Source organism: Natator depressus, chromosome 6, assembly GCF_965152275.1.
Source record: "Natator depressus isolate rNatDep1 chromosome 6, rNatDep2.hap1, whole genome shotgun sequence".
NCBI lineage: Eukaryota > Metazoa > Chordata > Testudines > Cheloniidae > Natator > Natator depressus.
This window is the reverse complement of record NC_134239.1, coordinates 71,983,867-72,128,045: the sequence shown is the minus strand read 5'-3', so window position 1 is coordinate 72,128,045 and position 144,179 is coordinate 71,983,867. Positions and strand designations below refer to the sequence as shown.

Genomic DNA, 144,179 nt, shown 5'->3' with positions numbered 1-144,179 from the left:
GGTCACCCTACACAGTACAGACATTTACTAAATAAACCTCAGAGCACCGATGTGATACACAGTGATGTTGTAGCCCTGTCAGTCCCAGGATATTAGCAAGACAAGGTGGATGAGATCATATCTTTTATTGGGCCAACTTCTGTTGGTGAGAGAGACAAGCTTTCGAGCTTACACAGAACTCTTCTTCAGGTCTGGGAAAGGTACTCAGAGTGTCACAGCTAAATACAAGGTGGAACAGATTGTTTAGCATAAGTAAACACATATTTCAAGGGACCATTCAAGTTGAAGTGGCCCGTTAACACCCCTCTAGTCATAGGGAAGAAAGGAAGAGGGGGGAGAAGCTGGAGGGGATTGTTCGTGGGTTATAGATTGTTGTAATAAGCCATAAATCCAGTGTGTCTGTTCAGTCCATGATTTTTAGTGTCTAGAAAAGTTATGAATTTAAGCTCCCAGGCCTGTCTTTTGAAAGTGCTGTGCAAATTTCCTGTGAAGATGAAGACTGAGAGGTCAGATATGGAGTGGTCACTTTGTGAAAGGTGATCGGGTCTTTTATCATTTTCTTATGTGAGTTCTTTGGAGAGCACAGTGATTGTCTGGTTTCACCCACATCGTTGTTGCTGGTTAGCACCTATGTGTGGCATTCACCTGTGACAGATGGGGAAATAGAAATGGAAACACAGGGGCCTTGTCTACAATAGTCTATTTTTTTCTGAAAAATGTCCTGCCATTGCTAATACCTGCACAGCTCCCCCAGTGGCAGCTCTAGTGTAGACAAGGTGCTAGTAGCTACCAACCATTGGGTCGACCTGCTCCGAGCAGGATGAGATGACATGGTGATTATAACACGATGGCAGTGTCTATCCTAATGCTCTTACCATTGCGAGAGCTGCACTTGGTTCAGCACTGTTGAGGAGTCTTTCAGAAAAGAGGCTGGTAGAGACTCAGCCAGAGACGTTAAGTATATGCTCAAGGCCACAGAATGAGTCAGTGGCGGAGGTGGGATTAGTTCTCCACAGGAGGAAGGACTTGGCTCTTATTCATGGGCTGATTTAGCCACAATACCTCTTGTGTGAGTGAGGAGCAGATGTCTCACAGAGGAAGAGGAGCATGAATGGGATGTCTCTTGGGGGGGTGATCATGTGGCTGTCTTGGGCAGAAGCACACCCAAGGGGACAGGTGTGTCCCAAACATGTTGGGAGCAACACAAAGAAAAAGGAAAGTGGCTCTCCAGCCACCTCCACCAAAACCCAGCTGTCTCCAGAGTGGCAGAGGGAATCAAACCTACAAATCTAAGGTGCCACAAGTACTCCTGTTCTTTTTGTGGATACAGACTCACACGGCTGCTACTCTGAAACCTACAGCAGAGGCTCGTAGCACAATTCCCGCAGGTGTAGTTTGTTCCTCTCTGTGTACTCCACCCATAACAAGTAGGGCTAACCGTGTGTCTCCCCAACGGGCTGAGCCGGAGCCCATCTGCACAAGCAAACTGACCATAGCAGGAGCTCATGTTATGGTCAGTTTGCCTTGTTAACAGGCCCTAAGGGCTTAGCTGAGAGATGGGTCTGAGCCCTCAATTTCTAATCCAGACCTCCCCCAGATTCAGGGGGGTTTGGTTCAGGCCTATCTCTAGATCAGACTGAGGAGACATTTGGTCTGATTCTCAGTTCTGCCCAAATTCTTCTTGACTTGGGAAATGGGTGGGGAGGGAAAAAGCATATTCTGGGGCCAGTGACTGGGCTGTTCTGTCTCGAACTCAGCTCCTCCTAACCTCATGGGGCGCAGCTGCACTCTGGCCATGCCCTCTGGCTTTTGATCATACTCTCTATACCACAATTACACTATACAGGATATAAACCCTCTTGCTTCAGTGCGTAAATACTTGGGGTTTTCAAGAACCTTCCCCCGAGGGCAGGTTATTCCATAATTATCCATTACAAGGCTTCTTGCACCTTCTTGAAGCATCTTGAAGCCGCTGTTGAAGAAAGGATGTTGGACTAACTGAGCCACCGGTCTGATGGGCTATGGGAACTTTCTTTGATCCAATGTTGAGGCTTCCTCTGGGCTTCCAACTTCATCCCATAGTCTCTATTTGTTTACTAGAAAGTAAAGTCTTTAGGGGAGGGGTTGTCTTCAATTAGTGCTTTGTACAGCAACAACCTCATTTAGTGACTAACAAATGAATTACAGTTTACCTGGTCATGGGGCACTTGAAAGTTATATGCAGCTTTGTACTGTGAATTCTCAGTCCAGCATAGATCTGCTGGCTGGCTGGTGAGACTCCTGCAGCCTGGAATTGTTGCACTGCAAAATGTAAATGACTGACTTTGAAAGTCCTTGCCGAGCTGATGAGGAAAAGGCCTGACACAATGCATGGATAATTATTTTCTTTTAAAATAACAGAGAAGCACAGCTCCTGCTGCTCCTTTTGACACCCACCAGCTCTCACTTTCCCTGTAGAGTAACAATCACATTTAGAATGTGTCTATTACAAGCAAAGTTTCCATGTGTTTAAAACTAATGAATAGTACATTGAAAGGAAAATATTTAGTTTAGAAATTCCTCTTTAATCTCCTATAACCACTTTATTCCATACTAAGCACGTCCCGTGCCAGTGAAGTCCAGTGTATTGCGGTCTTCAAGTTGCTGCATGCAGTGAGGGAGAGAGGAGAGGGTTGCCTGGACACGTGCAACCAGATCACTTGAAAGTTTCTTCTAGCTACTGCTCCTCTCTATGTCCCTCCCTGCTCTTGCTTCACAGCTGAGGAACTAACTTAGGTTTTGATGTTATCAAATGAGAGTGAGGAACTGAGGCCTGGTCTACACTACAGCATTAGAGTGACATATGCTGCGTTAGGTCGAATTTATAATATGCGTGTCTACACTACTGAGCCCTTTCCGATGACCTGAAGGGCTTGTAAAATCGACGCCTGTACTCCACCTCTGCGAGAGGCGTAGCACTAGAGTCGACCTTCCCAGGTCGAATTAGGCGTAGTGTAGACACAACGCTGTGTAATTTGATGGGATTGGCCTCCAGGAGGTGTCCCAGAGTGCTCCGATGTGACTGCTATGGACAGCACTTTCAACTCCACTGCACTTCAGTTCAGGCATCCAGTCACTCTGGTTCTGAGCCCACAGACATGCCGCTTCTATGAGCAGCTGCATGAGATTCTAGGCGGGGGCCCCACCAATACCCCTACACTCTCCATGGATACCTCCCAGGGGCCCCAGGCAGCCTTGGGGAACAACGAGGAGGACATTGTTGATGAGGAAGAGGAGGAGGAGGAGAATGTGCAGCAGGCAAACGGAGGATCCATTCTCCCCGACAGCCAGGACCTTTTCCTAATGCTGGAGCCAGTCCCCTCCCAGAACCTATAGTTGCGGGACTGTGATGGTGGGGAACGCACCTCTGGTGAGTGCACACTTGTAATCACACTATAGGGGTTAAATGCAATTGTGGCTAATGTTTAAACAATTGGGATACAGTGGCAGCCAGTCCAGCTACGCAAAGGGTGCTCCCTGGAAAAGCCTGTTTATGTGCCAAGAGTTCCCTACCAAAAAATGTCCCTAGGTGTGCCCTGACACCTCCTTCCCTTTCTTGTGTGCTTACCATGACTGCCTGCAAACCGAAATCTGCTGCTCAGTGCTCTGCCATGTGTTGTACCTTACTGGTAGGCTCTTCTTTTAAAAGACAAAATATGGCCGTGTACCTCAGGGAATGTATTTACCGCTGTGAAGTGTTTCATTCATTGCAAGAGTTAACCTTCTGTTTTCAACAATGTATGTTCTGTAAGGCTACCCTTGTGGGGTTTTTTCCCTTGCAGCTGCAACCTTGTCTGTGGGTGCTTCCTCCACACCACCACAAAGGCTGTCCCAGATTAGAAGGCGAAAAAAGTGGACAAGGGAAGACATGTTCTGTGATTTGATGCGTTCCTCCGAGACTGACAGGGCCCAACTGAATGCATGGAGGCGCACACTGTTGGAGAGCATACGCACAAGAGCATACGCGGGGAACAGGAAGAGGGCAGGAAAGCATGAGGGGAACAAGAGCATAACACACAAGAGGAGATATTGAGGCTTATGGGGGAACAAACAGATATGTATGTTGAGATGAAGGAAAGGCAGCTAAACCTTAGAGTCCCACTGCACCCAGTGATGAACCAGCTGCCCTCCTCACCAAGTTCCATATCCTCCTCTCCCAGGCATCTTAGAATCCAGGGTGTGGGGGGCAGGGGGGAAGCTCCGTTATCCCTTGAACTCAACTCCAGGGGATGGTTCATGTAGCAGAAGGCTCTCATTCCCACAGCTTTGATTGCTAGACAGTGCAGTTGTAATAAGCTACATGTCCTTGCCCCTCCTTCCCTGTGTTATCAGGACCTTAGACCTGGGTTATCTTTGCTATTCATTGCTGTCTTTGTTCAGTGTTTGTTAGCATAATAAAAATGCGTGGATTGAGGACAAGAGGCTCTTTATTCATTGTGCACACTGTGATTGGTGGGGATTTAGTTTACAGGGAAGTACATGCAAAAAGGGGGCAGCTTGGTAAGGAATAACACACAGAACTGTCACATCAGTGTTGGGTCATTCATGAAACTGGTTTTCAAAGCCTCTCAGAGATGCAGTGCGCCTTGATGTGCTCTTCTTATTGCCCTGGTATCTGGCTGCTCATAATTGGCAGCTAGGCAATCTGCCTCAACCCCCAACCCCACCAGAAACTTTCTCCCCTTACTTTCACAGATATTACGGAGCACACAGCAAGCAGCAACAATGGGAATATTGCTTTTGCTGAGGTCTAACCTAGTGAGTAAACTGCACCAACGCCCCTTCAAATGTCCAAAGGCACATTTTACCACCATTCTGCACTTGCTCAGCCTATCGTTGAAATGCTCCTTACTGCTGTCCAGGCTGCTTTTATACAGCTACCTGAACCATGGGAGCAAGGGGTAGGCTGGGTCTCCAAGGATAACTATTGCCATTTCAACGTCACCAATTGTAATTTTCCGGTCTGGGAAGAAAGTTCCTTCTTGCAACTTTCTAAAGAGACCGGAGTTCCTAAGGATGCACACGTCATGTATCTTTCCCGACTATCCTATGTGGATGTCAGTGAAACAGCCCTTGTGATCCACCAGTGCTTGCAACACCATTGAGAAGTAGCCATTGTGGTTTATATACTGGTTGGCAAGGTGGTCTGGTGCGAAGATAGGGATGTGCATTCCATCTATTGCCCCATCGCAGTTAGGGAACCCCATTGCAGCAAAGCCATCCACTATGTCCTGCACATTTCCCAGAGTCACTACCCTTCTTAGCAGAAGTGAATTGATTGCCCTGGCTACTTGGGTCACAGCAGCCCCCACGGTAGATTTACACACTCCAAACTGATTCCCGACTGACCGGTAGCAGTCTGGCGTTGCAAGCTTCCATGGGGCTATCCTAACTCGCTTCTCAACTGTCAGAGCAGGTCTCATTTGGGTATTTCTGTGCTTCAGGGCTGGGGAAAGCAATTTGCAAAGTTCCATGAAAGTGGCCGTATGCATTTGAAAGTTCTGCAGCCACTGCTCCTCATCCCAGACCTGCATCACGACATGGTCCCACCAGTCTGTGCTTGTTTCTTGGGCCCAGAAGTGGCATTCCACCTTGTCAACAAACCCAGCTGCCACTGCCAGCATGTGTGAATTGCTCCATTCCATGGCTTCCAGCATGGCTATTTGCGTGGCATCACATTCTTCCAATGCGCAGTGTTTGCAACGCTCACAACAACAGTGCACAGCTGAGCAGGGTCCATGCTTGCTGTGCTATTGCATCTGCACAAGTAACCCAGGCTTAGGTGCAAAAATGATTGTTTGCCATTGCTTTTAGGGAGGGAGGGAAGGAGGAGGCAAGTGCATCCTGGGAGGCGGACGACGTGTACCCAAAACAACCCGTGAAAATGTTTTTGTCCCATCAGGCATTGGGAGCCTAAACCAGAATTCCAATCAGCAGCAGGAACTGTGGGATAGCTGCCCATAGTGCATCGCTCCGTGAGTCGATGCTAGTCATGGTAGTGAGGAAGTGCTCCACCAACGGAATGTGCACACTGGGGATATGCAGCATCAACTTTGTAAAATCAGAGACTAAATGTCAAATTAATTAAATTCAACCTAATTTCATAGTGTAGACATACCCTGAGACTCTGCTTTGGTTTCTGCCACATAAAAGATCACAGTGAGAGAGTAAATTCCTTCCCCTTTAATGAAAAGGCAATCTGTTTTTATCCTCTCAGTCTCAGGGTATGTCTACACTACGAAATTAGGTTGAATTTAATTAATTTGACATTTAGTCTCTGATTTTACAAAGTCACTGACCACCCCTATAATGGTAGCCAGTGGGAGGGGTGGGGGTCAATGGAGTCTGATGCCTGCTGTGTGACAGGGGTATAGGCCAAGATTTTCAAAGGCGTCTAAGTGAGTTAGGCACCCAAATCCTGTTGGAATTCAATGGGAATTGGGCATCCTGTGAAAATCACAGCCAGTAACCTTGCATTACCCTGACTGATGTTAAGTTACAGGGGCCCAGAGAATAAAGACCAGTCGCTTAGCTGAGTGTCACATCTTTATTACACCCTCACCCTCTTCTGTGTGTGTGCAGAGCCCTGATACAGCAGGATTATTCTTGTTCTAGAGTTCAAGGGTGGGACAACATGCCAGGAGTCCACACGGCGAGGCCTTGAAGATTAGTTCAACGTGGCTTCCAGGCATATCGTGCATGCTGGCATGAGGCACCGTGACTGACATCCTGTGCAGTTGGGCCAAGGATATTTTTAAGCAGGTGCAAAGCTCTGTTATAAGGGCTTTGTTACATTTCCCAGGACTTGACCCTTAATTTCCTTCTTTAAAAACAAAACAGAAGACAAGGAAAGGGAGGAAAAGAGATTTAGACGTGAATGGTTAATCTCTGTTAATTTTCAGCATACTTCCACAGATGGCTGCAGATCTAAAACTCTGCAATGAAACAGCAGCACAAACACGCATTCATATAAATATCAAACAATGCTGGTATGCACTTAAAAACCAGCTTTGTTCTGCTGCTATTCACTAGGTGGTATTTGTTGTTCACAACTCCCAAAATTTTAAAAATGTTTAGCACAAATAATTTTGTCTGAATATTTGTACTGGTAGCACATCATGTGCATTATTTGAAGGTCATTATTCTCCTGTTTTAAAAAGTTTCACTCCTCCAATCAGGAAGCAGAAACAAAATCATGTGCCCCCTCCCCCCGCCCCGAGACCAATCACACATCAAACATAGTGTGTATTCAAAGTGAACAGTTGATAACCACCACTTTGGCTGAAAATTGTTTGTCTAAACTATTCTCGAAATATTTACAAATGAAAAAAACATTTGGAGAAATTGGGATTGATTTATTTTTACTGTGCTCCACAGTCAGATAAACTACACCATAATAATTCTACACTGAGGAGGAATTTCATAGTGCAAAACTAGTTCTTCTTTGAGTGCTTGTTCATGTCCATTCCAATCAGATGTGTGCCCGCGCATGTGCACAGCAGCTGGAAGATTTTTCCCATAACAGCCTCTGTCGGGTTGGTCTGCGCGCCCCCTGGAGTCGTGCCTTCATGGCACTCAATATAGAGCCCCGCCGACCCACCACCCCCTCAGTTCCTTCTTACCGTCAGTGACAGTTAGCTGAAACGTCCCATAGCCCTTGTTTAGCAAGTGCCTTTATCTCCGTTTTCTGTATATAGTTCTCTCTAGTTAGTGTATAGTAGTTAGTTAGTTAGTTGGGGGTTCTCCCCCCCTTCCAACTCCCCGGAACTGGGGTATGCTGCGGTCCCTGGGTTTCAAAACCTGTGAGGTCTGCGCTAAGCACATGCCAAAGACTGACTTGTCTAAGGTGCCTAGGTGAAGGTCACCAAAAGGACCAGTGTAGGATCTGCTGCGAGTTCCGTCCCAGAACTATTAAAGAAAGAGAACAGCGGCTTAAGGTTCTCCTAATGGAGGCAGCTCTTTGCCCCCACTCAGACCCTGGGTCGGGGGACCCCACACCCAGCACGTCCTTGTCGGTGTGGAGTGCCCCGGCACCGTCATCCTGGGAATCGGTGCTGAAAAAGGACTCCTCCCGAGATGGTTGGCACCTGCATGGCTCCTCCACTGTGGATGTGTTCCTCCTCCCATGGGGAGGCCATCTCCAATATGCATTTCCGCCCATCCCTCTAATTCACAAGCTGCTTCTCAAGGTATGGAGGGAACAAGCTTCGGTGATAGTGATAGCTCCATTCTGGCCCCACCAGCACTGGTTCACATCACTCCAGGAAATATCAGTGGAAGCTCCAGTCACCTTGCCACTCTTCCCCGGATTTACTAACTCAGGATCATGGCCATCTCCGACACCCGAACCTTGAGTTGCTACACCTCAAGGCATGGAAGCTCCATGGCTGAACCCGATGGAGCTTTCTTGCTCAGATCAGGTTAGACAAGTTCTCCTTGGCAGTAGGAAACCCTCCACAAGAGCCACCTACCTTGCCAAGTGGAAGAGATTTTCAATCTGGTTGGCGCAGCACTGTTTGTCCCCAATGCTCACCTCAGTCTAATATAAATGGCACAATCTTCTCCATCTGAAGCAGCAGGGGCCATTCACGTCATCAATAAGCATTCACTTGGCCACTATTTCTGCCTTCCACCTAGGCGCAGAGGGCTGCTCAGTCTTTTCTAACCCTATGGTCAGCCGCTTCCATAAAGGTCTCAACAGGCTATACCCACATGTCCAACAGTCTGTCCCAGCTTCAGACCTCAATCTGGTCCTTGCCAGACTTTGGACCTTTGACAATGTGCTCCCTGCTCTCTCTCTCATACAAGTTGGAGTTTCTGGTAGCAATAACCTCAGCCAGGAGAGTGTCTGAGCTCAAGGCCCTGACATCAGAGGCCCCTTACACAGTGTTCTATGAGGACAAGGTTCAGCTCACACCCCACCTGGCTTTCCTCCCAAAGGTTGTCTCCCAGTTTCACATCAACCAGGATATCTTCCTCCCAGTGTTTTTTCCTAAGCCACACTCCAGCGGCAGGGAGCAGAGGCTTCACTCATTGGATGTCCGCAGAGCGCTAGCCTTCGACATCGAGAGAACAAAGCCGTTCTGAAAGTCTGTCCAGTTATTTGTGGCAGTGGTGGACAGAATGAAAGGTCTTCCTGTCTCCTCTCAACGTATCTTGTCATGGATCACGTCCTACATTCGTGAGTACTACAACCTGGCGAAGGTGCCTGCACCTCCGATCACTGCGCACTCTACCAGGGCCCAGGCCTCTTCAACAGCATTCCTGGCGCAGGTTCCCACCCAGGAAATCTGCAGAGCAGCGACGTGGTTCTCCATACACCCTTTCACCACCCACTATGCGATTACCCAGCAGGTCAGAGACGATGAGGCCTTTGGAAAGGCAGTGCTCCAATCAGTGGACGATTCCAATCCCACCTCCTGAACTTGGGCTTGTGAATCACCTGATTGGAATGGACATGAACAAGCATTCGAAGAAGAAAAATCGGTTACTCACCTTCTTGTAACTGTTGTTCTTCGAGACGTGTTGCTCATATCCATTCCAATACCCACCCTCCTACCCCTCTGTTGCAGTAGCCGGCAAGAAGGAACTAAGGTGGCGGCTGGTTGGCGGGGCTCTATATTAAGTGCCACGAAAGCGCGACTCCCCGGGGCACCCAGGCCGACCCGATGGAGGCTGCTTGGGGAAAAAACTTCCAGCTACCGTGCACGTGTACGCACGCACACCTGATTGGAATGGACATGAACAACACATCTCGAAGAACAACAGTTTCGAGAAGGTGAGTAACCGTTTTTTTTCTGTGTCTCTCATAACTTCACTTATTGCCATCAGTTTTATTCCCCAAATTTAAACTTATTCCTGGGCTTATTCCAGGGTGAGGATTAGCTACATAATAAATTTCAGCTTTTAAAATTCAGCCTGCTATGAATTCTCATGTGCAAAAATGTGTCTTAAGTTGTTAATTTTTTTAAGTATTTCCACAAATTCAAAAAGATCAAGGTTGCTCTGCCTACAAAATCTGGGTTAGCAGAACATAACTGCCAGAATCTGGAGCAAGTGGTTGGTCAGTTTTGTTGGTTCCTTCATCTGATTGGCAGCTCCTCCGCTAGTAATCAAATCCCCTAGTTTTCTGGGATGTTGTAGCTCCGGACTCAGTCATTAATAATAATGTGTAATTACAGATTTGGAAACAAAAACTGGGTTTTTCAATGTTGCGATCATTAGCCAGTGTTTGCTGGTTTATAGCGTAAGAGATTCAACTCTGAAGCATGAGTGTTTAATCTCACTTGTCAGTCTGACCAAACTGCATCATCGTTTATTTTAAAAGGGTTTCTACACGGACGACAATTATCCAATAGATCCGAATTAAACATAAATTCCATCCTGTTGCCTGTGTGATTTGTAACTTCCCTGGCTAATTGTCAAAGAGCATTGTGATCAAACAAGGGCTCTCTCCCCACTCTAAGCCATCTTCTCCTACCTGCTCTTACAGTGGAACGGTAATGCTTAATCTGTGATATTACAGTCATTCCCATAGCAACAGACTGTGATGTTGCAAAATGACAATTATGACTTCACTACAGGTTCTGGCACAAGCAGAACCTGGGTTATATAGGATTATATAGATCCCAGCTCAAACAGCTAGGGTAACACTGAAGGGAATAATGAATAGTACTAGTAACGGTGGCAGGAATAGTGAATAGTACTAGTAATGGTGATGGGAATAATGAATAGTACTAGCAGAATAAATGGCTTTGGATAAATGTCTCTGGCCAAACAGCGCTAATAACCCACCTTGTTTAGACCTGGCAGATACTAACATGGTTTCTAGGACATGTGTGAACAAAGTGTTGTTGTTTTAAAGCACTGTGCTAGCCAAACTGTGCTCCCTCTGAGGTTAGTCTATGACATGATTTAGCTAGCACTGTTTTTAGAAAACAATCCCTTGCCATAGTGGTCAAGAAAACTGTGCCAACAGCAATTGTATTTAGACCATGGTGTGAGGCCAGGGCCAAAATTTTTGCATGCATGTTTCCATCAGTGTAGGAAACGCTTTTTCGATACTGTATAACTAATGTTATTAGGTAACAAGTGAGGGCCCCATCAAAGAGGTAACCCCACTTCTGGAGGACAGGACATCCTAGCGGACACATGCAGAATAATATGGGGGTGAGGGACTGGGAATAGAAAAGAGAGCCTTTCATCTCTAGGTTGTCCATTCAAATCTCCTCCAAATTGGTAGAGACTGAAAGCTACGGTATGATGACCATGTGAAATAAGTCGGTGGTTCAGTCTAGTTTTTGCTGGACAGATAACAAAACCCAGAATTGCATCTGGAACTAACTGGCACCTTTGTTGGCACTCAGAAGAGATCCAAAGAGCTGAACCAGCACAGAGAAACTGAACGATTCTTTCATCAAGAGCGATGGTTCCTCCTGTTCAGGCCCACAGATGGGGTGGGATCTAAGCCTGAGCTGTTCCTGCATGTGCTGTCCCACTTCCTACAGAGAGGACTAATTCATAGAGCTTAAGACCACATTTCCACGGCTTTCTACATTCGATTCTGAAAGACAGTATTCATATGGCATCAGAGTTAGGGTGCTTGTGTTATGATGAAATGTACATTCCTTTAAACTTGATAAGAATAATTTGTTTAGGTGGGCAGTGATGTCCTCAACTATTCATTTCCTGGCTTTTAAATGCTTGGGTTTTGCCAGTGATGTAATAGGTATGTATGTTATTGTTAGTCAGCAACTTTACGTGTCTTGTTAACTGCAGTTTTCTGTTTTTAAAATATCCATACTACAATCCCTTCACCCCTCCAGAGAATGCAGCCCCCCCTAGAGGGGAACAGTGTTGTTTTACTGCACACAGCACACCAAATAGAAATTTAGGAAGGATGAATAGATTCATACATTTTTTTTTTAAGGCCCAAAAGGACCACTATGATCTAGTCTGACCTGCTGCATCACACAGGCCATGTAATTCCTGCATCAAGCCCATAACTTGTGGCTGAATGAGAGCATATTTTTTTAGAAAGACATCCAATCTTGATATAAAGACTTCAAGTAATGAGAAATCCACTGCATAATTTGGTAAATTGTTCCAATTCTTAATTACCCTAACTGTTGAAAATGTGTACCTTTTCTCTACCCTACATTTAATCTAGCTTCAGCTTCCAGCCATTGGATCTCATTTTACCTTTGTCTGATAAGATTAAACAATTTTCTGCTCATATATGGAAAACAGGATCATTGTATCCAGCTGAAATTGCAGAAGTATTTTAGGCTGGCAGAATATATTTATCTGGGACACTAGGGTTAACGCCTCTACTTTTGCAAAAAGAACCATAGTCAAAACACTGATTTTAAGACTCTCCTGAAAGACAGTCACACTATCAACAGTGTCCTTTAACCCCACTCTGGGGAACTGGTTCAGAATACATTCCAAAGGAAGAGTGCCACGTACTGCATCACCACTTCCTGTAGTATCCTGCGTTTTCTTAGGGCTAGTCTACATTACGAGTGCTACAGCGGCACAGCTGCACTGATACAGCTGTGCCACTGTAGCACATCTGGCGAAAACATTCTATGCCGAATGGAGAGAGTTCTCTCGTCAGCATAATAAAACCACCTCCGTGAGCGGCAGTAGCTACGTTGGTGAGAGAAGCATGGGTCGGGGTGGTTCAGGGTCCTGAACTGGGTTGGTCAAGACATTCCAGATGCTGAAAGACTGATGTTAGTAATACTAATTGGGAAGAATTATGGCTCTTCCTTTGCCTGAAACAGCTTCTCTACAGCAGGAGTTCTCACACTGTTTTAGAGTATAGATCACAGGTGAGTAGAGGGATTATCTCATGGATCACCTGCCCTTGTCGCTGTGATTGCCCGGGTCTCTCCCCCTCCCATTGGTAGTCCTATACCACCTCTCTTGACATGTCTCTCTCACCAATAGAAGTTGGTCCAATAATAGATAATACCTTACCCACTTTGTATCTCTAGCAATTGCTTACTGAGAAAATTTAATGCATTTTTAATCCAATTTATTATGTGAAAACGAGAAGGATGGCTAGCACCATGCAGCCGTCATGCTCCCTGCAGATCCACCCATGGTCCACAGACCACAGCCTGAGAACTGCTGCTCTTTCCGAAGAACTTAAAGGAGCTGACAAACAAATCCATTATCTCCCTTGAAATTTCTTTTGCACATCTGTGCCATGTTAGGGTCTCACGAACCCCTCATGAGAGTTAATCTAACATTTATTCCACTCACTGTTATAGTTCCTCAGATTATTTTAAATCAGGAGCTGAGTGTCACCTGTGGTTATGTCCAAGCTTATCATATTTTTGATTAAAAGAAGGGCCTGCTGAACAAGCTGCTTCCCGGCATCTGCTGTTTACCAAGTTACCGAGTGACGTTTGTTGTGAAGTACTATTAGAGTACAAACTCACAAAAAGAAAAAGGGAACTGAGGAGCACAGTTGAATCATAATGAAGACAGGAAGCTGTTCATTCAGGTGTTGGTATGACTTACTGCAGTGCCAGGGTACTATCTGGGCATCGGAAGAGAGCATAGAGAGCTGAGGAACACAGATGACTTAAAGCAAAAATTCATGCACCAGGCAGGCCTCCATATCTAAGGACTGTGCTAACTTCACAGAAGCTAAAAGATTAGCTCTGCTTGTCGACATACGTTAGTTCCAAAACAGAAAAGATTGGTTTTTTATTTCTTTTCCCAAAGGTTTTGACTGATCAAAAATTATACTTACACTGACATAAATTTCAAACAATATTTGAATTGTGGCGTTTTGTTTTAACAAAAGTGTAATGTAGAAAGTAAAAGGAAAAGAAACTTTTTAAAAAGTTCCTATCTAAATGACAAGTGTTCAAACTGAAAGCTGAATTCCTGGTGAGATACAGAGGCAGATTAGTTGTGCACACATACCGAAACCTACACTGGCTCGTTTAAACTGGCAGAATCAAATGAAATGGAAATGTAAGGCTGAAATCTAGCCCCTTGTAACTCCTCTTATTCGGCTTTGGTCACTGATGATGAGTCTTTCTGGTCATGAGGGTCAAAAATGGAATGTTTATAGTGTCAGATACGAAATTTTGTGGCTTTCTGATGATATTTTCTTCCCTTCAATGTCCCCATATTCGGCCCCATTTTTTCCCCTTCTCTTCTGAATCCTTCTCTCTTTATTTCCTTTCTCTCTGTTCTGTCCCCTTCACTCTAGGGCCCCTTTCTCTCTTTTCACTCTCCTTCCCCATGTTCTGCTCCCCTTTCCCTCTCTTTGGCTGCCTCTTCTTTTCCTTTCAATCCCTTTTCTACTTTGTCTTTCTCTTTCAGCCATTTCTCTTTGCTGCATCAATTGCTGATTATACGTGTCAATGTCAATATTGGCGGGCCCCACCCTTCCCCATTTGACACCAACTGGTATGTATTGCATCATACACTTGGGCGTGTCAGTTGCCCTAGCTATTGCACTGCCTTCCTTGAGATCTGAGACACATACTAATGGAAGGTTTCAGAGTAGCAGCCGTGTTAGTCTGTATTCGCAAAAAGAAAAGGAGTACTTGTGGCACCTTAGAGACTAATCATACACATTGTAAGGAGCGTGATGACTTTAGATAAGCTATTACCAGCAGGAGAGTGGAGTGGGAGGAGGTATTTTTTCATGCTTTGTGTGTATATAATAAGATCTTCTACACTTTCCACAGTATGAATCCGATGAAGTGAGCTGTAGGTCACGAAAGCTTATGCTCAAATAAATTGGTTAGTCTCTAAGGTGCCACAAGTACTCCTGTTCTTTATACTAATGGAACTAGCATTGGCACCGACTTACCTAACGGAGCCCCATTATTGCCAAGTCTCCAAGCAATGGCTGGTTTACATTTCATATGAGTTACAGTACGTGGGCATGACCTTATTTACGGGTGGAGTTTCAATCTTAACTGATTTTCCTGGCATTTGATGCTTTAAGTCAGATCCTTAAAGGTTCATTGTCTGTACAAAATGCAAGGATTTAGTCACACAGTTGATGTTAATGCTAATAGGATTTTCACAGCAAACATTCAAACATCACAGTACAGCTTACTGCCCTATTATCTTAACTCTTTTGCTGATCTGCAGGTATTCAACATACAGCCATCAAAATGGCATGTGCACGACCCAATTGTTCATATCCTCTCAGAGATCATATGACCTTCAGAGTTGTTTACTGTGCTTCACACTAATTCACAGCCCATGAGTGACAATCAGCAGCATGCATGGGATTAAATATGTAATATTATGTATATTGTATGTATATATATATCTCCTTCAGTCTCTTAACACTGCAATCCTGAGCAGTCTCAGACCTTCTCACTCAAAACTCACATCACTTTTGTCTATCATCCCTTAATCCAGGGTAAGTGTAATTTCTGGCCTGATCTTGTACCAATGATATCAATGAGAGCAAGCTCAGGCCCTTAGACTGTCAGCATCTCAGGGCAAGGACCTGGATTGTCTGTAAAATGCCATGCAGATCTGGAGCACCGTTTGGATGATACACAAACATGATAGGTGTGCGTGAGTCTGTATTTCATGTTTTTATGTTAGTTACTAAGGAAAGAAAAATACAATGGTTAAAGATTGTAATGATTACATAACCTAGCCTTTTGGATTTGGAGATCTACATTCAAATTTATTTTAGATCACAGGCTAAATGAGTTTGATGGTCTCAGACTAGTCTCCAGTGGACATCTGTCTACATCACACAACCTAGCAGCCAGTCTGGCATAATTTGATATCACTAATGTTCTTTGCTGTGAGAGGACCTGGCTTGGAATAGCTGTAATGCAGTAGGCCACTATGGAGGTGCACTAGGAAAGCAGTGTGGGAATTAACAATTGGAACTGCATGGCATTTCAGGTATATTGTCATAGTTTTGTAATGGTCCAGAAGCTGCTTCAGGTCAGGACTGAGAAAAACTGGCAGAGCCATGTGGAAGAAATTTTCCCAATGTCTGCTTGCAAAATATCTGTTACAAAAGGTCTTTCTCCACACATGCAATCTAATGGAATTGGAAAGTGATGGCTCAGTAAAACACTTTGTAAAACTCTTATTATTTGTCCAATGGAGAGCAATTTCCTTTGGAACTTAGACGTCTCATAAGGGAAACATGAATTTATGAAATTTATGAATAAATAAATGTGAATTTTGATCTGATGGGGGTGAAAAGCACACTAGACCCTTTGACGCCATTGCACGGACTTTTGACAGGAACACCTTATGACTATTCCTAACAAATTGTTAGATTGGCATTATTACACATAAGCATATTACAATGCTATAAGTTACTGGAAACGGACAATGAAAATACCAATGACTTTGCTTGTTACTTTCAAAGACAAACAAACACGTCTCAGCTGCATAATGGAAAAGTTCACTTTAAAAGCACTGCCAGGTTTCAGATACACACAAACATGTTCCAAACCTACTACATTTCAATTCTTTAAAGCTGTATAAACTAAAAGCAGACAGATTTTTAGCAATTTGTTTTTTAAAAAATTAAAAAGCACTGTCAGTCTGTACTGCCACACAGTTTCACCAGTAGCATATTCTAATTAATTTACGGTCCAATTTATAAATGCTTAAAAACTGGGCCAACATTTTCAAACTCAGGTTCCAGATGTCAAAATGAGCTGCTGGTGCTCTGGACCTCTGAAAATCAAGTCAGTTCTATTTAAATGCCTAAATATGGATCAAGGTGCCCAAATTTGAAAATTTTGGCCAGGAGACAAATGGATGGTCAGATCTCCTGCTGTCAATGGATGATGGCCAGACTTCCATTCTCATCCTCCTTGACCTCTCTGCAACATTTGACACTGTCAACCATGGGCTACAGCTGTCCTGCCTAAAACAGGTGGCAGCGGTACAGGGGACTGCACTAAAATGTTTTAAGTCCTTCCTGGAGGGACACATCCAATGAATAGTGATGGGAAACCGCACCTCCACCACTCAAGTTGTGGAGTTCCACAAGGATCAATTCTCTCTCAACATGCAGGCACTAGGTGAACCAGTCAGCTGATATGGACTTATGTAGCAGCAATATGCAGATGACGCAATGCTCTACCTATCCTTCACCACTTTCCACCATACCATTACCACCAAGATGGGCCAGTGCCTGGGCAAGATCAGCTCGTGGATGAAGAATAGCTGGCTGACACTCAATCCAAGCAAGACAGAGGTGATGCTGGTGGGCAGAGACAAGTGCTTTGCAGAGTTTGCAGTCATGGTGCAGTCTCCTTTGGTTGAAGGCACATCTCTACAATTGGTCAATTCAGTCTGTAGTTTAGGATTGCTCCTGGATTCCTCACTGATGCTAAACTCTCACATAGCAGCACCCATTAGTATTGCTTTCCCCATTGCTGGTAGGCTAGGAGACTCCATTCCCCATCATGGTGGAGGATGACCTGGCCTCAGTTATTCACACCTTCATCGCCTCTCAGATGGACTACAGCCATACGATATACCCCTTCAGTACTTAGGAAGCTCCAACTAGTACAAAATGCCGTGTCTCCTCAGCCATACAGGCTACAGTGAGCACAATAAATCTGTCCTCCATTCTCTACACAGGCTTCCCATAGAAAGTCAAGTCAAGTTCAAGGTTTCAATCCTTAAGGTGTTTAACGGCCCAGGACCCAGCATATCTAAAAGGTCCCTAAAGCTCTAGAAAGAAGACCATGGTTAACAACACTGCTTCTCAGGCTCAATGGAACTTTCTGTCATAATGGAAAAGTTCATCAGTGCAGGGGACAAAGCTTTCTCAGGGGCTAGTCCGAGACGGGGAAACAAATGCTCACAGGAACTAAGGATCATTACAAATCTCGCCACTTTCTGCTGCAAGTGCAAACTACATTGCTTTGACCTGCCTTCTCTAACAAAAACAGAGCAGCATATACACTTAAAAAAAAAACCAGTCATACCCAAAATAAAACCCCAGTGAAACAAAAGACTGTTGTATGCACAATTCTCCCCCTGCAAAGAGGACAAGAGACAGAACCACATGCAAAAGATGTTAGTCTGGGAAATGCCTGATGGGAAGGTACTAAGATACTACTGAGATGAGGGCGGTATAAGATCCTATACAGAATAGAATGGGAATTTAAAATAAAATTCCTGACCAGACCTTTTAACTATTGCAGCAGAGCGAGCCTCAGCATCTAAAACCAAAAAATTCTCCTCGGACAACTGGAAACCTTGCAGGAACTTAATGGGTGTGGAGGACACTCAGCACCTTGCTAGGTCAGGTCTTTGACAGTACGGAGCTATTCCTGTTTTCTTCCCATGACCATTGTGCACTCTCTTGGGTCATAAGCTAAAGAGTGGCAGGCTCAAGGGGGAAACTTTTTGCGTTCAAGTGCCCAATTCATCAAAAATCTGATTGGGTCTGAATGGCTCCAAGTGCCAGTCTCACACACTATCTCCTTACCTCTGTCCCCCTCCCTACGGTGGTGCCAATTAAGTGGGTTGGAGGGTGTGTGTGAATGCTTCCCCCAAGGTTTTTGCACTTGCTCAAAGTTCCATAGGCTGCTGAGGCAGGGTGGGGAGCAGGGCCGGGCCCCCTTTAAGCTGTGCTCCTGTACTAAATCAGTATGGCGGCTGCTGGAGCGGGCCAGAGCATTGCCACCCGGCGCTTGGGCAATCTGTTCCTGCACCGCACAGCACTGGGCACTAGCCAACATTTTGACTCCTGGGGCACCAGCTCATACACTGTGTGGGGGTAAGAGAGAGGTGGCTGAGGGAGACCCAAGGTCCTTGCCAGGGGGAGGGGAAGAGACAAGTGGGGTGGGGGGGGTGGAACTGGGTCCTGCTAGGGGCAAAGAGCAGGGACTGGAATTTGCCCCCTACCCCGAACTCTCCACAATGATACATTTGCTCCGCAGGGCCTAGGACCAGGGCCAGCGCAATGACAAGTGGCGGTGCAGCCACACAGCCGGGCTAGGCAGGGCAGGGGCCCCCAGGCAGAGGAAGCCGAGCCAGGGTTAAAACCTGACCCTCTCCCAGCCCCGGCCCCTTGCAACCCCAAACCTCCCCGCCGCCTCCAGCCGCAGGGGGCGCCCTGGCTCTGACATTATACCCCGCCCCCACATCTGCCCTCTGCTCGTTCCCCCCCGTCTCCGCCGCTTCCCCTCTCCATCCCCTTCCCCTCTCTGGCGTGGCCAGCCAAGCCCCGCCCCGGGGCGCAGGGATCTGAGCTGCGCTCCGCGCCAGGGACTCCTCCCCCAGCCTCAGCGGGCCACGAGCCCGGAGCAGCTGGTTTGGGGGCGCGAGGCAGCGCCGCCCGCAGCGGGAGCTCCCGCGTGAGCGCGGAGGGGCCGCGCGGCTGGCCGCGCTCGCAGCAGGGAACGGGCTGTAAGGCTGCCTCGTTGTGCAGAGCGCTTCCCCTCTCCCGCGCTGCCAGCTGCAGCCCACGCGGTCCCGCGGCAGATGTGCGGGCCGGCCGCTGGTGCTAACAGGGCAGCCGCCGCAGCCCTCTCTCTGGGTGGCTAATGCACTGGCGGAGCAGAGCACTTTGGCTAATGAGCCTCCTGCTGCTTCCCGTGCTCAATTTCCGGCTTGTTAGTGAACTGGCAGCTCCCGCTCGCCTCCCCCAGCCCCTTAGGAGAGGATTGAGGTGGATTCAGAGAGAAATCCTCCTGGAGGAGGCACGAGATCAGAGATCGTTTACAAAAAAACCCAAAACAACTCCCCCCCCCCCCCCAAGCATTTGGCCTCGGGTTTTAGTTTGCCGGCAGAGCGACCTTTCGCTTATGCTCAAATAAATTTGTTAGTCTCTAAGGTGCCACAAGTCCTCCTTTTCTCTTTCCCACAAGGAAGCTCTCCCAGCTTTACATAGGCTATGTTCCATGTCCACCAGGAAAATCACTAGCAAGATGTGTATCCGCAGATGGGCTTTGCTTCTCAAAGCATAGTGCAGCTTTTTCCTTTCCTGGGTATGTGAGTGTAGCTCCCTCTCCTATACCTGTGTCAAGTGTGTGTGTGTGAGAGATGCAGTAGAAAAAAACGGTATCTGGACTTTGGAGCTTTACATTAGGCTACTGTAAGCTCCTCCTCATCCCCCCTCCCCTTTGTTTTGCAAATATGCCTCCGCTTTGATCTACATTTGCACTGCAGGCTCTCTCCCTGTTGATGGAACTGAAATGAACTGGAGTCAAGGAAGGTGTTAAAATGAGACAACTGATAGGAGAGTGCAGAAAAGGTGTCCATGAAAAACAGGACTAGGAACTTGATTTTAGAGAAATAGATGGTGTAGCGGGTGAGCAGTGAGCAAGGATGGGTATAAGTGTGTTTCCAAGAGCAAAAGGGGCAATATTTTCCATTACCATAGTCCTGGCTCCTATAGTTCATGAGACATAAAACAATAAAATCTGAAACCTATTAGGCCATTTGTTTGCTGCCACTGCTACCTTTACTTCCATGGCTAACCTCTAAAATGTCTTTTCTACAAATTGGAGCATCGCCCGTTGCTGACAAAAGTGATTAAAAAGAAACCATTTCTCCCTGATGATCACACATTAACATGTGCTTGAAATTGTTTGTTTGCTAGATCGAACAAAACCAATTTCATTACAGAAAGTTTGATTAAGACCTTGTGGAACATTGTTATTCCATCTAAACTAGCTAAGCCATTTCCAAAACTAAATGAGGGAGAGAAGGAATCGGGGGAGGACTCACTTCTGACAGCTACTATCATTTTCTTAAGTGTTCACTGTTCTGTACTCCCTTTTCTGCTCTGTTTGTGTGGGTCCACTCTGGTGAACATAGGACATAGCTGAGGCTGTATGTCAGGTTGGGTCCAGTGGCATCAATCAAGGTATAGGAATCTATATTTTATATAGATGTGTGTGTGCGAGCTCTGTGCATTAAAGCTGGACTCCAATTCTAATTTCCTTTTTCAGCTGCTCATAACTGTCCTCAATCAAATTATTTTGGGGTTGAAATGTTTCTACTTTGCTTTCAGCCAGCGGTGATTTAAAGATTGACCAAAGTCAATTCAAATTGTTTTGAGTAATTTAAGTATGAAAACTAATATTTTCCCCATATGTTCTGATCAGAAATGTTACAATGGAGAACTCCAGAAACATCTGCAATTAGATGCTCAAAACTAGGCCCCAGTTCTCTCTATAGTTATAAGGGTGAAGCTCCAGATTATATAAATGAAAACTGCACACACATACATAACTGACGGCAGAATTGGGCCTTTATGTTGTTTTTATAGCTTTTATTAAGTCTAAAAATGCCAGGTTAAAAAAAGTTTAAGGATGCTGTAAAGGTCTGTGGTTGTTTCCCCCACCCCATCTTTCTCAGTGGGGGGCCATGCCCCCTCCCTACAGATACCTTACTAAAGCCAACTACGCCTTGCCTGTAAACTCTGCAGGGCAAATAGTGACATATCAAGGAACTTACAAGAGCAGTTAATGATGCTTCGCGAGAGCTGCAGGGTTGTGGAGTTTGTAATGCCTTTAGAAGTTGACAGAAGTTATAAATTCTGTAAGCAAATAGTTCCTTATTTTTTCCCTTTAAAGAAACAGGGATGGTAAATTTTAATAACCTTGTTGTGTTACTGCAATGTTAAGAATGAAAAATAAAGAACATAGAAATCTAGATCCTTCAAAAGATAAGATATTGTTCTGCTCTGAAAAGTGACTTGGTTAGAATACAGTTGTATGGTTCCATCTTTATGGTCTCTCAGTGATTCCCAGATCAAACCTGCTCAGTTTACAAGTAAAAATCTGTTTTTTTTCTAAATGCCAGCCCTGCAAAGTCAACCCAGAATTTGAAAGTCAAACTGGGTTCACATACCATCAACTATAACGGTACTGCAACTAGAACTTAGCGAATATCGTGTTGATGGTGCACGAGCCAGAACAGAATCCAACTCTTTCTGCCATAAGTGTGTTGATTTTGTTGTGCTAACAGGAGTAAAAAATAGTAAAAATGTATTTTAGGCACTAAAGTCAGCAGATATGCCTCTGAATATATACAGAGAGCAGATCTATTGAGTAAGAAGGTGCAGTTCTTAAGGTCACTTTTCAGAGTAGAATATCACTTCAAAATTGTTCCCACAGTGCTAAACAATACATACATATTGTACAGCACTTGCCAGTATCGGGTCCTGGTCAACGATTGGCCTCCTAGGTGCTACGGTAATGCAAATAATAATAATATTACATCCATGTAGTATTTGTTATTCCTACCTTCCTTGTTAAATGTCAGCTTTAAAGGGGATCTGAAAAGGGGAAAAGAATGGGTTTGTGCCATTTTGCGGATCTCCTTTACTGTACTATTGCATGTTATTAACAACAAGGAGTCAGGTGGCACCTTAAAGACTAACAGATTTATTTGAGCATAAGCTTTCATGGGTAAAATCCCCACTTCTTCAGATGCATGGAGTGAAAATTACAGACGCAGGCATAAATATACTGGGACATGAAGAGAAGGGAGTTACCTCACAAGTGGAGAACCAGTGTTGACAGGGCCAATTCGATCAGGGTGGATGTAGTCCACTCCCAATAATAGATGAGGAGGTGTCAATTCCAGGAGAGGCAAAGCTGCTTTTAGAGTAACAGCCGTGTTAGTCTGTATTCGCAAAAAGAAAAAAGAAAAGGAGTACTTGTGGCACCTTAGAGACTAACCAGTTTATTTGAGCATGAGCTTTCGTGAGCTACAGCTCACTTCATCGGATGCATATTGTGGAAACTGCAGAAGACATTATATACACACAGAGACCATGAAACAAAACTTCCTCCCACCCCACTGTCCTGTGAGCCAGCCACTCCCAGTCCGTATTCAAACCCAAATTAATGGTGTTAAATTTGCAAATGAATTTTAGTTCTGCTGTTTCTCTTTGAAGTCTGTTTCTGAAGTTTTTTTGTTCAAGTATAGCTACTTTCAAATCTGTCATAGAATGTCCAGGATGATTGAAGTATTCTCCTACTGGCTTTTGTATGTTACCATTCCTGATGTGCGATGTTATTAATGTGTACTGTAAATGATATAAGGTGCGCAGTGTGGTAGAGTTAGCATCATGGGAGTTTCCCTAACTTAAGTGTGCAAGATGGCTCAGCCTTAATATTGCATTAACATTAGTTTTTAAAGAAAAAATAAAAGAAACAAATGGGGGATAAAAGAAGTGAAGGTGACCTGAAGCTCTCTTAAGGTCCATCTGCACCATAGAAGTGTTCCATTTCAGGGGGAAATGATGTGGCTAACCATTGCCAGACCCATCTGTCCCTGCAATGGTTCATTGTGCCTACACTAACGGCCTTTTTTTGTTTGTTTGTTTGTTTTGTTTTTTGTTTTTTTTCAAGTGGATGCAGTATGTCCACATACAGCACTTGGCCCGGTTGTTATTATTGTACCTTGTACTTTGTGGTGCCTGCCCCACAGCTCCCTGGAGCAGGTGTGTGGCATAGTGGCAACTGCATACTTGTAGTATATTACTTGCATCTGTTAATTTTAAGTAGAGTTTGATTTCTAAAGTGAAGAATCAGACCTGTGTTTCACTTTCTGTTTCTGTGAGGATATATGTACAGTTCTTTAAATGTGTAGCAGGAAGCCAGGCCTGGGAAAAGTTCTAAGCAGAAGTTTTGTCATGAAGCAGAAAGACATGGAAGGCCAGATTTGTACAGTTACTTAGATCCTAAAGGTGCAGCTATGTGCCTAATGGTATTTTCAAAAGCATCTAGCTGCATCTTTAGGAGGTACATGGGAATTAGGCACCTAGACACATTTTAAAACCCCCTGAGGCATGTCACTGTATCTTTAGGCACCTAAATACGTTTACAGCTCTGGCCTCGAGAAACAGAATATCTTTAGAGCTGATATTATTTTTCTTATTTTAATAAGACCCTTGTTCAGTGTTAGAAGAAAATGATGCTTTCTCTGACTCTTTACTCTTGGCACATTATAATTTCCACATACCCACACAAGTATATGGATGCCATGGTTAAATCTTGGCAGGGTGTTCCCTTGCCAATATTGCCTACCAACCACTGTGACAGGCAGCCGGCTTACAGAATATTATGATGAGCACCCCCAACTTCGGGTAACGATTCTCCATGGGTAGGGATTTGATTTGATTCTTTTAAAATTAATTAAAATATAAAGTTTCATACTTTGTATGAATTTCCTTGTGAGCCCAATCCTGCAGCCTGCTTTCTGTTCGGAGGCCCTGTTTGTTGCTGAACTGAGTTTTGTTTTCGAACATGAGAACAGCCATACTTGGTCAGACCATCCAGCCCAGTATCCTGTCTTCCGACAGTGGCCAATGCCAGGCGCTGCAGAGGGAATGAACAGAACAGGTAACTATCAAGTGATCCATCCCATCACCCATTCCCAGCTTTTGGCAAACAGAGCTAGGGGACACCATCCCTGCCCATCCTAGCTAACAGCCATTGATGGACCTATCTTCCAGCGGGGCCAGCAGCTCAGGGGTTGGGGGCAGCAGCTTGGCCCAACGTGGCTGGGACTGGACTGATGTTCGGGGGCTGGGGGAGGGGCCGGCTTGGCTGGGGTGGGCAGGTTGCAGGGCTCCTCCAGTTGGGGGGGCCCTCAGGCTCCTCCTGTTACGGGAGGGGTTTGGGGCTCTGGTGTGGGGGTGGGGCCCTCAGGCAGAAGGGGCACAGCCACCGGCTAGCCTCTCCAAAGCGGGGGTTCACCCGCCACCCATGGTCTTGGTTTTCACAACATCCTCTGGCAAAGAATTCCACAGACTGACTGTGCATTGTTGGAAAAAATACTTCTTTTTGTTTGTTTTAAACCTGCTGCCTATTAATTTCATTTGGTGACCCCTAGTTCTTTTGTTAGGAGAGGGAATAAATAACACTTCTTTATTTACTTTCTCCACACCAGTCATGATTTTATAGACCTCAATCATACCCCCCGTTAATCATCTCCTTTCCAAGCTGAAAAGTCCCAGTCTTATTAATCTCTCCTCATATGGAAGCTGTTCCATACCCCTAATCATTTTTGTTGCCCTTTTCTGAACCTTTTCCAATTCCAATATATCTTTTTTGAGATAGGGCAGTGACAGCTGCATGCAGTATTCAAGTGTGGGCGTACCATGGATCTATATAGAGGCAATATGATATTTTCTGTCTTATTTTCTATCCCTTTCTTAATGACTCCAACATTCTGTTTGCTTTTTTGACCGCCACTGCACATTGAGTGGATGTTTTCAGAGAACTATCCACAATGACTCTAAGATCTTTCTTGAGTGGTAACAGCTAATTTAGACCCCATCATTTTATATGTATAATTGGGATTATGTTTTCCAGTGTGCATTACTTTGCATTTATCAACATTGAATTTCATCTGCCATTTTGTTGCCCAGTCACCCAGTTTTGAGAGATCATTTTGTAGCACTGATACACTGTGGAAAGGTAAGTAGAGGGCTAGGATTTATTTGGAGGTTGGCAGTAGCCTTGCATAGTGACTGTGGATCTGTCATTTCAATGACTTTTCACTATGTCCCTTTTCTCCAGTTATTTTTTTCAAATACCTGGCCCCTGGATTGTAAAACTGATGCAGCTCCCAAATTATAACTCAAATGCTGGCCACCATTAAATTAAGTTCATTTTTTATTGATGCTGTTCAGTTCTATAGTATTATTTAATGGATGTGCAGTGTGTGTTTGTTGTCTGTGCTCACAAACCTCTCTCCCTTTCACGTTTTACAGGAGTAAATGAAGTGAGAACTGCTTTGATTATGATTTTTATTGTTCGTTGTGTGTAAATGTCACAGTTAAAACTTTATATAAATAAACAGTGATTATGTGTGCTATTTGATATCTCTGGAGAGAACAGAGAAGAGACCGGCATCACCTGGGCTGCTCTTGAATCTTCCTGGAACAGAGAGCAGGAGAACAATCATTGGTAGGGGTGGCAGAGCACTGTAGATCCAAGCCAAAAGGACAAGCAACCTTGGTGTGGCTGCAAAGCCTGTGGTTTACATTTGCATTGGTGTTATGCTGCTGTGCAATGAACGGTTCAGGAAGTGGTATTGTTAACACTTGCTTCGAGAAAGTACACTCACAGTGGTACTGGTGAGGTCAGAAGCGCTTATCTGTGTGGACAGAACCTATTTCCAAGATTTGTGGATGCCAGAAACAACGGCTTTTCTCTTTAGTTGTAGAGGCACCTTAAAGAGTCAGGTCCCTTTAAGCATGACTTTAACTTTAAAGCTTTAGAGCCAACAGCACCAGTAAGTGCTTAAGAGCATCATTAGAGGTAAAATGCTTAAGGCAGCTCAGCAGTGAAGGCACTGAAGAGTCTGCTCTGAAAAAGGACTTTAAAAATGGTATCATGGGGTTCCATGTTTAGTATGTCTCAGTGACTTCAGATCAGATTTGCTCAGTTTACCTATAAAAGACACTTTTTTCCTAATTACCAGACTGAAACTGGGTTATGAATGTCATGCTGCGTTCTTTCTTTCCTGCCTAACTGTCATCACCAGTAATATAGATTGCAGGCCAAATCTTACCTGCAGTTAAACTTGTGCTACTCCATTGTTTAGAGAAGGGTTGTGCTGATTTCACTCAGAGCAAATTTGGCCCTGCAAGTTCTGTTGACAATATATGAAAAGAAATAGAATTCAGTGGCCTCCCTCTTAGCACAGCAGAGCCAACACATCTAGCAGGAGTAACAAGTAGTACAAACTTATTTTACTCAGTGAAGTAAACAGATGTATTTCTGAATACACACAGCTGCTGATTCACTATTGTCCTTCACTTCATATAGTAACTTAGGGTGGGATCCGTGAAGCTACGTAGGTGCCTAAATCCCACATTTGGGTGCCTAAGTTCCAATTCTGGCTCCACTGTGATCCACAAAACTTCCACTGACTCCTGTAGATGCCTAACTCACACGACGCCTAAGTTATTCAGGGTAAAAGTTCCCTAGGCACCTATGTTTCTGCCTTTGGGCATGAGCGCTGCTACCTCCCTCTAGGTGTACAGATGCCTATCTCCCACCTAGGCCCCAGAATGATCCATGAGCTGGGGGAAGGCAGGTGTTTGGCCACCTAAATCATGTGCAGGGCCCAATCTGGTAGGCTGCCTCTGAGGATGCCTACTTGATCAAGTACCACTCAAAAATGAGGAGGAGAAGATGTCCTTACAACTTTTTGCCCAGTGGCCTGTGCATTTGTTTGGGATGTGGGAGAGCTATGTTCAATTCCCCGCTCTCTGCCAGAGTGGGAGAAAGATTGGAACAGGTGTCTCCCATCTCTCAGGAGAGTACCCTACCTACCTAACTATGGGGTATTCTGTGGTGGGGGTATCCTTCAGTCTCTCCTGTTGAAGCTGCTGCACTCTGGATAAATAATGAAAGAGTGACTGGAGCAAGAGGAGTGGTCCCAGGGTGTCCCACCTACTAGCAGGCTGCCCTAACCACTCGATTACAGTCATTCCCAGTCTCTTGCTCTCTGGTCCAGTGACTGTTCCACTGTGGATAGACACCTAAATAATCATTGGGTCAGAGAGAGAAAAGGAATGAGAATGACTCTGTAATCCAGTGGTTAGGGCACCCACCCTGAGGTGGGAGATCCGTGGTTCTATCCCGCTTCTCCAGCCCTGCTTTTTGTTAGTTATCCAGAGTGTGACAACTCCAACAGGAGAGAATGAGGGAACCCCAGTTCAGTATATTCCATAGCTCAGTGAGTGCAGCTCTCTCCTGATAGGTGGGAAACCCCTGTACAGATTCTTTCTCCCCTTCTGGCACAGAGGGGGGAACTCAACCTGGGTCTCCTACATCCCAGGCAAGAGCGCTAACCATTGGGCTAAAAATGATATGATGGGCCGCTCCATTTTGTGTAGAGTGAGACAGGCATCTAATCCATTCCAGCAACAAAATGCATCTAACCTTGATTCCAGGCAGCAGGTTCCCATTCAGGGATCTCTGAGCAGAGAAATGACTCCACAAGGTGAAAGGCCATGGCAAATCAGGCCTCCAGGATGAAGATCTGTTTAGTAAGAAAGTACAATTTTTACTGTCAGTTTTCAGAGTAGAATTACATTGTAAGGCCTGAGCCAGCTTTAATGCTGAGGTCTGAAGAATAAGTAGTGGCTAAGTGTGATCTGATGATAAATGGATTCCATGCATGCCTGATGTTCTAAAGTTCTTTAAAGTAAGGGATCTATGAAAAAAAAACCTCACAAAACTTTCAGAACAATTCACTTTTGGGCTGAGACTAAGCACAGAAAATTTCAACACAAAAGGAATCTGTCTGAGATAGTTATCAGCAACTATTGGGAATAGAATGACAGCTATAAATCAGTCTTAGTTACAGTAGAATCTCATAATCCATTCTCCACTAAACTGTACACTTTCTTATAATCTGCACAAATTAATGGCAGCCTCTCTCCATCTCTCTGCAAAGATTAAATGGAGTGAGGTCTTGTGTAAGATTTCATTATTTTCACAATATATACCACAGACACTACTATGAAGTGTTATCATAAATCAAACTAACTACAATTCATAGAATATCAGGGTTGGAAAGGACCTCAGGAGGTCATCTAGTCCAACCCCCTGCTCAAAGCAGGACCAATACCCAATTTTTGCCCCATATCCCTACATGGCCCCCTCAAGGATTGAACTTACAACCCTGGGTTTAGCAGGCCAAAGCTCAAACCACTGAGCTATTGTTCCCCTCCCCAATTGACCAAGTAAAAGAACAAAGTTCATTTTGAGACACCATAGCCTGCTTTTTTTTGTTCTGTTTTGTTCATTTAGTCACTAATTCAGAAAATTCAGTTGTTTGCAATGGGTCTCCCTGAAAATTAGTGAGGTTCTACACTATAGCATGTATTGGTGTACCTATAACAGTCTATCAGTGTACATCATAATAGCAAAAGGGTTTCCTTGGAAGAAGCTGTAGGAATCCTGGACAGTTTGTCAGATTGTGTGTTACTTTCATAGGAATAAATTTTGATCTCAGTAACACTGGTGTAAATTTGGAGAAACTTTAACAAAGTCAATGCAGTTAAGTCAGATTTACACTGGTGTAACTGAGAGCAGAATTAGGGACTGAGACTGTGTGATTTGCCACACTGGGTCAGGCTACTGATCTGTCAAATCAGGTGTCTTGCCTCAGCATTGGCCATCATCTGATGTTTCAATTGGGAAGGCAAAAATGTTTCCCAATGCACCTATATTCATGCAGTGGTGTACATGGAGTGCAAGGGAGCAATTTCTCGGAGCATACATTTCTGTGTCTTATCTATATCTTGAGAGAATCCTGGAATTCCTCCACACTCAGGATACCAAAGGGTAATGTAAACATAGGCTTCATCTATAGTAGGAACTTTATGTTGGTATAACTAACTATGTCAATTAGGGATGTGGAAAATCCACATCCCTGAGCAGTGAAGTTATACCATTCTAACCCCTGGTGTAGACAGCACAATGTCGACGGGACGGCTTCTCCTGCCAACATGGCTACTGCCTCTCAGGGCGGTAGAGTACCACATTGATGGGAGAAGCTTTCCCATTGGTGTAGGTAGAGTCTTCACTAAGCGCGACAGCAGCACAGCTGCACCGGTGCTACTGCAGCTCTGTAGTGTAGACAAGGCCACAGACATTACCAATAGAAGCTAAAGTATCTTTGGGGGGTCCTGACTGAGCCACTTTCTTCCTCACATCCATGGACAGTTGAGTGGTAGTTGCATTTGTGTCACTGGATATATCTAGTAACTGTGAATGGGGTGGGTCTGGTATTTCATTTCAGCTTATGGCATGATTCTCATTTATACTAAGGCTAGGGTGACTAGATAGCAACTGTGAAAAAACGGGACAGGGGGTGGGAGGTAATAGGCACCTATATAAGAAAAAGTCCCAAAAACCAGGACTGTCCCTATAAAAACGGGACATCTGGTCTCCCTAACTAAAGCCCCTTTACCTCCCTCTGTCTATCTATGGTAATATCATTACCATTGGCCTCACAGTCTTCAGTGTAGTTATCCTCACAACATCGCGGAGAGAGAAGGAAGTGCGATTATCCCCGTTTTACAGATGGGACACTGAGGCCCAAATCCTCAAAGGTAGTTAGGGCCCTAACTTCCATTGATTTCAGCGTTCCAATGATTTCAGTGGAAGCTGGAAGCCTAAATAGCTTTGTGGATATAGGCTAGAGGAACTAAGTGACTTACCCAAGGTCAAAAAGGAAGTCTCTGGTGGAGAATTGAATCCCAGGTCTTCTGAGTCTGAGGCTAGCACCTACCCACTGGACCATCCTTCCACACTGGCAGCATAAAGGGACCTGGAAGTGGCTGTAAATGTAACTAAAATGTGCACACTCCGGACTGACACCCTTTGTACTTGGCAAATGAAGACAGGAAAGAGATGTAGCTTTCTTGGTGTTGCATCTGCTTCCTCTCTGCATACATGTGTTGCACTGAGCCCTGGCACCCATGTACCTTTTACGTAATTTCAGAGGATACATGTACACTGCAGTGTAAGCCTAGGGTTAGTGGAAATTGAGTCAGCAGACCTGGGTTAGAGAACCTAGGGCTTGAGTATCTACACTGATTGTCAAACCTATGTTAAGAATTTTCTAACCTGTGCCTGAACCTGGGGCTCAGCACACTGACCTCAGTCCACCAACCATCTCAGACTTTCTAGAGCTCCGCTGAAATGTGGCCACTCTAGCCATTTATTCGTGGTGTAGTGTGGGAAAACCTGACTGTTCAGTAAACTTGACTGTCCAGAGAGGACAATGAAAGTCAGCCCAAAGGATTCTGGAATACTTTTGGTGGACTCCCAGAGCATGAGTCCAGTGGGGCTGTGTCTACACTGCAAAGCAATAGGGCTTGAACCCTGGGCCCCACTTGACTCAGGCTTGGACCCTACATCCCATGGGGGTCTGGGACCCTGAGTCAGACCCCTGGATTAACGCAATATGTGTGTAGATGGAAGGGGGGTTAGGTGTGGGCCTGAGTTCAAACTCTCGGCTTATATTGCAGTGTAGACATACCCTTTGTGTCTTTGAATCTACTAACTTATCTGAGCCAATTGTATCCAGTGTGTCACCGGCACTCATCAACAAGTGACAGGGGTCTGGCTTTTACTGAGTGTAACTTTATAATACAGAGCCCTCATCTATGCTCTGGGAACAACTGTATCAGCATTCCAAGCCCACTACAAATCTATCTTTTCAGATTCCATTTTGCAGATCATCTAACTGCTGTTTGTTTTATATACTATATTGTCTGCTTGGGACATGTGTTTCATGTTCATATTACTACAGCCTTACTACAGTTTTTTTGTGAATCACACTTCATAAAATAATTGTTATCTAGGGATGGTTAATCATCTGATAGTGCATATGAATTTTCACTAATGGTAGCAACATCCAGTTCAAAGTTTAAGTCCATCGCTATTCAGGATAGCACTTAGGTATGTGTTTAACTTTTAAGCATGTACTTAAGCGTGTTTTCTGAATCCATGTCCTTATTCCCAGCTGTTCTGTTTAGTCACTGTGAAATTTCACTTCTCTGTGCCTCAGTTTTCCCCCCTGTAAAACGTAACTAATGAAGCTTACATACACCTTTGTGAAGTGCTTTGAGACCTTTGGGTGAAAAGCACAATAACTGTACTAAAAATCTTCTTATTTTATATAAAGTCTGGAGTTCCAGTTATCTAGTAATCACACATAGTGCTATTTATTTGCCATTTTTCCAGGTAAATAAAATATCTCAGATTTATATGGCACCTTCATGCTGGCTGACAGATCTCCCACACTGATCCTGTTTCTAATATGTCCTCATCAGGGCAGAGACTACATTACGTTTCATGGGAAAGGGGAAAAAATCACTATGAAAAGAATATAGAAAAGTTGATGTTTAAGTAGAGGTCTCAAAGGAAACAGCATCTGTAACTAAAGGTGTTATATTGTGTAGCTAAACACTGATGTCCAAATTCACCTTCAGTGTAAAGTCATTCCAAGTAAGTGAATAGAGTTCCATCAGAAATTAGTTTGGCCTGCAGTATTTACTCGCTGTTCCTCCATGAAAAAGGAATGGAAACTGTCTCTTTAAGCAGTAGACTGTGCAGTGTGAGCACCTTTTATGCTGAGGCTGCTCTGCATCAGGTAGGGCAGGGCTGACTCAGCTGATTTGGATATGTGTATGCTCACTGGTTTAGAGTCTGGTCATTTAAAGATATCCCTGCAAGGGGTGGGGAGGGAGAACTTTACAAGGGAGGCGTCCTGGGTAAATTGAACCTGGTACAAAAGCCTGACTGAGCAACTGTGTCTCATTTTAATCCCAGGAAGCGCAGAGAAGCTTCTAATAGAAAATAAAGGTGCCTACAGCATGTGTATAACTGTGATGTTCCCTCACAGGATATGGAAAGCTCTAATTTAAAAGCACCTCGGTCCAGGCTGGGAAAGCTAGTAATCTCTTTGTATTTGGCTGGGATGAGAGAGTGGGGTTGGTTGTTATTTTCAGTAAATGAAACTGAAAGTCTTCTATCAAATTAATCTGTGTGCAGTATGTTTAAATACCTATCAGTGTATAAAATCGCTCTGCTAAGGGGCTGATAGTTACTTACATCTCAGTCTGTAAGGAATAGGACTCTATATCCCTCCATGCATGTGGGACTATGCTACTGTGTTTTTCTATAGGTTTCAAACAGAAGTTTCTTGGGAGTGTAGTTTTTATATTTTATTGTATGGGTCCTAATTCTACTGAATGCTGCCTCCTTTCAGTTCCACTCCCCCTGCCCTAACCTGTACATGGAGTTTCTAGTTTGGTTTTTTGATGTTTGCTGAAGGATCTGGTTCTCTCTCTGACATGCAGTGTTGTTTGAACCCCCAATCTTTTGGAGAGATGAGTGATGTGCTGCCAGATTCTTCTGGCTTAGAGCGAACAGGTCGATTTTTAAAACCTGCAAGTCTACGCAGAAATCCAGGCTAAATGAGGATGTTGGATTTTGCGAACATCTAACACAGCAGTAGATTGCAATGGAAATCTCTGTGACTTTTCTGAGGGGGATTACTGAAGCTGTAAAATAAGAAGAATCCCTTTAATACAGCAAATTGATGCACTGAAATGTAAGTCTGGCAACGATATAATTTCAGATATTGTTATCAGAAGGGATTGACTTAACTCAAGTTTTTTGTGATCCCAGCAACTGCTTGGTGTGTGGTGGTTTGAGGAAGAAATCTTGTCAGGATCCTACCTGCTCCCCAAAAGCACCATATTATGACTTCTAGCCAAGGAAGGCTGGATAAGGCTTTCCCTGAAACCCATTAAAGCTGATCTAGGAAAGGGTTAAAGTAGGGGTTCTCAAGAATACTGTATGCAGCTGCTTCTAGTATATTGCTATCAACAGTTTTAAGCTTGTTGTCCTACTTCATATAGATCCTTATTTATTGCAAGCAGCAAGTGTAATGGGAATTCTCCATTCGTGGTCCTGGTCAGGATTCAGGTGAGATCTCCTGCTCTTGGAGGAAGAGACACTTCTTCCTGCCTCTCTCACACCGTGTGGTCAGGGTGATGTTCCTGAGTGCTATACGTCTGTCCAAGAGGTCAGTTTGCAGTGGTTGGCTAGTTCTGAGGCTAATAGCATAAAGAGAGGGATGTTGTCATACACTGCTTAGGGCCACAGAAGCAACTGCTGCATATGGAAGCTCACAGTTTTGGCCAAGTGAAGCCAGTTGTCTGAAATATGGTAACTTTGTAATGCCTTATCTGATCAATTCCAAAATTTCAGGGAATGTTCTAGGCAGCAGAGGGCACAAGCCTAGTGGTTTTGGTGCAAATTTGAACACTGATTCACAGGAAACCCATCCCCCCAGATAGCCTGGTGTTGCAGGCAGAGGATTCTGATGCCTACACATCAGAGGTGGCAGCTTAATTTTCTGGGGAGCACATTGTTGTCTGCACTCTAACAGAAATAAGACAGTCCTTACAGGGAGAGTGTGAAGCAGGGACTGGGGGGTATGGGAGGAAGAGTGGTTATGGAGGGAATAGGGACCCAGAGGGAGAGGAAGAAATAACCATGGTAGGAGGAAGTAGCAGGGACCAGACAGATGCGCTGTTGGTGATTTTTCGGGGGGGAACCAGGAACCTGGAGAGGGTGTGGGCCAGTGGTGATGGAGAAGCAGAGACTAGGAGAGAACTGGGGGCTGGTGGGGGAGGGGAAGGAGGCGGGGTGGGTGTGAGGAGCAAAGCAGAGACCTACAAGGGAATGGCGGGGGGGGGGGGGTGGTGGTGATAAGGAAGCTGGGACTCAGGGGGTGTAAGACTGAATAGATGAGCATAGAAGCAGCGACCTGGAGTGAAGACAGGGAGGGAAAAGCAGGGCGGGGAAGAAACAGAGTTGTGGAGATGGGATAAGGAAATAGGGAGCTGGGGAGCACACGTGGGAGCCCCTGCCATGAGGGGAATGGAGAAAGGGGTAAAATGGTATGGGGGGAGAGGCCGTGGCAGATACACCAAGCCCCTGGCATGAGGGAGGGATATGGGATTGCAGGGACTGGGAGTCCCTGAAATAGAGGGGAATGAGAGGGTAGCACACAGGGAGCTTGTCTTCTTCTCTGCTGTACTGTTTGGAGCGTAGTGTTTGAAGGACTCTCTGGCCACACTTAGTTGATCCATTTGTTATATTCTCAATGTCTGTTTCTTTTTATCCAGTTAAAGTCATTAACTGAATGATTGTTTGGGTAATTAGGAATAAAGAAACATAACTCCCTTCTCTTTCTCCCTCTTTTTCCAAAGCCATTCTCTTCCTTTATGTCGTTCCGTTTTCTTTCCTTTTTTCAGTGTTGTCTTTTTCCCCACTGCATTTCTTTCCTTTTGCTGCCCCATCCCAGTCTCCATCCCTTCTCATTGATACCTGTCCCTTTTGTACAGGCATAAATGACTGCGTAAGCTGCACAGCTGTGGTGAATCAAGCCTTCAGTTTCTCTCACTTCCTGGGTCATGCTGTAACTTCCTTGGAGCCATCCTGCTACTGGGAGGCCACAGGAAACTACAACCAGGTCTTCACTGTCTATGGAGGTGAATGTGACATCAGGTTAGTAAACACTGCTACTGCCTATACCAGCACATTTCAAATGGTGAGTGAACAAACAAAGGGATATTTATTCTCCTCTGCTGCTATTCAGACAACAAGCAGAATGTTTTGGATGTTGTTCCCTTTACACGAATCGGAATGTTCTGTGACAGTTGGGCATTGGCACCTCATTCTTCATGGTTAATGAGAAAAACCACTCTCATGGGGTTCCTGTGATAGCCAGTTATCTTGTATTGTAACCAAAGATTACATTATTTCCTCTACTCCTGCCCCCCCCCCTTCTTTGGGAGTGTAATTGATGGCTGTGGACGGGACAAGAAAAGAAGTTTACATAGTTAATGTCCCAAAGGAAAAAGTGGCTATATAAAGAGTGTCAGAGAAAGAACTCTGGTGATGCAGGGGCTAAGTCTGCTTTCTATGTCAATTCCAGTTCTTGTACTTCTCCATCGGATACAGGTGTATGTGTGTTTTGGCCTGGTCTCCAGATGTTCTGATATCCTGCATCCTTGAAAGAGGTAAGTTACCTGTCCTGCACCTTGAATGAGGAGGTAGCATGGTCGTTGACAAGTTTCTCTTCGGCAACAATTAGACTGAAAAATTTGAACTCTAAATGCTGGAAAGTGCATGTATTGCTGTTTGAGCGAGAAACAAGTGTCTAACAATTGTGCTGATTTGTTATGGAGGTAGTTTGGTTTAATAGTGTAACTGGAAAAACTTCTGATTAACAATTACTGCTCAGTTATTAAGAGAGAGATAATTTAGCTAATTTAATTCCAGATTTGCCTAGATGTAGATTATAAAGCAACTGTTAGGAAATCTAACATTTTCATTTGTGTCCTTTGGCCTCCCTCATTCCAAAATGTACTATGTCACTGTGTGGGAGGTGAGATTAATTTACATATGCACCTCTAGCCCACAGGAACTATTGCCCAAGAGGGTGTCTTAAAATGATAGCAGCAGGACACTGTTAGTGAGAGAGGGATCCTACCATGCTTCATGTATTCTAAATCCAGATATCTCTCTCATCGTTGAAAGGCAGTCACACCTGGGATAGAATGCATGGCAGCTACTGGGTATGGGGGTGTGTGTGCGCGCGCGTGCGTGCACGCGCTACAATGTATCAAAAAGGGTGTGTGTGATATGTGTTGGTGGGGAGAAGGGTTATATGTGTTAGGAACAGAAGAATAACTTCTCCAGCTGAAACTGAAGGGGGAATTTAAGAAGTTGCAGTATAATTACCCGAGTAAGACTTTGATCAAGGTACCCTTGTTCACATCCATTCTTTGTGTCTTGATCTTCACTGACCAAAAGCAGTCAGGAACTCAGTTTTCTGTCTCATTTGAAAGATGGAATGTCCAGCAGCACAGTGACCCCTAACATCATGTTGGGGTATTGGTTCAGTACTGACTCAAAGGGAAGAGTGCCATCTACTGAATCATAAGCACCAATTCCTGCTAGCACCTGTTTCCTTGGAAGTTTCTGTCACGGTTACAGGGTTAGCTGCACCTCTGTCCCCTGTCTGGTCTCTCAGAGAGCACCCTCACAGTTGACATGCCTCATGTCTTTACCTCTCCTGGGGTGGCATTCTACAATCTGCACACTTTGACTGGGCCCTGGGCTACAGCACTCTGTATTAACCGTGCTTACCCAGCAGATTGGACTGAATTCTGGCACCTGTGGTTCTTCCCATCAGGAGCTCTGTGGCCAGTGGTGAATATAGTTGCTAAACAGCCTTCCTAAAACCAAAGCATTTGTTTGTTTTAACAGTAGGAACAAAGCTTTAGAGAAAAGGGATTTTAAAGCAGTCTTTGTGCATGTCTATTTTACCGAAAGGTTGTCCTCGCCTGGTGGTAAGCTAGACAGGCCTAATTTGTTCATACCCCCTACTGGGTGCCTGTGTCTCATCCTGATTCCTCCGAACATCTCCCCCATCTCTTAAGAGAGTCTCTCTAAACTGCTGTGGTCCTTTTGAGCTGGTGGAGTGTGCACACCTTTCCTTGTATGGCACTGTCTCTTAACCCTCGAGCATTTGTGGAGAAATGGCCTTTCTTGAGTCATTCTTTTTCCTTTCTGCTTTCTCCCCCCTTACAGCCCCCTATTAAACTAAACCAATATATTCATGCAGTATACATCCCAAAAATGAGGTCAACATACAGTATTCATAATCATAAATTATTTCAGAGCATCTCCAAATCCGTCAGTTTCCAATCCAATTATTGACCAGATGTGACCCTCCTTAGTTGATGAAATCACAGTCCATAGTGGTATGGCTGCAGAGTCATTAAAACACTTCTGGAGAGTAAAGTGAGAACTCTGTTAGATTCTATGCTCTGCAGTTGGCCAGTACCTTAGTTAACCTATTGCTGCTGCTCACTGGAGAGAGAGCCTGTTTTAAAAATGTATAGGACAGCTTGGTAGTCCAGTGGTAAAATATACTGCTGACTCTCAAAGGTTGACTTCATCACTCTTCAGGTTGGGAGCACTGTGTAGGCAGCACTCAGCCCCTGGGGACAGGGAGTACCCTTGGGTGACTCCCTTTAGCTGACGCTCACCAGTATTGATGGGTTTTGGGAGGGTAACTGCATGTTCTGAGGATATGTTGCTGCGCTATGGTACTCTTGAGGGAAGTGGTGAAATAAAGGTATAATGGGAATGTTTTGATAGTACCTCCTTTTCCCCCTATCTTTCTTTAAATGCCAAACTGCAATAAAGTTGCTAAAGCATAAGGGAAGCAGCTCCGAGAGCAGTCGTGATTCTGAAAAGTCTGATCCGATTGAGGAGTTGTTGCATGCTGTCACATTAGAAATCAACTCTTTAAGTTTACGGATCTACATGAGACTGAGCGTTCCTTTACAACCATTACGGTCTTCGGAGTACATAGTATGTATATACTTTAAGTACTCCTAAGATAGACTGCACTATCCTCTCCATATACTTCTGTGAATTGATTATTTTCTGTTTTAATGCTACCTTAAAGGAGGAGAAAACTTAGTGTTAGCACTGTGCGCTTCTACAGAGCCTGTTTTCTGAGCATCTCAAAACACAAGGATCTTTACAAAGGTGGCTATGTTATTGGATGAAGGCCAATTGCTACTGTACATCCCCTGTGGCTCTCAGCAGTGTAGCTGATCAATCTTGGGGTGGGGGGGTTGTTCTTTATCAAAGATGAAGGCAAATTTTTCAGGCAGCCTCACTTCTAGCTTCTGTACCATTGTCACAGGTAGTGTACATGTCTTTGCTGGAGAGGCCAGGTTTCAAATGAAACTTCAGTCAGGCCTCATATAATCGGTTATCATAGCTCAGTCCAAAAGTATGTTGGTTAGTTTTCATGGTAATTTGCCAGTGTGCTAGGTTCAAGCATCTGTGTCAGTGTTCACCATAGTGACATCTAGTAGTGGCTATTTGCTCTGGGGATGGCTAGCCTGGAAAAATATACCATCAATGAACCCTACTCTGTTCCCTTCCATGTGGTACTGTGTGTGAAATCATTGCTATAAACTGTGTGGTAAACTCAGAAATAAACTCTCCACACGATGGAGAAGTAATCAGCAACTTACAAATCCCGGTTGCTGAGAGGAGTTTGAACAGAAGGCTGCAGAGCGGTGTCTTAAAAGAAATTTTACATCTACACAAACTGCCTAAGGAAATTGTGTGTGTGTGTGTGTGTGTAGTTTAGAAAGCAGATCAGTATCTCCAATTGGTTGAAATGCTCCCTTTTACCTCTTAGCCCAATTCACTCAGGCCCAGCAAGGATTTCAAAACACGGTATGCATGATCGGCCATTGTGGGTTACAGTATCCAGGCCCAATGGGAAGAGAGAGTATTTCAGACTCTTAACTTTCCTTGGGTTTTGCTGAATTCCAACCAGACCTGTAAATGTTTATTTTAACCTAGTTTTTTAAGGCCTAGTTGACACTGTGTGTTCATTGGTGTACGCTTACTATTTAGACATACTCTCGCACTGTGATTGGGCTATCCTGTGTGGCATGTGCTTGCTTCCCAAAGTCCTCCTGAACCGTAGTGGTAGTAAAATGAATGGCAAACATGTTAAAGCTGACAGATAAGTTTCAGTATGTGGCTAGCATGGGTGTGAGTTGGTGGAAATCAGGGAGCATGTATCTCCTGTCTTAATCTCAGTGAAAGTAACGCACCTTTTTATCTTTGAGAAAATTGACATTGCTTTTTATAACTTCCAGTTTGTAAATCACGTTACATGGCTCTCACTGCAGCTCCTCAGGAGAGAGCTCACCATCATGGCTGTCTCCTTGTTTGGAAATACCACCCACTCTGCTTAGATGGCCAGGAATGGGAAAAGAGACACAGAAGATTAATCAGTAGAAACTTGACTATCAATGGTAGTGCCCTGGTACTGGCTCCAGTCACTATTTCAGGCTGATATCTGTTTGGGGGCATCGTTTCCTTCTTGCAGCCTGCCTAGGCTGGATAGTGCAGATAAGAACCACTGCTTTGAAGAAGCATTCTGCTTGCAATGGCTAGTCCCAGGGCTGGCCTCCACAGCTGGTTCTAGACAACCCTTTGTCCCTGGTGCCCCGTTGTTGGGTGAGTGCTGAGTCTGGTGATGATAAAGTACGTTTTAAAAAACATAGATTTTTCTCCTTCAAAACAGAAAGGGGTTTGTGTAGTAGGATCCTCCTATTATGGAATGGCAGTAGGTGATTACAAAAGCAAGCCCTTAGTGATAGCAGCACTTCCACTAAAATATGTAAGACACAGACTCTTAACTGATGTGTTTACTGTAATGATTGTCCCAAAGGCTGCAAGACCAGAAGAAACTGCTCCATATGTCATGATACACATATGGAGTGACCCCCTTCCCCTCTGTTGCTATTAACGTGCCCCTTCAGTGGGAGAAGGTATGGAATACTGGAGTGGGAGGTTCTGTGACAGTTGGTCCCTCCTGGCTAATGAGTAAAATTGGCCTCCCCCTGAAGGAACGGGAAAGTTGCTGATACTGGCTTACAAAACTCTTTACAAAAGGAGTTTGTGCCAATGAACCAATAAGGGGGAATCTTTCTTTGTGACCTCTCACAGAAATGGAAGCACAATCACCTGCCATCTAATCTCTCAAAGAGGGAGTTTATGCCTTTTTATTTGTGCTATAATGACAGTGTTAAATACTGGTAATTGAGGCGCTAGAAAATGGGTTCCTACCGATGGTGATAGGGCAGCAGGGGATGATTTTCTAGAACACTTCCTAGCTTCATATTTCTCCACAGCATCCAGGAGTCCATCCCTGCCATCAGATGTTCATGCTTGCATGACCCAGTTTACAAATATCTGTATAGGCAGCAGCGTAGTCTTCATTTGTTCTGCCATGCTGCGTACCAGGAGAAAAGTAATCTGATCTACACCTTGAATGGAAAGGGAAAACAATGTAAATGGGGAAAGCACTGGAGAACCATGGTTATATTGAAGACACTGCAATGTAAATACCGGTAAAGGTGTTTTATTTCTATTTGATAGGTTGCTAGAAGTGATCATTTATTGGTAAGGCTGAGTTCCAGTTTCTGTGCTACTGCTGTTTTTTCCAGTTGCTTATAACTTTCCTGAACTACCTTTTTTTCTTTTCTCTTTCTGGCTCAAAATTTTTCAAAGATTGGTCTCAGCTGGAAAATTTAAACAAAAATGTTTCCGACTTTCAGATAAAGGAAAGTGTATTTTTCCCTCTTTGCATTTGATTAACTTACACATTTGAATAGTTAGTGATTTGGGGAGGATGCATTTGTAAGGATGCCAAAATGTAGGGGAGGCAGTCAGTTAAGGATATCTTTAATAAAAGAATCCATTTGTTACAGCCACCTCACTTTAAGGTGTCAGGTAAAAGTGCACTATGAGTTTTTTCAGCACTTGAGAAAATCAACTAAAAAATTAGCATTGATGTGGTGTTAGTCATGAAATCAAGAACTCCACTTAGGAAATCTCAAAAGTTAAGGTTTTACCACAGTGTTAACTCCGTCACATTATTCAGATGTAGTACTTTTTATTGTAATTTACCTTCTGAATTGCAAACGTTATCATATTACCATGTAACCTATAACTTTTTTTACAGGATATACAAAGTTATTACAGTGGTAGGAATCTTAATGTTGGCTATTTCCTTTACACATGAATGCTTGATTTGTCAGCATTAACAGTAATTCTTGCATTTAATAGTATGCCTGTTTATGATTTGCAGGAATCCTTGGAGGGAGGTTAGTTTAATAGAATAACTAGATAAATGTGTGGTTAACAGGTATTGATTTAACCAAAGGGTTCCCATTTTTTCATGGTATGGGACATACTTAATAGACTGTCATGTGGACTGCTTCTCCTCCCATTCACGATCACACAACATCTCTGTGGCAACTACAGTTGCTTAAATAGAAAGGTGTTTAATGTATATTTACTTTTAAAATGCTATTTAGCAGGTGGAAAAGAGAAGCCAGCATGCGACCAGACCACCTTTTGGGAATCTGATTTAAGGTACAAGTGTTGATGTGATCTCCTCCTCTATTTCAAGTCTGCCTGACTGTAGGTTAATACAGCAATTGTTAGTAAGTTTTAAACTCGGCTCGCTTCTGTAATATCCAGGTAGGGAAGGTCGGATTAGTTTAAAATGTAGACCATATTCCCAGATCACCAACTGCCAAGCGAAGGTCTTTGCAGAGTGCACAGAGGGGTCGTCTGGCTGGGGAGGAAGTACTGGAGGTTGACTGACAAGTTGAGTCAATGACCTGGATATGGCAGTTGTGCAGGGGGAGTAGACTCAGCTGAAGGCTCCATGGAATGGCAGTGACCTGGTTATACACACTCTGGGATGGGAAAGGAATGGGGGAGCAGCAGAGAGCTCCTCCAAGGCAAGGGAAGTGCTGGACGGTGGGAGACTGGCTCTGGAAGCTCAGTGAGGAGCTGGAGATCGCGGTGTAGAGTCACAAGGGAGGAGAGTGGGTGGCAGGCTGGCGCAGTGACTAGGCTAGGGATGGTTTTCAGTGGGTCAGGCATGAGAGTCTGGTTTCTGTAGGATGGGGAGGGGCAAACGACTGGGGGAGACGGTTTGGACTGGAAAGAGGGCGCAGGAGCGCGTGAGTGGGGGTGGGACACGATGTAGGGCGCTTGTAGGCAGGTTGGGATGGAAACGGGGGTGTGGTAGGGGGATGCTGAGGGGCAGGGGACGAGGCTCTATGGGAATACAGGGAGGGATGGGGCGCAGGGGGGATACAGGAGGGGTGTGGGATGAGGAAGGGATCCTAGAGGGGTGGCAGGCAGCCGGGCTGGGTCAGGGGCTCGCCCAACGATGCTCCGCGGGGGATGCCGAGGCTCGTGTGGAGCTGGCCCCTCCCCCGCCCTGGGGCGGTGGTGGCCATGCCGTGGCTGCTGGGAGCCTCCTGCGCTGGGACCCGGTTGTGGTGGGGGGGCGCTTGGCCCGGCTCGGGCGGGTGGCTGGAGCGGGGATTGGCTAGCAGCGGCCCGTGTGATTGGCGGCCGCGGAGAAGCGGCCTGGTGGGGAGGGCGCTGATTGGCTGCGGACGAGGAAGCAGGAAGGAGGACGGAGGGGCTTGCTGCTTTCGGGGAGTTCGAGCCGAGCGGCAGCGGCGGAGGAGCCTCTTGTCCCAGTCGTAGCGGCCGCCTGCTCCCGGCCTGTGTGCGCTGGGCGGCCGCGGCGGGCGGGAGGAGCCTGATCGCGGCGCCCCGGGGGGCCGCCCCCATCCCCATCCCGCAGCCGGGAGGCTCCGGAGGAGGGGGAGGCGGCGGCGGAGGCGCTGACGCAGCAGCGTGGAGCCCGGGACTCGGGCGCCCCAGGGGGGGGTCCAGCTGCTGGATTCCATCCCGGCCGGGGCCTCCGGCTGCCCTGGGCCCCGCCGGGCCGGGCCGGCCACGGAGCAGCGCGGGAGAGCGCGGCGGTGAGTCCCACGCGATGGTGCTCGGGGCTCCGCCCGCCCCAGGATCCCGCACGGCGGAGGCTGTGGCGCTCGGCTGGCTCCGTCTCCCCGGGTAACTTCCATTGCGGAGCGGGGTGATGGGAACAGGTGCCGCCGAAGGGTGGGGATGCAGCTCCCGCCGCCCCCGAGGCGGTTCCTGCGGGACGCCCCTGCCCAGGGCGCCGGGTCGGGTCGGGAAGACTAGGAACTTTCCGCCCGGATCTGGCTGGGAAGGAGGGGGCTGGTTTACTCCGGCGGGTATCCGAGCCCCCTCTCCCGGGGGAGTCCTCTGCCCGATGTGGGCGGGCGGCCCGTGCTCGGCGGCATGAGCTGACAGATAATGTGGGGCTGGGGCGGCGGAGCCTCTTCTCCCCGCCCCCCAGATCTCCGCATGGGCCCCCGCTCCCTTTCGCGTGTGCTCGGGGTGGGAGATCCGGCTGCGTCGGCCTCCCAGAGCTCAGCCAGCCACTGTAAGGAGCTGCCCCTTAGGACACTCGCTCTCCCCTGAGCTCGCGACGCCGGGGCGGGCGGGTCTGTAACCCTTAGGCTGGGAGATGGGGGGCGATCTGACCGCAAAGGGCATCCTGCTCCAGGCTGGCACTTGGGCGAGCTGAAGGACATTGTGGGTTGTTTCCATTTTACCCCGCCCATCACCCTGCTGTCTGAGCGGCTTCCCTTTCCACAGAAAGTAGAGGAAATGGCCTTTTGTGGCAGGTGGGTTGAGCTCGGGTTGAGAGTCCCCGGTATCTATCATCAGTGCCATATCATATCTGTGACCAGGCCGTTTTGCTCTGGGATTAGCTTTAGGTTTAAAGTTATGTAATAAAACAATTAACTTGGAAACTCCAAGTGATGTGGAGAAGGGCATGTGATGAGCTCAGGGGGAAGCACACAAATGGGGTTTGTGCTCCTTGGCCAGCTATCTTTTTCCCTTTCCTCTGTCTCTCTAAAGTCATAAGAATATTTTACAATTTGCTAATTCTGAGAGTGTTACAAAATCTACACAGACTTCTTTTTTGGGGGAAAAAAATCAGAGACAGATGTCCTTATTAAAATGGCTCTAAAGGACAAAGACAAACAGAATGCTTGATTCCTAGATGTTGGGCAACTTGACAGGCAATTTAAAACAGGGGAAAAAAACTGGAGAAGTGACTAAGCATTACATACAGCCTTAAAGGGAAAAATGTTTGAAAATGAATCTAGATGGGTTTTCTCTGGAAACGGCAAGAAACAGAATCACTTGATATTGATTCAAGTGGAGTGTGTTAGCAAGGGGGGAAAACATAAACTTACATTTTTGTATCTCCTGTGGTGCATGTGTTTGAAGCAACACCATGTTAAGAAAAATGGAGAAGGAATTTGTTAGGGTAGTGGACTTCACACAGAGAATGAAAACAAGGTGTCATCTGTCTCCCCCTCCAGAGAAAGGTTATCTTAATATAATTCCAGGGCGAAATGCCAAGTTTGGATTTGTGAGTACATTAGATATAACACCTAAATAGATGGAGAGCAGACTGTATATGCTCACTATATCATTTCTTATGCAAGTATAAAGGCTTTTGGTGTTTCATTATGGAGTTTATTTTCAGGTATTTTTAAAGTAAAATATAGGGCACGAAATCCGTTTTATAGTTGAACAGAAGTTTGAAAGGTGTATATATAATGGTAGATATTTAGCTTGTGTGGCTATTGTGAGCAGATTGCTCTTATGGGTATGCCAGAAATTTAGAATAACTGTACTAAGAATAAATGTTGTTCATTAAGCAGATAAGTTCTCAAACTTTCATGGTGTAGATCATGTGTTAATAGTGACTGGACCGTTCCTTTGTTTTGAATTAATTATGTCTGTCAACTAAAGCAATAGTTTACCTACAGTAGTAATATAAGAGTATTTATTGCAATTAACTGACTTTACTGTAATAAGGGTTTGTTCTGCTTGGGGTATATGTGGATTAAATCCACCATCTCCATTGCTCTTCACTTTAAACATTCCTCCTCTTTCCCCTACACATGCTGCCTATTTGCATGGTTCCCATCCTCCTGGATATTCTCTCTCCTGTTGGTGGCTCTCATTGCTGAGAGAAGCTTGTTTCTTTTGTGTAGCAGTGGCTTCTAATAGAGGCAGCTTCACTGGCTCCTTCTTTCCAGCTGCTTCTGCAAGACACAGGAGCCAGCGCCATGTGACTGGCCAGATCTCTGTAGACTAGCAAGTGCTCTCTGGACTATGATTTGAGAACCAGTGAGCTGGATAAACGAAGATGCTAAAATCCCAGCATATTCCTGTTACAACCTGTGACTCCTTCTACTGTGCATCATGGCTACCCAATCTCTCTTATAAAATATTGCTTGGTTTTTTGTTTTTAATTAAAGACAACTTTGAAAATGTTAAATTTAGAACTTATTTTGCCTTTATGGTACGTCTTTCTAAAGAGACAGTAGCCTGCAAACAGGATTTTTTTTAAGAATACAGCTTATTCTTCTTTCACATAGGAAGTTATAATCATCAGGAGCCGATGAACTTTTAAGAAAACATTTCTGGGCAGTTGGTACTACAGTTAACTGACCTATCCATCAATCTGTCACAATTAGAATATGATAATTCCAGACTACTACTACTAAGCAGAGCTCAGTGCATTCTGTGATTCTGTGGCTGCAAAACTGCTCCAGAATCTGAGCTTTCATTTTTAAAAACGTAAGTTTCTCACCCTTATGGTTGTGAAGCAAACCTTCCGAATGTGATGCACTGTACCATGCATTTCCTTTGAAATCTAATTATAACTAAAATGCCAGCATTAACTAATTCACTGCTGATCATTTTAGCAGAAATATCCAGCTAATAATCTGCCTATCCCACAATTTGAAATCATTCCCCACACTTTCTCAAGTGCCAAATACCCCAACTGTCCCCTGCTGAGCTGCCAAAAACTTAAGTTTCCTTGACAACTTCTAAGAGGGAGTTTTGCAACTTCAATACAAAACTGTTAAACTAATTTTAATTTTTAATTTAGTCAGATTAAACACCTGGAATGTTACATTAATTGTTTGTATTCATTTTCATATTTAATTGAGTAAATCCCTCCATTTTTAAATGGAGCTGAAGCAGCCTCCATTTCCAGGCTGCTGTATTATGAGTGCTGCAGAATCTGGGGTCCTTGATGCAGAATTTAGGTTGACCTCACTGATAAGGTATACATTATAGATGTACAATTTAGTTTAAATACCCAGAACTACTGTTGAGGGAAGAATAATTTACTGTGGAACTTCATGTGTGGGATCTGGATGATCCAGTTTATCTACTGAAACAGTTATGCTGAACAATACAGTGCCGTTGCCTTAGTAAAATACTTTTGTGCCATGATGGATTTTGTCATTTTGAGAAATCGACAATTATAAGCAGTGACTAAAATCGTCCCACACTTACTTTAGCATTTGGCTTGGTTGAATCTGTAGTTGATGTTGAAATCTGACACATTTGAATATTGGGCTCAAATCTTGGAAAAAAATATGACTTAGCCCTCTTCAGATTTCTGGCATTAATGTAGATATGCATTTTTGATAAGCAGCATTGTGGGCTGATAATACTGGATTTCTAGCTGGAATTTGGTTACTTTCAAAGCCTCTGAGGTTGTGCATCACTGCATTTAAAATGGCTTACAGTAACTCTTTAAAAAAATGTAATTTTTGTCACCTTCGGCTCTCCTCTTTGATATCTTTATACTACCTTTATTCATTTTCATCATTGGTTGAAACGACTGGATTCATTTAGTGTTTTATGTCTTAGCAATAATTGTTGTGCAGTGAGTGTGTATTGTGAGCAGCTATTCTTGTGCTTGTGCAGTACATGATTATTTTACTGAGATAGTGACGAATAATTATTTGGGAAATGTATACTCTTCTTCAGACATTGACCTGATATACTTCATTATTGAAACCAAGCTCTTAACAGCAGACCTATCCAAAATAAACAATTGGAAAAAAATCATTAGAAATCCTAGGCAAACATAGGCATGCAGTTACACTCTGTCATTAAACTCAGGCCACCAGAAAACTAGTATATTTATTGCTGATTATCAGACTTAATACATCAGAACTTTGAGATTCATCAAAAATGTCCAAATATATTACACACCCACACAAAGTTCCAGACAGATTTTTGCCCCATCTAATATTCACCAAGTCACCACAAAACACACATGGGGGTGAACGGGGGAATATACACACACAAAAATCACCATGGAGAGAGAACTCGCTTCCCAATTAATTGATCAAACTAATTAAAAGTCTCAAGTATCTTCCCTGTGAATAATCAAATGAAAAGAGAAGTTCAGAAAAATGGTAAAGTTAACTTGGAAGCATACTACAGAAAAATTAACACACCTCAACAAACATTGAAACAAGAAAAAAACCCAAATGCTTAAAATACACATTCTACATTTTATACCACAGAACATGCCGTGGTCAGGGATAATATTGTATATGACTATTAGGGAAATGTTGGTAAAACTCTTTTGGAATTTCCCTCTACATTCCATGGGATTTCTGAAGGGCTTTTTCTTCTTTGCCATACTCCTTAAATGTCATTCGGCATCAAGGCAATTTATTGCTCACAGCAAGTAAATTGGCATTAGTGAATCATAGCCAATCTAGTACGTATCTTTGGATATTTCCCCAAACTGCTAAGTGTGTGGAACATATTAAAACCTTGGTTTTAGGTGGCATCTGTGGTAGAATGCTGTGTAAGCAGTTCTTTATAAAAAATGTAAATAGCAAAACATGATTTAGATTGTAAACACTCTTGAGGCAGGGAATATCTTAGAATGTGCATGGTGCCCAACACCATGAGTTGCCTTTCTTAACTGGGGCAAAAACATGCTATTTACAGATGTATAAATACACAAACAATAGCACCCGATCTGTACCTAGTCTGTATGTGCTAATATAAAAGTTAAATCATAGTGGTCTTCGCTACTTAAGTTCATGTTGTGGATCCTGAATATTGAATACATACTGTTGAATAAATATAAATTTGAAATGGGGGGTGGGGAGGCTTGAAAACAAATTTCCTTACAAATATTACTCATACCACCTTTGTTAAGATTTAAATAAAGATAGGTTTTTTTTTTTTTTTTTTTTTTTAGAGTTGTGTTTTTTGGACAAAATAGTCAATTTCACTTTTCGGTCTTCCTGCACTAGCACAAGAATGCAATGTTTGGTCACAAACACTTCAGCGGAATGTCTCGGTTACTTTTTTTTTCTTTAAATAACTCTTCCATTGGCATAGTAACAAAATACTCTTATTTTAAGAAAAAGGATTTTAAATGAAACCAAAATTGAGTCTTTATTGATTTGACAGTGTCCAAATAGAAAAGTGTCAAATTAAATCTAGTTAGTTTCAAAATGATTTTGGGTTTTACACCTGTCTTCTGTCCCTTTGCCAATTATTGTAATTTTTACAATCCCATTTTCCTATTGCTGTGTGGGTAACCCCCCCCCCCCCCCCCCAACAGGTGAAACAGTATAAAGGGAAAAGAGTGAAACTGAGTGGAAGTTTGTCGACTCAATCTCAGTTGTAGCCACACTGTTTTAAGTGTGTTTTTAAGTTTTAAAAATCCATGTAGACTTATACTTTAAATTGATGTCCCTTTAAAGGTTTTGTAATGAAACTCCCTGAACAAGGGTAGGTGTTCTGCATCACACACATTTACTTAAATTGGGGCTCTTGAAATGAGGAAAAGCTTTGATGGGTAAAACTAATTCTACTGCTTGTGTGTCCAGCTAATCACTTATTTACATTTAATATTCTGTGAAACTTTTTGATAAAAGGCTACGCTGTTTTAGCTAAAACTCTTGAGCTTAAGCAGCACATGCAGATCTCTCTCCAAATTTTCTGTGAGCCCTTTTCTAAGAGCCCTAAGACAAGTTACACCACCTTACTTGTATAATTGCCTTTGTAGCTGATGGAAGGGTGAATGTGTTCTGGCAGCAAATAGGTATGGAATGTCAGGGCACATAATGTGCCATAGGTCCAACTGCACTATACAAGTGCGCTTGTCTGTAGCTAGTATGTCATTAGCAGTGAAGTGCAGCTAATAAACACCTATTAAGATGAAAAGGTAGAAACATATTTTTATACTCTGTGTCAGGATGCAGATACATCATGGCAGCAGTGCTTCCAGAGACTTACATTTTAAGGTTGTTGTGATTGACAGGGCTAGAAACTTCACTTTCGTAGTACACTTTTCCCAGCTATGAGTTAACAGCTTAACACTGGGGGAAAAATAATTGTGCTATTTTTACCTCTAGATTTCATTAAGCTGGTCAGTTTCACTCTTGCTGTTAACTGGTTCTATTCATTTTCATTTTCTGGTTCTTCTACGCTAATGCAAGGCTGTTTGGTTCCAAAACACTTCAGGGAAGTTTTTTTAACCATGTGTGCTTCCGTGCCATTTACTGATAAGTACACTGTTTAAATGTTCAGTTATAATCATAGGCAAACACATAATTAAGTTCGAACAGGTAAATGTTGTGAAAATGGCAGTTAAACAGATTATTGGCATGGTTTTTAGTATCACCTGATAGCATGCATATGTTTGATACAACACTGTAATATGCTGAGAGAGTTGGTGTAATATTCTTATACATGACTGTTGGGAAGGATTGGTACATAAATTAGATGTCTTGGGGCTTGTATATGTTGTGGTCTCTCTATACACTAGTAGGAAAGACTAAAACGCAGTGAAGCATTTTTCTTTACACTCAGGTGTATATGCAAGTATTTGGTGTAGCATTGTTTAATGTGGGATAGATGCACATGTTCATAGAAATTGCTCTCTATACAAGTAAGCACCTGGATGGCTAAAATGGAATGATTTTTTTATTGGAATAAATGGGATTTATTACAGCATCTTATTTCTGAATGTGGTCCATTTATCGCTTTAGTTCAGGGCTCTCAGTTCTAACGTTAACTTGGGCTGTGACTTTGTTCCTTGTTTAGCTACAACTTAATTATGTGGTTTTCCTTTGTGAGCCAATTACGGTGATGTTTCCTTCTATCCATTGTTATTTATTCAAAATATTGCCTAAAATGTGCAGGGGTGGAAGTATGCATCTCCTGAACAAAGTAGGCTGGATTTTTATCAAGTAATATCTCAAAGGTTTTTGTGAACTCTTATGTATGTGTGACTTAGTATATTTTAATTTATCTAAAGTTTTCTTTGAAACTAAAATTGTAGACATTAAGTTATGTAAAACCGTTTTTCTTCACAAATGTATCTTAGTTTAAATGTTCTTTAAACAAGAATTTAGAGCTGTAGAGACAAAGGTAGACCCTAAGCATGCTGGCTTTCTATTATTGCAGAATGTGGCCCTGAATGCCTTACTGAAAAGTGTTCCTTAAATTGTCCCCTAGTACAGCACAGGTATATAGTGTCTCTTATACAGACTGTATCTTCAAGTGCTTGTAGAATACCTGTAAATAAAACAATTTAACTGCAAAGGAGAAGAAACTAAGTGTTCTAGGCAAGGGAGAAAGGCTAGTCTCAGTTCAACTGAGTTTGATATGAAGTGGGGTTATACAGAGAGAACTCCGCAGAAGTCCTTCCACCAGCAGCTGCAAAATTATGTGACTGGACTGAGCGGGCGGGCTACTGCTAGAAGTAGAGAAGGGAACAGAACGAAAGATGATTTTTGCGAGGATGAATCAAGTCTGTGGAGAGCCTTAAAAACAAAGGGCAACTTGAAGTAGATCCTGAAATGAATGGGGAGTCAGTGAAGCTCTCTGAGATTGGCCGTGATATGGTCACCCTTTATTGCAGGTGCCCAAAGTCTGACAAACTGGGATTTGGGGGGACAGTAAAGAGGGGAGGGAGTTTAAATATTTGAGGTGAGAGGAACTGAATATCTCAATAGAGGTAAAGCTGAAGCATTGGGGTAGGCGGGCAATGTTGCAAAAGTGTCAGTGAGCAGATAAACACGTGTAAGGAGAAAGTTCATACTCAAGGATGGAGCCAAGTTTATGGACAATGGAAGCAAATCACCAGCTAAGGAGAGAGGAGGGGGTTTCTTTGTTTCTCCTGTTGCCCAGGTGAACTACAAAGCATTTTAAGAAAAGGTAGGCGATAGGAAGGTAAGTATTGTCAGGAATAAAGATTGTTTAATAGAATGGTGGGCAGCAGCAGACTCTTAAAATTGAGGAAGGTATCTGAGGAAAAGAAGTTGAGGACTGTAGTAATGTAGGGAGCAACAGAAGAATGATGAAATCAAACACAAAGAAGTTAGCGGAGAAGGGAGGTTTCTTAAGGGACTGGTTATTCTAGGGGACAAGAGAGGTGAGAAAATAGTTATGAATTAGGGCAGACAAGGATTACCAGCATCAGAAATAACTTTAGAGCATAATAGCCTGTGCCACTGCTGCCCATGCTGCTGTGGCTACACTACTGTTCTTAATGTGCTAGCTCAGATGAGAGCTAGTGTGAGTATGCATATGCAAGCTGGGAGTCACACCCCTGTCTCATAGTGTAGAAGTAGCCATATATGCATGGTGCTGTGGAGAGCTTTTCTCAGGTTGTGAGATATAAATACTGTACCAGTGCTACCAAGGGTATTGAAAATAACTTTAGAGCATAACAGCAGTTATTTCTAATGACTGTTGAACAAGTCTCACAGCATGCAGTGTAATGTACCAACGCTGACCCACAATCCACAACTGCAATGCTGTCCTGTCTCTGTAGCCATTAGGAGACCTTAGAAGTGGCTTTCTTTACAAGAATGCCCTCAGGACTGCAGTCTAATTTCTACACATTTCCAGAGATGCTGGTAATCTTTTGTTCCCTCTTCAGAATGATCTCCTCCCCTCCCAGCCTTTTTCCCCAGCCAGCCAGAAGCGAGGAATCTGCTTCCTTCTTTCAATTTAAGATTGCCCAGGTTTGACATTGTCTGCCCTAATTCATAACTGTTTTCTCATCACCCTTGTCCCCTGGAATAACCAGTCCTTGGGTATGTCCTTGGGGTGGACAATGGCAGTAGTGGCACAGGCTGCCCATGCCACTGCAGCTATAGTGCTGTGTTTTTAGTGCACTCGTTCAGATAAGAGCTAGTGTGAGTATGTGAATGAGAGCTGGGAATCATCCCCCCAGCTCACTGTATAGATGTAGCCTTAATTTACACGAGCTCTCCTGCCTGAAGCTACTAACCAAGATTAAGAACTGTCCTGTCCTTACCTTAAAAACACCCACACAACCGTAAAACCTTAGTGGGAATTTTGAAGGTGCCTGTGGTCTTGGTATCCGTATAAAAAGTTAGCAGGGATTTTGGGGTTTATGATGCTAAGCTCACATAGCCACTGTGTGTAATAGATCTCTTGCCCTACTTGCTGGGGTAGGGGGGCCATGGGCGTGGCTGCTTGCTTTTTTTTCTTTTAATAGATAATGTGAACTTCTCCCAAGTCTTACTGTTTTCTGAATTCCATGCACTGGCCTGTTCAAAACTCCATCCGTCCACCACTAAGTGGACGTGAATCCAGTTTAACTTGCATATGTTTCCAAGGTAACCATCAGAGGCAATCGCAGAAATGGACCATAGAGAGGAAGGAAAGTGAATACACGCAAGCATTTCTACTGTCTCAATACTTGAGCATTATTAAAATCTAGTTAACAGCAGTAACCCTAATAAAACAGTATAGTAGGTGACAGTGAGATGGTCTTTCTTTGATGGGCCTGCATTCTGCTTAGATGAATCTATTCAATTAAAAAAAGAATTAAAATAGCTTCAAGTACTGCCCCTGCCTCTAAGGCCCTTTGCCTATTTTTATGGTCTTACAATCACATTTTTGTATTTAAGACTTCTTCCACTTTGGCTCTATGGAAGGTCCACACAAACTTGGGAAAACAGTGAAACTGATTAAATATATGAAGTAACGAATGTAAGTTTTTTTTTGTTTTTTTTTTTTTCTGTTTTTGGTACTTGTAATAGTCAGTGAAAGATTTCTTTAGGTTGGCAGCATCTTTTTAAACCATTGAGCCGAAAGATAGTAGCTTGCTGCTACTGCACATTATCGTGTGTATATGTGCTGCTTTGGAAAGTTACTGAGCATGTGGTACAGAATCAGGTATCCCATAACCCAGGGGTTCTCAATCTTTTTCTTTCTGAGGCCCCCCCCAACATGCTATTTAAAAACTCCATGGCCCACCTGTGGCACAACAGTTGGCCTTCTGCATATAAAAGCCAGGGCCTGCGTTAGAGGGTAGCAAGCAGGGCAATTGCTTGGGGCCCCCATGAAGCTAAACTGTTCAGGCTTTGGCTTCAGCCCTGCATGGTGAGGCGCAAGGCCTTGAGCTTCCGCCCTGAATGGTGGGGCTTCAGCTTTCTGACCTGGGCCCCCAGCAAGTCTAATGTTGGACCTGCTTGGCAGACCCCCTGAAATCTGCTCGCGGCCCCCCAGGGGGCCCCGGACTCCTAGTTGAGAACCGCTGCAATAACCAATAGAAGATGCATCAAGGGCAGTATTTTATACACAGACTTGAGGATTTCCTGCTGCTTACTGGCTGAAAGACCAGACTTACTTCATTGATACAGAAGGTAGGGAAGGGCTGCTAATGAGGTCCACAGGCTGCTCCCTGGTGAAAAGCCCAGCCTTTTGCCATTCCCAATCATTATGAAAAGGGCGGATGCTGGGATTCATGCCAGTGTACTGGCACACCCACAGGAGTACGCGTCTGACAGACCCCCAAAGACACCATCTCGGAGATCCTGCAGGACATGGCCCAAATCAACTCCTCCCTGCTCTCCCCCTGGCAAAAGATCAATGCCTTCAATACCTTCCTGATCCCCCGCATCTCCTTCATCCTCAGGGGTTGGCCATCGCCAAGGTGCCCTTGAACAAGGCCGACGGCACCATCATGCAGTTGGTGAGGAAATGGCTCTACCTTCCCCAGAGGGCTAGCACTGACATCTACATTTTCCCACAGACAGGACGGCGCCAACGTACCTTGGAGGGGCGACTTGTGCAACGTGGCGGTGATCACCCACAACTTCCGCCTCCTGATATGCCCGGACCTCACAGTAAGGAGCATCGCAGATGAAGCCATGTGGGACGTGGTCAGGAAACACATTGCCAGGACCCCCTCCAAGCAGGATGTCGCCATTTACCTCCGCAGCTCCCTGGAGGCTGAGTTCGGGAGAGACCTATCCTCTCTCTGTTCCTGTGCCCACAACGCCTCGAGATGCCTAGAAAAGAGGATCGGCTGCCACTGGAAGTGGTGCAAGGAGCAATGGGAGCTGGGAATACTGGTGCTGCACACAAAGACCTCGCACCACACCATTGTCACCCCAACTGCCAGAACGATGCTGGAAAGGACCTGAAAGATGCCATCTGCTGCCACTATGCCGAGAAACTCAAGTGGAAGCCAGACCAGGGCAAGGTGTTCAAGGTATCCAGCAAGTGGGATGCCAGCAACCACTTCCTCCCTGGGTGTAGCTTCACCAGGTTCGCAGACTGGCAGTTCGTCCACTGGGCCTGACTCAACTGCATTCCCCTCAACGGAGGTGTCCGCCATGGCAACCAGGACAAGCGCTGCAGGAAGTGCAGCTACTCCAACGAGACCCTGCCCCGTGTCCTGTGTGGATGCAAGCACCACTCTGGAGCCTGGCAGCACCGCCACAACACTATCCAGAACCGGCTGGTGAAAGCCATCCCACCGTCCCTGGGAAGATCACCGTCGACTCCGCCATCCCCGGAACGGACAGCCGACTGACCCGACATTGTCATGACCGACACAGAAAAGAAGAAGGTCCTCATGGTGGACGTTGTTTGAAAACAGATCACCGGCCTTCCATGAAGCCCAAGCTCGTAAGGTATCGAAATACACCCCGCTGGCCGACACCCTTAGAGCCCAGGGTTTTGAGGTCCAGAGTCATGCCCTGATCGTGGGAGCCCTGGGTGCGTTGGACCCCCACAACTAGCTGGTACTGAGAATGTGCGGAGTCAGTCGGCGCTACGCCCAGCTCATGAGACAGCTCATGGTGTCCAACACCATCAGGTGGTCCAGAGACATCTTCACTGGACACCGTCAGTACCAAGTCGAGTAATCAAGAAAGCTGGACAGGGAGATAACACCCTTCCTTCCTTCCCTGACTAACCAAAGGACGCACCCCACCCATGTACTTATTCACTACACCAATATTGACTTGGGCTCTAAATACATTCTTGGGTGGCGTTCTCGAAGCCACTTGTCCACTGACGTTTTAAAAACTCCCGCATCGCAATCTGGGTCTATGCTGTTTATGTACTATGTATGTATCCTGTGAATCTTGTAACCGATACTTGTGATCCATAAGCCTTACCCCAGATGTACAGTACCTTCCCTCTTAACTTGTGTAAATTTGATTTTAAACATTAGCTTTAATAAAAATTTTATATCTCCCTACTTGGGGGCTTCAATTTTATTAGAAGCCTCTGACTTAATAGGTATCTTACATAATTGAAACATCCTCATTCCCCTTCATGACCCAACCCTTCCCTCCAAAAAAAATTTGCTAGGAAGATGAAGGAACTTTGTCTAGTCTCCTCATCCAGACCCTCCTGGCTACTGCAAAGAGGGGCGGTGTAGGTAAAGAGCTGGTCTTCGTTATTATTCCACATTCCTCAGTTTTGATTGTTCTGCTTTTACTCCTCAAATACCATTGCTTTCCTGTGCTACTCATATCTTTTCACAGCAGCAGTAGGAAATTGATAGGATTCTTGTCAGTTTCTGGGCGGCCTGTAGGTTCCTGGCTAGAACTAGAACCACTAGTCAGCACAGGGAGATTCCACAACTACTAAAATTTGCATCCACTCTGTCTTCATATTTCCTACATGTTTTCCTTAGCAAAGAATGCCACTGCATTCTCGGGTCCCCCAGCTGTCCGTACCTCAGCTCCTAGAAACTCTCAGCTAGTTTTTCTGTAGCCAGACGGAGTTGCTAGTGTTTCCTGAAGCCACTCTGGCTTTGCTCCACCTGACAGCTCTCTCTGCTTCAGGCATCCTTCGCTGATCTTCTCTCCAATCGGTTTTAACAAATTGTCAAAGAATGAGAGACACAGTACAAACTACAGTCTGGGCTCCTTTTAAGCTAGCAGATTTGAGCTGTTTTTATTTTTGCCCCCAAGGGTCTGTCTTGGTGATCTTGCATTGATGCCCTTAATGCTTTTTGAGGAAACTTTCTTGCCACATCATGTACTGCAGACTTTCCACCTCAACATGTTCTGCATCTTAGTGCATTTTGGTCATGACACCCTCTATTGCTCAATCAGCGCGCTCAAGGTTTAACAACTGGACCCTCAGATCTGACACTGGATTTGTCCTTTCCTGCAGTTGATGTGCCTTAGTTTTTTTCTTTTGGGTGGTTCTTTTTCAGGGTGTCTTCCTCTTCCTTGATGTCTGAGAAAGAAGAAGCCCAGTGAATTCTTGAAGAGTTGATGTGGCCATAAAATGTCCTTCACAGATGAATACAATTGCTATATTTTGTTCTTGGGGCTCTGATAATGTGCACACATGTCAGATCCGCTTGGCGGTGTTGTCCAGAGCTGTCTGGCTTCAAGGGGCATACCTGAAGGTTCTCTGAAGGCTCCCTCAAGATGTTTCCATAAATTCTGCCTGTATGATTCTGAAAGATTTTGTGAAGAAGCCTGAGTCATGTCCCTTTGTAGGGCATCTGAATTTGACATTAGCACCACTCCCCAATGAGCACAAATCCAGTTATCTACAAGAATCACCAGATATGCTTCACCAGTTGTTTCATAGTGAGTTGTGTTGATGTCAAAGCTGCAGTCTTCCCTTGATGGAGGCATCACCTCTGCAGAAGTTCTGAAGGTATGAGGAGCCAAGAGTCTCCAAATAATCCTGTATGTATAGATGCAGCATTATTTGGGGAACCTTGATTGATTTTTTTTTTTAATGATGGTCTATGTTGACTGCCTACAGTTTTTCAGTTTCATGTCTCAGTTTGCTTTGAGATTGATGACATTTTGACATGATGCAACTGTCCCAGTCCCAATGCAGGTTGCAGCTCTTGCATCTTTAAGAGCTCTCTGCACCAAGGAAGATGCCTGTGCCTTTTAGGTCAGAAACTGGCATGAGTGGAGCTATGACATTCACCAGCAGTCATTCTGTAGCTGGTCATAATGCCTACAACAATGACTCTTCTACTATACTTGCACCGTACCATTCTGATTTGCATAGGAACAAGTAAATGAATGTGGAGTACTAATTTCACTGATGAAGACTTACTCATCAGAGGCCAAATACATACCCACAGGAGCAGAGGAGCAAATAACACAGCAACTTGGTCATAGAGGACCTTGCCTTTTCTGGGTTCTTATGGAAGCCAGCTATGACAGCAGTCCCTGTCATGGAATCCTTAAGGTCTAAGATCACTAAGTTATTAGACCGTGATCTCCCCCATGAATAACATAGCTGTGTTCTGACATCCTTTTGCTGACTATCAGATAATGTGGAAGACACCTTTCTCATAATTCCAGATGGAATAATGCCACAATTTTAAACTAATTCTGGTGTAGGACCTTTTTATCACACCCATGCATATGTTCCCAGACATATCACATGTGGAGGTGATGGCTGTGATTAAAATTTGTCACATGACTACAGTTTATCATGCACTTGTAGCTGCTTCACTAATCCATCTCCCTTGGGATTTATTCTAACATTCCAAACCCCTGAGCTGCTTCAAATAGACACCATCTTCTCAATTATCAACCTGCAAGGGAAGTTCCCTTTGGTCCCTACTGATGTAGAATTCCCTCCAAATATCCCCTGCTTGAGCCTCAGGCCAGCAGTATTCAGCACTGAGTCAGTGATGTTTTTCTAGATATAAACATCACAATTTAAAGTCAGATGTTTCATGCCCTTGTTAAAGAATCTAGAAACAGGAATTTTATACCATTGGAAAGTAGAGGTCCTGCACTTCCCACTGGGGCCTCTCACTGAAGGGCCAGAGATATTGGACATTAAAACATGAAACTTATGTACAGAAAAGTGATTGCATCGGACTTTTAGAGGTTTTATGGTTCCTTCTGAGTTAAGTGCAATTCCAAAGACCACATACCAGTGAACACATCTTAAAAAAAAAAAAAAAAAAAAAACCTAAGCTAAGCTTACATAAATTTTGACACCAACTTTAAGTCCCCAGTATGACCTGTGGTGCCTAGGCAGCCCTCACTGGTAATGCCAACATCAGGTCAGGCTGCAAAAGGTAGAGCAGATACTCCTAAGACTGGTGGGCAACACTGAAGTTAAACTCCCCAGCCAGTCACTGACTGTGCTTCTGATCCCTGACACTGGGGTTATCAAGAAGCAAAAAGAAATCACACAGCCCTTTATTGCATTCCAGTTTGCTGGCTCTCCGTCAGCACCAGGGTCCAGCACGGTGAGAACTTAAGGTTATTGTTATTCTGACCCCAAAGGGTCAGCCACATTACCAGATCAGTATTAGTTTGGATCTTGCCCAAAATACTACTCTACCAGCCAATCCTTTAGTGGACTTTCCACCCTGCTCTCTGGGTTTGGGGCATGCTGTGGTGCCATGGCCCAAAAGGAGACTTGGCTTCCCAGCCTGCCTACCTCTCGAGCACCAAACATTTGGGAGTGATGGTGCCCTGGCTCCAACCACCAGCCAGCCTCCCTCTGCCGATCCACTCTCCTCTTATGCTAAGGCCTTCAGGAAGGGAAATCCCACTCCACTGGACCACATGTTGTTCTCCAGAGCAGGACTCCTCTTAATCAGGCTTTAGCAGGTCTGCCAGCTGCCAAAGGTGCCTGCATGGCAAAACTTGGAGCCTCCTATTTTCCCTGTAGACCCCTGCTCATGCTCTTTTCCTCCCAACCCCACTAGCTTTACTCCCTAACTGCTAGTATTTCTGGAATGCTAAATGCTTAGCACTTAAATGTTTAAGTGCTAGTTGCTTAGTAATGAAAAAATTAATCACCAGGCAATTAACTGTAATCACTCAAGCTGGTGGAGATCCTCTAATCTGATGAAGACGGTTACATTTTGTTCAAAACAAAAATTCTAGTGACCAGTCTATGCACAAGTGGCTGAATTTTAGAGTTCATAGCATGTTCTATTGCCAAATTGGAGGTGGTCATAAAAATCAAAACAATGTTGTGCTTGCTGGCTAACCAGACAATGTATCTTTGCCCACCAAGGGAGATGGTGGGTAATCTGTTTAATAAGTTACCATTTCTTTTCATAACTCTAACTATGCTATATTAGAGCATACAGACCAAACAGTACTGATGCCAATTTAGGAATTAAAGTATATACTCGATTAAGAAAAACAGAATGAGAAGTAGTGAGATACTGCACTAGCTTTTGTGCTAATTTTTGACTGACTAGTGTGTGAAAACAGCTAGAGTTGTGAAATTCTCTGAGGAACTTCTTCTCGCCTACATTACACACACACACTCTAAACAAATTGTGTATATTCATCAAAAAAGTAGGGGTCTTTGTTAAAACAAGGCTTGCAGTGGAATTAGCAAAGCAGTTTTGCCTACAGTGACAATTGAGCTGCTGCAAAAATCTGTGTATATGTTTATGAATACGTACACATGCATAGATAACATAGAAATTGAACATCCTTTGGTATTTTAGTCTTAAAACATGGTATCTAGCCATTTTTATTCATCTTTATCTAACTTGAATGGGGAGTGTTAGCCTCTTGCAGAAATGTAACCTTTGGCTGGAAGGTTCTAGGAACTGAGGTGGTGGTAGCTGGTGTCAAGAGCTGTGTTGCAGTGTGGTGTACAAGACTACTGTAACTACTTAACAGGCCCCCAAAACCATGACCTAGGGATGTTCTACCCGGTTTCATTTGAGACTCAGCATGAGAAGCCTGTGCGATAATACCTCAGAAGAAATAATCTTCCATTATTTTTTTGCATTTCTCATGGCATGTGGATTGAAAATCAATTGTCAGTTTTTGTTTCAGGTCACTTTTACTTTCAGAAGTTCAGAGCTGCTGCTGCTCGAGTTGCAAACGTAGAAGGTAGAATGTATGTTTGGTTAAACTGCTTCCAGTGGAATTTTAAAAAAAATAAATTTAAAAAAAAAGCCCTTCTATTTTTTTTAAGTTCTATAAAAGCTTTTTTGAATAACGTAAATTCTGGGCTGGAATTGAGATGATGGACTCTTAAAAGTGCAGAGTTATTCAAGAGACAGATGAAAACGTGTGCTGATTTTCTTTAATTTTTGGGCAGTGGTATGGAGTAAGCATGTTATTTCACAGTGATTTGGGTGATGGAGAGAAAAGAATAGAAAAAAGTAGTAATATTGACTGTCTCCTTGAGCAATATCTGTTGTTTTGCTTGTGAAAGAGAACAGTTACCTGGACTTGTGAATAATGTATTTTGAAATCCCACAGATGTCGTCATTCTGTTTCCTCATAGACCAGTCGCTATTTCAAATACAGATAAGGGTTTTTGGCTGAAAATATTGTTCCATGAATTAGGAAAGTGACAGTGGGAATCCTGTTTTCCATCCACAGGGTGATTATGCCTACTGAGTACAGCTGGGTGAAATTTTTCGGATGAATAGTTGATTTGTCAAAAAATGTAGTTTGCGGGTTAACTGAAACTGTTTGCAAATTTGACACACATTGGCCAGCCACAACCAAAGTTTTTTTCGACTAAATTCCCATGAGAACTTAAGTGCTATTCACAAAACCACTGGAGGGAGGCAGTAGTAGTGCTGCCCTCCTTATACTTGTGGCTAGGTTACTTGACTAGGATGTGGGAGATCCAGGTTCAAGTCCCCGTTCTGCCTAATTCAGAGCAGGGATTTGAAGTTGGCACTCACAATGTGGATGAGTGCTCTGGGCTATTCTGGAGACGGTCTCTCTCAATTTCTCCTTCTGAAACTGTTCCACTTTGTATACATATTAATTGCAGCAGTACTTAGAATCATAGAAGGTTAGGGTTGGAAGGGACCTCAGGAGGTCATCTAGTCCAACCCCCTGCTTGAAGCGGGACCAATCCCCAATTTTTGCCCCAGATCCCTAAATGGCCCCCTCAAGGATTGAACTCACAACCCTGGGTTTAGCAGGCCAATGCTCAAACCACTGAGCTGTGATTGGAACCCAGGTGTGTCCCACCAGGTGAGTGTCCTAACCACGAGACTACAGAGTCATTCCACCCAAAACAATATTTTCCTCTGTTTTGTATTATTAGGAACTGAAAAACTTCTTGGATCAATCAAAATGGTCATTTTTATTTTTTCCATTTCAGTCAGAAAACTGAAAAATTGATTATTTGTACAGCTCTGTTACTGAGGCTTTTAACTCAGAATATTTTACTAATCTTAAGTATCTAGGCAAATGTTAAGGGAGGTGAACAGTTTTACTAGCAAAAAAATAAAAAGGGTAGAGCTGTGCTAATTTATATCTGAGAACCAGACCCAAATGATTCTCACCCTTTAAAAAAGTTAGATGAGCATCCTATCCTCTCCTATTCATCCTGATTTCTTCCCTTCTTGGTCATAAAGGATCACTTTGTTTACAACCTATAATTAAAACTAATTCCTTGCTTAAAACATTTCAGATAATTAAACTTTGAAATCTGGTTGTCACTATTCTGTTTACCTGTGCTTTTTTTCATCCTGTACAATGAGAATTAATGATGTTTCACTACTTAGTGCTGCAGTACTCAGGATTCAAACATAAATTTTTTCAAAACTTGTGGAATTCATCTGATTTTATTTTTTAATAAAAGCTTATTTTTGCAAAATTTAAACTTCTTTGAGTGGCGCGCCTATGAGCGTTCCCCTTCAGGTGCGCATACGCCTCTCGAGCCCTTGATGAGAGGTTTCTAGCTAACAGTTCCCATTCAGCCTGTGATGTGCCTTATGCCGCTTTGTGGCAGACACTGAGACTATGTAGGGGTGCACAGGCGAACCGCCTTCAGTTCCTTCTCTACTTTCTTGGTCCAAGATGGAACACTAGTGTATCTGCCTAGCGCAATGGTTCTTAACGTTTACTGCAGCCTGCACCCCTTTGGTTCTCAAAATATGTTCTCGCACCCCTTATCAAAAATTGTTGAAGTAGGTCAATTCTTTAAACCTAGATAGATTTTTTTTTTGTTTGTATATTACAGTAATCGTTAAATGTATGTTAATAAATACATAGGTTTGATGAAACAAAGTAGTTGTACTTACATGCCTGTGCTTAATTTGTGTGTTTTTTTTTTTTTTTTTTTGAAGGTAAATAAAAATCTAGCATGTCTCACACCCTCAGAAAGGGTGTATCGCACCCCAGGTTAAGAACCACTGACCTAGCGTGTACTTGGCCTTTTCGCTTTACCTTTTGTCTATCAAAGGTAGTTAGCTTAGAGCTGGTGTTAGTGTTAGTGTGTGTGTGTGTGTGTGTATGTATATGTGTGTATATAAATTTTTTTTTAGGAAAGAACTGTTTTTCAATCTCTTTTTTTCCCTTGAGAAACTTGTCCTCTCCTGGCTGGGTATAACAAGTTCACCAGGCTTCAAACACTGCCTCTTGCTGGGGGCTATACTAGTCTGCAACGGACACTCCCAAGTGTGTGTGTGTCTGCCTGGGGCAATCCCACACCTTCCAGAAGTGCTCCTTTTGTTTATCCCTTTGGGAATCGCCCTTGTGCAGGGAGGACTTTGCAGCTCATTGAGGATGATGGAACCAACCCTGTGTGGGGCACCCCGCCCCCCCCACCCGCCGCAATGGCATTATTGGGACCTATGGTCCGCCCATGGACAGTTCGAGACCACTAGTACTGTCTGTTAGGGAAATCAGGGTTTGACATCCTCCCTCTAATCTTCCACGGCAGGAGGAGATGTTTGAGGACCTGGAGGCGAGGGCAGATGAGTCTCCCCTGCCACTCCCATTTCACAGTTGTCTCCCAATGAGGCAGTTATGCCTCTCCCTCCTTCTGTTGCTGATGACTTCAGATAGTTCCAGGACCTCATTAGAAGGGTAGTTTACACTCTGCAAATCACTCTGGAGGAGGTCAAAGATCAAGCTGCTAGATATTTTGCAGTTGGCAACATGCTCCAGAGTGGTGCTACTTTTAATGAGGCTCTCCTGGATCCAGCTAAGATGGTATGGCAGACGCCAGCCACTATTCCACCAATGTGCAAAAAAGGCAGACAAGAAGTACTACAGGCCCCCTAAGGATTCCAACTCTTTATGTTCCCATCACCCACCTAACTCCCTCATGGCAGATGCTGGGAATGAATAGGGGAGGCAGTATTTTTCAAGACTACCCCTTATGACAAGGAGCCCCATCCCTCTTCAGGGACCACCTCACAAGCTTTTACTAAGACAAGAGATGGACTTCGTTCTGGGGTAGGAGCAATAGACCCGGTCCTTTCCCCTTACAGAGGTGGGGGCTCTACTCAAAATACTTCCTAGAACCAATAAAGGACTGAGGCCAATCTTAGATGTAAGGCAATTAAATAAGTTCATGAAGCCTCAAAAGTTCAGGATGATGACTCTAGCAACTAAACTTCTTTTCTAGGGGAAAGGAACTGGTTTTTGTCCCTCAACCTGCAGGATGCCTACTTCCATATAACTATAAACCTATCACACAGGAAATAACCACACTTTGCCGCAGACCGAGGTCATTTCCAGTATTGAGTGCTTCCCTTCTGCCTATCTTTGACCCCAAGGGTGTTTTTTGAAGGTTCTAATGGTACTGGTGGCTTACCTTTGGCAGGAAGTGATTCTCGTCTTCCTGTATCTTAACATTTGGCTTCTCGAAGGCCACTCTTTTGAGGCAGTGTTCTCATCCACTCAGAAGGCCCTTGCTGTGTTATGAGAATTGGGCTTACTGATGAATGCAAAGAAATCCATGTTAGTACCGCTGCAAAGGATCCAGTTTATATAGCAGCATACTTAGACTCTGTGACAGCCAGTGTACCTCCCTTTAGACAGATTTGTGACTCTGTCAACACTGATAGGGATGATTTCAAGGAAGTCCTTGGACATCAGTAAGGATCTGTCTTCAACTCTTTGGCCATATGGCAGCATTCAGCAATCATGCAAGGCTATGCCTCCCATGCTTTCCAGGCTAGTTGAGAACTGCCTGTTTTCTGACCAGGGCAGCTGGCAGTCCCTTTGCACATAAAGAACTCCCTTAGCAGTTTAGGAGATAGTCTGGGCTCTTCATATCCTTTGCAAATAGATCTAAAGGGGGGGGCTCCCATTTCTGCTCCGATTTTCAAAATTGATTTCGGGTTGTATCTATTCCTGTTATGAGTCTGCAGGTGCTCAGCCCCCCTCCCTCGAAGATGGAAGTGTTACTCACCCCGTGCGGTAACTGTCGTTCTTCAAGATGTGCATCCCTATGGGTGCTCCACTGTCTGCCCTCTTTCCCCTCTCCTTTGGTTGTTGCCTAGGGGATGACTGAGTAGAGAAGCAGCTGAGGGCAATTTGCCCATGCATGCCTATATAGCCTCTGTGTCTGCCACAAGGGCTGCATAGACCGAATGGGCTCTGCTAGCTAGAGGCCTCTGATTGAGGGCTTGAGAGGTGCATGCACTGCTGAAGCGTAGCGCCCATAGGGACCCAAATGTCGAATTAGAGTTACAGCACAGGAGAAGTAACACTTGCTTTTGGGCCAGACTTCAAGATGAATAACTGAGCAGCATGGATTGACGTAAATCAAAAGTGTTTAAATCACCACCAATTTTTTTTTCATTTAAATCAGCAAGCAGGAAACCTTTATTTTAAAAAATAGATATTAATCATGTTTTGCATTTTTGGTTACTTTTTAGTAAAGTATTTTACTCATAGTAAAAGTTTCTGTTTTTAGTTATTTTCCAAAAGAGAAGTTGTTTTATTAGTTGGTAATCCATTAAGACATGTTGATTACCAAATAAATATAGCATTTATGCTAAATTTGCTGCTTTTTGCTAACCAGGAGGATACACTATATCTATAAATGTTTGTTTAAGCAATTGTACAGCTTAACCTACATTTATTCTGAGTCTTAATTTTTACGTTCTTTTTATTGTTAGAAAATGTTGAAGGATTCATTTCGTATTTACCAGATTAATTTTGTATTTGATGTGTGTCAAACTCTGGCTGGAATTTCACAAATTTAAATGCACAAAAACACTTTTATTAAGCGCAACTGCCTTAAGTCCTGGATACATAAGAGAAAAGCTTTTTAAATGTAAAAAATGTTTTGATACTGACTTAATAAACAAAGAATGTGGGTGTAGTTAGTTAATTAACTGAACTAATTGCTTGTGGTTACCATGTTCTCCAAGATTTTAGAACTGGTAGATCTCACCCTCCTACACCTGGATTTTACTCATAGATTGGAAAAAGAAGAAAAGCTTTCCTGCTTTTTCATCACTGAGTGAACTAGTCATTGAACTGAACTAATTTAAATAAACTAAAATGAAGAAAATATTCTGTCTGCATCTGTAGAAAAGGCTACTGGTGTCAAAAACTGGTTTAGCACTTCAATAAACCCTGGTTTCAGATGCTTCCACCAGTTCATTGATATGACTTTCTTTAAAACTTGGCAATAAACATACATTAATGGACTAAGGCCAGAGGGATGATCATCTAGTCTGATCTCCTGCACATCACAGGCCACAGAACCTCAGCCACCCACTCCAGCAATAGACCCATAACCTCTGACTGAGTTACTGAAGTCCTCAAATCACAATTTAAAGACTTCAGGTTACAGAGAATCCACCATTTACCCCTATACCATTCCTAGGAATTATTTAGTTTCTAATATTCTTTAGAAGTGCCTTCTTATTAGCCTTAGCCTGGCTAGCCATGGATTTTTCTCTGTCTTTAGCTTCCTTTAACCATTTTCTATTCTTCATAACTTCTGATTACACTATACATTGATTGCTTCATGAGACCTCCAGCATATGTCTCCTAAATTGAATTCCTCAATAACAGCACCATTTCTGTCAATACATTAAGCACCTGTCTGTAAGGAATAACTCACTCTGTTCTCTGGTTTGATTTGGTGGCCTGTAAAACACCCCCACTAGACCACATGCTGGGCTTTGTTAGTTACCAGATTGATCCATATGTAATCAAGATCCTGTGATTCTGAATTATCAATAACTATAAAACAGGTAATGGTGTCTTAATGTAGAGTGGCCTGCCATGCACACATTTTTTACCTATTCTATTCTTCCTGAATAGGTGATAACCCGTCATGTGAATTGTCCCACCAGGTTTCAGTATTGCCAATTGTATATATTTTTTCCTCATCAATAAGAATTTCTAATTCCTCTTAAAAGTCCGGTTAACAACTAGCATTGGCATATAAGCAGTGGAAACATGTCTTTTCTTCACGTATTTTGTCACATCAATTCAATTTGTTCATGACATCTTGAGTGTGAGTTTTGTACTGCATTTGCCTCCTTAGCACCTCTTCTTGTGTTCGTATTTCAGTGCCCTCCTAGCTGCTCCAGCTAGTCTCCTACAGAGAAGGTTAGCCCCCAATCTGTGAGATGCCGGCCATCCTGTTTTTATTGCTCCCTTTTCCACTGAAATATGGGCCAATGTTCCACAAAACCTCTTCCTGTAGCTTCTCACCAACTGTGCAGCCAAAATTCACCACCTGTATTTTCTGCCTTCTCTTGCTCATTGGATTGGTAGACTTTCCAATGAAATCACTTGGACTCTCCTTTTCTTTTGCTACCTTCCAGGGTGCCTGAGGTCCTCTCTGATTTGAGCAGTTCCATGCGATTCTGTGTCATCGGCTCCATTGTGTATCCTCATGAGTGGAGACTTGCCAGACAACTTCATAATCTTGTCTAATCCAGTGGTTATCTCTAATAGTTTCACTCGGGAGAGATAGCATATGTATGGCTTAATGTTCTTTTTATAAAATTTAAATTATTGTATAGCCAAGGGTAAGTTTAGGCCTAACATACATTGCCATAATTTGAAATTTCATTTTTAAATAGGTTCATTTAAAAAAAAAACAAAAACAAACAAACTGTAATTTAAATAAAAGCTGATTTTTTTCAAACCTATTTTTATGCACCCTGAGACTCAATAGTGGGAATAAAAATAAAAAATTGGAACCCCCACAGGATCAGGCTAAGAGTGCAAGGTGGCATTATCCACACCCCTAAACTGGGAAGGATAGGAAGGGGTTTACCTCCCCCATCCCACTCCCCAAGGATTCATAAGTGCAGTACTGCAGTGGTTGGGTTGTGAACATTGCAGAGGGATATTATAACCAGGGCTTTGAAAAATGTCAGACACCCACTAGCCGGTCGACTAAGGCCAAAATGTTAAAAGTGGATGCTGGCCTCATTTTACGGGTGCCAAACTTGAGAGACTTTGAGCCTGATTTTCAGAGGTGCCGAATGTCTGCAGCTGCAACTCCCATTGACTTCAGTTGGAGTCGTGGGTATTCAATACCGCTGAAAATCCAGCCCAAGGTGAGTCAGATTGGGTACCAAAAATCAGTGAACGCATTTGAAACCTAACTCTTCAACTTACTGCCTGGAGAAGAGAGAATTGTGAACAAGGGACTGTATCTTGTAAGAAGCACACCCCTTACCATCTCCAGTCATTGGGGGAATTTGTGTTCTGGGATTTCTGCAGGGTGGATAAAAATCAATGATTTAAAAATAAAATAAAATCCAATTTTTTATTTAAATCAGATTTTTTTGATAAAATGGTTTTTTGAAGAAAAAACCATCTAACGATAGATACATTATAGCTCAAAGATATTTTGTCATGGAATAGGGATTATTAATTCTTTAGTATGAGACAATGTAGTCATGTAATGTTTAAGAAAAGTTTTGTGAATGAGTTCCAATAGTTCATTGATTAGGAACCCAATCTGGGGTTCCAGGGGCTTCTGTATAGATTATTTAGGTGACTCTTTCTACCTACCCAGTGGGACTCAGTGCTCAGTCTAGAACAGGGGTGGCCAACCTGAGCCTGAGAAGGAGCCAGAATTTACCAATGTACATTGCCAAAGAGCCACAGTCATACGTAAGCAGCGCCTCATGAGCTCTCCCCCCAGCCAGCAGCCCTGCCGATCAGCGCCTCCCCACACCTGCCGATCAGCTGTTTTGTGGCATGCAGGGGGTGGGGACGGGGGTGTGTGTGCAAGGGCATGGCAGGCTCAAGGGAAGGGGTGGAGTGGGGGCAGGGTCTGTGGCAGAGCCAGGGGTTGAGCAGTAAGCACCCCACCACACGTTGGAAAGTTGGCACCTGTAGCTCCAGCCCCGGAGTCGGTGCCTATACAAAGAGCCACATATTAACTTCTGAAGAGCCACAAGTTGGCCACCCCTGGTCTGGAAGATTACCATCAGAGATGCTTAGTTTTTCAGTTCTCAAACTGTGGATTTGTGTCTCCAGAGATAACATGCTTGTTAGCAGCAAAAATGTTTTTAAATAAATAAATTAATATATAGAGGTGAGAAATAACAGACCTCAACCCTATTGTCCCTCTGCAAATTTGTGTACAGAGAGTCAATCCCTTACCTCTCTCTAAAAGTGCAGTTTCAGAAAGTTCAATGAATAGAAGATTGTTGGGGACGGAATAGATCTGGACAAGGAGAAGAAGCCTGGAGATAAATGTGAGAAGGGAGGGACAGGTAGTAGAAACAAAAGTGAAACTGTTTGAGCAGCATATTCCAGAAGTCTTGAGGTCTTTCTGAGTGTAGCCTTCATTGATTTGAGATCTACCATACCATTCTCTCTTATGGCCTGCTGCCATTATAGGTTTTCCCCTCTAGTGAGAGACCCAGTTAGGGAATAAGAACCATTCAAGAAATACATGTTTGCTGATGATGTTTTAAAGAAAGTCACACCAGTGAACTGGTGGAAGTCACTTAAGCACTTGGATTCTGAGACTGTTGAAGTGATGATCTCACTTTTAACAGCAGTAGCTTCTGCTGCTGCTGTAGAAAGAATATTTTCTTCCTTTGGACTAATTCATTCCAAATTGAGAAATAGTTTGGGACCTGAAAAAGTAGGAAAGCTTGTTTTTCTTTCCCAGACTGTGAACAAACAGGAAAATGAAGGTGAAGACGACTGAGTTAGCTGTAGAAGTCAATATTTTAAATTTCTCATGTTGACCTGACTGACACAGTCGATTTAATTTTTTTTAATATTTCATTTAACTATTTTAGTTAACAATTTTAACCCACACAAACCTGATTTTAAAAAACTTGAATGTTTAACTACATTCAAAAATTCATATGCTTGTTTTGTTAAAATATTATTTGTTTGCTGCTGAAGAAAAAAATCCAGAATACATAACGTTGTTGTTTAGTTAAATAAGACAATTTAAATGTCTGTCTGGTTATTTCATTTACCAAAAGGTAAATGAAGCAGATATTTATGAAGTCATTGGGGGGTGAACTATCTCCAGTTCAACAGGTTAATCATTAATATTTGGAGGATTTTCTTGACATGCTATATTAGGAGGAGAACATAACCAATCATTCATTTTCTGATATAGCTGTAAAACTAATCTGAAAAGTTTTTTTCAAAATAAATCACCTTAAAAGTGTATAGTGTATAGTGTCTAAAAATGAAACCTACATCTGTCTCTGAGTTGTGAAGAATATGTATTAAGGTTATAACAACCAATAAGAATGCGCTTTTATGTAGAAATCCATGATTAAATCGAGTCTTCCTGACGAGTGATTTAAATCAAATCCACCCTGGATTTCTGCCAAGGTGTTGTCCCTGGACCCTGCTTTGGATCTCCATATTCTGTATTGGCCTCTGACTAGATGTCTAATTTGAAGCTCCATAATCTCTCGCCGCCAGCACCCCTACCTTCCTTTCAAAGCCTGCTGGAAGAGAGAAGACGCTTGTTGCTGTGAGAGAGAGAGAGAAAGAAATGCCCCTGTACTCTCCTGTTGCACCAGAATCTCCTAACTGTTTCAAGGGGGATGGAGAGGGAAGAGTTCTACTGTCATCCCTTGCCCCATTTGGTTTTGGGGCCTCCTCTTCCCCTGTGAATAACTCAGTGCTTGCCTCTGTCCATAGCTTTGCCTCCTAATGGTAGCAGTATGAAACTGATGTGATTTTTGACAGTTTCACTGCTGCCCATAGTTCTGAATCGCATAAGTACAACTGGCCAGCATTTCACTATGTTGCCTGGCAAAACTATGAGCAACAGAAGATGCATGTTTCAGAGTGGTAGCCGTGTTAATCTGTATCGGCAGAAAGAACGGGGAGTACTTGTGGCACCTTAGAGACTAACAAATTTATTTGAGCATAAGCTTTTGTGGGCTAAAGCCCACTTCATCAGATGCATGCAGTGGAAAATACAGTTGGAAGATATACACACGCATGCACACACACACAGAACATGGGAAAAAATGGGGGTTGCCATACCAACTCTTAACGAGACCAATCGATTTAAGGTGGGCTATTATCAGCAGGAGAAGGACTTCAGCGTCTGCATATGCTCCTCCATTACTTTAAATATCTGCTTAGTTGCATCCTTAACAAACTCCTGATTCTTTTTTATGTCCTGCCATTCGGCTTCCCAGAACTCCTTGCGTTCCCTTTTCTCTGCATTGGAGCAGTGTGGTACCTCCTGGAACATGTCTTCTTTGCTGCGTCTTGGGCACTTTCTTATCTGGCGGAGACACTCTGCCGGGCCTGTGGAGTGTTCCTGAAGACCACATCAGGCGTTTCCTCTTCTGCTTCTTGCTCGCCAGAGAGCAACTGCTGAGATTGGCTAGACACATCTGGAGTGGAGAACAGTTCCTGGCTGCCTGCCACACTGGGCGACCCCACCAGGAGCTGCATGTGCATGTGCTTTTGCCTTTAAAAATTACACTGGTGTTAAATGGAGGGCTTAGAGGATAATGAGGCTTGGTTTTTATTTGACCAAACTTGTGTAATCAAACTTTGCCTCTACAGTTTTTCTATTTTTGGTAATTTGGCTGTTTGGCTGCCCAATTCTCATATTTCTACTGTTGCCAATAGTTCCTCAATACAGTATGGTAGGATATTGAATTTAGTTGGTGGTCACTCAAACTAGAATAGGGCATAGTTTTGCCATTGGGACTGAAGCAAAAAAACCCCACATTTTTTCAAAAAAGTACATTAGACAGACGCTACTAAAATCACCCAAGCCAGCAAAAACATATTTTCCTTTTAATGGGAAATTTTGAGAAGCTTCCCTGAGAATCTCAGCACCAAATTTTATCTTATTTCTTGTAAATGGTGCCCATCGCTGTAGTATCTGATCCGCATCTCTTTGTTCAAAGTAGATTGGAGTAAATTGCTTGATTCTTTGATAATTTTTACGAAAGACCTTGAGAGTACCAGGGTAGAAATTAGATTGTGATATCTTTTCCCACAAAAATGTGTCCTTGTGAAGGGAATGGGTGTATTCTTATGGAGATTGAGGACAACAAATTCTTAAATTCTGAATCTAAATCTCAAGAAGACAATGTTAGAGCAACGATTAATTTGGGTTATGAATTTCAATTAAACCTTATTGCATTTGAAATACATATATTAAAAAAAACAAACAAACATGCATGGAGGTTCCTCAAGTAATGATGATGTCCAGGCTTGCCTGGTTGGTGTGTGATAAGATCAGGCTGTGGTAGTAGGGTTACAAAGTAATGATTTGTTTAAAATAACTGTTGTTCATTGTGGCCTTGGAGAGTGAGAGACAGAAGGAGTCAAACTTTGGTCTCCTGCAACGCAATTCAGAGCTCTGCCACTAAGTAGGTTATCAAAATAGATGATCAAGTATAGGATAGACCCTCTAAAGCAATCAAATAGTTATTAAAATAACAGTAGTTTTCACAGAGAATTAGCAAGTATAGAATGCTCAGTTGGTCAGCCATGGAAATATGGACTGCACTCAAACATGCTTAACTATTAATCAGAGATTACATCCAAACTTGGGATGTAGCCATTGTACATCAGTGGCTGGCTGTAATTGCAGTGTATTTTAAATCCTGTCATTTATTACATTTTGTAGTTTTATGTGCTGTGAGTGTTTGTAGCATTAGCTTTCAAAATAAGTTAGAGAAAGCTACCCTTTGTCAGGCAAGGGTGTGAATAGCGCTGACCCTGAATAAAAATTCCAAATTCCCTCCGTTGGCTCTGTGATAGCTACAGGGGTCTCCAGGTCCAGTTGATACATCTTTCTGAAGTTAAACTGTGTACTGCTCATTCCTCAGTGCAGTATTTGCAAACTTCCAGAAATTTGCTCGAAAATCATTCGGAATCAATTCATAGAAAGTGTGCTGGTATAAAACCCAGCCATTCTTGAGTTATAGCGCCCCCCCCCCCCCGCAAAAAAAAAAGGCACTGTAAAAACACTTCCTGTGTTCAGCTTACTCAGATGGCTGTAGAGCTTTTTGTGAAGCTTTGGGGTGGGGGGGATGGACTTTGGGTTGAAACCAAGAAAGTTCAATTTCAGCCTGAAAAATTATTCTATTTTTAAAAGTGTTCTCAGATACTGAAAGGCAATGATATGCTGGGGAAGAGGTAACAGGGCTTTTGTAAAGGAAAGTCATGCCTCACCCATCTATTAGAATTCTTTGATGTCCACAAACATGGACAAGGGTGAGCCAGTGGATTTAGTGTACTTCGACTTTCAGAAGGTTCCTCACTAAAGGCTCTTAAGCAAAGTAAGCAGTCATGGGATAAGAGGGAAGATCCTCTTATGGATCAGTAACTGGTTAAAAGATAAGAAATAAAGGATAGGTATGAATGGTCAGTTTTCACAATGGGAATAAATAAATAAATAGTGGGGTCCCCGAAGCATCTGAACTGGGACCTGTGCTGATCAACATATTCATAAAATGAACTGGAAAAGGATGTGAGGGGTGAGGTGGCAAAATTTGTGGATGATATAAAATTACTCATGCTAGCTAAGTTCAAAGCTGACTGCAGAGAGTTACAAAGGAATCTCATAAAACCGAGTTACTGGGCAACAAACGATGTGTCTACTCTGCAATTAAACACCTTGTGGCTGCCCTGTGTCAGCTGAGGTGGGCTTGGACTATGAAACTGCAGTGTGGAGATTGGGGATCAGGTAGGAACCTGAGGTCTGGGACCCTCCCCTCTCCCAAGGCTCCAGAACTTGGGTTCCAGCCCAAGCCCCAGTGTCCATACCACAGTTTTACAGCCTTGCAGCCTGAGTGCCGTGAGCTTGAGTCAGCTGATGTCGGCCAGGCGCAGGTGTTTAGTTGTACTGTAGACAAACCCAAAAATGGCAGGTGCGATTCAGTGTTGATAAGTACAAAGTATTGCATGTTGGGGGAAAAAAATCCCAACAGTACATACAAAATTATGGGGTCTAAATTAGCTTTTACCACTCAGAGATCTTGGAATCATTGTGGATAGTTCTCTGAAAATATCTTCTCAATGTGCAACAGCAATCAAAAAAAGCTAGCAAGGTAGGAACCATTACGAAAAGGATAGTTTGTTTTATTATCTATCATAATGTGAGGGGTGTGGCTTAACTAGGCCACAACTGTATTTACTCATCTGGGAATCCTCTCTCAGTAACGCCTGGTGCAGGTCTTCATTTCTTCCTCGCTTGTTTCCACGTATTTGAGGGTTACCATCAACTTCCCACCCCTCCAAAGCTGTTCCCAACCTTCTGGGACCCTACCACTCTACCCTGGTTGGAAGGTTAAAGGGCTGGGGAAAGGATGTTGTCCAACTCTAATTTGTGAAGAAACCACACTCTCTATAAAACTAGTACCTTCATTTGGACATCTGACACCAGCAATCAGCTTGGCTGTCTCCCCTGCACCCCGACGGGCATCCCAGATAGTTAAGTTACCTCCTTACCACTGACCAAAAATATACCTGCTTCCTAATCAGAGAGGTATATCCTGTCTTCCCTGAATAACACAGGTGCCCAGTATGATATTTTCTGCAGGATAATTACCAATCCTCCCCCTTTGTGTACAGATTTAGCCACCTATAGATTCACATATCTTGTGGCCTTGTCAACCAGTAGAAGGTTGGCAGCTCCCCGCTATATCCTCTGCTGTAGCATTTCAGACCAATTTATGGCTGCCCCCAGTAAAAAGTCCTGGATCTGTCATAAAGCTCTTTGCCTTGGCGAATGAGTTATAAGATCACAACTCATTTTCACCCAGGTGTACAATAATCATGTTCAGTGGCTGCTAAAGAGCATAAGATGGGAATCAGCTAGTCCCAGAGCATAGCTGTCCTTCCATCCGTATTCAGTTGCCTTGCCATCAGGGTCCAGCTGGGACCCTCCAGGTGATCCCGCAACCCATCTGTGGGTCCAATGCACAATACTGCGTCCGCAGATCCAAACAGCAGTTCACATGACTCGCTCCCTTGCTCCTGAAAACTGAAATCATAGTAATATTAGCCATTCACACTGTTGGACTCTGATTCTCATTTACTGGAATGCCAGTGCCTGGCTGCCTCTCTTGAGTCCCTGTTCCCAGTTGGGCTGCACTTATCATTGCCGCAAGCTTCAATGAATAGGACCTGAATTCACAGCAGGAACGCTGCTGCTGTAAGCCCCTCTTTAAAGAATGCCTCAGACTGGTACCATGAAGAGAGGCCCATCCTCAGTCAGTCTCAGTGCTGTATAAGTCCTTAATGGGCTAATCCCTGCGTTGCCTCCTCTTGCAGCGCGATGGAGTCCCCTTGCCCTCCTTGGTTTGTCTTTGACATCTCAGAGTTAAGGTGACTAATTGTTTACCTTTTTAAAAGTCCCTAACTCCACAGCCCTACCAGAGGTATCCCTTGCTGACCCCAGGCACCAGATCACTGACTCTAAATGCTCAAAAAAAAAAAAAATGCCACCAAGAACTAGAATGCCTCCTGGCTTCATTGGCATGTCTGGTGAAGAACTCACTCCAGATCCAAAAATATCTGAATAGTGACAAGTTGTCAGATCTTCCCTAGGGCCTTTGGATTGAGACCACTCCTCTAGCAATCTCTTAACTAACAACCTGCTACAAGAACCTGGGTAACCTTTTATCCCCGATGAGGGCCAAGAGATGGTGGTTGAGGCCACCTTATGATGTTATCAATGACACCATATACTGAAGAACCTGATCTTCAGGAATAGGTCAAAATAGGCATCCAGCTGAAACTGATTAACTCCTCTCATAAACCCTAAATGTTTGCAGTGCTACTGATCTCTGTGAAATCCAATAGCAGTCATGTGCCAAGGTTACACAGTGTTAGCAACATCTGTTCGGGTTCCTTGTTGGTTCCCAATAACAAGTCTCAAAATCCCGCCACCTGTAATCAAGACAAAGCACCGCCTACACCATTATTAATACTGGGCACATGTTTAGCAGTAAAACAGATGTTAAGTTAAACACTGCAGGATGAATGCCCTCACCACCCTCATCACACTGAATGATCTAAAGGACTGGCAATTGATAACATGTACCACCATCAGGTTGTCACTCTAAAATCTCACTCTCTTGTGAGCTCCTTTCCCCTAAATTGTCACTGGAACTAAAATGGGAAAGAATCCCAGGAATGTTATGTCCTTTACAATCCCCTTTTGGAGCCAGTGAGTGAGCCATTTCTGAGAACACCACTTGCCCTGATGTGTGTTTACAAACACTAAAAACCCAAGCCCAGTGCCTCCTACTGCATCAGAGTGAATATTTAGGTCTGCCTCTAGCATCTGTTCTTTTTTCTAAAAGGAAACTCCATTACAGTGATTCAGGAACTGTTCCCAGACCCATAAATCCCCCTTTGTTTTTTTATTCACTCTTTTTTGTAAATTGGTTGGGCCTTGTTATTCCAGAGGTGGTAGTTGAGAGGTGAGCACAAGATGATTGTCCTGGGGCCAGTCCTTGGCATACAAAATTAAGATGACCAATAATAGCCTGCAGTTCATGCAGTGTAACTGCTTTGGATGCCCTGGCCTCCTGGGGCAATCCCAAAAGTTCTGTTAGCTTATTTGCTAGGGGCCTAGAGATATCAGCCTGTGTATCTAACTCAGTTCCTAAGTGGGTCAGCTTAATAGAGGGTCCTATGTCTTTTCTCCTTGTATTGGTACTGCCAGTGTACTATCAGGGGCCTAGTATGAGGCCAGCAGGCTGGCACACTCCGAAATCCACTCTGGCCACAAACAGGAAGTCATACAGATAGCGAACTACCTGTTTTAAACCAGCCTCCTGTACCATTGTCTATTCCAGTGTCCTGCAGAGCAATTCAAATTCTGAGCATGATATTGTTCAGGGTGTGAGAGAAGGCTCTGTCTGGATGAACAGGGCATATACACCTTGCCTTAGTGCACAGGGAGCCAGTGGCTTCTCTGATTTCCTCTGGCCAGCTCCCAGCTAGGTGATGCCTCCCCAACATGAAGGAAGGGGGAACCCTTAAAGGAGCCATAACTCTTTTCTTCCTGCTGACCAGACAAGGCTCTCCCCCTCACCACCCCAAGGTATGTGATAGTTTCATTTTGTGAGTACCAACGGTATGTTCTCACTATAAAGAACAAAAAAGAGAGAAGAACCCTGCACACAAGATACTTTATAGATGAAGGGTTTGTGTGATCACAGAAATTTCACCAATTTAAATTAGTGCAATTTCTTATGCGGACCAGACCTAAAAGTAGACAAAGCAATGCTGTGCATAAAATCATGGAAGAATCCTGGTGCCATATAATCTTTTTTGGTTCTAGGTGTCAAATGTTTAACTCAACCATGCTCTTGGATCAATTGCTTAAAAACCTCAGAAATTAAACCTTCTCTCTCCTGGTGTAAGTCCCTTGGAGCAAATATATCTTTTTGGTAAAGCTTTGGAAAGGAAATAGACTAAATAAGAGGGTGCTTGAATGGATGGTCCCAAGCTTGTTTGTCTCCTGATTTCACTTGCAATCAAGGGATGCAGAGTACGAGACAGATGCTGCAGCTGCATGATTACAGAAAATGCAGCTGTTAACACATTTGGTTATTCTCCTGCTAATGAGGCATCAACTCTCTTGTGATTTTACTCTTTGGCAAGTGGTGGTTCTATAGTTTACCGTTTAGTGAATTCTAGAGTAACTGGGGTGGTGAGGACAAGCTGGGAACTAGTGATTAAATACTTTCTTTTTTTAAATGAGTATTATATCTAAATATCTTTTTGTCTTCTGTTCCCTTAGGTACAGAGTAGTGCTGTTGTGGCCTTAGATAACTTAACTTAATTTTTAGTTCTCTTAAACTTAGATCTGGACTGTAACACTTGGATTATCAAGGTTTCCATGAGGGCTCAACAAGTATAAGTCATTTGTGTGAATTCTTTGGTTCATTATCATGGATCCATTAGTTAGCAGGGACTGCAGTGGGATGAAGAACCTGACGATGTCATTTCCCTACTGAAATGTATTTCATACCAAGGGTCAGAAGCTTGTGTATTTTCATAAACCTGTGTGGCTTTGATACTAAGCCATGAAATAATACTCAACTGTCATTGTTCTAGGTTTGAATAAGGCTCTGGAAGTTGTGTGTTGATGTGGCAAGGGATGGAGAATACTAGGCACCAAATATTGAGTCAGGTTGTCCAGGTAGCTTTTACAAACTACTGTATGTAGCACAAATTTGGAGCCAAAGGAAACTTGATTTTAGAAATCCACATAGTATTAAGAACTGTCCTTTAACAACATAGACTAAGTACATTATAGTACTACTTTTTCTGGTATTTTTGTTTAATAATAAATCTTGCTAGATTACTTGAGTTCTGTTGAGTACTAACTTTTGGGTGTTCTTTTCAGAATGTGGGATGATGTTTGCATTGCTAAAATAGTCCAGTTTTTTCTTCATGCTGAGAATTGGCAATGTTGTCAGTTTAATGATCCAGTCATACATTGCACTTGTATCTTGATATATCTCGTCTACTGATATCAACCTTAGTATATCCACAATCACACAGAACTCTAGGTGAAAACCTTGAAGTCTCTCTTGCTGTGTCTTTTTTTTATGTGACAAATTGTAGGAAATTCAAAAAAATGCAGCAAAAATTATTGGTGTGAGGGATTGACCTAGGTGGAAAGATTAAAAAATACTTTTTCTGAAAGATGATGGGGCAGGAGGAGAAAAATCCAAATATTTGAATGGATTTAAGTTAGTGATGGTACTTTAGATGTGCAAGTCACTGATTGTAGACTCTTCGTTTTGTATTCTTCATGATGACGTCGGCACCCACAGATGCAGTATGTCTCCAGAAATGTTTTGGATTATGTGTTTATCATTTGTAACAAGCCCTAGTAGATCTGGCATCCGTAGGTATGGTAATAGGATTCTTCTTAGCACTAAAAGCAAAAAGCACTTTTGAGAAGAGTGTTTTGCTTCCAAGAACGTCTGTATATTGTAGCAGGTCCTCTTTAAGCTGATGATGTTGTCAGAAAAATGACTATGTAGTGGTAGTATCCTCTTACTTAACTACATATAGCGAGCAGATTTAAATGAGTGATTGAAAGTGAGATTACTTGCAAATGAGCTGGATTCTATTCTGCTTTGTCCATCTTCAGCAAAATTAACTAAGCTTTGACTGCAGTCTAGGATACTGGTGATAACCTGCGAGCCAGAAAGACGACGTCTTGACTTTTTGGTTCCTAAATTGAGTATGCAGTACTCGCAGTTGGCTGGCAGGGGAATCATTCTTTGGTTTCTAAACGGAGTAAATTTGATGTAGAAATCTTTTAAATAGAAAATATGGAATTCCTCAGTAACACTTCTTACAGTGCCTTTCTGACTTGTGCTTCCGTATCATCTCTCTTGTACTTGGTGGTAAAAACCTAGATTTCAAAGTGTTTTATTACCTGTGGGTTAAACTACCACTTTGTTCACCAAAAGTTTAAAGGAGAGGTTCAGCTGTAATGCCAAAAATGCACTTATTTTTTATTCATTTTGCATCTCTAAATCTGAATATCTGGTCTTTTATATCAATTAGCCTTTTGTGATGTTTAAGGGAAATTGACTTGTAAAGATGGGGAGAAATTTTTAAGGAGTTGATGTTTCCTCATAACACCAGTTAACAAGAACTGGAATTATATGCACGCATGACCCCTTTAAAAAGCAGAAGCTTGTGATTGTTGTGTAAGTACTGTGTATAACCACTCATCATATCAAAGGTCTAATTCAATTGAAACCTTCGAAACAGATTCAGGGTAGGTAAAAATTGGGATGATTTTTTAGATAAAGATTATTTTAAATTAAATACAAGTTTATTTTTTAAAAATAAACTTATTAAACATTACATTTGAAATTGACAACCTATGTTTAAGTCCTAAGCTACTCATAGTATGTTAAAATCATTTCAATTAAATAAAAAAAAATTAAGGAGTACATGTTTATTGCCAAGTTTTAAAGAAAATTAAACCACTGAACTGGTGGAAGTCACTGGCTAAGCATCTGCAACTGGATTTTGTTGAAGTGCTAAATTAGCTTTTGACAGCAGTAGTCTCTTGTGCAAGTACTGTACAGAGAGAATATCTTCTTCATGTTAGTTTATTTCAATCAGTTCAGCTCAATGATTAGTTCATTCAAAGTAGAGACAGTGTTTGGAAGTTGAAAGAGCAGGAAAGCTTTCTTCTTCTTCTTCCAATCTATGAATAAAAACTCAAAGTGAGAGGGTGAGATTTACTAGTTTTAAAATCTTGAAGGACATGGTAACAGGAAACAATCAGTTCAATTCATTAAGTACAAATAATACTTTCTTTGTTTAATAAACCAATTAGTTTTAATGCGAAACGTTTCTGATAAACTTTTTTCTCATGTATCCAGCATACTTAAGGTAGCTCTGTTTAATTTTAAAAGTGCTTTTTTAAAATTATTATTATTTATCTGAATCTTCATCCGTGTTGGGCTTGACACAAATCACAAGTAAAAATATTAATCTAATAAATAAGAAATGCCTCATTCACCATTTTTCACATAGTAAAAATTAAGAATCTGACTGACTAAATGTAAGTTAAGCTATATAATTGCTTAAATTGTGTATAGATATAGTATATCCTCCTGGTTAGCAAAAAGAAGTACAAAATTTAGTATAAAGTCTATATTTAGTTGCAAATCAACATGTTCTAATGGTTACCAACCAATGAAAATCAACTTTTCGTTAGGAAAATAACTAAGAAGTACAAATGCAAAACGTAACTAAAATCAATTTAAATAAACGTTTCCTTCTTGCTGCTTGAAATCATAATTAAAATCCGTGATTTAAATTGCTTTGATTTAAATTAGTCTGCCTTAAACATATTGCATGGAATCTGGATACATATTAATTCTTGATACTTTTACCTTTTAATGTGTTATTTTCTAGTATAGAGATACCTATTGCAATCTCTTCACATGATAAACTAATGTAAATGCTTCTCTTGATGTGTAGAGAGAGAAGGTGGGTAAGGTAATATGTTTTATTGGAACAATTCCTGTTGGTGAGAGAGACCAGTTTTCAAGCTCTTCTTCAGGTCTGGGAAACTTACTCAGAGTGTCACAGCTAAATGCAAGGTGGAACAGATTGTTTAGCATAAGTAAACACATACTTCAAGGGACCATTCAAGGTGAAGTGGCCTAACATCCTTCTAGTCATAGGGAAGAAAGGAAGAGGGGAGGGGAGAAGCTGGAGGGGGTTGTTAGTGGGTTATAAATTGTTGTAATAAGCCATAAATTCAGTGTCTCTTGATCTGTGGGATTTGAGTCCATCAATGCTGAATGATTTTTTTAAACTACTAGCTATAAATAAACCACAACTTGCTATGTTCTGCCTAGGTATTGTGCAGTAGAACATATATTTCAAAGTCAAGGTTGGGAGAGTGTATGAATTTTCTTCTGAATTCTAAGTGATACTTACTATTGAAAGGTATCTTACTAAATGTAGTTTTCAGGGGTGGTGGCATATGATTTTAAGCATTCATATTTGTAGTTTTTGAAAAGAATTGTAAGCAGTTAGTCTCTTGGTAGCACTGGCTATGCCACCAAACCTGCAAGGGAATTATCCTGGGCTGTAAACTGCTCCTTATTTTACTCCTGGGGGAATTCTGTGCCGCTGCGTGCGCACAAAATTCATGTCCACTGCAGATTTCTTTGCTTCCTTGCAGAAAAATGACTTTCTGATGGGGAAGCAAAGGGAAGCCGCAAGAGCGGCCACTCACCCCTCCCCAGCAGTGCAGGTGTGTCGTTTCAGGTGCCTGGAGGAGCCAATGGAGAGGTAAGTCACGGCGGGGTGGGGTTGGGGATGCCTCGGCCAGTGCCGGGTCAGACCCATCCCACAATTGCCCAACCCCGGGCATCCATACCCAGACCCCCCTCAAACCCAGTCCTCCCCGGCACCCAGATCCCCTTTCCCCTCTGAGCTCTGCCCCCCTGCACCTGACACCCTGGCCAGTGGCTCTTACCTTACGCCGGGCTCAATTATTAGTCCTGGCTGGGCTGGGAGTGGGGGAGAAGCACCCTTCCCCTGCACGGAGCGGTCAGGGCCTGGTCCGACCCACCCCTAGAAATCTCCCCCAGCTCTGCACTGACCACCTGCTTCCTGTCCCCATTGCTCCTCAGCCATGGGTGAATGAGTCACTGTACAGGGAGCTGCTCCCCCATCTGCCCAACCCCTGTGCATCAGGACACCCCCCAGACACTCCCCCAGCCAAGATTTATCTCCCTGCACACGCAACCCCCACCTGCCGAGCCCTCCCCCCCCACACCCAGCCCTCTCTGCCAAGCCCCACTCCCTTACATCCAGACCCCTGCCGAGCCCCTCCCCCCTGCACGCAGATCACCCTCTGCCGAGCGGCACCCCCCTGCACCTGGATCCCCCACCCCTGTACACAGACCACCCCCTGCTCTTGAACCCCCAACCTGATGAACCCCATCCCCTGTGTGCCTAGATCACTCCAATGAGCCTCCCACACCTCGACCCCCACCCCACTGAGCTCCAACAAGCTGCGCCCGAATCCCCACCCCACCAAGCCCCACTCCTGCAGCAACCTGACCCCTTCAGTGAGCCCCTCACCCCCAGACACTCCATGCTGAGCCCCAACCTCCTTCACCTGGACCCCCCTGCAGAGTCCCATTGCCCCTGCACCCGGAACCCACCTCCAACAAGCCTCTGTGCATCCAGATCCCCCCACACACGGACTACCCACTCTGAGCCACCTGCACCCAGATTGCCCCACACAGAGCCCTCTCCCCCCCCATACCTAGATCCCCCCCACACTAAGCGCCTCCACACTTGGATCCTGTTGGGCTGAGCCTGCCTGCCCACACCTGGTGTGGAGGGGCAGGTCCCTGGGGTGCTTCTGGGGCAGGCCTGGCTCTTGCACTTTGTCAGGGTCAGGTAGAGTGATTACACAGCAAGTGTGAAAAATCGGGACAGGGTTGGGGTTAGTAGGCACCTATATAAGACAAAGCCCCAAGTATTGGGACTGTCCCTATAAAATCAGGACATCTGGTCACCTTAGGGTCAGGTGCAGCCTCACCGCCGAGTCCGTGTCCCATGGAGGGGAGGGGTCTGCAGGGTGATCTCCCACTTCCATGCAGCCGGTGGCCTGTACTGCCCTCTGCCATGCTGGAGCCTCCACATTTATTTATTGGCAAATAAACTTTGCAGAATTTTAAAATATTGTGCACAGAATTTTTAATTTGTTGGCACAGAATTCCCTCAGGAGTAATATTTACTGTCAGAAAAATCCACTTCCATATGAGTCTGCATCACTCTTTTTCGTTTCAGGGGAAATTTGTTGTAACTGGCCACTAGAAAAGGTAAAGAGGAGGGGGATATTAATAAAATTGAACATCTATTTAAGTCAGGCATTTTGGACTTGGATGTAATTAAAATACGACTGTTTTATTAATTTTATTTATAAAATATTGGGAAAAAATACCTGTTCAAGGGGGATTAGACTAAGTCCTACAAAGGAATGGTGGGAGTAGCAGAGGAAGGGGACAACTGATGTCCAGAGTTCAAGTGACTCTCTCTGGACAACCTAGAGATAATTCTCTGTAGAGCACTTATGCCAGAGACTTACCCTTTTGATGGGAACAAGAAGAAATAGGATCACAGAAATAGCCATACTAAACAAATCAATTGTCCATGCAGTCTGGTAGAAGGGCTTCCTCCAGGGCAGGGTTGTGTAGGGTGGTTGCATTACCACTACTGGACCTGTTTGGTGGATAAGTCAAAGACTCTTCTTTAAAATGACAAAATTCATTTCTTTTAAATAGAGGAACAGAAGATCTTGTTGCCTATTTCTGATTATTCTTGATGTTTTTGAAGTTAAATTTGCCCACTGACGTATGAGAAAATAAGGGGAATTGGTCAGCCTGTAGGTTGACAAGCTGGTATTCGCCATCCGAGGCCCTCAAAAGTTCTAAAACCTACATCTCTTACTGAAAGAAGTGATCAGTACGTAAATCAACTTTCTCTCAAAAGTCAGCAGTGTTCCTCTTTCAGCACCAAGTATGGAAGGACTATGAGGCAGTTCTGTGGACCATCAGTATAGGGGTCTGAAGCTGAGTTACTTCTTATTTACCCTGGGACTTGTTAGATCTGGAACTTTGACATCTGAAAGAAACATCTGAACGAAACAGGTTTCTAATTTATATATTTTATTAACTAAACAAAAGAATCAAATAAAATACATATATATAAGTAAATTAAAAGTGAGATAATATAAAAAAAATACATCAGGTTGATTTAAACCAGATTAAATCAACAGCTTTATCTAATAATTTGGGCAGGCATAACTGAGAGTCCCCAAAATGAGAGAGGACATTATCAATCTCAATGTCAGTCAGTATATTTATGTTTCAGCCAAATAGCTGATACAGGAAGGATCTAATCCCTCCCAGCTTCAAGTTAATGTTGAGCTTTGATGCCAATTAAGGGAGCTTTCCCAAAATTAATGGTGGTTAGGTAATAGCCAATCTTGCACACCACCTATCCTCAGTCATAGGGTTATATGAAATGTTCCAATACAATTCAAGATGATAGCTTGTTGTTTTTAAAATTTGAATGACAAATTTAGGGGAAACTAACATGATTTCTCAGGAATAAGCATACAACTTCTAACCCATGAAATACTGTGTGATCTTTCAGTCAGCAAAGTTGGTTAATCTATGGCTGTTTCAGGTACTGGCAGAATTGTTCTATTGGCTCAATTCTCAGATCCTGTGGGTTTTATCCATACACACTCCTGCTCACTACTAGCCATTGAGGTCAATGGTAAATGGGCCAAAATACAACATGGCTTTACAAAAGGTAGATTGTGTCAAACCAACCTGATCTCCTTCTTTGAGAAGGTAGCAGATTTTTTAGACAAAGGGAACGCAGTAGATCTAATTTAAATCGATTTCAGTAAGGCATTTGATACGGTTCCCCATGGAGAATTATTAGCTAAATTGGAAAAGATGGGGGTCAATATGAAAATTGAAAGGTGGATAAGGAACTGATTAAAGGGGAGACTACAGCAGGTCACACTGAAAGGTCAGACTGGAAGGAGGTTACTAGTGGAGTTCCTCAGGGATCAGTTTTGGGACCAGTCTTATTTAATCTTTTTATTACTGACCTTGGCACAAAAAGCAGGAATGTGCTAACAAAGTTTGCAGATGACACAAAGCTGGGAGGTATTGCCAATACAGAGAAGGATCGGGATATCATACAGGAAGATCTGGATGACCTTGTAAACTGGAGTAATAGTAATAGGATGAAATTTCATAGTGAAAAGTGCAAGGTCATACATTTAGGGATTAATAAGAATTTCTGTTATGAACTGGGGATGCATCACTTGGAAGTAACAGAGGAGGAGAAGGACCTTGGAGTATTGATTGATCACAGGATGAATATGAGCCGGCAATGTGATATGGCCGTGAAAAAAGCTAATGCTGTCTTGGGATGCATCAGGCTAGGTATTTCCAGTAGAGATGAGGAGGTGTTAGTACCATTATACAAGGCACTGGTGAGACCTCATCTGGAATATTGTGCGCAGTTCTGGTCTCCCATGTTTAAGAAGGATGAATTCAAACTAGAACAGGTACAGAGAAGGGCTACTAAGATGATCCAAGGAATGGAAAACCTGTCTTATGAAAGGAGACTCAATGAGCTTGGCTTGTTTAGCCTAACTAAAAGAAGGCTGAGAGGAGATATGATTGCTCTCTATAAATATATCAGAGGGATGAATACCATGGAGGGAGAAGAATTATTTAAGCTCAATACCAATGTGGACACAAGAACAAATGGATATAAACTGGTCATTGAGAAGTTCAGACTTGAAATTAGATGAACGTTTCTAGCCATCAGAGGAGTGAAGTTCTGGAACAGCCTTCCAAAGGGAGGAGTGGGGGAAAAAGATATATCTGGCTTCAAGTCAAAGCTTGATAAGTTTATGGAGGAGATGATATGATGGGATTAATTGAACTTTGACTACTAGTGGTAGGTATGCCCAGTGGCCTGTGATGAGATGTTAGATGGGGTGGGATCTGAGATACTACAGAGAATTCTTTCCTGGGTGTCTGGCTGATGAGTCTTGCCCACATGCTCAGGGTTTAGCTGATCACCATATTTGGGGTCGGGAAGGAATTTTCCCCCAGGGCAGATTGGCAGAGGCCCTGGGGGTTTTTCGCCTTCCTCTGCAGCGTGGGGCATGGGTCACTTGCTGGAGGATTCTCTGTACCTTGAAGTCTTTAAACCACGATTTGAGGACTTCGGTAGCTTAGACATAAGTTAGGGGTTTGTTACAGGAGTTGGTGGGTGAGATTTGGGGGGAGGGATAGCCCAGTGGTTTAAGCATTGGCCTGCTAAACCCAGGGTTATGCGTTTAATCCTTGTGGGGGCCATTTAGGGATCTGGGGCAAAAATTGGGGATTGGTCCTACTTTGAGCAGGGGGTTGGACTAGATGACCTCCTGAGGTCCCTTCTAACCCTGATATTCTATGATTCCGTGGCCTGCGTTGTGCAGGAGGTCAGACTAGATGATCATAATGGTCCCTTCTGACCTTAAAGTCTATGATTCTATGATCGGCTGGAGTTAAAAGTGGAAGAACATTAAGAAAGAGTTAGAAAAGAAAACAAAACCAAAAAGGCTGATATATATGCAGGATGGGTGTCAACACTTGTGGATAGCCTAAGAAAGCTGGCATGTGGTTGAAAAGATTAGTAGGTGCTCTTGTTGGCTCATGTTTTAACAGTGGTGGACTTGCTGATTGGGTAGAAGTTACTTGCTTGTAGATGTCGAGTCTTAGATGTTGCATGTTGCTGGACTCCTACCCCTTGGTGGCCACCTGGGTGGGTGGAGGAAGCACAGGCCATGTGGTCAGACATGGTGGCATCTCGTGGCCAGAGGCTAGCAGCCACTGCAACAGCCATTGCAAGCAAGCCATGGTTTGTGGCCAACAAACCTAAAGTAACAAGTATTAGCTTCTTCCTGTCCTCCAGTTTTTGAGGATGATGGTATGGCTGGTTCCTCCCACTGGGAATCCCTCCTCAGGAGTCCCGTGGCAGATCATAATTGCATCTCCTTCTAAAGTCACTGGCATCACCTTATGTGTTTGATTAGGTCACCCTTATGCAAATTAAGAACCTTCCCCATTTCAGTAATTATGGACTCAAAGACCATGGATCCAAAAATATATCCAGTCAGTGGGCAAGTCCATAGATATTTTGAGACATCTGAGGTAATGAGTCAGTCTACAGACGTTGTCTCAACCGTCCTAAAAAGTCCCAACTCAGAAATAATTTTTAAAATGCAAAGCTTAGCAAAAAGTTAGAATTGAAATCCTAGGAAAACACCAATCATACATTCACTCAACCATTCAGGTAGAAGAACCTGTTCCTGTTCTGCAGACAGACGCTTATAACTTCCCCTTTTATATTTTTGTTACGCGTTAGCTTAGTTTTTGTTGTTTAGCATTTTTGACACTCAAAGTCTGAATGAAAGGTTAGACCTTAACTCAGTGGAATAAAAGTTTTTTTCTTTCCAAAATTATATTCTTGGGATTCAGTTATTATGCAGGCCTATCTACAGATCAGATGGCTTACTTAAAGATTGTGGCTGGTCTTTAAAACAATTAAAATGTCAAACTAATTGTTAAGCGTAGCACTTAGCCACGTTCTTACCTGCACAAAGATTTGTTATTAAGTTTGTGTGTTATAGTTGGTTTGTCTCTGTCCATTTGACTTTCTTTAAAGTTCAGCTTTCACATGGCTTGGTAAGGTGAACTTGTTATCTTTTGTCTAATTGTCCTGGGCAATAGCCCTGTTTGTAACAACACATGAGTAATCAAAAATTTACCTAGAATGTATTTATACCATACACCTTGGGCATGGGTTTATATTAACTTTAATTAGTTTGATTAATATCTGTGACTTATTAAAAATCATGTCCATTTAACTGGGGACTGGACTTTCATGTAACATACTTGTAATAGTACTTAGGCATAATAGGGCAGGATGGAGTTTTGGCTTTAACCCTGATTTTTCCTGGCTTCTGGGGTTTTCACTATCAGTCACATATTTAATTACTGTCATATTCTGTGGTTTAATGTTAAACCACATCTCATTACATCCTGTTTTCTGATTGGTTTAAACTGGCCATGACCCAGAAATACTATATTTTGTATAGTAACCAGCATCCTCAAATATTTCCTATTTGGTATATTGTGAGGAGATGGGTCCCTTTCAGTGATATTAATAGACTTTTTTTTTCTGTTTATTTACAGGAGTGAAACCTGGTCCTATGACTCATGCCCGGAAGAAACAACTTTTCCTTCTAAAACATCCATCTGGTTCTGCTGGCCAAGATTTGTCACCAGTAGACGGTGAAAGAATGGATAGGACTGAGGCAGAGTGCAGTGAGCAAGGAGAGACCACTGATATTCAAAACTGCCAGAGTGGGTTTATGGGTGTGAACAAAAGCAGGAATTTGCAGGAGATCAGAAAGACGTACCCATTAAGGAAACGTCTGATCACTTCTGTGGACAAAAAAACGTGCAAAGTGCTTCTCACCAGACTAGAGGACGTGGCTGGATCGTTGTCAAAAGAGACCCAGAGTGGCACAAAAAGAGACCTCTCCAGTTGGATGGATGACTTCAGACCTCCCTGTTTCCCGGAACAAGTTCAGACTCTGGGAGCAGGGAAAAGTGATCCATCTGGGGAAAAGTGCACAATAACTTGTCCTGGAACAGAACAGGAACCCAGTGCTGCTCCTTTGGAGCCCAGGAAACGAAGACTAGCCTCTCTGAATGCAGAGGCAGTGAATAACCTGCTGTTTGAACGGGATGATGGCTTATTATCTGGCAGGCGTTTTCGGAAAGACTCTGTCAAAGCCAGTGGAGATTGTAGCACTAAGGGCTTGCACTGCAAAGCTAGTGGCAACTGGCCCTCATTGGGAAAACCAGCTGTAAAAACAGTTAAGGAAAAGAGTCAGAATGGATCCAGTCAGAAATGCAATAGCTCTGACCATTCATTGGATGATGTCTTTGAAGATGGAACAAAGAGGGAGGATAGTGGAATTCCCTATCATCCCACCCCAAAGAGATTGGCCAGTCTCAATGCTGTAGCATTTTTGAAACTGACCCATGAAAAAGACCAACCTCTGAAGCCGAGGAGTAAATCAGATGGAGAGGGCAAGTCTGAGAACCACTGTTCAAAGTCAAGGCTCAAGTGGGCCAAAGCCAATAGGAAGAATTGTGTCAAATCCAAAAAGGAAATGTCCAATGTAAAAATGGAGGGTCCACATGGCTGGCAAGGATTTCCTGCAAGTGCTTTTAGGAAAGCAGACCATCAGGACTCCCCTAGTCCCCATGGAAAAATGGAATCTCTCAATTATGAACCATTATCTAGTTCCTACGATAGCACAGATGGTTTCTATCACAGACTGCCTTTGCTTATGGGTGGGCAAGCTTCCATGAAGCCTGAGTATGGGAGACCTGGGGAGAAATCTCCTACTCCGAAACAGGAGTTTCATCAGCCTTCCTTCCCCGTGCAGCAGTTCCATCCCTTGCCTGTGCCAGGAAATCACACGGATTGTGGATGTCTCTGTGAATCTTCAGATTTGACTCCATTGAACGGGTTTTATGTTTATTATGGCCAAAGTGGATACAGTGGCTACTCTCACTGCTCGGTTTACCCTAAGGATGAGCTTTCGCAGTCTACCTGTGAGGGGCTTTTGGTATCTCCAACTTCCTTACCATCAGGTACTCCTTTCCAGCCACTTCACTGGTGTAACTCTCCATACTGTTGTGGAGAAGGAACAGCTGTTAACAGTTACAGCCTTTGTGGAGTTATGCACGTGCCAGAGAGCAGGATTAGCAGTGTGCATACAGGACGGAACAGCTACCCCTACAAAATGCCTTTTGCAGCAGGTAAGACAAAATAACAAATCGAGGTCTTAGCATGCCTAAGTGAAGAAGGTTAGATTAGTGCACTGATAAGCAGAGGGGGGCATCTTGTTGCCTGTATATGACCAAGTAAGAGGCATGCTCCCTATGTATTCAGTTCATCTAAATCTGGGACATGTACTGTCTGTTGTTGAGGAAGATGCAGCATTCAGCTACACTTCCAGATGTTATGACATTCCTTCCTTTTCCGCTGAAGGCTGTTTCCAGTAAAATGTTTTATGTGGATGGAAAAATTGAGTCAGAAGTCTGGTAAGATTTGGGACAGAAAGAAGGTGGTCCCTGGTTTGAATTCTGCCCAGGTTAGCGGTAACCACAGTACAATATCTGTCTAATCTATGGAAAATGAGGGGGTGGTCTGTTTAGTTCCTAGTGGATGAGTGGTCCAGTTTGCCAACTGGCCATCACTGTGTATAGCTCTAGTTCAGAGTTCCAGTTGAATCCGAAGGCTGATCTAGACCATGGAGATCGAATAACCCTTTTGTCCCTAGAGGGGATCACTATAGTGAAAGGTTGAGGCATGCTGGTAGAGCAGTGTGTGGAAGCTGGCACTGCCTTCTGCATTGTACCTGATCTGCGAACAGTGAAATTCCCAAAATACATTTTATTGGGATCTCACAAAATCTCTTATTTGGGTTTTTAATTTCCTTTGAACGCACCAAAGTTATTGAGTATTTCAGCAGGTGCTACCTGTGACAGGACACCGTCCTGCTCCTGTCTCTTCTGTAGCCACAAACTACTCGGAGACCTTCTAGTCAAACACCTTGTGCAATGTGTTACAGTATTCTCCCAACTAACTTTCCAGAGTTGTGCAGCTCTGTATTTACAATAGCATATGATCCTTTGCTCTCTCAGCCAAGGAGGGGGGGAGACAGAAAGTATCTTCCTTCTGAAAGAGCTTTCCTGTTTCTGCCTCTGACCCTGAAAAGCCTGCCTGCCCGCCATTCTCAGTCTCTCTCTCTTCCCCACTGAGCACATCCTTCCTGTGTGTTTTCTACTTTCTGGGCTGATGGATTCATTAGCCTTGTAGCTCTCTCCTGCCCATCCCCAATCTATCAATTAGGCACAGCTTTGGTCCTCAGGTTTCCTTCGGGGTGATTTAACTGGTGATCCAGTGATCAGAGTGCTGGTACAGCTGCTGTTGCCCAGCACTCTGTCGCACAACCCAGTTTGGAAAAACACCAAAAGATGTTAGCTGTGAGATTTGTAACATAATTGCACCCTGTACATTGAGATAATTAACTCACTGAATGTCAGTGGATTCTTGAGATCCTGTAAGATCCTTTCCCCTGATTTTGTGTGTAGCCTATTAAACACTGAAACCCAGAAGTGTAATATGTTTAATAAATGGTTCAGGTATTTGTGTAGCTTTTTTTCCCTAGCTGTGGTATCCATAGTCTTTGTACTACGGTTTTTATCCAGGAGCTTTGCCTTCACTATGTAGAGAAATGTCTGTTCAAAATATTTAAAACTGGCTACCAGAATTGTTGTGACAGGACAATCGTATACCAGTACATTTTCAGTATAAAAGCCACCAAGCTATAAAGGAGGTGTGTGTTGCTATTCCCAAAATACAGTGTAATCTATGAACTGGGATTGCTTCATCTACCTCTGAGATGGAATTGTCTCTGAAGATGCAGCTACATGCAGCAATGCTGTAGAGTTTAGGATTCAAAGGGAAGGATAACTTATGCAATTAAAACTGCTGATGGATTTTAGGTAGGCGGATGAATCTTCTAAGTCAAGAGTACAGGATAAGATGGGCTTTATGGCCTCCTTCTGTTCTGAGAAGGTGCTATAACTCAGAAGCACTTGAGCGAAGTGTAGGTTTCCTTTTTTTCCAAAATATATCTCTGCTGTCCTGGTGTGACCCCCGACCCCCTACGCTGGGTGGCTAGACAGTACATTAAAGTCTCAGTAATAGCTCTAAGGGTTTTAATAACTGAATACTACTTGTGAGAAGACTAGTTCAGAAATAAGAATGCTGATCTTTGACATACTGCCTTGAGTCATGCCAATCTATACTGTACTAAAAGGAATTGGTTCAAGCACCTTAGTGATGCTAGCTTAACATTCAGGTGAAAGGGGTGTGAGGATGTTTTGGTGGTGCTCTGAGTGATTCCCTATGTAGAGAGAGAAAAGTTGATGTCTTATGCAGAGGGAGAAGATTGATGTCAATCCTTCTTGGAAATCTGATAGATTAGCTAAAGTGCTATGAGTAGTGCCAATCTGTCCCACAGGTAGGATTTCTCCAACTCTGCTGTATTCCTCCAGACTTTCCCTGCTATAGATTTTTCTTTTTAAAGGCAAGTGGCAAGATAGCACACTTCTTAAATATGGTGCATTTGGGTTGTGTGTGTTCAAAGGTGTGGACAGGCCCTCTTGTCTTCCTTGCTGAGTAACTTCCATTTAGAATTCTGCAAAATTGGAATACCCTAGATTTTCTGCTTTTGCTGAGTGCAGTGTGGAGGGAGGTCTCTTCTAGCATAAATAAAGTTTAATGTTCTAGATCTGGTTTGTTGAGCCTTGTGAAAAAGATCTGAGTCTTTCCTGGAAACGTCACCTTCAATGAGTTAAAGGATTACTTTAACCTGAATAATGTCATATGCAGAGAAGGGGGGATAAGGTTGATCCCCCAGTGCTACCAGCTTGACATATCAAGTATCTTGCATCTATATTCTTGTTGATTACAGTCTGTTGTTAGAGAGGTTAGCTGGGTACCCAATGGGGCCAAACTGTCCTTGAAAAGGTAACTAATTTTGAACGCTGTCATCCTGATAGTGATGGGATTAGTTAAGTATTGCTCATAGATACTAGCCTTCTCTTTACAGGGGACAGGTGTTAATTTTGTTCTCGGAGTAGCACAGTGCGTTGTTAGAATGAGGTGCCAGTCTCACTTACTGGGGAGGATGTGTTCACTTGTAGGTGAATGATGAGGGTCTGCTGTATACAGGTGAAGGGATTAGGCTGGTGTCGTGGGCAGTGCTTGTGTGCCATATCCAGCAGAGAGAGAGAGAGAGGGATTACTCTTGTGTTCCAGTGATAGCAGCCTGCTATGTAAAACTGCACGCAGGGTAATGGGGTTAAGACTGAGCAGACTGGATGAGGAGTTGGCCACAATGATTATCTATTTTTAGACATGGGAAATGCTTTATTGGTAGCACTTGAAACCAATGAATTAATGGGTGGTGGAGGGATGCTAGAGAGGTTAAACCCGGGCAGATCATTTTCGGTGGTGGGAATATATGCATGGCAGATGGGAATGTAGGACATGATGGGGTTCGTGTGGCCCTATTGAGCACCTGTTGAATGAAGTCTTTCCTTTCTTAAGGCGGGTAGCTATTAGTGTGAAGCTGTTTGTCATGCTTCAGTTTGGAACTGAAAAGAGCTTGTGATCTCAATGTCCATGAGGCTGCTACATTACTATCCAGGTCATCTGTGGAATTAGCCTGGGAGCCTAGGCCATAGGGCACCAGAGTTCAGTTCCTAATCTTCACACCATTAAATACAGCTACGCACGATGGCTGTCCAAGTGGTCCCAAATCTGATTCAAGACATATCAGCTTGTCCATTTAAGAGTTCCTAAGACTTTCCCACATCATCATTCTGGGCTGTTTCTCCTTTATTAGTACAACTGCTCCATTCTCCTTGTGTGCCCCTCTGCACCTTCCAATGTTCTTCCTCCCACTTCACCATCTTTTAAACACCCATCACAATCACCCACTAACCCCATCAGCTAAAGAGTCAGAGGGAAGCTGCTGAGTGACAGAAAACACTCCTCCTCCCAGGGGAACAATGCTCTACATCTGTAGCACTACAGACTACAAACGGAGCAAGCAGAGAGATCAAGAATCTTTCCGACCAGCTCTATTAGCTATACTTGTTTTTATAGCTGTTGCTGCTAATCTGTGAATGCATCTTTCTTTTGTCACTGCTCCTATCTCCAAGGATGGTGATTGTTTCATAACCTTTTACAGCTCACTGAGTGGGAGGCAGAGGGCAGCAGTTTCCCACTGTCTGGAGCAGCCTCAGCCATGCTTCACTCTGTAAATTGAATCAGTTATTACGCTGATTCTCTTAAACTGCTTTTATTTTTAAGGTGGTGCGCACTTGGGGACCTGCAGATGTATCAAAGCAGCCGTCTTTGTGAACCTTAGTGCTGTCTGAGATTGCCTGAAGCTGCCCTGTTGGCATTTCCAGGATGCATGCTTTCAGATTTATGAAGCATGGGGATTTTCTTATGTATTGGGCTGTTTGTTAAGCTGGGGGCTCCCTCCTTGCCGGAATTGATAATGCTGTGTCACTAGACTTCTTCAGATCTAAGCTTCTTTCTTTTTTTACTCAGGCTTATTTCATGGATTGAACGCTTCAGGCACTGGAAATTTTGGATGTGTATTATCATTGTAAAATGCTTTGGGATGTTTTTGGAAGGCTTTCTCAGCTGACTTGCTAGCCTGTGGTAGTAAATATGTCTGCTTCTGGGATATAGGGCTGTCCTAAAGGCAACAGCACATGCTTTGTTTCAAGTTCGGCCCCATGTTTTATCATTGGTCTGGATCTCATTAGAGAAAGCTCTTCACTTTCACTGACTAAACTTAGTGCCTGCGCTGGCACCTTGAAGGAAATTGGGCTTTTGGATTAGTATGGAGGGATAGATATGTAAGGCCAAAAGGGACCTCAAGAGGTCATCTAGTCCAGCACCCCGTGCTGAGGCAGGGTTGAGTATGTGTAGACCATCCCTGACAGATGGTTAATGTATAGTTTAGTCCTTTGCGAGTTCTCACTTCTCTCGCACAGTAAGCCCTTTTGCTACTCACCTTTACGTGTATGTTGACAGGCTGGAATCACTGTATCTAGTCTGTATCTAGTCTAGTATCATGTAGGGTGCTAACCCAGCCCTTTGTACGTGAGAGGCTGGCACTACCGAGGGGCGTATCAAATGGGTTTGTCATAGTGAGGATGTACTTCAGTGCATTTTCAAAGCAGCCTACTCAAGTGTCATTGCTTTTAGAATCGAGCAGTAGTACAAAATGTTTCCTAGTACAGGAGGTCCATACTTAAATAGAAGTATTGTCTACTACGAGTAGTGCAATAAAGAGAATTCCTTAGGAAAGTATTGCTTAGCTTGGGATCATCCTGCTAATTTAGTCGTTATCAAGAAACTGCAGTACAAATATATCACTCTCCCCCTCTTGTTAGAAAGTTGCAAATCTCTGGACCAGCTGAGCCTCACAATCCCTGTGGCAGGGCACCCTGCATCACCTGCCCACCCACTCTCAGGATGTCCTGTGCCCAGTGTGCCACCAGCTGCAGAACCAGTTCCTCACTTGCAGACCCCCAACTCGGAACCCCAGACCGTGGCCCGAGAGTGTCCACAGAGCTCCAAGCCCCCCAGTGGCTCCAAATCTGGTCTTCGAAATACTGCTGGCTGTTTACATGCCTGTGATAGCAAAGCAGCAGGAGGTCACTCTCATCCAAAGCAGCAGCGCATCAGCAGGAGGAGAGCAACCAATGGCTGGATACCTGTGGGTGCAGCCTGCGAAAAGGCCGTGTATGTTGTGGTAAGTGCTGGAAAAATTCTGCTTTCCTATGTATGCCTCCAAGCATGCTGCACAGTAAACTGAGATCCTGTAGGGACAAGGAAGGGAGGTTGCAGGATTTCAGGTTAGGTAGACTTGCCTGCAGGTACAAGAGCATTCTCCAGAGTGACACTACTGCTGTTACCTCTGTAACAGCATGATCTCACTGGATGTCATCCAGCATTTCTTTAACAAGGGAACAATTGGATTGGTGTAAAACATTTTTGCTGGGCTTTGGGGCTGAGCCACTTGACTGTTGGCTTCTCGTTCTTTCTCCGGTACTGCAGCAGCACATGCCCTCGTCTGCCCTGGCGTCTGGCATGACAGGCAAGCAGAGAAAAAGCCTAAAAGGAAAAAAAAAAAAAATATATATATATATATATATATGTTGCTATTACTAAAATACAGTGTAATCTATGAACTGGGGTTGCTTCATCTACCTCTGAGATGGAATTGTCTCTGAAGATGCAGCTACATGCAGCAATGCTGTAGAGTTTAGGATTCAAAGGGAATGCTTCTCCTGCTCCTCTTCCCAGATAATTGAGAACGGGTGCGACTGGGTTTGTAGTCAGAGAGGGACAGCTGCCTCAGGTAAGCCAGGACACAGCTGCTGGATCATGGAAGCAGTGAACCCCAGCAGGGAAGTGGCAAGTGGTACCTTCTAGCCCCACTACAGGGAGTAGAGGAAGCAGCAATCTAAGGGCAATTCTAAGGCAAAAATAGCAACTGCCAAGCTGCTTGAGCTTGTCTCGTCAGGCATTGGTGGTGCCTGTAGCTCCAGCAATAATTCCCCTCTGTTGCCCAGTGTACGGCCTTGGCAAGGACACACAGTCAGTCCAATGGGGGCCCCACCAGCCCACATCTTTTATGCCCTATTTATAGGGCCTAGCCAGCTGTTCTCCTCCATGGGGGTTCTTCTCCCAACTAGGCTTCGCCCTTCAACAGATCTCTGGCATTCTGAGCCTGTAGGAGTAGAGATTTGTCCCAGTGAGGCAACTCTGCTGCATCAGGGGTTACCCTACTCTGCGGTTTCATTTTATCCATAATATCAAAGTGTACACACAAATTTGGAAGAAAGAAAAAATCTGAAGGAAACTATCCCATTTCTTGGGGCAGAATAGGTGGCTCTTAACTCAGAGGGTATATCTACACTGCAAAAAAACAACCCTGTGGCAGAGTCTCAGCGCCTAGGTCTACACACTCTGGCATGCACTGCAGAGCTAAAAATAGCTGTGTAGACATTCCCACTAGGGCTGGAGCTGGGGCTCTGAGACCAACCCCCTTGCTGAGTTTCAGAGCCCAAGCTCCAGCCTGAGTGGGAATGTCGGCTTTGGGTTTTGTTTTGTTCTGTAGATGTATCCATAGAGGCAGAGCCTGTTACTCTTGTTCCTCATGCCCAAGAGGTCAGGTGGGAACAGAGCAAAAAAGCAACCTTCACCTTTTAGGCTTTTTCTTTGCTCATTTGTCATGCTGGGGACAAGGGCATGTGCTGCTGTAGTGCTGGAAGAAGAATGAGAAGCCAAGAAACAAATAACTCAGCCCAAATGTTTTTGCGCCAGCCCAATTTGTGTTGTCACAACCCCTTGACCTCACTTCGTTAGTAAAGCGGATTTCACTTTGCCTATATTTTCAAGAGGACATATTACATGTTGTTGCATTCTTACAAATAGTTTTTAACAGTCTCTTAGGAAGCATAACTATTATATTTCAAAACAAACAACAGATTTAGTCTCCAATTGCACCAGTAGCATAAGCAGCTGGAAACCTACAATATCTAGGTTGGTAATATTAAAAATCTGTGGTCAGAAGAACACTTACCTGAAAGCAGGTTTGTGTGTGCACAGGTATAGGAATTCTCACTTTTGATTAATTTAAAATACAATGGGGGAGACGGTTTCGAAGTACTACTTTTTCCTTTTAGACTAAGACTGATCCTTAAACTGGCGTGATGAAGATTCTGCAACCTACTGTACCGAAGCAGTAGCATTTCGTTTTCTCCATAGCCCTTCTGAACATCAGACTGGTGGCCATACCTGAGCTGAAGACACTTGATTCCTGAACCCAGGAGAATGTTCTGTGGCTTTTTTTCCTAGGTTCATTAGCAAATAGTTCACACCCACTTTTCAAATTTGCCCTCTGGATATAGAGATGCTATGAGTGGGTTTGTGCTACGTGACTTCTCTCTGGGAGCTCTTGCAGCCAAGGTGCACCACTTCGGACAGGGTTTTTAGTGAACTGTTTTAACCAAGACCAGGATGATTAAAGGCAGCTTGGATTAGTTGTTCTAAAGTATTTCCTAGCCTAACTTTTTGCCTCTCTTTCTCCTGCCAACACTGTAGAATGAGCCAGAGCCAGCTGTTCGTAAGAGCTACCAGGCTGTGGAGAGAGATGGGGAAATTATCCGGGTACGAGATACAGTCCTTTTGAAATCAGGACCGCGAAAGAAATCTATGCCTTATGTGGCAAAGATATCGGCGCTGTGGGAAGACCCAAAAACAGGTACTGGGCAGAAAGCCAGAGTACATTATGTTCACCCTCTGTCTGTCAAATCCCAAAGAACTGAGTGGAAATGGGTTAATGGCAGAATTGAGTAGCGGACGCTAATTTGCCAGAATAACTCACCACTACTGGTTTGGGTGATAAAGGGAAGGAGCTAGGTAATCAGAGCCCTATAGCTGTGCATGGTGAACTCTGCTACAGGAACTGAAATTTCATCTTTTTAGTCATTGACTCAGAATCAGTAATTGTCCTGAAAGCATCTGTACAGATCTACCAACTAAAGATCTTTGCAATAATTTCTCCCACGTGATTTAGTAGGAGCAGGTATCTCATGAACCACTAATTGTGCAGATATTCTAAACAGTTTGTAATCTGGGAGATGAAGCATTGATTTGTAGCTGCAGAAGTTCTTGATATTAGCACTGAAAATCATGTAATAGGGACAAGCTGAATGGTAATTGGAATAGTGTGATTTTGATTGTAAGATCCCATATCTGACAGGTCTCCAGGGCTAGAGCCTAATTCTTTGTCTAAGTTGGAAGCTTAGTATGCCAAATGGTACAGAGCAAGTCATACCCCTGACAGCTTGTGAAATAGCAAAACTTAAGATGGTAAGGCCTCTGCTGGTACCATGGTAGTAGTGCTCTTTTTGAATTTGTCCAGGACTAAATATTGCAAGTCCTAAATCTTGGACCCGTGTACTTGACAAATCCCAGTTCAGCTGCTATTTTATATTTGAATAAAACAGTTTGGCTTTGTTGACTAGTGACCTCTTCATCTGGGACTGTGAATAGTTATTAGGTGGTGAGGGTACAATGGAATAGTGACACCACTTGTTTTACCTAGTCAATTGCTATAACAAAAGGAAACTCAGCTCAACATCAAATATTTATCACGGTATAGCTGCAGTTAGGTGAGAGCTATGGAAATACGAGGGCTGATGGATGAAACAGGAGAGCTGAAACTGGATGGTGACACTCCTTAATGCGTGTTTTCATCACTGACTTCAAAATGTCTCTTGTCTCCTTCCAGGGGAGCTAATGATGAGTCTCCTGTGGTATTACAGACCGGAGCACACTCAGGGAGGTCGCAATCCCAGCATGCATCAGGTGAGCAATCCCAAATACCTAGTTGGGATGGTTAGGGGATATTTGGCAAGGATCAACTCTATTCCAGGGAGATGGGACTGGAATGAACATCCCTGCTCAGCATTTATGCTTAGCCCTTCATAACACACAGAGACAGGATCCTTGTCACACTGGTCTCCTGGCTGCTCCACAGATGCTGACATATTTTTGGGTTGAATGGGTAAAACCAGTGTGTTTCACGTAGGACACAAGCAATCTAATGCTGTGAGTTACAAGGATGGGTGGTAACAGAAGTATCTGTACCTTTCACAGGACCTTCTTTGCTTTAAAATTTACTATTTTCTCTGGTCTGAAAACAGTCCTATGCCACTTTATCAAAAGAGGCTATTTGACTTTAGCTAGGGGAAGGTGCACTGTGTTGGGAATCAGAAAATGCTGTGTTTTGTATTAAATCAAGACTGAATGCCTTTCAAAAAGATAGGCTTTGGTTCAACCAGAAGTTATGAGCTCGATGCAGGAATTACTGGGTGAGAATCTCTGGCCTGTGTTATGTGGGACATCCGACTTAGGTGATCTGAATGGGTCCCTTCTTTCCTTAAATCTATGAATTGAATTGACTTTCTATGAAAAACTCCTCTTTTAGGGGATCAGTCCAGTCCCTCTGGCCTGAAATTAGACATACTAGACCAAAAGCTCCTGTTCCCTTTTTGTATAATGTGAAAGTAAATCTGTATAGGGCAGAAAAGGGTGGATTTATTAGGAGGGTTAAAAACAGACTTCAGAGGGACACTGTGCTCCTTCTGCACAAAGGGTTCACTTTTAAAAGTAAAACTTGTGACCCAGAGTGTCTTCAAACCCAGGCCTGTTGCTCTGCTTGGTTTTGCCTGGGGGGGAAAGGTACATTTTTAAACCAAAAGAGCACAGAGATTAGAGAAGAAATGAGTTCCTGCCATTTTTCCATCCAACAAAAAGTCCACAATGTGCTGTTTTTAAATTCCATTCAGTAGTTGTGCATGCCACGTGTACAATCCCCAATTTTCTTTTGGAAACGAGTTTGGTACCTTGTGACGTTTTAGTCCACAAATGAAATCTGAGGGTATCTAGCTGCATTTTAGTGCGTAGAGAGCAAGAAGTTGGGTTAGGGAGGAACTACCTCACTTTCCTCCTCCCACACCTGTCTTGCTATACAAAAACTGCTTTAAAAGGAGAAGTTCCACTGGACTGAGTAGGTAGAATAGGCTTGCCAAGGATGACTCAGGTAAACTTGATGCAAGGAGGAAACCAAAACATTCACACACCTCTACGGGTTGGGGTTTGTTTGTTGGTTAGTTTTTTGTTGCTTGTCTAGTTGTTGATCACGTTCCCAGACTCTGACCCTGCTCCTGAGGCTGTAGTGAAGCCTGTCCTCCGCCTACCCTGCTTCCCTAGGGCTCCAGGCGAAACAAACCCTGAAGCACATTCCTGGCTGCTGCTTCCAGGCACTTACACAACAGCACCCTTATTACCCCAGATCCTCTTTGCTTCTGATTGCCACACCTAATGCTCACTAAATTAGCTCCAGCTGGGTTGGCCTATGCCCAGTGGCAGCACTTGTCAACCCCTCCCTAACTGCTTCAGATGCACCCTTTTGAGACTCAGACTGGGGAGAAGAGGCTACTAGCTCTTTCAGTTGCTGGGGGAGAGTTGGAGAAGAAAAGGGGACAATTTATTTAGTCTGAGACTGATCACTACAGTAATTTAGAGGCTAGTGGGAGAGGTTGGCTAAGTACCATTCATACTCCATTCATATCATTTATTTGTGAAAATGAATCAGAAAAGATTTCCAGGGCAGGGAAGAGAAAACTGAGACTGTCCCCCAGGGTATTGGAAATGGGGGAGGAAGAGAGCTTCTGCCTAAGTTGCTAAACAAAGGGGGGGATTGTAAGAAGGTTCCTTCTTTGCCATGCAATTTCTCCAGTCTTCCCACATGCAGTTCTAAAGGTCTGACACTGGGATTGGATGGGATGAAAAATTCTGTCTTTGCTTTGGATTTCTTTGCATCTTGGGCCTTGTGTAGTATCTCCCCTGAGAGACATTAGAGGACATTTTCCCCTCTAAGCTGTCTTCTTGCTGAGTCTGGTATTGGAAGAGCATTTTTTGAAAAAGCTGCATTCATATTGCTCAATGCAGCGTTCTGAAAGGTCACCTGGTGAGAAGCACTTATCACAATATAAGTCACAGCCTCTCAATTGCATTTGAAATGAGAGATTTGGTTATAAGCAGTATCTCTGAGCCGCCTGATGGTGGCAGCTGTCTTACTGAACAGTGATATTTGCAATACATGTGGAGACCTGACAATATAAAGTAGAATGGTGGTGAGTTTATGTGATGGGAAAGCTATAACATTTTGGTCAAATGTTAAACAGTGAAGTTCTTTTGGTCACTAAAACAATTAGGCTATAAAATTGTAACTGTAAATTGTTTGGGTTAATTGCAACATCTGACTTATAGGGGGTTGTGCTTTCTCTTTAAGAAGCGTGTTGTTGCATGTGTGCATAGCCTTTCTCTTCTTTAAGGAGAGTATACCTAGGACTGCTTTGTCTCTCTAAGCGCTCCTGTCCAGTTGAGTGACTGTCCCCATTGTATATCCGTTTGCAGAACGAGATCTTTGCATCCCGACATCAGGATGAAAACAGTATTGCCTGCATTGAGGAAAAGTGCTATGTTCTGACCTTTGCAGAGTACTGCAGGTAGGTGGTGCTCTTAAGTTGCAAAAGCAACAGCAAGTTATTTCTGTATCACCAGTTCTTTTCAACATTTCTATTACCTGACCTCATTCAGCAGAACTGCGTGTGCTTTGCAGCCTACCTCTCCTAGGTAAACTTGCGGTACATGTAGTGAATGAGAGGGCTGTGCTAATCTAGGAGTGTTTGTCATGCTCTAGCTCTTTGGGTATCTCTTTGCTTTGTGTTTTATAAACACTTTAAGTGGTTTATAAGTGTTTACACATGCATGACCTTTCTACTACAGAACATGCTCATCAGTAGACACAGTAAAACACAGTAACATTTCAGTTACAACACTGGAGTGTAATAGAGAAACCCATACAATATTGTACATTTCCTCCACATGCACATGTGCGCTCCAAGTTCGACTAAAATGCATATGCCTAACGTGTTTGCTGTCCTTATCGCTCTTTGTAGACGTGCCTATAGTATCAGGTGTTTTGGTAATTAGGTCACCCAATATAGTGACTAGAGAAGTATTTAACTGACCTTACGGTTTAATTTTTGCTATTTTTAATCAGTCTGAGTGACCAAGGACTTCAGAGTATCTGTATTTTCTAACAGATTGCACCATTTAAAGTAACAGTGGCAAAATAGAAATTAGCTCTAAAGTCCAGACCATAGGTTATTAAAATGGAAAATAACCCTTTAAAAATGTATCCTATTTTATGTGCTTTTACTGTGTGCTGTTGGTTGCATTGTATGCTTTGCTCATCTTGGGCAGTAAAACTAGCTTAGCCAGTTTCATGCTGTTCCTTATGCTGTGTTCCAATGCTTCACTGGGTTTCTAAGAATGAAGGTCATTTCCTACAATAGTTATTTTTAATTAAACAAACTTATACTGATTTTACAAAAGTTCTTTTGCACACCATGTACATCCTGGTTCTGAACTACATGCTGCTGTTTTAATAACTCACTCCCCGAAAAAGCAGACATGAGTGACTGGGAATAATATACCCATTGGGCTTCTGCACTGGTTTGAAACTTCTGGACAGGAGTTCCATTTCCCTGTGGCATGGCTTGACAGAGGCAGGCGGATGTTACATTAAAGCAATTAGAGCAGCGCTGAACTATTTAGAATTTGCCTTTATGGAACTGCAATAAAAGTGGAATAAATCCACTCTGAGTAATTGGGGAATTAAAATCATTTGGAAAGACCACTTTCTGTCATTTTCCTTTTGGTATAACTTACCTTTCAGAAGGACTTGCTAAAGTGAGTCATAGAATGAAAACGTAGTAAAGAAAAGCTTGTGTACACAGTGAGTCCCTGGAAAAAAGAAACCAGGATGTTCTTACAAATGTGCTTGGTATGTCCAGATAAAAACCACCAGCAAAAGAGGACAGGTTTGTTCCTACTCTAATTGCTTTGAACCTGTGAAGTTGCATCAGCTCTGACATGAAGCTGCTGTGATTGGAATACAGCCTTTCTTCATAAATTACGGTATGCTGAGGGGTTGCCCATTTCAGAAGCCACAGGGGCTATTCCTGACTCACTGGCCACATGCTGAGATATTTTTACTGCACAGTGGAGCCAACTTGACAAATTTTGTACTAATTGGACCTGTTGGCGGTGTTCCTTGGAAATATGCCTCTCTGCACACTGTACAAGCGGTCCATTGCTGACCTGTGCTAAACTGGTTTGAATGCTCAGGGAGTCTAAAGACATCAGCAAAGGCAGTGGGAAGGTGTTTTCACAAACTGGTCAGCAAAGCTGAATTCACTGGCTCAGAAGAACCTCCTATACGGATTCTTGTTCAGATAACCACTGTTGCACAATGTGTCTTTGAAACCACTAGAACTGATAAGTAGCGTGATCTGTGGTATCCATTCAATTGAGATCTTGCAGATATCCTCCCCCATTCCTAAGTGCCTCTATACAGGTGAGAGTTCAACCAGCTGGGTTAGTAAGCAGATGCCCAAAATTACTTAAGCTTTGTTTATGGTGATTCCATCCCAGTGCTACCACAGTCGTTGCAAAGTAAGTGTTTGAACTCAAGCTAGATAGGAAGGAGATCTTACCTGTGGATGGAGGATTTTGCTGCTTCATTGGCAGCTCTGTCTCTGGGGTATGTACCAAGCACAATGAGAAGAGTTCTCACCATGAGAATCGTGTTCAATCACAATCTGATCACCGAAGCCCATGTTTCATCAGTGGTCAATAGTTGTTTGTTTGGTTTTAATCTTCAAAATATTTCAGATGTAGGCGCTTTCTTCCTGATGTCAGCCTTAGCATGGAGATGCCAGCCTTTGATCTTTAGGCGGGATTACTGGTATGTGCGCACTTGTGCCCTTAAACCGCTCCAGCTCTGCAGCTATTGCAGAACAAGCTTGGCTACTGTGCAGGAGTCTTCGCCTACAAGTTTTACACCCACGTTCCATAGGTTTCTCACTTGCAGAACAGGCAGCTAGTGTATCATTATTTTATGGCTATACTCATATAGCCTCATGTAAGAGGGCTCTTCTACGTCAGGTATTGTCTGCTTATGTCCTGCTGCTACAGCTGAGCTCAGTGAGGTTCTTACAGCAGCTTCGCTACAAATAAACCCGAGAAAGTACAGAAGGCAGGACCTTCTCTGCAGGGCCAGGAATGCTGTCCTTTTCAACATGCCCCACTGAATGTTTGTGTCATCCCACGGGGCAAGGCTCAAGGTTTTTTATTTTACTTGGTGTTTGGGTGGCATGCTTTGTTCTGCTCCTGATCTCAGCTCTGTTTGTGCATGTTCTCTCCATTCGAGCTCAAATGTTTATATTTTTAAGGTGCCCAGGAGCCTTCTGCCATGAGTGCTTATAAATTAAAACACTGTGGTATAATTATCAGGTTGACTGGCTGGTGAATCGTTTTATACGCACACATTTTTTTCTGCAAATGTCCAGTCATTGTTTTAAAGTACTATAATGCACTAGGGCATATTCCTCCTCCTGCACCAGGCTCACAAACGGCAGGTGTTGTTCCAGAGTATCCAACTCCAGTATGCGTTAATTTAAGTTTGTTTTGTCATCCTGCAGGACCAGTAGAAGGCCTTGTTGACTCAGAGAATGGAGTGTTCTGTGACCTGGCTTCTGTTCTTGCTTAATCACCTTTATTTGAGCAATAATTTTTTTCCAGTGCTGATCAACAGAAATAAGGCAAAGGTGGTTAAACAATGCAGATTAACTGTTGTAATCCTCCGTACTGTAAAACTGTACAGAATCTACCAGCCAGGAAATCTAAACTATTGTGCTATTTGGTAAAGCTCAGAGTAGTTATAACTTGTAAACCAACCTCTAGATCTTTTTGGAGAAAGGATAGTTCTATTCCAGAATCCATAACTTTATCCTCCCCACTCCTGCAGTAGCCTGGCAGGAATATACTATAATGGGTGTAACCCTAAGGAGCAGAAAGAGATTATAGTCTCTTCCAGCAGGAGGCCTTAGCAGGAAAAGTGAAAGCTTGAGCAGTGAAGGCACTAAATGAAGGTTCCCTGTGACTTTTTGTATTTAATCACATTGCAGATTTTGTGCCTTGGCAAAGCGTCGTGTCGAGGGGATCCCAGGCAGGAAAACAATGATGGTTCCTCCGTCAGAAGAGTATTCCACCCCTCCACATCGCAAGGTGCCAGAGGACACTGATCCTGATCTGGTTTTCCTCTGCCGCCATGTCTATGATTTTCGACATGGGCGCATCTTGAAGAATCCGCAGTAGCAAAACTCTTCAGTCCAGCTATGGTGATGACAAATGGCACCAGAGAGCCAGTGGCAGGTTGACTGTCTGGGACATCCATGCATGCTCAGCAACTTTTCTAGTACTGCTTGCAGGCCAGAAGGAACATCCAAGCACTCTGTCCTCAAAGACTGAAAAGATTTCCGCATTCAGGAACAGATCCCTGTCAAGGAAGGCCAGCAGTTCAAAGCACAGCACTTCATTAAAGAGGATAAATTAAAATATATACCTATAAATAAATATATGTATATAGATATAGGTACTTGCATATGTAAATCTATATCTATATATGTATATAGAGATGCATATATTGAGAGGGGTTTTGCAGGGGAGAAAAGCCAGTATACTAAATCCAAAGCCATCATTGGTGGGGGTGGTCAGAATATGTAGGAGGGATGCTGTGGTGCAGGTATGAGTCAAGCTGTGATAGGTCCATGGTTTTCATGTCCTGATGTGAAGAGAGAGGGCAAAGCCCGGTTCATTTGCATGGTGCAGGATAGTCATGCTTGCCCAGCAGAAAAGGCAGGGTGTGGGGATTCTTGATGTCACTGCTACTTCAAAATCCAGTAATTCCTCGTGAAGTTGTGCCAGGTGCAGTGTGGCTGTCTGCCGTATTGAATAGTTTTTGCTTTGTAAAGGGAGAGGGACTCCTTTTCCCTATATAGTTTTTCTGCCGTCTATGATTTACTACCCAGATTAGGGCCTGTAGGCAGCACCGTGAACTCTGTTTCAGCTCCAAAGCAGAAAACGGGGCGAGGGATAGTAGGTCTTACCTCACGCCTTTATGGAAAGCTTCATGTCTGTCAGAGGTCCTTGGCCAATAAGGCACGCTTCCAGCAGACACGTACTGTTGTAAGATATGGAACACACGAGGTTTGCTCTGTAGGTGAAAGCCATGCTTTTCTTCTCTTCAGGATACTTGTCTCCTTGCCCTCCTTGACATCAGAGGCTATCCCTAGCAGTATAAATGGTTTATTCTCTCCCTTCCAAGTTCAGTTTTCTTTGCTGTAGTTTAGTCCATATAGAATCTAGATGTGCACATTCCACCATAGGTGGGTAAGCTAGAGGCAGGGGAAGAAATGAAAAATATTTCCTTTGGCCATTTCATCCTAAAAATGTCACCTGACACGATTGTTTTGGTCTTGGGCATGGTCATACTGCTGAGAAAATTAGCAGGGCTCTCTTTTGGTACTGCCTTCCATCCTCCTCCCCTACCACTTATACTGACATCTGAACATGCTCACCAGGGTGGCTTGGTTGCTTCTGAAAGGAACTGACCAATGAGAGGTGTGCGTTGTTGAAAAATGCTACCTGATTCCTACAGATGCTTTTGCCTCTTGCCTTATGTGTATAGATCCTAGAGATACTTTAGTTTATCTTAACACAAACTATTGAAGTTAATTCTAAAGAAAACCAAAGGACAGCGTAACAGAGTCCATTGAATCAGTCACACAAAGCTGGGAATCCATTTGTAGATTGCACTAATTTAAAGAATGAGAATCAACACTGTATCAATCCATGTACCTGCTGACTGCTGGAGTCACTCATTTAAACTAGGGACCTGCATTTTCAGTTTTGGGGGTGCCTGAACTAGTGTTAAACAATAGAAGTGTTCCTACTGCTTTAACGTTGTTGTCCTTTAAGTGGAAGTAGCACTACCTGTACTCACCATGGACACTGACGGAGCTGGAATCAAGGGGATTTCCCTCTTGCTCTGATCACTGAGGCTACGCCTACCTGGCCTGGAGAAAATATCCCTACCACATTCAATTCCGTTAAGTGAAAATAGTGCAGCCTGTGTTTCTGTTAGTACAGGCATTATCCATAGATTTGCTCTACATACCAAAGAGGGGAATGTTTATGGAAGGACAAGAGGATCTCGAAAGAAGATGGGAAGGTCTGAGGCCCATGAGGGCCATGCCTGGAAGTGTGGCACATGTTCACCTGGTCTCAGTGGACAATTCCTGCTCAGTATTCCAGAGGATGATGAAAAATTCCAAAGTCCCTGCCAGTGCACCCCAGAGAAAAACTCCCAAGCCTTCATTTTCAAGAGGTTTAACATTAGGCACCTGAGCACAGATCCATAATTTAAGCATCTAATCCCACTTATACCTCAAGGTACTGTTGGTGTCAAGTAATTGTCTGTGTTTTCCTTAACAGTTACTTGGAATAAGGAGGTCAGGCCATTGGCACTACAGAGCGCATTTCACTACAGCATCAGGGCAGGGTCAGGAGGAACCTCAGGGCTCTCACTTGGCCAAGTGAGAAGCATCATAGAGGGGATGTTCACTGGTTCTAGATGGGAGGACGGTACAGCTCCTGCTCCCTCATAGTAAACAGTGGTGTGTTTGTGGAGCAATATTGTAGTTTCTGTAGCTGCTGCCTGCCCTTCTGGTCCCATGGTGAGAGGTAGTTTTTGTGGCTACAGGGTGAAAAGGGGTGCACAGGGAAAATGGAGCAGTGGGACTAATACAGGGGAAACAGCCCAGATTGATGATAGGAACCCTTATATGGACGAGCTGATATGTCCTTAGTCAGATTTGGGACCCCTTGGAGAGCCATCCTGAGTAGGATCAATGGGGTCAGGGACAGTCCATGCTAAGATGTCTGGGGATCCTCTTTTGCAAAAGGAGTAGCTTTATTTACTGATGTCGTGACTGGGTTTCTCAAGCCCTCCTACTAATTCAAATCTGCACACTACTGCAAAGTCAGTAAAGCGTTTACTATCCAGCCTCAGAAACCACAGTCACTTGCTGAAAATCTTTCTTCTCCTGGTTCCTCCCTTCCCGCTCCCTCACCTGTCCTATCTCCTTTCCAGGGGCGGGAAAAGAAATCCAACTTGCCCAAAGGGGAGAGGAAAAATTGTATTTACCCAGGTTCTGGGATGTGCTGTCATGCCTGTCCGGAGAGGAGAAATCCTGTCTCTTCTGATGTTATGTCAGAATCTGCTTCAGGCCAAGAACATTGTTCAAGACTCACATGGTTGCTTATGCTGTTGTGCAAACAGCATGTAAATGAATCAAAATGTCTTATCCATAATGAGAATATTTCATGCTTTTTTAATCTATTAGATATGGAAATATTTTTTGAAACTGAAAATGCAGTCGGTAGAATTTAAATTGAAATGTAATACATGTAAAATATATTTTAGTTGAGAATTTTGTAAAATGCACTTTTTTGTGTCTCTTCCCTGGTTTCCCAGATCTGTATTTCAGTGTTTACAGATGGAATGAGAGCATTCCCTATACCCTCCTTCTGTGAGAAAGATATATTAGAAGTAATTCTTAAAAAATAAATTTGAAAAATTGTATTGATTTAGAAAACAAATGTCAAGTGTTGTGCAGTTTTTATTTTCCGCAGTCACTCAGAATTCCATATGGCTTCCAGCACTGGCCAGTTTTCAGGCCGGGGGGCTCTTTGAACAATTTAAGAGGAGAATTGAGTAGATGCCAGTAATTCAGGAACCAGAAGCGAGCAAGATTGAGTCAGTTAGGAGCAGATGTTAATGTGCGACCTTGGTATGTGTGATTGATGGGAAACTTGCAGTTGGGAGCGAGGGGTGGGGGGGTACTCATGGAGGTGTGGATGTCTGTAGGGTTGTAGAATGAGCCCACAGAGGGATAGGGAAAGTAGTTCGGTATCTTTATGTGTGTCGAGAGCTACCCAAGGAGGAAGATGCTGAGTGAGCACCAGATGGGGGCCTTGTTTTTTTAATCTGGTTTCCCATGGCCTCCATCCCAGAAGTATCTGAGAGAGGATGTCTTCCTCTCAAATGAATTAAAAATAAAAAAGAAGTTGACTTCTTAGTGGTAAAAGCCAAAACCCCTCAGCCTCCAAGTCCTGTGCCTTCAGACCACCAGACGGAAACACCCACTGGAACAGACGCATTCAGCAAAGCAAAGCATTCTGAGGGATGACAGAGTGGGTGACAGCTCCCTTGTGAGCGGGGGGAGGGAGGGAGAGTCCCTTCAACATCACCAAGAGATCAGTGGATGTCTGTAATTTGTATTACAATACCGCCTAGAGGCCCCAACTGTGACAGATAGACCCTGTTGTGCTGGGCACTGTACATGCACATAGTGAGAGACTGTCCCTGTCCCAAAGAGCTTACAGTCGAAATAGACAGGACAAAGAAAGGGTGGAGAGGAAACAGAGGCAGAAGGGGTGAAGTGACTTGCCTATGCTCACCCAGCAGGTCAGTGGCAGGGCTGGGAATAGAAGCCAGGTCCTCTGACTCCTAGGCTGGTGCTCCATCCACTGGACTCACTTTCTTTGTCTATTGCTCTGTGTGCAAATCTAAGTGTATCTAAATAGGGCTGGTTTATTTAATGCAAATTAAATATTGTGTCTTCTTTGAGTCTGTTGGCAGGTTCGCTGTGGGAATTGGATCCACTGGAGAGGAACTTCGTCCATTTCAGCAGGTTGGAGAAAGCTTGGAGATTGAGGTGGTTGCGGAAATGGGTTTTTAAGGCCGCTAGTTGGGTGGGAAAACTTGGCATTGCAGGTTATGTGGCTGTGCACCATCCGGTGACTAGGCCACCGCTATCTATTGGCAAAGCCACCAGCAGTCAGTGAAGGCACAAGGAGGGGGAGATGCACGCAGGGAGTTAGCTAGTGATCATCCTGAGCCACGAAGCTCTATACTTATTTTAATTTCTGTATTTTGAAAATACTACAGTGTTGGACATCTCTGGACTTGCCAGTTTGTGCATGGTCCATTTCCTAAGTGTGTCATACTGTTTGTCAAGAGCTGCGTTCACAAACTCTTCACTACTTCTGAATTGTTCAAATGTCTCCTTTTATTTTCCTTTTCATGCACAGATCTGGAGAGGCATTGGGCATCACAACCATCAAAGAGCATTTATTGATGGTGTCCTCGCTCATCAACTAGTAATGGACCTAATTTCTGATTTTCTGACTTTCCCCATGTTAGTAATACCCTTTCTGACACACACACCCCCACCCACACACACACCCTTACCCTCTTTGGCTGCTCTAATCCTGCATTTTTGCTGCCTTTATCTTTTCTCTGCAGCATTAACTGAGTATATTCTCTTTTGCTTCTGTCTCACTTCCAAGGAAGGCTTCTATTATACCCCAGATCTCTGATTAGTCCTTGATAAAGCCATATTGGCCATGCCTTGCTGTGTTCTTTTACAGTGGAATAGTAGCTTGTGTATTCGTTCGTTCTCTGGTGTGTGTGCTCTCTCTCAAGTGTCTTCATTTCTTGTTCCTGCAGACAGTAGCACCAGGCTCAGGCAAGGAAGCATTCTATATGGGCAGCCACCTGCACCAGGAAACTGGTGAGTGATCCCATGGCCTTTTCCTCAGTGGCTACCTCCATGTGTAAAAACGCATCTGCAGCGGGGTGTGATGCTGTCATCTGCCAGTGTCACAGTCCAGGAGGTCTCTACAGCAATCTTATAAAACCGGGTTTACGCTCTAAAAGAAGAAAATGCCTCCAATGGAGAGGGCCCCAAAGGGCAGAGGCGAGTATAGTTTTGTATATCTTGAGACGGTTTGAAGTTTGGGATTTTGGGGAGGAGACGGGAAGTAGGACTTTTGATGGGTGCTTGACTATTGGGTAGGTCTGCCATCTGGTGGCAGACTCATGACTGGGAGGCATAGCCAGAGTGTTATGTGTGGTAGTGAGGGTAGGAACTGATCTAGCTATCATCAACATTACTTTAAAAGGAGCCAAATCCTGGAGTCCTTACTCAAGTTACCAAAAACAAACAAAAAAAAACCCCAAACCCTCTTCCCCCTCCCTCCCCACGAGACCTTTGTTTTGAGAAGGACTGAGAACTGCAGGCTTGGCCCATAGCGCCTATAGCTGTATCACACCCACCAAGCATAGCTCCCTGGAGAAACACTGCTGCTGGATGGCCAGGCCGGCACAGCAGGGAGCGGAGATCATTGGGATGGGGGTCAGTGCCTTGAGCTACCTACCTTGAGGTCTGATGAAAAGAACCAGGAAGATCTCCAAAACTCAGCAGTGCCTTGAGTGCTGCTCCATGAGGCTCAGCCAAGCCCCTCAATCTGGGCAGACACAGAGCAGTTTGGATTACGGGGTGATTTCCTCTCTGAAGGCCCTTGGAAGTGGAAAGGGCAATTTATAGACATGATGGACTGTTTTTCATTAATGGGAGCTGGACCCCTTACACAAGGGAAGGGAGAGAATGAGTCCTGGGAACAAGACAAGGGAGGAGGGGAAAAAAAGAATCGATGTCTGTTACAGACACTGAATTAGCACCTCAGTATACAGCCGGGGTGGGGGGGGGGGGGAATTGGTGTGGTTTGTGGGAGAGATGGTGGGGTAGCACACAGTAACCACATACAGTATGTGCAAAATGCCTCAGACCCCAGCCCAGCATGTCATAAATACAGTGGGTGGTGTAACCAGCTTCTGGTGAGGGCAGTCCTCTCGTCTTTCACTCCAGAACTCCAGTGATGCATCCTATCTTTAACCCCATCAGTGCCACGGGAGGCTATTCTGTAGCCCATACACTCACTACTACCCACTCCTCACATATTAACTGTCCTTGCCAATTTCAGGTCCATGGGGGTGCTATGTAGGCAGATAGTGAGGATATAGAGAAACAACTTGCAGGTCTGTGAAAGCTCAGCACAGACCTCTGTGGACTGAACAATGACTTTTCTTGTGGATTTTTAGAGCTGCATTTTGAGTGTTGTGGATCCCAGTTCTGGGCTGTCTCTTTTTGTGCTGTCGTAAAAGAATACTCGTTTTTTTTGTTCACCTGTGGATACAATTAAATTATAAGTTTATCTAGGTTGTTGGGCAAAGGTAATGTTATGGAGTTGTAGGAGATAATCCATAGAGACAATTCCAAATTATAGAACACTTCCTGATATTGATGGAATCCAAGTGAAATTCAGTAAACATTATCACGGTAACCTGAGCTTGCAAGTATGCGCAAGCACAGTGCACTGGTGCGAAGACTGTTTTGAAGCATGGTAAGTGAAGACATGCGGTGCTGAGACACAATTTTGCTTGCTGGAGTAATGCTGTGTGGACAACCAGCCATGTTTGTGTAACCAGATTCAGACATGCTCTGGTGCAGTGTGGATAGGCCCTCCCTGGCTTTTTAGAAAGATGCGGCTGCAGCTCCTGAGCTGCTTTTAAAGGGAATCTTCTCATCCAAAATGGGAAACGACTTCCTCGGAAGGAGGACTGCGGAAAGCTTATTATTGAGGTTACAGGGACAAACCCGATGTGTAAAAAGAACAGTAAATATGGCAGGCGACCAGCTTGGCTTAACAGTGAAATCCTTGCTGATCTTAAACACAAAAAAGAAGCTTACAAGAAGTGGAAGATTGGACAAATGACCAGGGAAAAGTATAAAAATATTGCTCGGGCATGCAGGAGTGAAATCAGGAAGGCCAAATCACACCTGGAGACGCAGCTAGCAAGAGATGTTAAGAGTAACAAGAAGGGTTTCTTCAGGTATGTTAGCAACAAGAAGAAAGTCAAGGAAAGTGTGGGCCCCTTAGTGAATGAGGGAGGCAACCTAGTGACAGAGGATGTGGAAAAAGTTAATGTATTCAATACTTTTTTTGCCTCTGTCTTCACGAACAAGGTCAGCTCCCACACTACTGCACTGGGCAGCACAGCATGGGGAGGAGGTGACCTGCCCTCTGTGGAGAAAGAAGTGGTTCGGGACTATTTAGAAAAGCTGGACGAGCACAAGTCCATGGGGCCGGATGCACTGCACCTGAGGGTGCTAAAGGAGTTGGCAGATGTGATTGCAGAGCCATTGGCCATTATTTGAAAACTCATGGTGATCGGGGGACGTCCCGGACGACTGGAAAAAGGCTAATGTAGTGCCCATCTTTAAAAAAGGGAAGAAGGAGGATCCTGGGTACTACAGGCCAGTCAGCCTCACCTCAGTCCCTGGAAAAATCATGGAGCAGGTCCTCAAGGAATCCATTATGAAGCATTTGGAGGAGAGGAAGGTGATTAGGAACAGTCAGCATGGATTCACCAAGGGCAAGTCATGCCTGACTAATCTAATTGCCTTCTATGATGAGATAACTGGCTCTGTGGATGAGGGGAAAGCGGTGGACGTGTTGTTCCTTGACTTCAGCAAAGCTTTTGACACGGTCTCCCACAATATTCTTGTCAGCGAGTTAAAGAAGTATGGGCTGGATGAATGGACGATAAGGTGGATAGAAAGCTGGCTAGATTGTCGGGCTCAACGGGTAGTGATCAATGGCTCCATGTCTAGTTGGCAGCCAGTATCAAGTGGAGTGCCCCAAAGGTCGGTCCTCGGACCGGTTTTGTTCAATATCTTCATTAATGATCTGAAGGATAGTGTGGATTGCACCCTCAGCAAGTTTGCAGATGAGACTAAACTGGGAGGAGAGGTAGATACATTGGAGGGTAGGGATAGGATACAGAAGGCCCTGGACAAATCGGAGGATTGGGCCAAAAGAAATCTGGTGAGGTTCAACAAGGACAAGTGCAGAGTCCTGCACTTAGGACGGAAGAATTCCATGCACCGCTACAGACTAGGGACCGAATGGCTCGGCAGCAGTTCTGCAGAAGAGGACCTAGGGGTTACAGTGGACAAGAAGCTGGATATGAGTCAACAGTGTGCCGTTGTTGCCAAGAAGGCCAATGGCATTTTGGGATGTATAAGTAGGAGCATTGCCATCAGATCAAGGGACGTGATCATTCCCCTCTATTCGACATTGGTGAGGCCTCATCTGGAGTACTGTGTCCAGTTTTGGGCCCCACACTACAAGAAGGATGTGGAAAAATTGGAAAACGTCCAGCGGAGAGCAACAAAAATGATTAGGGGACTGGAACACATGACTTATGAGGAGAGGCTGAGGGAACTGGGATTGTTTAGTCCGCGGAAGAGAAGAATGAGGGGGGATTTGATAGCTGCTCTCAACTACCTGAAAGGGGGTTCCAAAGAGGATGGATTTAGACTGTTCTCAGTGGTAGGAGATGACAGAACAAGGAGTAATGGTCTCAAGTTGCAGTGGGGGAGGTTTAGGTTGGATATTAGGAAAAACTTTTTCACTAGGAGGGTGATGAAACACTGCAATGCGTTACCTAGGGAGGTGGTGGAATCTCCTTCCTTAGAAGTTTTTAAGGTCAGGCTTGACAAAGCCCTCGCTGGGATGATTTAGTTGGGGATTGGTCCTGCTTTGAGCAGGGGGTTGGACTAGATGACCTCCTGAGGTCCCTTCCAACCCTGATATTCTATGATTCTAAGGGATCTGGGGGTCATAGTGGATCACAAGCTAAATATGAGTGAACAGGGTATGTTGCGCACACACACAAAAAAGCAAACATCATTGTGGGATGTATTAGCAGGAGTGTTATAAGCAAGACACGAGAAGTAATTCTTCCACTCTGCTCTGTACTGACTAGGTCTCAGCTGGAGTATTGTGTCCAGTTCTGGGCACCACATTTCAGGAAAGGTGTGAACAAACTTGAGAGAGTCCAGAGAAGAGCAACAAAAATGATTAAAGGTCTAGAAAACATGACCTATGAGGGAAGATTTGAAAAAAATGGGTTTGTTTAGCCTGCAAAAGAGAAGACTAACGGGGGACATGATAATAGTTTTCAAGTACATAAAAGATTGTTACAAGGAGGAGGGAGAAAAATTGTTCTACTTAACCTCTGAGGATAGGACAAGAAGTAATGGGCTTAAATTACAGCAAGGGCAGTTTAGGTTGGACATTAGGAAAAACTTCCTACCTGTCAGGGTGGTTAAGCACTGGAATAAATTGCCTAGGGAGGCTGTGGAATCTCCATCATTGGAGATTTTTAAGAGCAGGTTAGAAAACACCTGTCAGGGACTTAGTCCTGCCCTGAGTGCAGGGGACTGGACTAGATGACCTCTCAAGATCCCTTTCAGTCCTACGATTCTATAATTCTGTACTGCCCCTACCAGCCTTCTGGTACGTTTCATTAAAGCTCCAGGGCTTTCTTCTTTGTAGGATTATGCTTTTTGCCAGAGCATACAGTGCCCTCAATTTCTTTACCAAGAATCCTTGTTACCAGTGCTGTTCCTTACAGAAAACTCTGTGCAAGTTTTACCTGTAAACCAGAAAAATTGATAGAAATGAGAGATAATGTAGGGTGAGATCAGGGAAAAAAAAAAGACTTCTTGACAATAAAATTGATTAAGCTGTGAATAGTCTCCCAAAGGAAGGAGGTAACTTCTGCATGTAACATTTAAACTGGACTGCACAGAACAGTAAGTTCAGGAGGCAGAGCCCTGCGTATTCCTGCTTCCATGACTGCAGGCTTTTGTTCCAGAATCATTGCTCTTACATTTTTTTATTTGTTTATTTCAATCCTTTTGGTTGCAAAGAGATCTTTGCAAAAGTGAATCTACTTTTACTCAGTACCTTGCTTGTTTATCTACCCGGGTCTGGAGACCGACTGAAGCAATAGCTCTAAGAGAAGTGTGTGACTAGCACTTGTTAATACTGAAAACCAACAATGACAAGATTGTCAGCATTAACTATTTAACTGTGCATTGTTTTAGCTGAAACAGCCAGGTAGTGTTTCTATCCCACAATCCCAACCACCTTCCATGCCTTCCCAAGTACTAAAAGCCCCACCAGGTCCTTAATCAAAGGCCAAATCCCCCAGCTTCCCCTTGTTACCTTCCCTAGGCATTGCCAACACAAATCCATGGCACATCGAAAACATGGGGACAATGTAAAAGAGAAGTGGATTTCGTATCAAAGCAAGCAACATGAGGAATACTGGACCTAGTCTCAATTGTTTTCATATTTATATTAAATTAACTCTTTCTGTGAACCTGATATTGGTATGGAATTTATGGCCTGACACACCAGAGGGGTTCAGCTTGCTACAGAGGTCTTTGGGGCTGCAAGCTCTGGTTGTCCCTAAGCCTCCGAGTGCCAGAAGCTGGAACTGGATTACAGGGGATGGATCACTCAATAATTGCCCTGTTCTGTTCATTCCCTCTGAAGCATCTGGCATTGGCACTGTCAGAGACAGAATACTGGGCTAGATGGGCTAGTCTGACCCAATATAGCCATTCTTATGATCACTGTACTAGGTGTGACAATTGTGCATCGCTAGAGAGATGGACTGTATGAGCTAATAGGCCAGGCAACATGTAATCTGTCAAGCTGGACCTATGTTCTCCAGCAGGACCTGTGGTTTCTCCAGCGCTGTGGTGTGGCAGGCTCAGGAGTTCATGGTGGGTTCATTTAAATAACAAATGTAACGCTTTAATGAACTAAATGACAATGATTAGCACAACCAGTGCAGTAGCCCCGTGTGCTGCTCGTTTAGATATTAAATGCATGCTGCTCCATATTTTCAGTGGGCCACATCTATAGTGAAAATGTGTAAGTACCTTGTAGAAGTTGCTGGGGGAAGCTGGAGGTTTGGGCATATTGGGCATTTGGCACCTGGGAAGGTACTGGAGGTGATTTAGGGTTATGGCACATCAGATGAATGTTGACATTTAGATTCTCATCTTAGGTTTCAGAATGAAGTCCACTAAGATAATGAGCCGGTTCAGACCTCAGAGCTGTTGTTTCATACTGTCTGCAGTCTCACAAAGACAACACTCTGTTTACATTTGCTTCATGGTTTTACGCTTTTCTTATTTTGGATATAAAATATTTTTTTTAAATGAAATTTAGTGCTCCGTGATTTAGTTGGGGATTGGTCCTGCTTTGAGCAGGGGTTGGACTAAATGACCTCCTGAGGTCCCTTCCAACCGATATTCTATGATTCTATGATAATTCTGTGGCAAGTGATGGATTCTAGGGCATGTTCTCCACCTGTAGAATGGAGAAATACAGAGGGCTTACCAATGCATCTCTGGCAGCACAAGACTCCGGGTATTTCTACAGAGCAAAAGCTGTACATCAGCTAGACTATCTGAGCTAGCTTTATTCCAGTTAGCATGCGTAATGGTAGCAGTGAAGGTAACGCAGCACAGGCTAGCAAGCCAAGTACAGAGCCAGGGTTTGGGCCAGGCTTGTATGATCTGTGCTGAAGCCCACACTGCACTGTCTGCACTGCTCGGTGACCCAAGCTAGCTCAGACGGGCAAGTCCATGCACAGCTTTTCCGCCGTAGACATAAACTCTGTGACTTGTGGTAGTTATTTTACAGGGGGTAAGGCCAGAAGGGACCACCACCTCATTTCGATAGTGGACAATTCCTGGATGCCATCGTGTTATCAAGTCAGAGAGCAAAAGCCATAAGTTGTTGGTTCCATTTAACTGCCACGACAATATGTGTAATTGTAACTGACAGTAATTGTGTCACAGCAAAGTGACAGGAGCAGTTCTGACTGTCAGATTAAAGTGACAGAATACTCCTAACAATTTTCCCACAGCTTTTTCCCATTCAAGTGACTACTGAAAAATGAGCCACAGACAAAGTAGCATGTGTAGCTGAGTGTTTTGACTGATTAAAGATGGCAGGATCAGGCGCAGAGGGAGGGAAAATCTTCCAGGAAAAAGTGTGAGCATTAGCATAGGCCCATATTAACTAATCTAGGACAACCAAGAAAGAGAAATCATGGCTTGAATAGAGGCAGATGTGCTCCTCCAGTGGCTGCGGTTGGTATGTAGCCTTTTTCTTTCTCCCTTTCAGCCAACACCATTTTCCCAGATCAATAATTGTTTAGAAACTTGAAAGTCTTATTCACAAACCCAGCACTTGTCTTCAAGAGAAGCACAACTGCATTTACTTATCATGCCTCCTTTGTTCTTTTCTGAGGTAACAGCAGCACCATCAACAGAGCTTCCTCAGAACTAATGGATGAGCACACTCAACAACTGACATCCCGCTAAGATAGAAAGCACATCCCACCAAGGCTTGAATAGCAAAACTTTAAAAATGATCTGCAAAGAATTTATTACAAATGAGCTTTTGCCTGTTTGTTTGTTTGTTTATGATGGAGAAAGAACGTCTGAAAGATTTTTCTTTTCCGTGTTTAAAAAAATAAGATCTGTTTTTGTTTTAACCCTAAGAAATATCAGGAATGCCAAGTTTTCTCTTTTCTGGTTTTATAGGAGTATTTCTTACAAGTCTCAGGGATGTTTATCATGAGCTCTAACACATTAAGGGAACAAAGAGAACCATGGGAATTAGGTACCAGTCAGTCTACTTCAATACCTGGAAAGATACTGGAACAAATTATTAATTCATTTGTAAGCACCTAGAGGATAAGAAGTTAATGTGGAATAGCCAACATGGATTTGTCAAGAACAAATCATGCCAGACAATCTAATTTCTTTCTTTGACAGGTAACTGGCCTAGTGGCTAAGGGGGAAGCAGTAGACGTGATATATCTTGATTTTTGTAAGGTTTTTGACACAGTCCCATGTGACATACTTACAAGCAAAATGTGGGGAAATGTGGTATACATGAAACTACTATAAAATGATTGCATATCTGGTTGAAAAACCATACTGAGTCACTATCAATGGTTCACAGTCAAACTATTCAATTTTTTCATTCATTATTTGGATTATGAAGTGGAGAGTATGCTTATAAAATTTGCAGATGACACCAAGCTGGGAGGGGTTGCAAGCACTTTGGAGGGGAGGATTAGAATTCAAAACAACCTTGACAAATTGGAGAATTGGCCTGAAATCAACAAGATGAAAGTCAGTAAAGATAAGTACAAAATACTACACTTAGGAAGGAAAAATCAAACACAGCTTCAAAATGGGGAATAACTGTCCAAGTTGGTAGTACTGCTGAAAAGGATCTGGTAGTTATAGAGGATCACAAATGAATGAGTCAACAATGTGATGCAGTTGCAAAAAAGGCTAGTATTGTGGGGTGTATTAACAGGAGTGTCAGATGCAGGACAGGGGAGGTAGTTGTTCTGCTCTGGGCTTGGCACTGATAAGGGGTCAGCTGGAGTACTGAGTCCAGCTCTGGGTGCCACACTTCGAGAGTTGTGGACAAATTGGAGAGTCCAAAGGAGAGCAACAAAAATGTTACAAGGTTTAGAAAACCTGACCTGTGAGGAAAGGTTATAAAACCTTGGCATGTGTAGTCTTGAGAAAAGAAGACTAAGGGGACCTGATAAGTTTTAAAATATGTTAAGGACTGTTAAAAAGAAGACTGTGATCAGTTGTTCTCCATGTCCACTGAACGTAGGACAAGAGGTAATGGGCTTAATCTGCTGCAGGGAGAGATTTAGGTTAGATGTTAGAAAAACCTTTCTAACCATAAGGATAGTTAACAAACCCATACTTTATCCAAAATGTTAATTAGTTACTGAAGTTCAATGTGTTCAGTAAAAACAAAGAAAAACCGAAAGAGTTCTAAATTATCTGGCAAAAAATCCCCTCCCCTCTCAATCGCTTAATTTTCAGTTTCTTGACTCTTACAATGTCAACATTTCACTGATTCTCCCATCACCATAGAGTCTTCCAGGCTGGAGAGGATTTGAATTTTTCATGTTAAAAAGAAAAGTGAAAAAAACAAACAAACATTTCTCAAGTCTTTGGCATCCAGACTAAGAAATAAAGGGCACAACCCCTCAATTTTTCCCTTTGCAGGCCACATTTAACAAGGAGAAAAATCCTTTTTAGTCCTTCTACTGTGTGTATTGCACTACTGTGTATTGTATGTAGAGGAACTATTCATCTCTATTCAAGCCCCACTAAGCACCATCTAACTGTCCCTCTAGCAAGCTGCATATACCCCTCACAACCAGCACAGGTTAGAGCAGTGGTTCTCAAGCTTTAGCAAACCAAGGACCCCCATTTTGATTAAAAAATTTTCACGGATCCCGAAACCCCCTGCTCAGCCCCAGGCCCTGCCCCCACCCCACCTCTTCCCACCCCCACTCCACTCCTGCTCCTCCTCTTCCCCGTCTCTTTCTGCCCCCCCTTTCTGCTTGAGTATGCCCCGTCCCCACTCCACCCCCTCCCTCCTGCACGCCACTGAACAGCTGTTTTGCAACATGCAGGAGGCACTGGGAGGGAGGGGGAGGAGTTGGTCAGCAGGGCCGGCAGCCCTGGACATGACTTGCGGACCCCCTAGAGTACCCTCACAGTCCCCCAGGGGTCCATGGACCTCAGTTTGAGAAACTCTGGGTTAGAGGATTAGAGGTGACTCTGAGCTGCAAAGTTTGGGTTTGTTCTGAACTTCTGTAGAGTTCAGGGGTGTTCAACCATTTAAAAAAAGAAGCCAGCCACAAAGTCAAAAATGTAGCTCTGAACTCCTGCAAAGTTTAGGCATGATTGGATCCAGAGTTTTCGTTCGGATCATCTATCGATCATATACTTAAAAGTGGCCAAAATGATAGGTTCCTTAATACACTGTACTGACTGAATGTACATAATACATATGTATCGATAATACAGCATTTCTGTATGTATTTATAAAATTATATTAATCTCCCTTCTCAAAATTCATTATTTCTTGGAGGTTTATAAACTAGTCATATATATTAATAGAAAAATAAATACCATGTGAAAACAGGAGCCCTGAAGCTTGCAGCCAAGTGACCCTCTGGTTTTATTGCCTACTCCCTAGTCATCCTCTCCAGTGCTTGTCATCTCTTCCTCCAAATGTATGGCCCAATCCCACTCCCTTTGAAGTAAATGAAAAATCTAAAATTGACTTCAGTGGGAGTTAGTTAATCCCTGAGTTTGTAAATTCTTTGGGGGCAGGGACACTGTATTTCTTCTGGAAAACACCATTCGTATCTATGATTTTCTGTAAGTAGTAAAATATACCCACACCAGCACCTGTACGGTTTTAATAATGAAAGCAAATGTTAAGCACTTCGGTCAGTGTACCCAGGCTTCTTTCCTATTTCTCCCGGTATTCTAGAGATTTGGGTAGGAGGCATTTTAAAGGCAAATATAAAGAATTTTGAAAAGCCTGATACAAGTTTCTTCTGCTGCTGGTGCCAGGAAAACTGATGCTTAAGATTCTTCTCTTGGATACTGAATGGCCTCTTTGTCTCCTTTCCATCAGGCAGGGCCCGGATTAAGCACAGTTTCCACTAGAGTGTCTCTGTGACTGCAGAACCAGGGAGGTGATGAATGGCTAGGACTGCATGTTCCTTGGACAGAATATGAACAGCATTTGGAGCCTAAGGTACAGGCACAGGTAGCACAGAGATCATCTATCATTTGTAAATGAGGCGTCAATTTACAAAAGTGAAGGACCATGAAATGGCTTAGTTGTGGTGGGTATTTGAGGGGGTGAGATGGGAGGTAAGTACAGGAGACCATCCCTGATTATAGCATTAATTTTCATTTTTATTGTACCCCTCTCCTGCCCTCAAATACAAAAAGGGGATTTCACCCTTGTTTGGGGTGGGAACAGGTCATATGACCTGCTTTCTGGAAAAGTGCCACATGCTACATGTATTGTGAACTGTAGCAAAACACTGTTTTGTAGATACCGTTCCTTTTTAAAGAGCTCTGCAAACACTAACGGATTCTCTCATGCTGGTATTAGCTCAACTGAAACAATGGGGAAGCTGACAAAGGTAAGTAACTGGAGACCTCACAGCAAGTCAGTTTCTCACAATAAATGGGATCATTACCACTCCTAATTACTCTAAATCAGTGATCCTCAGACTGAGGCTCCCAACTTGCAAGTGTCTCCTGAATGTGTCTCCTGCAGCTCTTTGCAGCACATGATAGTAAAACGCCGTGTGGTTTAATTACTAACCAATCTGATGCTTTTACTACGTTATTAACCAATTGTAGTTGATAAAATAATAATACTGGTCCCTCATTTTGTCTGAGAATAAAATAAACTAAATATTTCCTCTGTCATACTATTTACATATGAATATATAGTACTATAGTAAATGAAACAATGAATTCACAGTACTGTGGCACTTTTGGGTAATGTTGATCGCTAATTTGGCTCCTGAACCACTGAGGTCTGAGTATCACTAATCTAAATTATCTAAAGAGCAAGTAAATAAAATGTAATTCCTACAGCTAGTTGTGGAGCTTCACATGGACACACAAGAGCCAGGAATGGACCTTTTGCCATGTCCAAAATGGCCTTTTAAGCCATCTGACTGAAGAGAATGCACGGAAAGCCAGAGAGAAGCTGAAAATGGCCAGGATCACAGCTATCCAAATGGTTAAAGAACAGCTGGTCTTCAAGGGGCGGGAGGGCTAGCTCAGTGGTTTGAGCATTGGCCTGCTAAACCCAGGGTTGTGAGCTCAATCCTTGAGGGGACCATTTGGGATCTGGGGCAAAGTTTGGGGATTGGTCCTGCTTTGAGCAGGGGGTTGGACTAGATGACCTCCTGAGGTTCCTTCCAAGCCTGATATTCTATGATGCTGAATAATTCCAATCTCTGGGCAGATTTTGACATCCTCACAAAGAGAGAAGTGCTGTGCTTAGAGAACACGTACGGGGGAAAGACCCATCAAAATCAGACTTCATCCAGGCTGCCAGTGTTAGCCAACGCCTCCGATTCTGGTGAAACTCCAGAGCCAGCCCTTTTACTCGACAGGATGGGGCAAGAGTTGGACAAGTATGGCCTTGAATGCTGTGTAGCAGAGTCCCTTGATTTTAACTAGGATTTCCTGTTTTTGTTACAGATGACATTCAAAGGGGGAAATGAGTCTCTGTCCACTTTTTGCTAAGCAGAAGAGGGCAGCACAGGCTAGTCAGTGAGGTGACCTGTGCATTGTTCATTCTGAGTCAGGAGCAGAGGAAGATTTTGGGCAGGTCACAGTTTTTCCATTTGTAACATAGGGAGAGAGTAATTATCTACCTTTGTAAAGTGCTTTGAGATCCTCTGAGGAGGAGTGCTCTGTTTTATCATGGAGCTGCTCAGTAACTTTGTGCTTAAATTTTGGCAGGAGTGAAAAAAAAAAGTGGAAAGCTGAAAATGAATTGAGCAGTTTGATTAAGTAGGTCCTTAAAATTACTTATTTTTGATGGAAGTGTCTAATGTTTTTGGGTTCTCCTTTGATCTGAAATGGCTTGATTTTAACAGGCCAAACTTTCCAGGGAGTTAAAGGATTTTTTTAAATGAATGGAATGCTTAGACTAATTTTGACAAAAATTGGTTTCCATTAAAGCTAGTGACACTACACACCATTACTGCTGAGATTATAAACTCCATGTGTCTCATTTTATCATGTGTTTACAGTGCCTGCCACAACAGGGCCATGATCTCTGAATGCGGACTCTGGGCGCTATCACAATAAAAGTAATAATTTAAATCACTGTGGATGAAGCCAGCCACCTTTGAAAGATTTGCCTGTTCAAAGGTTTCAACGCCAGCGCCTCACACTGAACATTTTAAATGCTGGCAAGCAAATCTTGCAATGCCAGCTGCTTTGTATTGAAACGTTGAAATGATAGTGTATAAAGATTGAAATTATCCCCTCGGCCTCCTCCCTAACCCCAGTGCCAAATGCCTGCTAGGAGCTCCTTCATTTGAGAATGACTGCGAGGGCTGGCCACCTACAATGAAAATCTAAAGTGACGCCATATAAAGTTTTCAATGTGAACAGCTGCTGTTCATAATGAGAACTTTCAACAAGTGTATAAAAAAAGTCCAACAAGAAGAAAATGAATGAAGCCCCGGGGCTCGCTCATGCATCCATTCTTCTATTTTGCTATCTCCTTCTCTTACACATCGAGCATTCATCTCCTAAATAATAACCTACAAACAATACGTAATTGAAACATGAGTTCCTGTCTTGCCATATATGGGCCTAGCATGGCAGATCAATTGGTGAGAGCTTGCAGTTGTGCAAAAAACCTTTGTCAATGGCAAGAGTGGAAGCAGGGATACTGGAGTCTGTGAAATGGAGTTTACAGGTCGGGGCTGGCATAAAACAAACCACCCCAAAAACCGTACTTTTCTTCCACACCAAGAACTTGTATGTCAGCTATTAAACTCAATCACATTAGTGGCTAAGCAAAGATACTTCACAAAGGAAACACGAACAGGACTTGAAATCATAGTGGTGCTTCTGGGCATTGGTACAATGGAAATAATAATGGAAAGTGTTTGGGAGCAGTGGATTTAAAATGGGACAATGTAATGAATTGTACTTAGCAAAGGTAACCATTGCAGAAGTGAGTGTTACATTCATAAAACTTGTTGCTATAGCGATGAGATGGTTTTTCCTTCAGTGCCTCTAGTGACAGTGGCTAATCCATTTTTAAGAGGAAAGGATATTTAATAAAGGAAACAATTTATTTTGCATTAACAAGATATACTGAATAAAAGCCCCACTTATTCTGTGGCTTCCTATTTAATTTTAATATTAGGCCTTACCAGTCTGTTTTAGCCCATAAGAAGAGCAGCACACACACCGGGGTCTATTATGTAAAAACAGTCTCTAAAGTGCTCTATCCACACCACCACAAGAGCAATCTCCTAAAACCCAAATCTGTTCAAATGATCAAATAATTCTTAGAAGTAAATCAATTTAATAATGTAAAAGCTCCAGATCTGGATTGATATTTTTTGCTTTCCCTATTGTAAAGACAGCTGAAATGTTTCTAAATAAAAAACCAATCACAAGTTTGTTTGTTTTTTTAAAACCCAAACATTCCCTTGCTTTGAGAGAATGTTGAAGTCTTCTGCAAGTGCATGAGGACCTGAATGCTAAAGTTTGCTGAAACTGACTAGAAACAGCAAAACTGATCAATCTAGCTTCATTGTCCAAACTGAGCTAAAAATAAAAAGCAAAATAGCTACCTGTTAGTAGTCAAGTGCATCTCGAGCTTCTACTGTTAATACTAAAAGCTCTACGAAAGAGAAAGTTTCTCTAAAGACCACCCACTTTGACTAAGTAACTTCCAGTCTTGAGTGGCTACTGTAAAATATTCTTATATTTTTGTATACAGTCCTCTGCTGCCATGTGTTCAGAACATTTGAGTAAAGAATGATGAATTGGTCGCACCTTGCTAAATACAATCTTGAGAGGCAGGGCCTGCCCTGATGATCTGACAGTTTGGATCATTCACTTCCTTAATAAGCCATCTGTAGCATCCTTCCAAACCAGACTGAAGACTTGACATTTTTTCTGTGTTTTTTACAAATTTTCTATTTAATTATATTTTTAGATGCTAAGAGACCTTTAGGAAGGACAACCTTGAAAAGTATAACGTGCATTTTCTGTGGAACTTAATGACTTGGTGTTGTATAGATTAAAGATCCATACATACAAGTAAAATAAAAGCAAATATAGTGCCCATCTATACAAAGGGAAATAAGGACAACATGGAGAATTACAGACCAGTCAGCTTAACTTCTGTACCCGGAAAGATAATGGAGCAAATAATTAAGGAATCAATTTGCAAACACCTAGAAGATAATGAGGTGATAAGTAACAGTCAGTATGGATTTGTCAAGAACAAATCCTGATAGCTTTCTTTGACAGGGTAACAAGCCTTGTGGATAGGGGGGAAGCGGTAGATGTGGTATATCTTGACTTTAGCAAGGCTTTTGATACTGTCTCGCATCACCTTCTCATAAATAAACTAGGGAAATACAACCTAGATGGAGCTACTATAAGGTGGGTGCATAACTGGTTGGAAAATTGTTACCAGAGAGTAGTTATCAGTGGTTCACAGTCATGCTGGAAGGGCATAATGAGTGGGGTACCGCAGGGATTGGTTCTGGATCCGGTTCTGTTCAATATCTTCATCAATGATTTATAATGGCATAGGGAGTACACTTATAAAGTTTGCAGATGATACCAAGCTGGGAGGGGTTGCAAGTGCTTTGGAGGATAGGATTAAAATTCAAAATGATCTGGACAAAGTGGAGAAATGGTCTGAAGTAAATAGGATGAAATTCAATAAGGACAAATGCAAAGTACACCACTTAGGAAGGAACAATCAGTTGCACATATACAAAATGGGAAATGACTGCCTAGGAAAGAGTACTGCGAAAATGGATCTGGGGGTCATAGTGGATCACAAGCTAAATATGAGTCAACCGTATAAAACTGTTGCAAAAAAAGCAAACATCATCCTAGGATGTATTAGCAGGAGTATTGTAAGCGAGACACGAGAAGTAATTCTTTCTTTCTACTCCGCGCTGATTTGGCCTCGGCTGGAGTATTGTGTCCAGTTCTGGGCACCACGTTTCAGGAAATATGTGGACAAATTGGAGAAAATCCAGAGAAGAGCAACAAAAATGATTAAAGGTCTAGAAAACATGACCTACAAGGGAAGATTGAAAAAATTGGGTTTGTTCAGTCTGGAGAAGAGACGACTGAGAGAGGACATAACAGTTTTCAAGTACATAAAAGGTTGTTACAAGGAGGAGGGAGAAAAATTGTTGTTCTTAACCTCTGAGGATAGGACAAGAAGCAAAGGGCTAAAATTGCAGCAAAGGTGGTTTAGGTTGGACATTAGGAAAAATTTCCTAACTGTCAGAGTGGTTAAGCACTGGAATAAATTGCCTAGCGAGGATGTGGAATCTCCATCATTGGGGATTTTTAAGAACAGGTTGGACAAACACCTGTCAGGGATGGTCTAGATAATACTTAGTCCTGCCTTGAGTGCAGGGGACTGGACTAGATGACCTCTTGAGGTCCCTTCCAGTTGATTGATTGATTTCAATGCGAGTTGGGTGCCTCGGGGTTTTGTCAACTGCTGGAAATGGCCCACCTTGATTATCACTACAAAAAGTTTTCCCCCACCCCCCGCTCTCCTGCTGGTAATAGCTCACCTTAAGTGATCACTCTGGTTACAGTGTGTATGGTAACCCCCATTGTTTCATGTTCTCTATGTATATAAATCTCCCCACTGTATTTTCCTCTGAATGCATCCGATGAAGTGAGCAGTAACTCATGAAAGCTTATGCTCAAATAAATGTTAGTCTCTAAGGTGCCACAAGTACTCCTTTTCTTTTTATTTAAACAATGTTATTCATAATGAAGATACCTTATTGATCACATCAGTTCTTTGCTGGGAAATGCAAAGGCAGCTGTGTGAAGGAGAAAATAAGAAAAATTTATATTTCATTGGGAGATAATTAGCATGGATTTGGGGTTGGGAATACCCACATTTTTAGACTTAATGAAAGACACTACTGTGAGTGTGATGGTTACAAATGGCATGGGAATATAATGAATGTTCCTTTAGTGATGATGTTTGAGAAATCTCTGAGACCAAAGCTGTTTTATTAACTAAAAGGTACAGCAAGTCAGAAAAGCAATAATTGGACTGTGGACAAGTTGTGCAGCTTTCTTTCTTTTTTTAAAGTTTAAATATACTGTTTGTTTAGATTCCAACGACTCTTCCATATCCTCCATCCCAGGTATAAGAGCATGTTCTCCCTGTGAGAATGCATGTACTATTTTTCTAAATTCATACCAGGAATCCAGATAAGATAGGGCTGGGAAAGGTTCTAGAAAGATGTTCTACAGTTAAGCAGGAAGAGGACAAAGAATAGCTTTCAGAATAATGATGTTTTTGTTTTCCTAATAAAGTTCCTTCCTATTCAGTGTTAGAAGAAAGTGACTTTCTGTGATTCTGTGCCATGTTGCAAGATGCTCCCCATTTAACTTCAGAGGAGAGGTACTCTTGCTTGCCCTTTTCACAGTAAGGCTTGGATTCTTTTCCAAACTCTCCATCCCTGGCATCAGACCATGGGCTTCCTCTGTTCTTGGCATCAAGATTTGATAAACTGAAATTCAATAAAGACAAGTGCAAAGTACTACACTTAGGAAGGCAAAATCAAATGCACAACTACAAAATGGAGAATAACTGGCTAGGTGGTGCTACTGCCGAAAAGGATCTGGGTGTTATAGTTGATAAACTGAATATGAGTCAACAGGCCGATAAGAGTTGCAAAAAAGGCTAATGTCATTCTGGGGTATTTTAACAGGAGTGTGGTAACTGTCCTGCTGTACTTCATACTGGTGAGGCCTCAGCTGGAGTACTGTGTCCAGTTCTGGGCACCCCACTTCAAGACAGATGTGAACAAATTGGAAAGAGTCCAGAGGAAGTGAGAAAAAGTTTGAAAAACCTGCTGTATGAGAAAAGGTAAAATACTGGGTATGTTTAACGTTTAGAAAATAACCTGATAATAGTCTTCAAATATATTAAGGGCTGTTACAAAGTGGACTGTGATCAATTGCTCTCCATGTTCAGGGAAGGTAGGACAAGTAGTAATGGGCTTAATCTGCAGCAAGGGAAGTTTAAGTTAGATATTAGGAAAAACTTTCTAACTGTAAGGCTAGCTGAGTAGTGGAACAGGCTTCCAAGGGAGGTTGTGGAATCCCTATCATTGGAGGTTTTTAAGAGCAAGTTAAACAAACTAGATATAGTCTAGATACACTTGGTTCTGTCTCAGCATGGGGGCTGGACTAGCTGACCTCTCGAGGTTCCTTCCAGCCCTACATTTCTATGACTCTAAGTTGACTTCATGAGCAACGGATAACCAGCTCCTGGAAATGAGATGCCCCATCCCAATTGGTCTGTGTGCTATAATGTCTTGTATAACAATTTCTCAGTATTTCAGCTGGTGAAGACCTAGGGGATTAGGTTTGACAGCAATAACTAGATTCTAACTAAAATTCTTCTGGCTAACTGATGGGTTAATATCACAGATGAAAATTCATAGATTTTAAGGGCAGAAGAGACTATTATGATCAACTACTCTGCCTGCCTGCATAACACAGGCCATAAAACCTCATCAGTAACTTCTGTATGAAGCCCATAATTCCTGTCTGAGTAATAACATATCTTTTAGAAAGACATCCAATACTGATTTAAAGATACCCAGTCTTGATTTAGGCAGCCTTCAAAATCTGTTAACAGCCAACAGCTGCAGAAGTTCACAGTGCGGGTGTCTGGAGTTCTGCACTTGAAAATGTATCCCATGATCTGACATTGCAGAATTTTACACAACATCCTTAGAATCATAGAATATCAGGGTTGGAAGGGACCTCAGGAGGTCATCTAGTTCAACCCCCTGCTCAAAGCAGGACCAATTCCCAGTTAAATCATCCCAGCCAGGGCTTTGTCAAGCCTGACCTTAAAAACCTCTAAGGAAGGAGATTCTACCACCTCCCTAGGTAACGCATTCCAGTGTTTCACCACCCTCTTAGTGAAAAAGTTTTTCCTAATATCCAATCTAAACCTCCCCCATTGCAACTTGAGACCATTACTCCTCGTTCTGTCATCTGCTACCATTGAGAACAGTCTAGAGCCATCCTCTTTGGAACCCCCTTTCAGGTAGTTGAAAGCAGCTATCAAATCCCCCCCTCATTCTTCTCTTCTGCAGACTAAACAATCCCAGCTCCCTCAGCCTCTCCTCATAAGTCATGTGCTCTAGACCCCTAATCATTTTTGTTGCCCTTCGCTGGACTCTCTCCAATTTATCCACATCCTTCTTATAGTGTGGGGCCCAAAACTGGACACAGTACTCCAGATGAGGCCTCACCAGTGTCGAATAGAGGGGAACGATCACGTCCCTCGATCTGCTCGCTATGCCCCTACTTATACATCCCAAAATGCCATTGGCCTTCTTGGCAACAAGGGCACACTGCTGACTCATATCCAGCTTCTCGTCCACTGTCACCCCTAGGTCCTTTTCCGCAGAACTGCTGCCTAGCCATTCGGTCCCTAGTCTGTAGCGGTGCATTGGATTCTTCCATCCTAAGTGTAGGACCCTGCACTTATCCTTATTGAACCTCATCAGATTTCTTTTGGCCCAATCCTCCAATTTGTCTAGGTCCTTCTGTATCCTATCCCTCCCCTCCAGCGTATCTACCACTCCTCCCAGTTTAGTATCATCCGCAAATTTGCTGAGAGTGCAATCCACACCATCCTCCAGATCATTTATGAAGATATTTAACAAAACCGGCCCCAGGACTGACCCTTGGGGCACTCCACTTGACACCGGCTGTCAACTAGACATGGAGCCATTGATCACTACCCGTTGAGCCCGACAATCTAGCCAGCTTTCTACCCACCTTATAGTGCATTCATCCAGCCCATACTTCCTTAACTTGCTGACAAGAATACTGAGAATACTTCTCCCTGGTCAGGGGCATTTGGATACTCAGTGTCCACTAATCTATTTCAAACCTCAATCTTGAACAGCAGACGATCTCTTAAATGCCATTTTTAATAAGCCATGCTACCCAGCATGTTCTCTTTTATCTTAGCAGGACTTGTATCACCACCAGGGGCCTGCAAATTAAAACACAACATGTATTTGCCTTTGTATATTTCATACTGTTATTATCCAGGCAAACATGGAAAATCCAGTGGGGATGAGGGAAAAGCAAGGAAATTAAAAGACCACACACATGTGGATGTTACTTCATGATCAGTACGTGATGTGCAGCCTCTTTATTCCCCCCAGTGAAATATCTGCTTCCCCTCATGCCTAAGCAACAGGGTTACATCTAATTCCAACAGAGTAGGAGGATCAGCAGGGTTCTGCTACTAATAGGAACTAGAGCCTTAATTTCATAATAGGGGGAAATTACATTCAATACAAAGGTAATTGCTACAGGATGAGGGTGATTTAGCAATTAAACCTTTATATTTCATCATTGTGATGTCATGGGCCTTTCGTTTTTTTCCTTCAGGGACAGGATTGAGGGGTGGCAATTCTTCCTTAATGAAGTATGACCTTGTAAATTCCCTTTCCTTCTGTATCAGTGCTGAACTGAGGCTAATAAGTAGTGTTGTGTTAATGGCACACTGAATAATTACAGGCTATAAAAAGGGATTATATGGCACATTAGTGCCATAAATTATTTTTACCATATTAGCCGTTTTCATGCACGCAACAAATGTGGAGGGGGTTTTGGTTTTTCCTTTTCTAAGAGGAGAATGCTGAGCCATCCTGTGGGAGAATCAGATTCACAAATGTATTGTTCTGCCTCAGTTTCTTTTGGGATGAAGTCTGCCTGAGATGGCTTAGCATCCTGTGTCACCAATGTCTCAGCTGTGTAGGTCTGGCAGCAGGTGATCCTGCAATCAACAGGAATATCTGTTCATCCTGCTGAAAACCCCCTTAAAGACACTGTCCCTTAAAGACCACCCATAACACGAATCCACTGAGTATGTGCCATTTTTGTGGTTGCATGGAGGCCTGAAATGGTTTATCTATTGGTTATTTAATGGGTTTCTGTCTCCTCCTTGTTTTTTACATTGGAAATTCTGATCTTGTCTGCTGTGGAAGATTCTATGGGTGACTGGAAAACAAATGAAATTCTGATACCCCAAGGTCCAAGAGAATGCAACATTAGCAATTTTTGCCCCAGTTAAATTGTTTACTCCTTCTGCATTTCTCTCCACCTAGAAAATACACAAAGACTATTCAATCTCTTTGTCTTTTTAATTGTTTATTTCTAATCCATTTTACTTGCTAGCTCTCATACTTTACCAGGATACTGCAGTGTTTTGGGGCTGGAAACCAAGCAGGGAAATAAGCCTTTCAAAATTAACTCTGTCCACTCCAAGCTTTTATACTGATCTGTTGTAAAAAATTGTTTGTGAAACCTAAATTTTGGACATAAATTATCCTGTGTCTATTTTAAATGCAGCTCATGTGTTTCTCCCTCCAGTGGAGAGGAAAGTGCAAGAAGGCCCCTTTGGGATATCCCCCAGGATTCCATTAAAGCCTTTCACAGCTCAGTTTTTGCTGAGGTCACATTGGACCAATGTTTTCATCAGGAACTGGGAGTCCCACTCCTGGCTTCTGCCCTTGGCTAGTGGCTCTGCCACTGATGGTTGTTTTTTTGTTTTTTTTTTGGTGACCTTAGGCAAGAAGCTTTCTGCCAGCCTATTCATCCTTAAAATAGGCTTAATATTCATAGCACTGAAGTGTTCTATTCTGTGGCTTATTTTTAGCAACAAAACTTAGTGCTTGTATGGCACTTTTTATCTTCCAAGTGCTTGGTAAACATCAGCTAATTAATTTGTAACACGTGAGATACAGAAGTAAATAGTCCATGTTTGTGAAGCACTCTGAGCTCTTCGGAAAGGTGCACTGTGAGAAGTATTATCGGATTGACATGTTTGTGACTGTCGCAGTTAGCAGCTACCAAACATTTCCATGGTAACTATTTATAAATATTCACACACATTGTAAATCTGTATGTGTATAAATGTGTGTTAAAATAGGACTAGCCGTATTACTCAGTAAAATGTATTTAAAACAAGAAAATGCATCTCTAAAATTACAGCTGTCATTTTGGGGCTGGCCCCCCCAAAGAGCTGAGGTCCCCATACTCCTCAGCACAAGTCAACAGGTTAAGGTACATACAACTTCAAAAGATCATACCCTCTGTCCCAAACAAATCCACTGTGCTTAAGTCTGAATCAAAAACCATGTCAGCTCCTCCATTGTTCTGAGTCCCTTTGCCAGCATAGTCCGCAGAGACACTGGGATGGGTTGAGTACAGATTGTCATCCTCTAAGACAGTGATTCTCAAACTTTAGCAACCCAAGGACCCCCATTTTTGTTTAAAATTTTTCACGGACCCCCAAAACCCCCGCTCAGCCCCAGGCCTCGCCCCCATCCACCCCTTCCCCCGAGGCCCCACCCCCGCTCCACCCCTGCCCCTCCTCTTCCCCACCTCTTTCTGCCTCCTCCCTCAAGCGCTCCCCATTCCCGCTCTTCCCCCTCCTTCCCAGTGCCTCCTGCACGCCACTGAACAGCTGTTCCACGGCATGCAGCAGGCACTGGGAGGGAGAGGGAGGAGTTGATCAGCGGGGCTGATGGCCCCGGACATGACTCGCGGACCCCAGTTTGAAAAACCCTGCTGTAAGAAATGCTTAGGCTCAGGTTTTTAGAAGTATTTGTGCAGAAATGTGCATGTCCATTTCTAAAACTCTGGGGTCAAAGATTCTCCTTTTGTGGCACTACATTATATGTTGCACATTATTTCTCCTTCTTGCATGCACTATTTTTGTGTGTATAAGAGAGAAACTTATTCTGATGCTGTGACTGACAAAGCTCCGGCAGCAAAGGAGGGGACTTTCCAAAAACCCTAAAGCAGATACAGACTCTGCTTTTGATTCAAGTTTCATCTTGCAGCTGCAAAGCAACACTGAACAGAGAGAAACGTCACTGATGTGCGATTGTTAAAGTTTTAATAAATATTGGTGCTTGAATAAAAATTTTACAAATCTCCTCTAAACTCCACTGAAATGCGGTAAATTAAGTAGGAGGATGTATGTACTGTTTGTTTAAATTTGTAGCAGGAAGCGAGGCACAAGGGGGAATTGAAGAAAGCTGTAGGCAGATGCTGCACAGTGAAGCTGAATAATTTTAAGGCCAGATCTGTTTTCCTTATTCTAAGACCTTTTCTTGTTCAGTATTAGAAAGAAAGTGACTCTTTCTGCACTTCTTTACCACACAAGTGTGTGCTTTCAAGTTTGCAAAGATGCTTCTTAGCCTCAGAGAATAATTCACACATAATGGACTTTACCACGTATATGTCAGTCTCCTTACTAATAGTAAGTCGATCTGTGAGGGAGAACCTCTGTTTGTGTTTCGCATTACAGCAGTGGTGCTCTGTTGCCCTTTAGTCTTGTGTTGTTTATACTTCTCTGACACAAGAGTATGCCCTGACAGATAGTGTGAAGATGGTGTAGAAAGATGATTGATAGTTTAATCAATACTTTTCTCAATTTGCTCCATCTTTGATAAAAATTCCCTCAACTAGCGGTTGATCCTGCTGCCTTCAGATGTTGCTGCTCACTTGATCATGCACAGTTTTCAGTGATGTGTCACCGATGTTTGAGCAAAGGGCTCCCAATAAAATGTTCCCACTTAACTTGTGATAAATACTATATATGTGGAGTGATCATGCTGGCAAGGAAGATAGGCAATGGCCTGGAGGCTGTATTTGTTTTCCCATCTAAACACATGCTTTCTCATACCCAAAGACAGAGGGAACTCCACTTGACAAACAAACTCCTATGAAGTGCATTTGCTGGAATGTTTGTCCCTCCAAAATATACCGAGTCCATTAGGCACGGTGCTCTACTTGTGTCATTTGAAATACAGTAGGAAAGGAGGTTAAGACTCTCTTCTAGATAAGTCCAGGGGTATCTTTCTTTTGTAAACACTAGTTAGTCACTACATCAGGTATTGAGTCAGTAGCAACATGTCTGATAAAGCTTGCAACTATACCCAACTATACCACTTAAAGCTACAGTTCAACATACTAAGCAGGGTTCGGCCTGAGGAGCATTTAGATAAGACACCACTGAGAAAACCCCCAGCTCCTTCAAGAAGTGGCTGCGATGGTTCAGTAGGTGGCATTCTTAGCTCTGAATCAAAGTCCCGGTATGGCATTGGGAACATCATCCTGCAGAGGGTGCTTGTTGTCCTTTGTGTGAAGTGTAAAACTGAGCTCCTGACCACTTGCAGTCATTACAAATCCCATGGCCCTTTTATCAAGGGGGCAGGCGTAAACCCAGTAGCCTTAGCCAAATTCCAGTCTGGGTAGTGGTATTCTGCCTGCTAACATACTTTCAATCGGAAATAGCATTCTTCTTTCTCTTGTCATCAGTTCTGGTGAAATATTGCTGTGAGCTGTTAAACATCTGCCAGGTTTTATCCTAAGGCCGGCCGCATTTTTGTGCTAGGTGAGGTGATCTATTTGTAAACTCTGTTGAGAGCTTTGGGATGTTGGGATGAGAGGCCCCATCTAAATGTCAGTCATTATCACAAATGGTGAAGTATTAAAAAGCAGCCTGAGAAATTCTGAAAAGGCACCAAGTGACAACATAACCCTAAACAGACACCCCAATTGTTACCAATGAGATGAGAAATGGAGTTGCTCCACACCCTTGTCTGGTCCAGTCTGACAGACCCCAGGCAATGTTTATGTACAGTTCTCTGTGTAGTTTATGGCAGTCCTGTTAAGCCCATTGGTTTCAATAGCAGTTGTCTGAGTTAAAACTGCAGGGCTGGGCCCTTAATAAAATAATAATACCTACCGCTTAGTAATACCACCATCTAACACTTTTCATCCATAGCTCTCAAAACACTTTACAAAGGAGATCAGTATCATTCCCATTTTACAGGTGGAGAAACTAAGGCTCTGAAATTAACTGACAAGAGGGGGAGGGGGATAGATCTACGAAAGGGAGAAAAAGTGTAAAGAGAATCATAGAAATGTAGGGCTAGAAAGGACCTGGAGAGGTCATTTAGTCAAGCCCTCTCTCCCACACTGAGGCTGGACCAAATAAACTTAACACCTGACAGGTGTTTGTCTAACCTATTCTTAAAAACCTCCAGTGATGTGGATGCCACAACCTCCCCGGGGAAGCCTATTCCAGAGCTGAACTACCCTTAAAGTTAGAGAGATTTTCCTAATATCTAGCCTACATCTTCCTTGCTGCAGATCAAGCCCATTACTACTTGTCCTACCTTCCGTGGACATGAAGAACAATTGATCACAGTCCACTTTATAACAGTCATTAATATATCTGAAGACTATCAGGTCCCCCTTTCACTCTTCTTTTCTCGAGACTAAACACATGTAGTTTTTTTATCTTTTCTCATAGGTCAGGTTTTCTAAACCTTTAATCATTTTTGCTGCTCTCCTCTGGACTCCCTCCAATTTGTTCATATCTGTCTTGAAGTGGGGTACCCAGAACTGGACACAGCACTCCAGCTGAGGCCTCACCACTTCCAAGTAGGTTGACCACGTGTCCGGTTTTTGACTGGAAAACCCTACCTGTCCTGGGGCACTGTGCTGTGCCCCGGAAGCAGCAAGCAGGTCCGGCTCCTAGGCGGGGGAGCCCCAGGGCTCTGTGCACTGCCCCCATGCTGAGCACCGGCTCCGTATGTACTCCCAATAGGAGCTAGAGCAGCATGCGCCACAGAGCCTCCTCCTTGCCCCGCCCCCCTGCCTAGGAGCCTGACCTACTTATATTACACTTTACATCCATAGCAGGCTTAAATGACATCATGGTAAAAATGCCTAAGCCATGCCTACACTGTAGATTTGACTGGCACTAACTACCAGTGGCACTGCAGAGATGGAGAATTAAAGGTCTGATTTGTGCTAGTGGGGGCATCCTTTTAGTCAGGCTTGAATTTTACATGTGGTATGTACAGTGCTATACAGCTGCTCTTCCTTTTTTTTGTGCAAGGAGCACTTTAGGTCCCCCCCATACTAGAGCAGTGTGTGTGGACCACAGTCAAGAGGCAGGATCTGGGCCAGAGAGAGAGAGAGAGAGTGTGTATGAAAAATCCCTTTCTATATTCACAGCTAAGAAAATGCAAAATTTGTTAAGGTCTATTTTATAGGTGTTCAAATTAGTGTGGTGGGCTTGGGCCCTTCTCCGTTATTGATCTCTGTATACCAAGGGTGAACTCCTGGCCCTATTAAGTCAGTAGCAAGGCTCCCATTGATTTCAGTCGGCTGGACACACTGATGCATCATGGAAAAGCTCAGCAATATAATACTATAGATCAGTGGTTGTCAGTGTGTTTCATTGTTCCTGCCTCTGCTCCCATCCACAAATGCCTCAGAGACCTTTATGCTGACAAAACACCTGGTGCAGTTCATAGTGTTGGTTCCCTCTACCCTTGTACCCTGTACAGCCTTACTCCTACCATCTTAGGGGGCCTTCAGCTCCTGAAGCAAGCAGGGAAGAGCGAACAAGCTCACAAGCAAGCTCGCTCTCTTTCTGTTTCCCTCCTACCTGTGCCTTTTTGTCTCCTCTGCTTAATTGCTTAATTAGCCTTCCAGCTCTGCTCCACTCACCAATAAGGCACAACTCTTCTTAATGAGGTCTGTTCTGCAGTGTTTATTAGAGTTGCAGTGGCCAGAGTGCTGGCTCAGCTGCTGTTGCCCAGCACTCTGTCCCAGGGGCCAATGCCAACTGTTGTCTGTGGTCATGATCCAGTCCCTATTTCTTTGGATCTGGTCTTCTGCTGAAGTAGACTTGCTCAGCCACTTGCAGCCCAGTCCTCCTGAACCTCAGAGCTGATTACCCTGGCATCTCTTCTGGAACTGGCACAAATGACTCTGGGTATCAGTAATAAGGGCCTGTGGTGTCATGGTTATAGACCCCATAATAATAGGCAACTAGTGCTGAGCTCTCAGCACAAGAGGAGAGATGTGCTGTTTGTTTATATTCCAAAAAATATGCTTGAATTGAGGATTAATCTGGCTGGATACCAAAGGAACACAATCAAACATGCCTGCATCTTTCTGCACTAACAGCATTAAGAAATTCCACATTTAATGGAGCTAAATCTTCATTTAAAAGATTGGGGGTGTTTCTTCCCCTTTTGCATCAGCTTTTGAGAGCAGATGAATCAAGTCCCAGGTTCAGCCTCCATTCCCTGCACTCTGTTCATTGTGTTCTTTGAAGCAGCCGCCGACATAAAGGCCCATTGTCTGTACTGTTCCCGAAAACATGGATTGAAGCCACACTTTCTCAATTAGATAATTGCTCCTCTTTGAGTGATGGGCTGGGATGAAAAAAGGTTGCAGATTACAGTTGGCTGGAGTCGGGGCATGTCCTGCTTGTAAACACTGTGCTCTGAGAAAAACAGCTGCACCCCTTGTACAGTACTCTAACCACCAAAGCAACGCAGTGAAGGTGCAGCATGGTTATAAGGAATAATGTGGTCAGATTGTACATAATACGGCTGTCATCTCATGAAGGGCTTTAGACTGCCATCAGTAAGAAAAGGGGAAGTTTAATTTGCCAGAAACTGCAAAATGGAATTATACAGCCTCGGTGTCATCTTGAGAGCAGATGGTGGAATTATTTAATAATATAGATGCTAAATAAAATAATTTCTTCTCCTCATGTTGGTCCCACCTTCCCGTTTGCCTTTTCTTCTTCTTCCTGCCCCCTGCTGTTGTAGACAATAAAATTTTATATTAAAAATTGAAAGAGGGTGGGGAGGGAAAGGCCATGTGAGTACTCAGGGGAGTAACTGCATTTGGTTGAGTGCCTTTCCTCCCTGTGGGCTGTGATTTTTTTTTTCTTTTTCTTTTTTCTAGTTATAAAGCAATGTACTTTCAGATTTCAGTAAGACTGCAGCTTGCATTGATACAGAACCTTTCATCATGAAGGATCCCAAAGGTCTTGACAAACATCGGATACTCAATGCACAGTATATTTAGGGGTGATTATCTCACTGTTGATTTGCAGCCACATTTGGGGTGGAATGTTGCAACTATTTTACACTGCAAAGTAATGCTACCTAACTGATTAGGACAAAAAGTGAAAAATAATGCTGCTGTCTCTAATTGAAATTGTAGGAATTTCAGGAAGCCAAATGTAATTTCTTAATGTAGACTTTAGCTTGGACACACTTAGCAAGGTGTTATTCTTTTTGGAGTCCTCCATGTTGAGCTCCAGAATCAAAGATTTCCCTGGGGGGTTGGGGTAAGTCTCTAACTACAGTAAGATTGTGAAGCTAGCCTTGAAACTGTGAATGAACGTAAACCAATACCATAATGTCTGCCTGAGTTTGCAAACTGCCTAAACAATTGTAAAAGGTGTGAGCTGCCCCTGGAATGCTGAGTACAGGACTGGTCATCCCAGCTCAGAAAGGATAATGCAGAACTGGAGGGGTTCAGAGAAGAGTGATGGGAATGATCAACGGCCTGGAAAAAAATCTCATATGAAGCAAAACTGAAAGATTGGATTGTTTACCTTAGAAAGGAGACAAATAAGAGGGGGGATAATAAAAGTATATAAAATAATGAATGGTGTACCGAAGGTAAACCTAGAACTCCTGTTCTCCCTGTCTTGCAACACAAGAACAAGGGGATATTCAATGAAATTAAAAGGTGAGAAATTTAAAACTGATGAAACGCTTTTCAAACAACTTGTGATTAAACTGAAGAACTCATGGCCACAGGAAATTGTTGAGGCCAAGAACTTAACACAACTAAAGAAAGGGTTGGAAGTTTATATGGATAGCAAGACCATCCATAGTTGTAACTAATGACAATAAAATTTTTGGAAATGCTATTAAAGGGTTTATGACCATCTCTAACTATTAGAGATCTGGATAAAACCTCACATGGGGTACAGACTATCCCATATCTGCTTGCTGTGGTTCGTACACCTTCTTCTAGAGTTTCTGGTACTGGCTGCCATCAGAGACAGGGTCCTGGAATAAATGGACCTCAGGTCTGATCCTGTATGGCAATTTGTATTATGTTTCCTATTCATCACAATCACGTGTTGACTCTGAAGCCTAATGTTAACACTTCAAATGTCGCTGCTGATCAAAGCTCACAAGAAGGGAACTGACAATCAGATGGTCTTGCTGCATGCAAATTATGCAGGAACGAAAGGGGACAATCATGAAGATCTGTGCAGTCTACTGCGATTGGCATCTCATACTGACATCCCACATAGGCGGGGCTTGGTTTGGAGGCAATTTTGGCGAGTACTATTACTTTTTGATTTCTAATTGGGGCATTGATTCTGTATGGACTCAGGGGAGAGTGAAACATATTGAACTGCCAGCACCACATCCTGTCCCATTCTTTAGTTTGCCTCTAGGCCCCTGTAACCAAACTTGATTGGGCAAGATGTCCACTTTGCAGGTCATGTATAATCATTGCTGTTTGAATGAAAGCACACTGCTGATCAAAGCAGTGTCACGATCAACTGGTAACTTTCCATCCTTTTCCATGCACCATTTTTCTTGCATCATGATGAAAATTTCTGATTTCAGAAAATGAGGTGATTTGGAGGTTTTAAAGGCATTGAGATATATGGTAGAGCAAAGATTGACTATGACATTAGCTAAATCACAGAAGTATTAGTCAGACTAATTCAAACACAGAACAAAATACCAAACATACAAATGATATTAATCCCACTGGTTGTAAGAGGGAATACGTGATATTGACAAGGCAGGCCACGATTAGTACAGTGTTTCAGGACTTTGACCACATCCCTTTTGCCATTTCATCTTTAAACAAGATTTTTCTATTCTGATGTGTGTGGTTTTTTAACTCATACCTGTATTTCATTTTGTTTCTGCGTATAACTGGGAAATGGGCTGCTCCCGATGTAGCAAATGTAAACATTCTTAAGGTCGTTAGACAAACTACAATAATAAGTACTTTGTACTTACATAGCACCTTACATCAGAGGCTCTCTAAGCAGTTTACAAACATTATCTTATTAATTCCCAGAACTCCATGCGAGTTAGGTGAGAGAGTCAGCCAGCAGTGAAATGAAACCACCTCTGTGGTGAAACATGGCAGCTGTTAACAGTGCATAGCAACACTACGCTAGACAGGAACTGACTACCTTATCCAACTGATTCTGCAAGGAGAATTTAGGAAGGCTGAATGCAATTACACAACCTGGAATGGAGAGATGCAGCGTTGTACAGAGCTTTGAAAGTGGTGACAAGAAGGATCAATTTGGACAGCAACACAGTGCTCCCCGCTTGCCCCTCCCCCCCATGCTGGAACATTTGTTTAGTGCTGATTCAGAGTGAAGAATGGCAGCTAGGGATTCATCAGTGTGCCTTGTAGCACCTGTGTTCCTTAGAGATTTCTAATTCACATACTGACTTGGAAAAATCCTCCTCAATTTATGAGACCTGAGTGAAATACAGCTCAAGTTAGTATAGCTCAGGTAAACCCAGGCTCGTGTTTAAGCAAGGGAGTAGCTTCTGGACAGACAGAAGGATCTCAAATACCATATTCAGTTTGCTGGGGAACTGAAAATGCTTTAACGCAGAACAAGACACATGTCTTGTATTTAACAAAACCCTAGCTTATTGATCAAAATTGAATTTCCAGAGCTCACAGAAAGTGAGTTTTTATCAACTTTAACTTTATTAACTTTATCTGACTTGCTATCCAAGTCAGGATATATTAAGTGCGGAGTACTAAACTTTATATTAGTTTTATTATATATTAATTTTACAACTGCAAGATAAATAGATCCTCCAATGCTGTCACTATTTTAAATAAAAACATACTTTGGTTACAAGGAATATTAAAGATGGATATAACCTCAAACATAATAATCTCATCTGAATTTATTTCATTTACTCAGCCAGCATGACTACTTTTCTAAAAGATTCTTCTACTAGTGATATGAAATTCTGCTTTTTATAGAAGCCATTTCATGATCAGCTCACTACACTTACCCAATCGGCCAAGAGGCTTTCTTATACTAAATTACTGAATAATCCCTGGATACACTGCAATGCTATCAAATTGCTGCTTCCCAAAGGCTTGCATGTTTTACTTTTTTATTTGAAAATGCTTGGCTCAGTCTGAGCTTTCTCATTGATCAGTCAGAAGAGTTACCACTATCCTAACATGTGCTTTCATTCCACTGGAATTTGCAGCTACACTTGTTCACAAAGTTGGCATCAGCTCAAACAATTGTCCTTTAAAGCAACCTCCCTTCATTTTCATATGCAGCTGATAGTCTCTTCTCATACATGATGCTTTCTTCTATTTCAGTTACTTGAATTAAAATAAGAACCTGATCTTATTTATATGACTATCAGAATTTAAGGCACAGCTTGCATAGCCCATGGAAGTGCCTACAATGACATTCACAATGTCTAAGTACTGTAACACAACTCCTATCTGGAATCAGCATATTGTTACGAGTACCCCTTTGGCTCTTTCCTTTAAAAATTATGACTTTCCTTATTAACTGACAACTTCCTATAGCCAGTGGTTGAATTATGTGATACCTGATCTAAAACAACCAAATTTGCTCAAAATAAATGAAGTTATTACAGAAGTGGGTGGGTGAGGTTCTGTGGCCTGCAATGTACCGGAGTCAGGAGAGCAGATCATTGTCATGCATATAATTTGGTTTCAGATATTCTGATTGAATTAAATGTTGCATCACATTAACCAATGATTATATTGTTGAAAGACCACATATCAGAAATACTGGTTCCTAGAAAACTGAAATTATTCAATACAAGTAAATCTATTGGACTTGATCCATTTGGGCAGGGAGGAGGTCAAAAGGGCGCAGACAAAGATAACACTTACTGTTCATGTCTTTTTGAGAAGCCTCCAGAATTCTTGTGAACAACATATATATAATTTTTAAGAAGCACCTTGAGTTGTGAGTGACAGGCCTTGATATTGGGAGCTTACCACCGGCTTGCAAGTGAAGTCCATTACTGCTCTCCTAGGGCCCAATCCAAACTCACTCAAATCAGTGGGTGTCATTCCATTGACTTTAGTGGGAATGGGATCCGATCCTTGAAGTGCTCTCTGCCTTACCTATAGCATGTGCAGAGCCGGGACAGTGCTTTGATGAGAGTATGAACTTGATTCTCCTGGCCTGCCTACAATGTGACAATGAGTGACAATGGCCCCACCCCCAACTCTCTGTGACAACCATGAAGACTTCTCTCTCCAAGATTATGAAAGCCTCCTTTAGCACAACTCTTCAGCAAATGTAACAGAAGCCCTGACCTGCTGAAACCCTCCTGATCACCAGGACAGTGCCCAAGTCTCCCTTACAGTAAAACTACTCATAGCTAGTTTCTTGGAGGCCTATTGCCAGCGATTTTGGTGAAAGGGTTGATTGCGTTTGGCTATGTAAACAAAGTTCCCCAAGATCACAAGATGCTAGGTTAGGAATATAGAAAATGGGATATCTGACATACAGTTATTATTGAGCAGCTTGTGACGGGGTGTACCAAATCCACACTGGCAAGGCAGGCGTTAACAAACTGCTTTGGGCCCAAGAGATTGCATCCTGTCACCCTTGTTGGGCATGCTCCTAGTAGAGGGAGCATTCAAAAGGGAGCAGCTGAGCTCAGTCTGGGCTGACAGACAAGGAGAGCGGTTGCATGCAGCAGCCTCCTCCTGGAAAGCCACCAGGACTCCAAGCCAGTGGAGCCAAGCCTCCTAGCTGCATCATGGGAAGCCCTTCAACCGCAGGAACCAAAGGGGATGACTTGCTGTTACCAGAAGAGGAGCTGATGAAGACAGAGAAAAGGGTAGGAAGCAACGCAGAAGATGAGCCTAGGGATATGGATACCTGAACCCTGTAGCAGAGTACCTGTAGCAGGGTTCCCCTACCCTCCACGCCCTTGCCACTGGGAGATACTGCTGCTGAATGTGGTGGCCCCTTTGGATCCTCACCACTGGGCGATACTGCAACTGAATGTGGCAGCCCCTTGGGACCCTCACAACTGGGCGATACTGCCGCTGAGGGAAGCAGCCCCTTGGACTCTCCCTGACTCAGCTTCTGAAAACTTCTGAATTAAGCCAAGCTAGCTGGCAGTCATACAAGTTTTTCAGTGCCACTCTGTAAAGGCAAAAGATCGCCTTTATGGAAGAAAAGGATGATGGTGCCTCCGTTGGTGTAAATGAGAATCTGTTGAAGAAAGTAATTTCTGGCAAAATATCTTCTACAGACTTGAATTTATTATTCTTCTTTACTTCTTGTCCCAAATTATTATGTGGTGCTGTGTGTTGTTAAATGGGTGCCATGTGGCACCCCAGATATTGGTTACATTTCAATGGTGAGATAGGGTGATTTCCATATATGTAGTTTATGAAGCACTTTAGGATATCTTTGGATGAAAGACACAATATCAATGTTAGCTATAATTCACCTATAAAAGGTGAAGGCATTTATATATCATCCCAATAGTCCACCAGGGCTGGGATTTGTTAACTCACCAGGCATGCTTGCAAAGCCTCTCTATTCTCTCAGACATTTGGCAAGGGAGTGGGTTGAGAGGGTTGTCATGTATGTGTTTATTATATCTTTGCTAATATGAAGGAAAAATATCAATGTGTTTTGTGTGTTAAGTATTTTATATGCTATACATTGTGATTTTTATAATTTGTGTTGTGTATCTTTAAATGTGTAAAAGCAGTGAGAGCAAGGGAATTGACATTTCAGTTATACATTTAAATAAACCAGTCGGGACCCCAAAGTGGGTGGCAACCCCATTTTAATGGGGTCGCCAGGGCTGGCTTAGAGTTGCTGGGGCCCGGGGCCAAAGCCAAAGGGTTTCAGCCCTAGGTGGTGGTGCTCAGGTTACAGGAACGCTGCCTCGAGTGGAAGCCCTTGAGCTTCAGCTTTGCCCCACCCACCCAGCCCGGAGCGGTGGGGCTCAGGCTTCAGTCCCCAATCCTGGGGTCGTGTAGTAATTTTTATTGTCAGAAGGAGGTTGTGGTGCAGTGAAGTTTGAGAACCCCTGAAATAAATCATTATTACAGACAGCATAAATGATAGTTAC

The 144,179-nt window shown here is 43.3% G+C and overlaps 1 protein-coding gene across 2 annotated transcripts; it reads left to right on the top strand.

Annotated features, from left to right (window-relative positions):
* The first annotated feature begins 42,877 nt into the window (after positions 1–42,877).
* On the top strand, positions 42,878–108,250 carry BAHD1 (bromo adjacent homology domain containing 1). 2 transcript variants are annotated; one of them, XM_074955702.1, is made up of 7 exons: positions 42,878–43,006; positions 87,685–89,328; positions 94,561–94,922; positions 97,280–97,439; positions 98,472–98,548; positions 101,165–101,256; positions 104,785–108,250. In XM_074955702.1, the coding sequence occupies exons 2-7, from the start codon at positions 87,702–87,704 to the stop codon at positions 104,972–104,974; spliced, it is 2,508 nt and encodes an 835-aa protein (XP_074811803.1). In that variant the 5' UTR covers positions 42,878–43,006; positions 87,685–87,701; the 3' UTR covers positions 104,975–108,250. The 2 variants fall into 2 exon arrangements, with proteins under 2 accessions (XP_074811803.1, XP_074811805.1); XM_074955704.1 differs by having other exon boundaries at positions 42,989–43,097.
* Positions 108,251–144,179: the final 35,929 nt, after the last annotated feature.

What these genes read in the sequence shown, in the direction of transcription:
- BAHD1 (XM_074955702.1), top strand. Translation starts at nt 87,702, where the DNA reads ATGACTCATGCCCGGAAGAAACAACTTTTCCTTCTAAAACATCCATCT. An exon ending in GTGGGAAGACCCAAAAACAG is followed by an intron (nt 97,440 to 98,471) that starts GTACTGGGCAGA and finishes GTCTCCTTCCAG; the next exon opens with GGGAGCTAATGATGAGTCTC. An exon ending in GCAATCCCAGCATGCATCAG is followed by an intron (nt 98,549 to 101,164) that starts GTGAGCAATCCC and finishes ATCCGTTTGCAG; the next exon opens with AACGAGATCTTTGCATCCCG.